A 144,179-nucleotide genomic window follows, 5' to 3' on the forward strand; every position below is an offset into this window, starting at 1 on the left:
AATGTTAAATGCTCAAAGTTGAAAAACATGAAACTTGAAATTATATTTGTTAAAAGGAATAGCTTTGGATAAACATTAAATGAGTTTTGATTGCAAAAGGTTAGTTTCAATATTTACAACTTCAGTGAGAGTCTGAAACAAACCATCTTCAAACAATCTAATGGAATCAGGTGATGGATTAACTTTTTTTTCCACTGCCAAAGATTGAATGTATAAGTAATAGAAACATCCTGTGTTAAATTTTAAAACCTCATTCAGTTTTCTCTTTATATCTTTGATTTGATTTGATTGACACGTTGACTGGCACATTGTTATTACATTTTTTCTTGATGAACATCGTTGAATATTTTTGGTCAGGAATTTCAGTTTTGAGATAAACCCTCATATTTTCATCGTATGAAGTATAAGCAATTTGTAAGTATTTTCTTATATTTCCCAGTCACTGAGCTTACCATGAAAGCTTTTCTGATAATGGTTCATTCTTCTCTGAATGTGTGGCAGTGTTCCCTGATGTTTTTAGAAACTGATTGCCCCCTTACATTTATCTTACATTTTTCAAAAGCTTTAAAAAAAATCTTTCTGGATATTAAGGCCTCTTTCAAACTGTGAATGAAATTATGCCTTTTGTTGGCTGATATAATTCTATCAGCTTTGAAGGGCTGCAAAAATATAACTGATTGATTGTATGCTATGTTTAGCTTTGTAGGAAAAAACTGCTATTATTTCTCACAACTATCATAATTTACAAGAGTAAATTACCTGAAGGACATATAAAAATAGCAAAAATAAAGATTTTAATATTAGATTATATGCAGATATTTTTGTGATGTGTAGGTATACTAATGCATACTTTTAAGAAATTCCTTTTCATACATCTGTAGCTATATTATACAACACTACACCTATCATTTCTCCTCCTAAGTGCCTTTCCAGACAATAATTTTCTTATGGCATCAATATGGACCCTCTCCCAGGAACTTGTCCTGTCATAAATATTCCAGCAAGAAAACATCTAATAATTATTATTCTTTGGCACTTTCCAAATCACATTGTTTTCATAGTAGTCTCTTTCCCTCTGGATTTCTACATGCCAGGTCTTTGCCCATGTTAGTCTTCCACCTATGTAGAAAAACTTAGCCATTTTTTTGATCAATCAGCTTTGTTCCAAGTACGGGTAATGATTTTTCTTCATTGTCCAGCAAGAGGAACAGCAAGGATCATCTATTGTCAAAAAAATACTTGTTTCCAAATTTTCCATTCCTACTCTAGCCCTTACCACACTTTGTTTGCCCTGCCCATAAGAGAATCTGACAGATGTTTTTACAATTAACCTGCTGCTTAAGTTAACAGAGAAAAGATCTCTTTCAAATTAAGTTTGTCTCATGTGATTTCCAAGAAGTTCTTGATAACAATATGCATTGTCATTGTCTTCTTCATAGATGTTTTCCCCCGCCATATTTTTAATTTAACCTGCTGCTCTTGAGATTTTCTGATAAAGTCTCTTGAGTTACAGTACTGTATATATATAAATGTATCTCCAGGTTGAGGAGAAAATTCATAACAAGTCTGTTTTCTTTCTGTGGAAGAAAGGACTTAGTAAAGACTATAATCAGAAAAGCAAACATTATATTCCAGATTGGTTAAGACAAGGGTCCCCAACCTCCAGTCCGTGGACTGGCACTAGTCCGCAGCATGCAGCAAGTGCTCCATGCAAACAAGCGAAGCCCCATCTGTGGGATGCAGGCAGCACAGAAAGCCACGGCCCTCTGGTCCATAGAAAAACCTTTCTCCATGGAACTGGTCCCTGGTGCCCAAAAGGCTAGGCGCTGCTGGGTTAAGATATTCCAGAAGCATCCCAGGATTCCTCCTCCCTGTGGCCTTCCTCTCAAAGAAAAAATCTGAAATTCAGAAGCTAAAGAGAGGCATACAGTACTGCTTTTGGTTTTGATTCCAAATTTAGGAAAATGCAAATTTAGACAACTACATTTTTAGTTTGCAAATAGTCTAAGACTATTTGATAAAAACCTAGAAACAGGATCTGAGCTTGGAATGATATCTGATTCTGGGAGAAAAGCCCAGAAAAAGTTGGAAAAGGTGATGAGTGTAAGTGTTGATGAGGGAAGAGAGAGATGCAGAATGGATGGGCTTGCCTTTGCTTCTGAGGAAAATTGTTCATGACAGCCATAAATGAGCTGCAGACAAGTCTCATAGTTTCTTTCCCTCTTAATGAAAGAATTAGAATGGCTACATACGCAAAATGGATGTCAAATTGATCCCATTTTTATCTTGCCTTTTATTGTATTTACAGCAAATTTTAAATTCTGAATAAATACAGTAATTTCATGGCCTCCTGTTTTCTAATCTAAAGAAATATAGACACCTACTAAAATAATATATGACATACAAGAAACAGCTATGATAGATTTAAAACATCTAAGACTATATTCTAACAGGAATGGTAAAGCTAATACATTTGAAAGCTAATAAAAATATAGTATATAATAAAAATACAGTATATATTTGTAAGGCAACAAAAATATAAACTGTACATAATCACTCTTTTCAAAATAAAACAAGTTTTTTCCAAGTTAATCACAAATCCATATTGTGGCAAATTAGGTAAGTTTTTGCTGTATCAATTTTTCTTTCTATAAGGCAATTTTGCCCTGGAATTGGGGGCAAAAAACAGGGGAATGGAACACCAATCTGCATTTTGATGAAGGTTCTGCTGCTATCCTATTTAGTTAATCCCTGAACTACTATTGTAATAATACATACACTTTAATAAGACTAAAAAGTGCCAGCCTCTGAATGAATGTACAGTTTTACATTTAATAATAACTTGTTGAAATTTAATTAAGCAGAGAATGTGAGTATGAAAAAATGTACTGTAACACAGATCTCCTTTTGGGATGTTGATCAGTTTAGTGAATTTCAACAAACTATGTAAATTAAACCAATAGATGGGATGCAAACCTTTTACTTTTTATAATATAATAGATTTTCAAACACTCTCATTTTTATGAGTATTTCATAATACAGACTGTCATCAAAATTATAATAGAGTCATTGGCAGTACAAATTATGCAGTGATACATTGATATTCTGATTCAAACAAGTGAGGCACAGCACAATTCCTTTATATTTGGTTAGTCAAAGTCTCACATTCTTACATCTAGCAGCTCTGCTGGGATTGCAACTCCAGAATTCCCTTTGGCTCTCCTAGTAGGGAATTCTATGAGAAGACTGTTATAAGCTAAATTGAAAATAATAGCATTACTACCTAGAGATTTTTTTTGACAAATGTTAATCCATAGCTATCAAACTGGGTTGAGAATATCTTTATACCACCAGTTCTTTGAGAGCAGTTTCCAGGATCTTGATTTCTTGGTAAACTGTGAACACTTTGCATGTGTTGCTTTCCACACCTTCAGTTTTCTGTCACGAAGTATTAAATAATCATAAAAATGTAGGTGGATTTGAAGAGTAACAAGACTGGAACTTTTGTTCAGCTCCAATTTAGTTAGCATTTGAGGTTAATTGGGGTTTGGCTCTGGGCTTTTTTTTCACACCTAAACTGGTTCAACCTTTTCCTAATTAGTTTGGCTCAAGAAAGCAGTCCTGTCAAAAACTGAAGAGACAGTGCACAAGAAGGTGCAATCTTGGAATGGAGGAGAGTTTCAGTTGTCATGTTTTGTAGTGAACATCAATTAATCAACCAATGGATGAGACTATAACTTCACAAGAAGGAGAGAGTTATGAATGGGAGCTGTCCGGTTTTCTTAATCTTCCATCTATTTCTGTCTCAGATGTGTTACTCATAGAGCAATTCATCCTTTTCCTTGTGTCTGACAAAAGACAGGTAGTTTAAGATACATGTAATGGCAAGTCATTAATAGGGTGTTATTTTTTTCAGAGAAACATCAACATAGGGCAGGTGTACCTTTCTTTACAGAATCTTACCAATATATCTTTGTCAAGATCTGCTGAGCTCCTGTGATTAGATTATTTCCTTAAATCTATATATCACTTAGATTCATAAAATGAATTCACTTGTTCCAGTCATTGTACTGCAGAAATATAAAAACATTTAGCTATAACATTAGATATAATGCTACAGCATTATAACTCTCAGATTTAAGTCCTCTTTAATTTTTAATAATAATAAACTCAGTTCCATAGATTTTAGGGAGGAGAAGGGGAAATTTTTTGTGTATCTTGTAAACCACATACAAACACTTACTTCTGTCCCTGAATAATGGCTATTATGAATAGGAAAATGTCAGAAAATCCTGGTTATCTATGGCAACAGTGAAAAATAATAATAATAATAATAATAATAATAATAATAATAATAATAATAATAATAATAATAATAATAATAATAATAATAATAATAATAATAATAATAATAAGTTGGAAGGGACCTTTTAGTGTTGGCTAAAAACTGTGAAAAAGATGAATGACCAGGAATTAACATATGTATTGCTTCATGTCTGGTGTTTAAGACAAAAACAAATGCTTTTAATGTTTATTGTTTTGTAATTTTATTTCCCCTTCATGGATTATTGCCTTGTCGTGGTGAAGGGGCTTGCGTAATTCAATGAAGCTATGAGCTATGCCGTGCAGGGCCACCCAAGACGGAAAGGTCATAGCAGAGAGTTCTGACAAAACATGATCCACTGGAGAAGGAAATGGCAACCCACTCCAGTATCTTTGCCATGAAAACCCTATGGACAGTACCAAAAGGCAAAACGATATGACGCTGGAAGATGAGCCCCTCAGGTCGGAAGGCGTCCAATATGCTACTGGGGAAGAGCAGAGGGCTAGTACTAGTAGCGCCAGAAAGAATGAAGCGACTGGGCCAAAGCCCAAAGGACGCTCAGCTGTGGATATGTCTGGTGGTGAAAGGAAAGTCCGATGCTGTAAAGATTCTTTCTCCATAGGAACCTGGAATGTAAGATCCATGAATCAAGGAAAGCTGGACGTGGTCAAACAAGAGATGACAAGACTAAACATCGACATCTTAGGTATCAGCGAACTAAAATGGACAGGAATGGGTGAATTTAATTCAGATGACCATCAGGTATACTACTGCAGGCAAGAATCCCTCAGAAGAAATGGAGTAGCCTTCATAGTCAATAAAAAAGTAGGAAAAGCAATACTGGGATACAACCCTCAAAATGACAGAATGATCTCAGTTCGAATCCAAGGCAAACCATTCAATATCATAGTAGTCCAAGTCTATGCCCCAACCACCAGTGCTGAAGAGGATGAAATTGACCTGTTCTATGAAGCCCTACAGCACCTTATAGAACTAACACCAAAAAATGATGTCCTTATCATCATGGGAGATTGGAATGCTAAAGTAGGAAGCCAAAAGATAACTGGAATAACAGGCAAGTTTGGCCTTGGAGTACAAAATGAAGCAGGGCACAGGCTGATAGAATTTTGTCAAGAGAATACGATGGTCATAGCAAACACTCTTTTCCAACAACCCAAGAGAAGGCTTTACACATGGACATCACCAGACGGTCAGCACAGAAATCAGATTGACTATGTGCTCTGCAGCCAAAGATGGAGAAGCTCTATACAGTCAGTAAAAACAAGACCAGGAGCTGACTGTGGCTCAGACTATGAGCTTCTTGTTGCAAAGTTTAGGCTTAAATTAAAGAAAGTAGGGAAAAGCGCTAGGCCAGTCAGGTATGAATTAAATCATATCCCTGTTGAATATACAGTAGAGGTGACAAATAGATTTAAGGAATTAGATCTGATAGACAGAGTGCCTGAAGAACTATGGACAGAGGTTCGCAACATTGTACAACAGGTAGCAACCAAAACCATCCCAAAGAAAAAGAAATGCAAGAAAGCAAAATGGCTGTCTGAGGAAGCTATGCAAATAGCTGAGGAAAGGAGGGAAGCAAAAGGCAAGGGAGAAAAAGAAAGATACACCCAATTGAATGCAGAATTCCAGAGAATAGCTAGAAGAGATAAGAATGCCTTCTTAAATGAACAGTGCAAAGAAATAGAAGAAAACAATAGAATAGGGAGGACCAGAGATCTTTTCAAGAAAATTGGAGAGATGAAGGGAACGTTTCATGCAAAAATGGGCATGATAATGGACCAAAATTACAGGGACCTAACAGAGGCAGAAGAGATTAAAAAGAGGTGGCAAAATTACACAGAAGAACTATACAAGAATGAGCTTAACGTCCCTGATAATCACAATGAGGTGGTCACTGACCTCGAGCCAGACATCCTAGAATGTGAAGTGAAGTGGGCCTTAGAAAAGCTGAGCAACAACAAAGCTAGTGGAGGTGACAGTATTCCAGGTGAGCTATTCAAAATCTTAAAAGACGATGCAGTAAAAGTGCTACACTCAATTTGCCAGCAAATTTGGAAAACTCAACAGTGGCCACAGGATTGGAAAAGATCAGTTTACATTCCAATTCCAAAGAAAGGCAGTGCCAAAGAATGTTCAAACTATCGCACCATTGCACTCATTTCTCATGCTAGTAAAGTTATGCTTAAAATTCTACAAGCTAGACTCCAGCAGTATGTGGATCGAGAACTACCAGAAGTACAGGCAGGATTTCGAAGAGGCAGAGGAACTAGAGATCAAATTGCTAACATACGCTGGATCATGGAGAAAGCTAGAGAGTTCCAGAAAAACATCTACTTCTGCTTCATTGACTATGCTAAAGCCTTTGATTGCGTGGATCATAACAAACTGTGGTAAGTCCTTAAAGAGATGGGCATACCAGACCATCTTATTTGTCTCTTCAGAAACCTATATGCGGGCCAAGAAGCAACAGTGAGAACTGGACACGGAACCACTGACTGGTTCAAAATTGGGAAAGGAGTCCGGCAAGGCTGTATACTGTCGCCTTGCCTATTTAACTTATATGCAGAGCACATCATGAGAAAGGCAGGGCTAGATGAATCAAAAGTTGGAATTAAGATTGCCGGAAGAAACATCAACAACCCAAGATATTCAGATGATACCACTCTAATGGCAGAAAGTGAAGAGGAACTAAAGAGCCTCTTGTTGCGAGTGAAGAAGGAGAGTGCAAAACCTGGGTTGAAACTAAACATTAAGAAAACCAAGATCATGGCATCTGGCCCTCTCAATTCCTGGCAAATAGATGGGGAAGAAATGGAGGTAGTGACAGATTTTATTTTCCTGGGCTCCAAGATCACTGCAGATGGGGACTGTAGCCAAGAAAGACGCTTGCTCCTGGGGAGGAAAGCCATGGCAAATCTAGACAGCACACTAAAAAGCAGAGACATCACCCTGTCAACAAAAGTGCGTATAGTCAAGGCTATGGTCTTCCCAGTTGCAATGTATGGCAGTGAAAGCTGGACCATAAGAAAGGCTGAGCGCCAAAGAATTGAAGCCTTTGAACTATGGTGCTGGAGAAGACTCCTGCAAGTCCCTTGGACTGCAAGGCGATCAAACCGGTCAGTCCTAGAGGAGATCAACCCTGACTGCTCTTTAGAAGGCCAGATCCTGAAGCTAAAACTCAAATACTTTGGCCACCTAATGAGAAGGAAGGACTCACTGGAGAAGAGCCTAATGCTGGGAAAGATCGAGGGCAATAGAAGAAGGGGACGACAGAGAATGAGGTGGCTGGATGGAGTCACTGAAGCAGTAGGCGCGAGCTTAAATGGACTCCAGAAGATGGTAGAGGACAGGAAGGCCTGGAGGAATGTTGTCCATAGGGTCGCGATGGGTCGGACACGACTTCGCAGCTAACAACAACAACAACAAGGGTTTTAGATTTTAATGAAGGATAATTTAATTTATTTTAATTTGTTATTAACTTTTGTATTGTTATATTGTTTTAATCGCCTTGTGAACCGCCCTGGGTCCTATGGGAGAAGGGCGGTATATAAGTCTAAATAATAATAATAATAATAATAATAATAATAATAATAATAATAATAATAATAATAATAATAATAATAATAATAATAATAATAATAATAATAATAATTTTGAGCCTTAGGTTTCCTCACTTCATCTTTGCAGGCTCGGGCTATTTGCTGATATTCTACCTTAGTTATGCGCCCCTCTTTCCATTTTTTATACTTGTCCTTTTTGTCTTTCAATTTATCAGAGAGTTCTTTATGCAGCCATGCTGGTTTCTTTTGAGAGCAGTTATTTTTCTTCTTTGTTGGTATTGTGCTAGACTGGGCTTTTATAATCTCACTTTTCAAAATTTCCCAAGCTTCTTGAGTTGTTTTCCTCTTGAGGATTCTCATCCATGGAATCTTTCCCAAGCTCTCTTAAAGTCCAAGACTCTAGTTTGACTGTGTTCTATTGCTTGTGCTTGCATAATATTGAATTCTAATATTATAGTATGATCACTCCCCCCCAACGTTCCTGTGCTTTCAACACCTTCTATCATTTCATCTTTGTAGTGAAAACTAGGTCCAATATGGCTGATCCCCTAATTTTCTGCTCTACTTTTTGGGAGACAAAATTGTCTGCTAGGTTTGTCAGGAATCTGTTTGATCTTCCACTTGGTGCAGAGTTTGTCTCCCATTTAATGTCAGTGTAATTAAAGTCCAGCATTACTATTATGATGTCCTTCCTACATACCTTAGTTAGCTGACTAGCAAAAAGTTCATCTCTTTTCTCTATTTGGTTGGGTGTCCTATAGTATACACCTATGGCAATGTCATTTCTCCCCCTTTTATATTGACTCAAATGCATTCAAGACAGTTTTCATCATTGTTGTGCTCTATTTCTGTAGAGATGTAGTTATTTCTTATAGAGAGAGCAACTCCACCTCCTCTTTTATTTGGTCTGTTTCTTTTAAATAATTTAAATCCCTCTAGCTGTGTGTTCCATTTGTGGCTTTTATCCCACCATGTTTCCGTAATGGCAACAATATCATATCTGCCCTCATTTACTTGAATTCTAGTTCATTCATTTATTGCTCATGCTCTGTTTGTTTATGACTGACCCTGTGTTTACTTTCTACATAACTTGTGTGGTGCCTGAGTTCCCCTATTTTCTTACCTCCTGTTTGATTAGTGCATTTAGTATGGCACTCACTAGTAAAAGCTTGATTTTGCTTGACAGCTAGGTTGATATTCTGGTCCACACACCCCTCTATGTTACATGCACTGATAACCCTATAATTTTTAGATTGCTGGGGACAGGAATGTTCTATATCAATTAGCTCACTGTCCCTGTTGTTCACTTTAAATTAAATACAGTATTTCATTGCACATAAAATAAAAAATGGGTCACTCATCATACTAGGTCATGACTTATTTTAACTGGTTTGTAAAATAAACTATTATGTTTGAATTTATACCATATGTTAAACCAAAGTGAGTCATCACATTATGGCTTGGTATGATGTGTGAACCAAACCAATATTTTTCCAGTGTTGGAACTTCCAATTTTTTTTATAGCAGACAGATAGTAAAGAAGAGGAATCATTAATAAGAGTGAGTAATCTTGTATTACCATTTTTGCAGGACAAAGAAAGGAAAAAAATTACATAAATAGGAAAATAAAAGTAATACAATATGTCTATTACTAATGTGAATGTCTATATATTTCAATAGTCACTGTGATGGTTTACCTGATTTTCCTTGATTAGCTTCTATTAAGCTAAGCAAGTGAGAAAATTGCCAGTAGAATACCATTAAAATATGCAACATGGGTGGTTGATTTCCTTAGTAAAAGAGAGAGAGGGAGAAAAACTGCTCAATTGATCTAAAATTCTAATGAGACTCACTCAACCATACATTAATTTTGAGGATGCAGACTATCATTTTGATGGTAACTTGTATTCCAGGAAGTCTTTTAGGCACCAGAAAAGGCTTTTTCCTAAATCCCATCTCTGTTTCTGTTCGTTTTAACAATGATAATGATAATCTATTTGAGTCACTTCATGTGAATTTTTTATGAAGCACCTTAAGCTGCTTAATCTACGATGATCTTGATTCTAACATCACAATGCATAAATTGCTATCTATTACATGAATGCTAATTTAATATGCAGGCAACTTTAATTAATGTTATTACTGCATAGTTTCCTTTCTCCCCTTTCCCCCTCTCCTTGAAATTAGATAATAGACAAATATAATGGTTGCCTTGGGACTGAGAAGATCAGATTGTTTAGAGATTAAATCTCTAAAAGTTACAGTTCCTGTTTGTTGGTGATCGATCTCAGCCCAGTTCTAACATGGACTCTGGATGGCGTCACCAGGGCTTTTTTCCTCATAGAATGCTCAGAACGGAGTTCCGGCACCTTTTTTGGATGGAACCTTGTAGGGTAGGCAAGGCGGGTTGTATGACATGTGTGAGTTCCGGCACCTTTTTCTTTTACAAAAAAAGCACTGGGCATCACATAACAACCTAAGAAAAGACTCCACTATTGGGGGATCCTTCTGAACTTGCAGCTCTTTCTACACCCAGAGATAGAGACTGTGGCCAGAGGGCCTTTATCAATTCTGGCTAATCTGCCAGATGTGGATCTTGGAGCTGGAGCATCGTGGCAAAATGCACTTATCAGAATCTGTTATCCTCTGAGATACAGAATTTCCCCTCTCCTCCCCCATCTTCCAGACTACAAAAAGCCCCGAAAACTCTTATTCCACACACCGTATGGGTCCTAAGGGTATAAGCAATGCCTAGGGCTAGTCAGATTAGATTTGATGGACTATTGCTTTTAATGTTGTTCCTTTATATACAAAAATATTCAAATAATGTGGAATAATGACAAAGTTTTGACTGAGGGCAGAGAATGTTTTAAGTTAATATTTTGATTTGTGTGCAGATGTATGTAGAAAGGGGAGTGGAAATGGGTTTTTTTTAATCCCATTTATATCCCGCCCTTCTCCGAAGACTCAGGGCGGCTTACAATCTAAAGCACAAATCAATGTGCTTAGCAATAGCCTTCATTCTATGTATATGCCTGCTTATTAGGGCTTTGCCCCCCCCCCAGCGGCATTATTACAAAGTCAGCTTATTGCCCCCCAACAATCTGGGTCCTCATTTTACCTACCTCGGAAGGATGGAAGGCTGAGTCAACCTTGAGCCTGGTGGGATGCGAACCTGCACTAATTGCAGGCAGCTGGTGTTACTTAAGGAGGCATTAGCCCACTGCTCCACCAAGGCTCTGTTTTGGTTGTCTCTTGGGATGAGCTCTACCTCCCTCCTCTTTTTTACTTTACTAACATACATATATTTTGAAGAACAAAAGCTGCTTGCAGATTCTCTCCCTACTTTGTCATTGTTTCAGGCTTACTCTTCACTTGGTTCATGGCTACATTTGTCAAGTGCCTGATTATTTATTCCATTAAAAATATGCTTGGATTTTAAAATGAGTTCTAGTTTCAATATACCTATCTGCACAGACTTAGTAATGTTAACAAAATTAACTTTAACATAGTTTAAAATCTACTGCATAGGTCTAGAAGAAGAGCAATAGATTTTTTTTTGTTAACTTTCATGGTATGGTTTGCAATTGTCTGACAATAAATGAAGACAAGGGTGGTCTGCTTGTCATCTACAAGCTCAGCTAGTTATAGTTTTATTGTGTAATTCAAGCACAGGCTACAGAAATAACCACTAATCGACCACTTTTGTGAGAATGTTATCTGCTGAGGATCTACAGCAGGGAGCCACAATTTTTTTTGACCTATTTGTTAGAGTGCATCTAACAAAACATGGAGCTTTGTGCAAAGCATATGAATGAGTCATTTGACAGTTTCAGGTTGACTGAAATAATTCTGCTACATTTATTTCTAAAGCCAACATACTATTCACATATTTAACATTATAGGAAGAAGCTCTACTGTATATAATTAATATAGAAAAAAAAATCAATTTCCAGTGGGTGTAAACTAGTTCCAAACAGGTAGATTTGGAATTTTGAGAGACTTTTTCACAAAATAAAAGGTTGGAAAAGAAGGTTGTTGAAAGGTGGAGTTGAAGCTTGAGCTCTAAATTTTCATTTAATTCCACAGTTATGACTCCCAATACTCATTTTACAGAGAAATTAATAAGGCTCAGAGATTAATAACCTGTCCAAGAAATCTAGTTCAGGGGAAAATGTCCTTCAAGGAGAAGTCAATCTTGGACATCTCCCATTCAAATACCAACCAAATCCAATCCCGCTTAACTTTCTGAGCCCAGACAAGACTGCCAGGATCCTGCATTATTTTCACCAATGAGAAACAAATAAATATTATAAAGATAAACAGGGACTTTTTGTATACAATACATAAAACAAACAATAATAATAATAATAAAAGAATAAACAGCTACATGTAGTCACTGCATTAACTTTGAGTTGGGAATGTCTGGGCAACAATATAATAAATATTATCTATCTGGGAAACAATGGTGTACATCCTAGCCTCTAGAACAGAAATCTAGCTTATATTGTGTTATTGATTCAATATTGACAATAGGGAAGGTGAACTGTTTCTTGGATAATGGTGAGGAAGGGATTTCAACCAGACTAGATAACAAGATATAAAATCCAATAAATATAAACGGCATCTTCTTTGGAAGATTATTTGTAAATCTCATGGGATGTGTAATATACTTTCAAAAGCACTTTATGCACATTGATTGAAAAACTATTAATTGGATTTTAAATTGTGCTTTGTAACCTTTTTAATGAGCTGCATTAGTAACTTATACACTGCCAGAAGTTGTCCAGTCTGAATGCAATAGAACACTTTTGTGTTTATGAGTTTTGTTTTAGTATTTCTATGAAAACCTGAACATAGAATGTTGTGATATATACTATTATTATATCTATATCTGGGTATTTTTATTCTCTCAGGCATTTTTTGTTTCATGCAAAGTGTTCAAAGCAATGTGAGTGTTGAGTGAATCATGCCTGACTTTACAACTATTTTTGCCACAGTTGTTAAGCAAATCACTGCAGTTAAGTGCATCACATAGTCTTTAAGCAAATCTGGCTTCCCACATTGATTTTGCTTGTTGGAAGCAGGCTGGGAAGGTAACAAATAGTGGTCAAGTGACCCCAGGCTGCTGCAACCATTGTGAATACATGATGGTTGCTAGCCTCAATTTTAATCACATGACTACAGGGATGCTGTGACAGTTGTAAGTGCAAGGGCTGGTTGTAAGTCACTTTTTCAATGCCACTGTAACTTTGAATGGTTGCTAAACAAATGACTGTAATGACTACCTTATATATACCTTATATATACTATTATATGGACTTGGATGTGTTCCAATAACTATGAGAAAAATAATCCTTAATTAATGCTGTAAATATAGAAATCTGAACAGGCACTAGTCTAGGGGCATGAAATTTTATTGGGCAGAAAAATTAAAAAGATTTCTGAAAAGCGTAATAAAAAAAGCAAAAAAAGCAGTAAGAGTGCATTCTGTGAGGCAGTGCACCTGCTGGTGGGTTAAGTATAATTTCATAGTGTAAACAGCATAATAATGTCTGAGAAAAGAAAAAGAAATATCCGGGGTTGAAAATCATAAGCTCAAAAGTGTGAAGACAAAAAGAAACAAGAGGCATCTTTTTGAACTTCCTAACAAAATTGGAAAATAAGCCAAACAACAGGTTCTGATGGAATATGAATTTGCCTAGTGTCTTTAAATGTCTAGAGCTGGCCTTGTAAATAAACAGGGATAGTTGGGACTTTACTTTTTAAGTTAATTAATTTTTTAGATTTCTTTTTTCAAAAAAATCTATTTATGATTGTATAAATGTCACACATGTAAGAATGTACACACAACTTTGTAAATGTAGCAGATGCAAAGGATCTGACTTGGAGGAAGAAATGGCTGACTGAAAATGGCACTGTGAAAAGTGGACCTGACAACATAGCAGGCTGAAGAGCCAGTAAGTAGAAACAAGGAGAGGACTTGAGATCACCCACCATCTGCTATGAATCATATTGTGAAGTATGCAGGTGAAACAGCAGTGGTGGGTCTTATCCGGGATGACAATGAAGATGCTTATAGGGAAGGGGTGAAGGCTCTGGTGGACTGGTGCAATAAAAGTAACCTGGTTCTAAATGTTGGTAAAACAAAGGAGATCACTGTAGACTTTAGAAAGAGCCAGCATAGAGAAAAGAGATTTGTGGATCATTTCAGTTTGATTGCTTCCCCTATTCTCAAAATCACCAGCTGGCAAAAAAAAACAAAACACCCCCACATCTGCTATGAATGGTGATGGTTTTGACAAATGAGTTGATCCAGGAGATTAACAAACTGTCAGAAATTGACCCTCTCCACGGACAAGTTTGTCTCCATTGACCTACTGTATGTGCAGCCCCAGAAAAATTAATTATACCAGCAGCTTGTAAGATTCTGGCAGATGGGGAAAGGAGCAACCCCTTCACTCTATTGTCATGCTTTTTCGTGCTTGTCAACTCTCTTGGAGAGACTTCTCATCCAAGACATCACAAAAAGCGCTGTTCTAAGAAACTAGAGGTTAGTTGATGAGGTAATCTTGGTTTATGGAAGAGGTATTCCTAGATCTCCTTTTAAGGATGTGGAAAGTTCCTGATCCTCTTCCTAGAATATTGGAGGGTATAACGTAGCTAAATAGTTTCAACCTGGCTCCTCTTCTGCATTTTTAAAACAACCAGTAAAGAACAAACTCTCCAAGTTGTAACACATCTTATATGGCCTTCCACTGTTATTTTTTGAGCAGGAAATCTAAATAACTCTCCAAAGAAACTATTTGCAGTAAAGATTGGTTATTCATATTGTACTCTGCACTTACAATATTCCCTGGGGGTTGTGGGAGATTTCTTTATTTAGATTGTATATGACAAGAATACTCCCTTACCGTGCAAATAATTTGTACAGATTTAATGATAGGATACACATTTATTTTATGGGATGCTGACATTCAAAATAGTTTTTGTATTGGTAGTCAAGAAAGAAGCATGGGGAAAAGAAACAGCTTCAAGAAAAGAAACCCATTCTAATTTTATTCTGCACTGTGTAGAAAAGACAGCATTTTATAAAATGTTAAAGACTATTTGCAAACAACATGTGTTTGAGATCCAGAGACTGTTGTATTTTCTCAGCAGTGGGATTTGGGCTAGCTCCTAAGCTGTTCTCGTAGTTTTAGAACAGCTGCTCTGTGATTTTAGTTCCAGAGGAAGGTATTTTTTTTTCAACAATCCTGAGAGATTAACCATTTCTATTGCTATCTTTAAATAATTCTCAGAACATCCATCTAATCTGATTATAATTATACTTTCAAAAATGACTGAATTGCTCCCACAATCATCAATCACCTCTACAAATATTTGAAGGTACTGCAGGGCCAAATTTTGCAAAGACTGTTTTGTTAATGATGATTTTATTCAAAAGAAATTGAATCACAACTGTTTTAATTATCAGATGCTGTTTCACTTGATAGCCACAAGACAGAAACTATCCTAGAAGATCTCCAAGCATCATTTTGGAATTTTCCAATATAACCTTGTAACAGGAACCTACTCCTATATATAAAACTGACCTCACTGTAGTACAATGCATGAATCATGCATTAAATGTATATATCACATACATATTATATGCATGTGTATATATTAATTCTAAAACTATATTCCCTACATCTATGAAATTAAGCCATTACAAATTTCTGCCATGACCTCAAACATAGTAGCTTTGTTTTTTTAATGCTACTAAAAGTGAGGCTTTTTCACTGTTTTGTTTTCCTTTTTAATTCTAACAAAGCAAGCATCTTCAGCTATTTTATTAGCAAATCAATTCATTTAAAAGCTTTGTTTATCTAACCATTTTCATTCCAGAAACATAGAATCACAGAATTGGGATTGGCCATTTAGGCCATCAAGTCCATTATTCTGCAAGGTGCAGAAGTTCAAATTAAAACAACCATCAGGCCAGATGGCTGCCTGAGCTCTTCTTGAACACATCCAATGGAAGAGAGCCTACAAAAGGCATCTATGACAATGCAATCAAAGGCCTATCTATGTGCAACACATGTGAAAAAGGGGCAGGCCTTCAATTGTAAGATTGTAAGTGCTATCTTGACTTTCTGACCCTTCCTGAGAATGCTCCTGGATCCCACCACCTGGATAATTGGCAACACTGCAGAACTGCTTAAACTGTTAAATACTTAAATAATGTTATCAACATTAATTTCTTTTTGTTTCTAGGTCCTATTCAAAACACAACACTGGTAGATTTTATAACTGTTCTTGTTCTCTTTTAGACTTTTTTGGGAGAATGCTAATGGTCTGAAACTCCTTTTCTTTTTCCCCCAATATTTTATCAATTTTTTATAGTCACAAATGCTTAATATTTTATCAGCAACATATTGTCTGGGTTTCAATATTTAGCTTACTAATACATGTTAAAGTCCTTTCTCTCTACCTCATTTTTCTAGCCATTGATAAAATGTATCCCATGTTCTAAAATATTCTGAGTCTTCTTTCGCTTTCATTTTCAGTGTCAATCTGTCCATTTCTGCACAATCTAAAATTTTCTTAATTATCTCTTCCTCTGCTGGTAATCCTTCATCTTTCCAATGTTGAGCAAATACAATTCTTGCTGCAGTTAACACATGTAACATTAAGTATACACATTCCTTCTCATAATTTCCTACAATTATACCAAACAAAAATAATTCTGGCTTAAAATCTATGTGTTTTTTAGTTATTTTCTCTAACCATATTTGTATTCTTGACCAAACTCTTTTGGCTTTAGGACATGTCCACCAAAGATAATAATATGTGCCTGGTTTTTGTCTACATTTCCAACAATTACTAGACATATTTTTAAACATTTTTGCTAACCTCACAGGTGTTAAGTGCCATCTGTAAAACATTTTATAAAGGTTTTCTTTGTAAGCGTCTGCCGTTGTTATTTTAGAATTTCTTTCCCAAAGACTTTGCCAATTTTCTAACTCTATGTTATGCCCAAAGTTTTTTGCCTATATTATCATTGTTTCTTTAACTTGTTCCACTTCCATCTTTAAACTTAACATATACTTATAGTTTCTTAATCAATTTTTCATCTGATGTCAATAATATCTGATCAAATTCTGTCTGTTCTTTGTAAAATCCAGATGTTTTAACATCTTTTTCATATCTTGTTTGAATTTGCAGGTGTGGCCACCATGATAAATCAATGCCCTGTTGAAACTCCTTTTTTATTAGTACATTTTTGTAAACAATCTGGAGGGCTAACCAAGCACTACCAATTAGAAAATTCTCAGAAAGATTGGTGCAAAGTCGCGTGGTCGCACAGAGAGACGGACACTTGAGCTGGGTAGTATTTCTTTTATTTGGATCAGGAATGAATCTGAGACAAAGGGGTTTACCTGGTGTTTCTTATACCTGCCCAGGTGAATGATGGCCAATAGAATTGAACCTGGGCTTCCCGCCAGTGCATGTGGCCAATAGGTTTAAACCCTGGCTTCCCGCCAGAGCTGACCCTGCCGGGGGCTGTCAAACTTGCTCCGTCCAGCTTTTCCCGCCTCAGCGGTTATCGCCTGGAGCTGTCCAGCCCCCTGCTGCGCTGGCATTTCCTGTGTATGCTAGCAGCATACACTACACCCCTTCCCCCATAGTGAGGATTCTCCTCTGTCATACCATCCCCAACTATGTACACATATTTACAAAACATGGTTACAATGGATACACTTGTTGATCTGTTGCCCCCTTATGAACGTACATAGTCAGCGAGGTAGCTTGGCGCTTTGTGTGGCCTACTTGACCTTCTTGGTACATGTTCTTCCGGAGGTATGGTGGCGTGGCTATTCATTCCTTCCTGAAGCTCCTGTTGAGGAAGGTTGCTGTGTGTCTGTGTGTGTGATTTGCTGATTCCTGGTGACTGCCTGGTTTCTCTATCAGACTCCTGCCTGTACAGGGGTTGCCATTGCTCCCCCCCAACCATCCTCCTTGGTGAATGTGTTTGTATTTGCTTTTGTGTTGGATCTTCCTCCTCACCCCCCAGTGTGTCCTCTGCCCCCCTTTCAGGAGTCCTTTTCCTCAGTTGATCCAGATGCCTTTTCCACAGGAGTCCCCCCTCCACCCTTACTATGTAGGAAAGGGGCCCTGTTTGCTCTATAATTTCCCCTGGCACCCATGGATAACCCGTACTGTAGTTCCTGGCCCAAATGAGGTCCCCTGAGGTAAAATGTGTCTTGATGTTGGGGTTCCCCGTGTCTGCGGCTACTCTGTCTGGATGGAGCCTGTCTAATGTTGTTATGAGGCGTCTCCCCCATCTGAGTTCCGCTGGGCTTTTGCCTGTGGCAGTGCAAGGTGTTGAGTGTTGGTGAAGGAGGAATGTGGCTAGTCTTTGCTTCCAATCTCCCTGTACTATGCGCTTGAGTGCATCTTTTGTTGTTCTCACGAATCGTTCTGCCAATCCATTACTGGCAGGGTGGAAAGGGGCCGAGGTGACGTGTCTAATCCCCAAGGTCCTCAGGAACACCTGGAAATCTGAGGAAGTAAATTGCGTTCCATTATCTGACACGATTACATCAGGCAACCCATGTGTAGCAAATATCCCCCTCAATGCTTGGATGGTCCCTGCTGATGTCATGCTGCTTACAGGTACCACCTCAAGCCATTTTGAATGACTATCCACAACTACCAAAAATGTGTGACCTTGGAATGGGCCAGCGTAGTCTATGTGCACCCTGGACCAGGGTGAGTGTGTTTCCTCCCACTTATGGACTGGTGCATGTGGTTGTTCTGGCCGTGTCCTCTGGCATGTGTAACACCCCGCTACCTGTGCTTCTATCTCCTTGTCTAACCCTGGCCACCACAGGTAACTCCTTGCTAGAGCCTTCATTCTTACTATCCCTGGGTGTCCTTCATGTAGTGATTGGAGAACTCTTTCCCTGAGCCTTGTGGGAATTATGACTCTGTTTCCCCACAAGAGGCACCCTTTGTGTGTGGACAGTTCAAACCTTCTTGAGAAGTAAGCAGTGAACTCTTGCCCTGGTGATTTGTTTTGCCACCCACTACTCACCCACGAATGAACCCTGCTCAGAACCTTGTCTTTTGGTGTCTCTGTGGCTATGTCCTTCGCGTTGAGGGGGCATTCTGGCAGTTCTTGGATTGCCAGGATTTGGGCAGCCGGTGCTGGGTCCGGCTCCCTGTCCATTAGGGGCAGTCTGCTGAGACCATCAGCATGCCCCATCTCCTTCCCTGGTCTGTGTATCAATTTACAAGAATATGCAGAGAGAAATATTGACCATCTTAGCATTCTAGGTGACAAAATCTGTGGTGTTTGTTTCTCTGTTGTGAATAGTCCTAATAAAGGTTTATGGTCTGTGAAGATTATGAAATCTCTGCCATACAGGTAATCATGAAATTTCTTTACTCCAGCAACCACTGCCAGTGCCTCCTTGTCTATCTGGGCGTAGTTCTGCTCTGCAGCTGACAGGGTTCTGGAGTAGTAGGCGATGGGAGCCTGAGTTCCATCCTCCTTGAGATGGCTGAGCACTGCTCCAATCCCATAAGGGGATGCATCGCACACAAGACAGATTGGCTGATCTTCCCTGAAATGGGTGACAGTGGCATCGCTTGCTAACATGTTTTTTAGTGTTTGGAATGCTTTTGCATGTTTGTCAGTCCATTCCCAAGGTGCTTGCTTGTCAAGTAGCCTATGTAGGGGTTCTGCAATTGAGGCTTTGTGAGGCAGGAATGTGTGGTAGAAATTGAGGAGCCCCAAGAACGCCTGCAATTCAGGCTTGTTTTTGGGAGCAGGGGCTTCTTTGATTGCCCTCACCTTTGATGCAGATGGGTGGATGCCTTGAGCATCTATCCTGAACCCCAGGAATTCTGTCTCTGGGACCCCAATCCTGCACTTTTCCCTTTTGAGTTTGAGACCTGCCCCCCTGAACCTCTCAAGGACCGTCCTTAAACGGGTCGCCAGCACGTCCGGGGAGCTGGCTGCGATCAGGATGTCATCAAAATAAGGGCAGACCCCTGGTATTCCCTTAAGCGTCCTTTCCATCACCTCCTGAAATATCCCCAGCGCTACGCTAACCCCAAACTGCAACCGGTCTACCCGGAACGCTCCCTTGTGAGTGATGATCGTTTGTGCTCTAGCAGCCCCTGGGTCTACCGGCAATTGCTGATAAGCTTGGGCGAGGTCCAATTTAGCGAACACCGACCCGCCTTGTAGGGATGCTAAGATGCTGCTGACTGCAGGGACCGGATAGGAATGGGCACTTAAAGCTCGATTTATAGTCCCTTTATAATCAGCACAGATACGAATTTCCCCATTTGCTTTAATTGGAGTTACGATGGGAGTTTCCCAATCTGCTCCATCAACTGGTGTTAACACCCCCTGGTCTACCAGCTTATCCAATTCCCGCTCTATCTTTTGCTTTAACGCGAATGGAACACGCCTCGCCTTCATCCTTATGGGTTGTACCTGGGGATCTAGTCTAAATGAGATTGGGGGACCCGTGTACTTTCCCAACTGCCCATCGAACACGTCCGCGAATTCCTCGCAGACTGCTTCTAGGGACAAATGGCTCTGTGTCTGATTAATCCCTGTGATTTTGATGCCCAAGGCGTTAAACCACCCTAACCCCACAAGGCTAGTCCGCTGGCCCTCGACGACCAACACACTTAATTTATCCTTGAATCCCTTGTACTGCACCCACAACAACGCCTCCCCCCGGATTTTGATCGGTGAATTTTGAAAGTCAGAGAGGGTCAGTCTGGATGTCCTCAAGGGAACCCGTTGGCCGCTCCGCTTGCAAATGTCTAAAAACGTTCTGGCGGAGATGATGGATACGGCTGACCCTGAGTCCAGCTCCATCAAGCAGGGGACCCCTTGCAGCCTCACCCTCAGTTTTATTTTTCAGGCTAGCGCCGCAGAAGCCCCTGTTTTGAAAACGCCCGGCCGTCCCGACGTGTGACTCACAGTCAGCCCCAGCGACCGCTTCCCAGTACCTGTGGCATACTGGAACTCGGCTTCCACCTCGTGTAGGCTGTCCCGCTGCTTGCTTCTGCAGACCGCCGCAATGTGCCCCGTTTTTCCGCACGACCGACACTTTGCCGACTTGAAACGGCAGGTAGACCGGGGATGCTGTCCTCCGCAGCTTGCACAACGGGTAGACCGGGAGCCACTCGCGCCGCAGCCGGAGCACTGGGTAGACCGGGGCTGTCCGTAGCCGCTGTTCTGGGTAGACCGGGAGTTGCAGCCGCATTCCTGGGTAGACCGAGGGCGATTCGCGCTGTGGCCGTGAAGCTGGGTAGACCGGGGTCCGTTCGCTCCGTATCTGCACTCCTGGTCTCTCTCGCCTGCCGTGGCTGGTCTCGGTTCTTTTCTGTTGTCTCGGTCGGGGTTGAAGGATCGCTGAGGTCGGTTGATGGCATCCACCTCCAGCTCTGCCCCGTCTGCGCCGGTGCCTCTTCTCACCTGGTGGATGGATCCGCCTTCCCTCGTCTCGGGCTCCTCGGCTGCATCCCAGGCTAGGAGTTCGTCTTGGACATCCCTCAGGGTCAGCTTCTGCTTAGCAAAAAGTTTCTGGCGCAGCTTCCTGTCCCTCACCCCACAAACGAGCCGATCCCGCAGCCTAATTTCTAGATTTTCGAAATTGCAGAGGCGAGCTGCCAGCCTCAGAGCTGCCATATACTGTTTGGCAGACTCACCTGGTCGCTGATCCCGTTTTTCAAAACGATACCGCCAAGCGATCTCGGACGTCTCGGGCTTGAAATGTTCAGACAGCTTCGCCAGCAATTCGTTGTAGCCAACAGAGTGGATGTCATCGGGTGCGCAGAGACTGACCGCCAGCTGGTAGGTTACTGTGCCGCAGCTGCAGAGCAGTACCGCCGCTCTCTGCCGGTCCTCCTTCACCCCGTTCGCCCTCAGGTAGCATTCTATCTGCCCCACGAAGGCTTCCCACTCCTCGGGGCGGCCGCTATTGAAAAGGGGATACTGACCCAGTTGTGTCATCCCGTCGTCCCGGTTGTCCTGCGTCTGGATCCGGGGCTGCCGATTGGATTCCGTCCACGGCTAGCGTTGTCCAATGCAGGATCCCACCTTCGTCGCCAGTGCAAAGTCGCGTGGTCGCACAGAGAGACGGACACTTGAGCTGGGTAGTATTTCTTTTATTCGGATCAGGAATGAATCTGAGACAAAGGGGTTTACCTGGTGTTTCTTATACCTGCCCAGGTGAATGATGGCCAATAGAATTGAACCTGGGCTTCCCGCCAGTGCATGTGGCCAATAGGTTTAAACCCTGGCTTCCCGCCAGAGCTGACCCTGCCGGGGGCTGTCAAACTTGCTCCGTCCGGCTTTTCCCGCCTCAGCGGTTATTGCCTGGAGCTGTCCAGCCCCCTGCTGCGCTGGCATTTCCTGTGTATGCTAGCAGCATACACTACAATTGGTTAGAATTTTGTAACACAAACTATGTTCTCATATTTTTGGCCTTATACATTTTATCAACAGTACTACTTTCTGTTACTGGCATCAGATTATCTGATTATTCTTGTGCTTTGCCAACATGGATCTAAGATAAGTGGTGTGCATCCTAGCTAAAAGTGTCAAAGTCACATCATCCCTCATTGCTGCTTTGACAGAAGAAATGACTGTTATCATGAGTACAATCATCCAAACTCGTGAGGCTATTGATTATCTACTATTAGATAATAGGCCAGGGTTGCGAATCCTTTAAAGGTCTTTGCTGTTTTAACCTAACCAACAATGAAAATTACACTGAAGCAAAACTAGTGAAGCTTAAGACTCTAGCATCTCACATCTCCCAAGATCCAGAGGGATGGAACTGGTCTTGGCTCACATCATGGTTTACCTGATTTGGGATCCTGAGGAAGGAAAATTTATTAAAATTTACTGTTTATATAATTGCCTTTGTATTAATTACTTCAGTATTTTAGATTTGTTTTCCTAAAATATTGTACCTCCAAGTCAACTAGACAGTCAACTTACTGGCAAGAATGCATACAAAAACCTGTAATGCTCTGAGTGGGTGATGAGTGAGCTCCATTTTGTGATTTCTCCTGTTTAACTTGATGTCAGGAGAAGGAATGTGTGAGACTAGGCCAAAGCCACCATTCCTAAAGTGGTGAAGTCATGTAAGTAGGGTGGACTACACCAAAAAAGCTCCCTCAGGAAAAGGAACCAAGTCATTAAGGGAACTAAAGAAATAGGGTAGGGTAGGGTAGGGTAGGGTAGGGTAGGGTAGGGTAGGGTAGGGTAGGGTAGAGTAGAATAGAGTAGAATAGAATAGAATAGAATAGAATAGAATAGAATAGAATAGAATAGAATAGAATAGAATAGAATAGAATAGAATAGAATAGAATAGAATAGAATAGAGCTGGAAGGAACCTTGGAGGCCTACTAGTACAGCTCCCTGCTGAAGCAGGAGACTCTGTACCATTTCAGACAAGTAGTTGTCCAGTCTCTTTTTGAAAGCCTTCAGTGATGGAGCACCCACAACTTCTGAATACAAACTGTTCCACTGGTTAATTGTTCTCACTATTAGGAAGTTTCTCCTTAATTCCAGGTTGCTTCTCTCCTTGATTAGTTTCCATTGTTTCTTGTCCTACCCTCTCTGGTGCTTTGGAAAATAAGTTGACCCCCTTTTCTTTGTGGTAGCCCCTCAAGTACTGAAATACTGCTATCATGTTCCCCTTAGTCCTTCTTTTCTCTAGAGTAGCCAAACATACATCCTTCAACTGTTCTTCATATCTTTTAGTCTACAGTCCTTTAATCATCTTAGTTGTTCTTCTCCGTAGTTTTTTCAAAGTCTCAATATTTTTTTATAGTGTGGTGATCAAAATTGGATGTAGTATTTCAGGTGAAGTCTTACTAAGGTTTTATAAAGTGGTACTAATACTTCTATGCCTCTTTTTATACAATCAAGGATTGTTTTAGTTTTTTTGACTGCTGCTGCACATTGCTGGCTCATGTTTAAGTGATTGTCCACTAGCACTCCAAGGTCTCTCTCACAGTTACTGTTTTTGAGCCAGGTTGAACCAAGCAATATGATCATCTTGCTGCGTTTTGCATAAATTTAAGCTTGCTTCAAAATAGTGTAAAATGGATTTCAGGGTAATTGTCAACAACAATAGAGCAATAAGACTGTATCAAACTAGAGTACAATTTAGTACTGTTTGAAGATGTTGACAAAGTGTGTTATCCCTAACTCAAGGTGTAGACTATTGATCAACAGTATTGGATTGACAATTTCGTGGCCAATGATAGCTCTCCATGATAAAATTTCCAGTGAAAATATACAGTATTATAGGCTGGATTAGTGCAAAACATTCAGTTCCCAACTAAAAAAGAAAGGAGATGGGGGTGGGGGGAAAGGAAGAAGTACATTCAGCAAATACATGCTAACAGATTTTTCCTCATAAAAAAAATTAAATAGCCCACCTGATGTCAACAAATAGCTTTTAATTAAACATTAAAATGTATGTACAGTAAACATATTGGAGACGTAGTATGGGCAGTCATCAGTGCTTTTTTTGTAAAAGAAAAAGGTGCTGGAACTCACACGTCATACAACCCGCCTTGCCTACCCTACAAGGTTCCATCCAAAAAAGGTGTCGGAACTCCGTTCTGAGCGTTCTATGACAAAAAAAGCCCTGGCAGTCGTAATACCTCAAACATATACATTCTAAGCAAATTATATGAGTCAACTCAGTGAATATATTTACATAATGAATTTGAAGCACCAACTAACTACCCAACCTCATTTTCCCCTTCATGAACATGATTTTACAGATCAAACTGGGCATCCTAGGTCTCTGAGTCCCAGCAAGAAACATAGTCCTATCTGCTTATTCCTGATCTGAATGAGCTTACTTCATCACTCTAACTTATTATCTAACTTATTATATCACCTTTCTTGAAGTTATACCATTTATAAAGCTTACAAGATCGCTTTGCAAACTGCCCCTAACTTTGTTCACTTTAAGAATCTTTGCAAAAGGCATGACTAATGTTTTAGAAAGAAGTACTTGGTTCATACTATATATGCTGCAAATCACTGATTTCAATGACTTTGCGCACACCTTTAAATTTTGAATTTCCTGAGTAAGTTTCTATTCTCATACTTCTAAGATATCAACTATTCTATGACTTTGATCCATTTAATATAAACCATTTTTCTATTGTTTTTATTTCAGAGTATATAAAGATGCATAATATTGTCACATATCATATAAATCGAGGTGGAACCAAAAAATCTCTTGCTAAGAGAGGGCCTGGGTGCTTCCCTAGCAGAAATAATGGGAAAGATCAACCATTAAAACTAATAGCAGAAAGAAATTCTTTCTTGGTCTTCTAACTTTTGTATGTAATGCTTTTATTGCCCTGTACACTGCCCTGAGTCCTTCGGGAGAAGGGCGGTATAGAAATTCAATAAATAAATAAATAAATAAATAAATAAATAAATAATAAATAAATAAATAAACCACAGAAGAGGAGGAAACCCTATATAATAATATGTCTGGCTTATATCTTTGCTTGTAAGATGCAAACGTGGAATGCCCAGTTGATTTTCAAGCATACCAAAACATACAGTATAAGTAAAAAAATACAGAGTACTGTCTAGCAGTTTGAATTTAGAGCAATTATTTATTCTGTGAATGTGTTATATTATTATCTTCAGATATATATCAGAAAGCAAAAGTATTAATTGTTCTCACTGCTAATGTGTAGCATAAAGTAGAGGAGGAGGAGAGTATGATATGTTCTTGAATTCATTAAGGCTAATGAATCATGATAATGAAACTGTACCAACACATAAATTATAAAGGTACCAAAGCATTTCCTTCTTTGACTTTCTAGAATTAGAAAGAAATTCAGCAAGAATTTCTAGGTTTTGTACTAACAATATTTTTTTAATGAGGCTATAAATCTCATGGAGTGCATTGGCATAAAGTTTCTGAACATCAAATAAACCTATTGAATAGCTTCAGAAAGTTGGACAAGAGTTAGCAATATTAACATTTAGCTCATTAGTTAAAATCTAGTTTGGGGGTGTCCAGTCTTGGCAACTTTAAGACTTGTGGACTTCAATTCCCAGAATTCACCAGTCAATATGATAAAATTTTCTCTTCTTTTCTTCAAAGTCTATAAAAGCTGAGGAGGAGAAGGAGGAAGAAGAGAAGTAGCAGTGGCAATTACTGGAGACCCAAGCATGACAGAATCACCCAAAAGTTGAGCTGGAGTCCTATCCTGAAATAATATTTTTCTAGAACCTTATTCTGAAAGAAGGAATGGCTGTTGGGTTAAACAACAGAAAATCTCCATACTGCAGTATTTAAGTCCTATTTGTTCTATTTTTAAAGACGTTACACAAATATTGATCACCTACCTTTAGAAGACCCCAGGCAAGTAAAATCTATGATTTGTTTCTGTTTATTAGATCCCACAAGCACAGGTTTCAAGATATCAAATTATGGTGGACTTGTATTCCATAACACATGAGAAAATTTCTTGCCCTTGACTAATAACTCTGAGAATCATTCATGAGGCTTTTATCATTGATATTCTCCTCCAGCTTAATCTTCCGCCTGTCATACAATTAAGATGAAAACCACAAGACATGGAAGAACTCAAGTGTTCGGTATAAGCTTAGTTAAAACTTGTGGTTTTCCTTCTTTCTTTTTCAAGTGATATGTCATTTTACAGCCTTGTGTGATTGCAAAATTTCTTTATTCCCAGAATTGCACTATGTTCTGTCATTTCCTGTACAGAATTTCCTCTTATGCAATGACACACAATATAATTAAGACTTTAAGGAGCATGGTAGCTCACATAATTATGACGCTGGGTTGGAGCTTAGCAAGACTGCATTTGAGATCTGAGTGCTGCTCTGTGGCTGAGTGAGCTCTCATCCTTTGCTCCAGCTTCTGCCAGGGACATGAAAGAAACCCCCAACTGGGCATCCCCTGGGCAACGGTGACGTCACTGGCCAATCCTTTCAACCCGGAAGTGCCTCAGTGCTTCTGACATGACTATGATTAACTCCTTTTGATAGAACAAATCTCAAAATAATATCAGATATCCCATTTAAATAGTAGGACTGTTCCTTATTCCCAAGAATAAAGGAAATAGTATGCTGCCAGTTAGCAGTCAAGGCAATTGGGTCCTGTCTCTGATTCTCCAAAAGTAATTTGTGGTCGCTTCGACCACTTGGGGTAAATCAAATACCCATGATAGAGAAGGCATTATCAGTAGCTAAAGCCTGAAGTGTAAAGTGTTTTCTTCAGAGATTTAAGTGATATCTGGTTTTCAGTTTTCTGAAACGTTTTAGATGCAGTTTCCTTCTTGCTATTTTGATTGTTTTTATAATCCTGACACTTTTATTTTAGTATTTCCATTTCCATTATTGTTTTATTCCGAAGTTGGCAGGGACCTTGTTGAAATGTCGCCAAGACACTCTCAATCTTACACGGGAAAAGACTCGAATATGCCAAGACCTACACACACACACACACACACACACACACACACACACACACACACAAACACACACACACACACAAACACACACACACACACAATTTTCCCAAAGATATTTATTTGACATTTGAAAATTACTAGTACAGGTAGTCTTTGCTTAATCATTCATTCAACAAATGAATTTATAATGGTGCTGAATGGAGAAACTAATTGTTGGTAACTGTGGCCTTTGCAGTGTACCCACCAGCCATTTGACAGTAATTTGGGTGCCTGGTAACCAGCTCACAATTACATTTGTAACATCCCACAGTCATGCAGATTCTGACAAGCAAAATGCGCATCTCACACATCCCTGTTCATCTTCCCCAACCCATGTGATGCCTCTTATGCACTCCTGTACATCCTTCCTTTACCTGCCTCATGCCCCTTCCTTGCACATGCTCCCTGACCTGTGTACCTCCTCATGCGCACCACTTGCATCCTTGCATACCCTTCCCAACTTGCATCCCCATGTATCCCTTTACTCCTCTATCTGGTAGCAGCCATTTACTTGCTGACATTGCAGATTTCCATTGCTAAATGATCATGCTTTACAACCACATTGCTTAGCAATAGAAATTCCACTCCCAATTCCCCAGTACAGGTAAGTTAAGACTACCTGTGTTAAACAATAATCTGTCACAGTTGCTCTCTACCCATAAGTAAATGTGAATTTACCAGAATGATCATGGACTGTTGTATCATTTAAGAATATTAAATGTAGTATATCATAAAGACTAACTAAATAAGAGCCTGCATAGTTGAGGTTCTGGTCTTTAGACTGTCTGTTATACAATCCACTTGCCCCAAATTTGGCAAATAAGTAAAGGAATATGTTACCAGTGCTACATTATTATGGGCAATTAGGGCATTTAAATCTGTGTGAATTACAACATAAGTGTGAGGAAATTTTGTAAATATATGGTTCCAATTCTATCCAAATTTGGAATCTTGTTTTAATTGTTGGAAGATAAATATAATTATTATGTTAAAATACTTCTTTAGCAATTGATATTCAGCTATTAACTGTTTGCAATAAAGTCCTGTTTACTTTGTTGCAAATAGTTAATAACTGAATATTAATTGCTAAAAAAAACCTAAGCAAGAGAAGATGGTTGTATTTATAGGCATAAGGTTGACCAGTGTGGAAAAGGATTGCTGGGTTAGATAGAAGTTTGGTTTGTTCCAGTGTGTTTCTACAGTTTGTTCTTGGGAAAACAGTGATAAAGGATTTGTGGGTAATACATGCTGAAAGAGAAAATGTTAAGCAATGCCTGTCTGCTCTCTAGAGAACCTAGAGGTTCTCTTAGTGATTTTAAAAGGAAGAAGCTGGTCATGAAAAAGATCAAGTATCTATGTAACCTTGAGCAATGTTACTGTATATTTCTAGAAAGTGCATAAGCAGGACTTGAAGACAACAAGCCTAGGCCATTATTTGTTCTTTATCTTGAGAAAGGACACACACTGGATAGGTTGGAAGAGATTGGAAGCAAGGCAGAAAACTTCCAAGTGGCATGGTTGGTTTTTTTAAAAATTCTCTTTTTTGAAATAATTTACAGGCTTTATCAATGCGTATTCATTTTGAGGTTGTATTGGTTCTTTAGCGCAATTGTATGCATTTGTATTTTTCTATTGCTGATTGGCAGTGGGTCTTCCTGGAACTAATAACAACTATGTGAATGGGTACAGCAAATGGAGAAGAGATTTATTCTTTCCGTAATCCTAATCCTTCTTTCCACTCTTCTCACAGCTGCTATTTACCTGATTAAAATTAGAGAAATTAATTACATTCATATAAGTAACCACTTTTGTACAAGGACTCTGTGACAGTTCAAAAGATGCTCTGGGATCACATGATCTCAGCATTTCACTCCATTTCACCTGTGTTGTGTAGTGGGTTCTGGAGAGCAGGAAGGACGCTGAGACGATGAGTACAACATAACAGCTCTTTATTAGGTGGAAGTGACTGTACTAGGGGAATAGGGGCTAACTGCACTCTTATATATACCTGGCCAGTACCTGGCCAGGTATTCAACCAACCAATCGGATTGAACCTCTGTTTCCTGCCGAAAATGCTTCCCGCCAAAACAGTTACAGTTCAACGCCTCCTGGTGGTGACTCTTATACAAGCTTTAGGTGTTCCAATAAAGCCTAATACATAACAACCTGACAGTTTATAAACCATTTCAGCATCTTCAGCACTGGCCTCAAAGCCTGAGAATGGCAACTCATCTCTCTAGCTAATCAATAAGAAGCAAAAAAAAAATAAAATAAATGGATGTAATGTCCTACCCCTCCAAACTATGACAACTCCTTCAATGCTATCTGCCTAAGTAACAGAAATTATAAAATCAATACATTGTTATTATCCTCCCCTAATATATACTTTGATATACATTGTATATAGTTTGCAAAACAAAATGCTGGTCCAATAAGAATTGGACATTCAATAAGAATTTAAGTGCGCTCAAGGGCTAGGAAATGATAAAGGAAGATTGAGGTAATAAAATGCAGGTCCAGTTATAACCTTCTATACCACACCATTCCTTCTGTTTGCTCAAGGGCTAGGAAATGATAAAGGAAGATTGAGGTAATAAAATGCAGGTCCAGTTATAACCTTCTATACCACACCATTCCTTCTGTTTCTGTTTAAACAGAGAGTTTTAAACAGAGTTTCTGTTTAAAACTCTCTGTTACCTGGAAAGATAGAGTTGTGACTTTCTTTTTCACAATAGCTCTAGCCCTGCTTGTAGCTTGTAGAATAGAGCTCTTATGCATGTGCAAATGGAGCAGAAGATGGGAGAGAAGCTCATTTCAACTGAGAGATAGAGTGAGGCAACAATTTCATGTATACTGCTTTATGTAAGCAGCAAATATCAAATTGGGAAATAATAATATAATTAAGCTGTAGCAGACATTCAATAAGAATTTAAGGGCTAGGAAATGATAAAGGAAGATTGAGCTAATTAAAAAAACCAGAGCCAGTTCAGGACATTGAGAAAGAGTGCATTTGGTGGATCCATGAATTTGGCAAATGACCACAATATCCTTCTGGACCATCTGCAAAGATTGGAAGCACTCCTTTGCAGTATGGGCAGATCCAGTTGGTTTGATGAGGGACACAATGCTGAGCTCCTGGGTCGTTCAGTGTAGGGTGTTCCAAATAGTATTGAGTGGGGGAAAAATTAGGTAGATGGAACTTAAAGTGATTAAATAATGTTCTTTTTTGTCTGTCCACTGTTGAAAATGAATTTATTTAAATATGGATTTACATAATGTATATGGGGAATTAGGAGAGTATAACTTTAGAGAGAAAATATTACAGAGACGCAAATGAAAAATGTTGATGGGAGGTTGATCTCACAAGACAAGTTAGGAGCGATGTATTCGCTTCTATGCTGCACAGCTTCATCCCTGCCCAAGTCAATCTCAGCACAGGGTTGGTATTGCAGCCTCCTAGATATCAATATGCTAATAGAATAGAATAGAGTTGGAAGGGACCTTGGAGGTCTTCTAGTCCAGCCCCCTGCTCAAGCAGGAGAACCTATACCATCTCAGACAGGTGAATGTCTAATTTCTTCTTAAAAATCTCCAGTGATGGAGCGCTCACGATTTCTGGGGGTAAGCTGTTCCACTGGTTGATTGTCCTCACTGTCAGGTAGTTTCTCCTTAATTCCAGGTTGCTTCTCTCTTTGATCAGTTTCCAACCATTGTTTCTTGTCCTTCCCCTGGTGCTTTGGTGAACAACCTGGCCCCCTCTGCCTTGTGGCAGCCCCTCAGATACTGGAAACACTGCTATCATGTTTTCCCTATTTCTTCTTTTCTTTAAACTAGCCAAACCCAAGTCCCATAGCTGTTCTTCATATGTTTTAGTCTCCAGCCCTTTGATCATCTTAGTTGCTCTTCTCTGAATTTTTCCCAAAGTCTCAATATATTTTTTGTGACATGGTGACCAAAATTGGCTACAGTATTCCAGGTGTGGTCTTACTGGGGTTTTATAAAGCGGTACTAATACTTCACATGATCTTGATTCTATGCCTGTTTATACAACCCAGGATTATATTAGGTTTTTTGGTTGCTGCTGCACACTGCTGGCTCAAAGTCAAGTGATCATCCACTAGGACTCCAAGGTCCCTCTCACAGTTACAGTTTGTAAGCCAGGTCTTGCCCAATCTGTATTTGTACCTTTGATTTTTCCTGCCTAAATGTAAAACTTTGCTTTCTCCACATTGAAACTCATTCTGTTGGATAGGGCCCATTGTTCAAGTTTGTCAAGATCTTTTTGGATTCTGAGTTTGTCTTCTGGGATGTTGGCTACCCCTGTCAGTTTGGTGGCATCTGCAAATTTGATGAGTTCCCCTTCAATTCCCTCATGTAAGTCATTGATGAAGATATTGAAGAGTACTGGGCCTAAACGGACCTTGTGGTACCCCACTGTTTACTTCTCTCCATGTGGATGTACTGCCATTGAGGACTACTTGTTGAGTATGGTTTGTCAGCCTGCTACAGATCCATCTGGTGGTGATGTTGTCTATTCCACCTTTTCTTAGCTTACCAAGGAGTAGGTTGTGGTCTATCTTGTCAAATGCGTTACTGAAATCTAAGTATACTACGTCCACTGCGTTTTGCTGGTTTACTAGCTTAGTCACTTTATCGAAGAATGAGGTAAGATTGGTTTGGCATGAACTGTTTTTAACAAACCTATGCTGTCTACTAGTTATGACTTTGTTTGCTCCTAGATCTGTTTTTTGATTATCTTTTCTAGGATCCTCCCAGGTATTGATGTTAAGTTAATTGGTCTGTAGTTTTCTGTGTCCGTTTTTCCCCCCTTTCTTGAAGATGGGGACCACAACAGCCCTTTTCCAATCCTCAGGTACTTCTCTGATGCTCCAGGTTTTATGAAAGATGTGGTACAACGATTCTGAGATAACATCTGCCAGTTCTTTCAGAACTCTGGGATGTAGTCTGTCGGGTCCCGGTGATTTATATTCATCAAGGTTAGATAGGTGTTCCCTTATCATTTTCTTGCTTATTTTAATTTTTGTTTCTAGTATGTCTTTTGCAGTGGGTTTTTTGGTGTGTTGGGCTACAGTTTCTTTTTGTGTGTGAAGAGTGATGCAAAGTATATCCAGTTATACATCATCACCCTGGGCTGATAAGGAATGCAATTGAGGTCCTGCTTTGATCAAGGTATTCCCCTGCCAGGTAAGTATATAATGTATAATATAATGTTGGTAGGTTCTATGCAGCAGCACTTAAAATCCATCAGATGATGACCTGAGCATAAACTAGTCTTAATGAACATCTACTTCATCATTTTAGATGCTTTGTACTGTGATAGATTTAGTTTTCCATATACTAATCTTTATACTCTCCTACAGCTCTCTAGTGCTCATAACTCCTTCTAGATTTGTTTTAAACTTTTGCTTTTTAAAAAAATATTTCTGCTTTATATCTTTTAGCCTTTTATTTTTCTTTAACCTTTGATGTACTTTTTATGCTTTTTAATGGGCTGTACCTCTTCCTTATGTTTAACTGTAATAAAGATTTGATTTGAGGTCTTGCCTTGATGTCTGGAGACTATTAAAAAGGTGAAAACAGGGTTTAACTTAATTTCAATTACTCCCAATAGTTATGAATTAGGAAACTGACCAATTCCAGAGATAATTCACCTTTATTTTATTTATTTATTTATTTATTTTATTACATTTATATACCGCCCTTTCCCGAAGGACTCAGGGCGGTTTACAGGGTGATTAAAAAAAACAAGATACAAAAGTTAAAAACAAATTTTAAAAAAAAATATATTTGTCCCTGCATAAATAAAACCCCAGTTAAAATTAACATTAATTCTCAGCCTGGGCCAGAGAGCTCGAAGAGCCAGGTCTTCAGGTCCCAGCAGAATGAACGGAGGTCGGGGGCAGTCCTCAGCTCCACTGGCAGCTGGTTCCAAAGGGCAGGCGCCCCCACTGAGAAGGCCCTATCCCTGGGTGTCGTCTGCCGGCAATCTCTTACCGGTGGCACCCTGAGAAGACCCTCCCTGTGGGAGCGCACTGGACAAAGGGAACGTGATGCCGGCAGCAGGTGTTCCCTCAGATATCCCGGACCCAAGCCATTTAGGGCTTTATAGGTCATCACCAGCACCTTAAATCTCACCCGGAGGGCAACCGGGAGCCAATGCAGCTCGCGGAGTAGAGGTGTTACAGCTCTGGATTAGGTGGTGCTCCCAGTCAGAAATGGTTTTCAGTTTGGGAGTTGTCTTGAAATCATAAAGGTAAAGGTAAAGGTTCCCCTGCACATGTGTGCTAGTCGTTTCCAACTCTAGGGGCCGGTGCTCATCTCCGTTTCAAAGCCGAAGAGCCAGCGCTTGTCTGAGGACGTCTCCGTGGTCATGTGGCCAGCATGACTAGACACCAAAGGTGCACGGAACGCTGTTACCTTCCCACCGTAGTGGTCCCTATTTTTCTACTTGCATTTTTACGTGCTTTCGAACTGCTAGGTTGGCAGAAGCTGGGACGAGTAACAGGCGCTCACTCTGTTATGCGGCACTCGGGATTCGACCCGCCAAACTGCCGACCTTCTGATCGACAAGCTCAGCGTCCTAACCCACTAAGCCACCGCGTCATAGTTGGAATCATAGTTCCTACTAAAACAGCAGGTGAGATTCATGGCCAAGAGACCTTTTTCACAATTTCATTTGGTGTGCTAACTATCCGTTTCTTGGGCAGAAGGGTTTTCTGAACATGACTCAACTCTTGACTGCAATATGCTTGACATGAGATTGCCCTTGAAGAGCACTCGCAAACTGCAGCTGGTTCAGCAGTATCCCAGGTAGTTATGGATACTTTGAAATTTGCCCATGTGACAGTTCTACAGCAGAAGCTTCTTTGCATGCTGGCTACCTTCTAGGTGTAATTCAAGTTGTTAATTATTACTTTTAAAACCCTACATAATGTGTGGCTTGGGCATCTCAGAGATGTGCTGCTAAAGTGGCATCTGCCCATTTGATGAAACCAAAAATTATACAAAGTGTCATTTTTAGTGATGGAATCCTCTCAGAGGTAAGGACTGCTTCTTCACTGTTAAGTTTTTGAAAACCATTAAAGATTTGTCTCTTCCAGAACATGTTTGAGGAAGAGATGAAATGTTTAATTATTCCCAAATTGTTGGTGCATTTGCTGCCTTAGAGAAAAAATATGTTGTGAGTGTTTGCTGTTGCTCACGGTTTGAATGATTTTCACTTTAATGCTTATGTGAGGAGACTCTAAACCACACAAAGATTTTTTAGCATAGAAACTTAAATAGACAAATAAACAAAACTTTGAATTCCATAGAAGATCTCAACAGTACAGAAATATATGATTAATTAAAACATTATTTATTGATTTAAATTAATATCTAAGGTTTGCCTGTGGCATAATGTGCTGCAAAGTAGAAAGTAGACGTCCCCAGCCAACACACAAATATTTATATTTTATAGAAAGAAAATTGTATGTAGCACAATATTGACTACTTATCACTGTTATGATAGCCCAACAAAACAGGTTTAATTTCCAAAATTATTAAATCCAAATCTTTAATATTTTATGTTCATTGGCAAATTTGTCTCCCATCTGAAAGCAGCATCACAGTTAAACTTTTATTAGTAAGAGTTACATATACAAATAGGTTTTATTGATTCTTCTACAAAGTGAGCCACAAACTTAATTTAGATTTGCGTTCTAGAAATCATAAGTAAGTTTCAATATATGAAATAAAGATAAATCATGGTTATACAATCCAAGTCACAGATGCAAGGGGCCTCTTTTTGCATAGGTTCTTTACACAGTTCTTTAAAACCAGTGACTGTTTTTTTAAAAAAGCTACAGTTGGCAACCAGTAGACATGCCTTAGATAAATGACAGGCCTAAGAACAATAATTGTCCAGGTGGAAACCTCTTTGAAACAAGGAAAGGGGTGGGGCTACAGAAGGAACATCCTGATTGGTGAAGTAGGTGGGTCCTGCAAATGATTGATGGCAGTTTAAAAAAACAGATATAAATGGCTTAACTGTCATAGCTGAAATGTTTCCTCAGGTACAGCAGGCTAAGATTAAATAGAATAGAAAATTTTATATAGGATTGTGATTAGTAGTTTGGAGATAAGGTGTAGTCTCCCCTTATGGAAATCTATTTGAAATTATATTGGAGGTGTAGCCTTTTATTTTCCTTCTGTGATGTAAGAAATATTCATCTTATGTGATGGATAAATAATAACAGAACTATACAGTAGTTTTGTAATAGTAAAACTATTAACACTTAAGGTGTATAGATTTGGAAGAGAGGCTGGGATAAGAGATGCTATCTCTTATTTTAAAACATTTTGAATAGTCTGCTGCTGACAGTACATAAAATTCAAATAATTACTATTTTACCTCCAAAGTTGGGTACCATTAAGTCTGTAAAGTTCTGGCAAATATGTTTTAATGGGATGCTACAGCTCCTACAGATTGTAACTATCATATATGCTGTTGTTTTATTTTTAATTGATTTTATTGTACAGTATTGATTGAATTTTGAATTGATTGCAGTCTAGCTCTACAGTATTATGTTACATAGTTACTGGTGAAGCAGATTTGGCACCAGTTCCATAAAAGGAAATCAAAACAGTCTGTTGAAAATCAAACCAGGTTGGGATTGACCAAAACCAAACACACATACAAAAAGCAAAAGGGTAAAGTTTCTGTTTATATGATATCACAATAGTTATGTGCAATTTGTGGAAAAATCCCTGATCAATATTTGCTGCTGTGTAGTGTAACCAGTGCCAAAGTGAGAAATTGATTCACATTAAAGTAAATGCAAATCTTTTGATGGAAGTTTTAATAGATTCGTTGAAACACATTATCAAATAATTTTTTTCTTTACAGTATGTGAGCAATACAAAGAAAAAACGATTGTAGGTGAAGTACAGATAAAAGGAAGAATTGGCAAATGATAAAGTGGTTAGTGCTAATCAATAGACTCTCCTGCTTCATGGAGCTGGGGATTTACCTTTGGCAAAATGTTGATTTTACATATTTTTGAACTGTATTATACATTCTTTGATTAAAAATGATCAAAATATAAAATAGAATATTTTGATTTCTTGCTTCAAATTCCTCTAGATGCTGATCATAAACCATTCTTAAACAGCACTTTAACTGTCAGGCCAACAATATTATAAAATGTGAGGTAGAAAATGAACACTTTTATTATGTATTGTAATATTTGACATTTGGCTGTGTAAAATCTGATTAAAAAATTGTGTCTCTGACCAAGGCTGGTGCTGTCAGAGCTTGAAATCAATTTGATATATGATTATAGCAATATTTATAGAGATTTAGGAACTCTCTAGAGATGTATACACCTTGATGCTAATTAATGAAGAGAAGGAAGGAAGAAGCAATGAAATTTTCATTAATATGTGACCAGAAAATTCACAATGATTTAAGCTGTTTAGAGACTGCACTGTCCTTGAAGGCATCACTGTAGCACTAAAATGCTCATCTGGTTGCTGGCACAAGCTGTGAATTCCAATTATTAAGCTAATCAATATAGATTAAATATTTTCATAGTCCTGCAGAGGCCATCAGACAAATGGGCTATTCTTTTTCTTCTTCCTTTTTTCTTTTAGAGCCCCTCTGAATATTTAATGCTTTTGCAGAGGCACAAAAATTTCTCAGTTGCTCTGTTTGAGAATTATAACTCCTCAATTTATACTCCAATATTATTTTCCTAATTGCATTTTTCAAATCATAATTATTTACTGGGGCATCAAACACTGTTTTTTAACCAGTAAGTGTGTGTATGGATAAATCACCTAGCAGTCAGTAGAATTTTAGATACTCTATTGTGTATGTCTCTATGTGTAATTTCTGATCTACTAAACCAGGGGTGTCAAACTCAATTTCATTGAGGGCCGCATCAGCATTGCGGTTGCCCTCAGGGGGCTGGGTGGGTGTGGCCTGGGTGGGTGTGGCCTACTGGGTGGGCGTGGCTAGAGTGCGTATGGCCTACTGGGTGGGCATGGCCAGCTCTACATCGTTTGCATCAAGGGTACCTATGGGGGCCTGGGCAGGAGTGGGACAGATCTGAGGGTCTCTGGCAGGAGGAGGGTCTCTGGGCCAGGGCCAAGGCAGTGGGGGCCATTCCCTCACTGTTTCCAGGATGGCTTCGCGGGCCGCATGAAACCATTTCGCAGGCCAGATCTGGCCCCCGGGCCTTGTGTTTGACATGTCTGTACTAAACCATTGAGAATATGCCATAGATTTTTCCTTCTACAACTACTACAGGTTAATGCTAATCCATATTTCACCTGGTTTGGGCATAAAAGGGATTTGTGGCCAAGAGAGGAAGAAGTATCTTGCACCGTTTCAGCCCATTCCCATATCTTTTGACCTGTAGGATTTTGAAATGAACCAGTTTTTATTTTCTATTGGTTGAACAAGTTTAATTATAGTTTCTGATTAATAGTTGGAAAAAAAGATAAGTATTTCATATTAAATCTCTTTGAAAATTTTGTATGGCAGCAGTCCTCAACCTTTCTGGCTCCATGGACCAAAACCAGCAGGGGTGGTGGGGGAAGGGAATGGTTTTGCGTGTGCCACTTAGCTCCCATGTATGTGCAAATGGATGTGCTCTTTGTGATTGCCTGCTGCTTGTGCGGCCTGGTTCCCAACAGGCCACGGACTAATACCAGTCTGCAGCTCTGGGGTTGGGGGTCTCCTGTTGTATGGTATCATTCTGATTGGTGACATCAATTTTCTGCTATTTTATCTACAGAGGTCTAGTGGTTACTGCAATGGAAAATGGAAAGAGAGAAAGCAATCATAGTAAAAATCCTTCAATGTTTCCCATCTGTTTAATAATGCAAACAACAATTTGCTACATTCATGGCACTCAGAAGACATGTAAAAAATTTCGTGAAAAATTATTCTGAAGCTGAGGTAAAAGTCAGAGAAGCAACTTCTAATGACCCTTGGGGCCCTTCTAGTTCTCTAATGATAGAGATAAGTGACCTAACCTACAACACAATTTCCCTATCTGAGATTATGAACATGATCTGGCACAGGATGAATGACCATGGAAAGAACTGGAGGCACGTATACAAATCTCTTACACTTTTGGACTATCTCATGAAGAATGGGTCAAAGAAAGTCATACAACATTGTCAAGAGGGTTTCTTTAACATTCAGGTATTAAAAGATTTTCATCATCTAGATGAAGCAGGAAAAGATCAAGGTAAGGTTTAAAGTACTTGGATGTATCCATTAAAATTAAATGGATGCATTTGTGGGTAGTATTGGGTAGCGATACCAGATGTGAATTGCAAACCCCTGGAGAACCACTAGATGGCAGTAAAAAGATAGTGTTTTCCCTATCTTTTTCTTACCGTCTAGTGGTATTCCTTGAAGGTAAAAGATGAGAGTGCAAAATGATGTACTCTGATGCATAATAGTAAAAAACGAAAACCTAAGATTATGTCATCTGCCAGTGTCAGCTAAATACCACATCTTATATTTCTGGACTTAAAATCCACATAGATGATGACTACAATATGGAACAAAAATTTCTGCTTGGGGAGAAAATCTAAGATAAATCTAGGCAAAATATTATAAGTGTAGATGATATACGGCTAACAAAGGTATGTACTGTTAAAGTATTGCTCTCGCCCAGACAGTCAGAAAGGTTAAATGAGGAAAAATTGATCTCTTTGAATTATAGTGCTGGGGAAAATGGTTGAGAATATACAGCAGGATAGCAGGAAGATCAATTCATTTGGTAGTAGTAAGACAAGACAATTCACTGAAAGCATTAATAATGAAGTTAAAGCTGAAATATTTTGGATGCAAAAGCAAAAGTACTTTAGAGAAGTGCTTGATGCTTGAAAAACTGGATAGTAAAGCAAAAGGAGCCTGCAGAAGACATGATGACTAGATGTTATTATCATTGATGGCAGAAGCATGAGTTTACAATATTTTTTAAAAAAGGAACGATTCACAGACAGTCCTGGTCAATTGCTATCTATCAGGTCATGTAGAATTGAAAATAACTAAACCTCTGAATAATAACAACAAAGTGGTTATCAAATTTTTGTATCCTAGATTTAGTAGCCTTAATATTGGAGAAATTGTAGGTATGGGGTTAATCATCTATTTCCTCATGGATTCTGAAGCAAACTCATAATTAGACATGAAGGGAGGCCATAGTTCAGTAGTACTGCATATACTTTAGATGTTGAAAAAGACAGATTCATTCCTTAGCATTTCTAGATAAGATTGCATGTTTCCCCTTAAGGGGTTGTTTAATCCATGGAAAAGGTCAATAAAAGAGTGAAAGCAATCATGACTAGGCTTTTCAAATTTGTGCAAAAGTACAATTGTCCTGCTATAATCCTTCCCTTTTCTCTTTCCACTGATGTCTTTGTGTGCAGTAGCATATCTTTCTCCTTCACTATCATCTTGATCTATGACAATGATGGCAAACCTTTTAGAGACCGAGTGCCCAAACTACGACCCAAAACCCACTTATGTATCATGGGGTGCTGGGTGGGCGTGGTCAATTAGGTGGCATGGCCCATTGGGTAGGTGTGGCTGCAGTGGTAACGGCAGACTGGGTGGGACTAAAAAGTTCAATCAATTAATTGCAAATTTGCGAGATCTTTTTTTTTCCTGTGAGAAGTTGAAATTGATTGATTGATATATATTTTTTGCACATGTAGGAGGCCTAAAACAAAAAGGTTCTATAAAAGCCAGCTGAAGGCCTATGACTGGGGTGACAACGTGCATCCCCACAGAGAGGGCTCTGCGTGCCACCTGTGGAACGCGTCCCATAGGTTCGCCACCATGGACTTAGGGTTAGGGTTAGGTCACCATGAACTTATAGAGCAAAATGGACTTCACCAACAAATTTGGAGTGATTGGGTATGGTTAGAAAGGCACTGACTTTTCTAGACTGCCCTATCTATGTTTCCTGGTAAAATACATGGGAAATTCCCATAGGAGGTGAATTCCACTTTTGGTTAGGTCACCATGAACTGATAGAGCAAAATGGACATCACCAGCAAACTTGGAATACTTGGGTATGGTTAGGAGGGCACTTACTTTTCTAGCCTGCCCTATCTATGTTTCCTGGTAAAATAGATGGGAAAATCCCATTGGAGGAAAATTCCACTTAGGGTTCAGGTTAGGTCACCATGAACTCATAGAGCAAAATGGACATCACCAACCAACTCGGAACACTTGGGTATGGTTAGGAGGGTACTGACTTTTCTAGCCTGCCCTATCTATGTTTCCTGGTAAAATACATGGGAAAATCCCATTGGAGGAAAATTCCACATAGGGTTAGGATTACCTCACCATGAACTCATAGAGTAAAATGGACATTGCCAACAAATCCGGAGTTCTTGGGTATGGTTATGAGGGCACTAACTTTTCTAGCTTGCCCTATCTTATGTTTCCTGGTAAAATACATGGGAAAATCCCATTGGAGGAAAATTCCACTTAGGGTTAGGATTACCTCACCATGAACTCATAGAGCAAAATGGACATCGCCAATTTTTTTTTTTGCACACGGTGGCGGAGGCCGAAAGCGAAAAGGTTTTATAAAACCCTGCTGAAGGCCTAGGACTTGGGTGATGGCATGCGTGCCAACAGAGAATGCTTTGTGTGCCACCTGTGGCACACGTGCCATAGGCTCACCACCACAGATCTATGAGATTCCTGGCATCCCAGAATCTCATACATCACTCAAGAAATTATAGATAGTGAAGACTGGTTTAGTGTTTTGCTGGTATCATCATCACTTTACAAACTGCATACATGGTATTGATTGGATTTATAAGGTTGTTTTTGGCAGGCAAAAAATTAAAAGAAAGTTATATCTAGTCATATAAGAATTTATTAATTCTTAATTAACAGCATAATCAGTCAGATCTCTGTATCCTATAGTAAACATGGCATTCTTAATTTTAGATTTTAGTCATTTAATTTTAATGATTTAGATATGTCAGTTATTTTTATTTATGTGGTTTAGAAGAGAAAAAAATGCATATTGTAAAACAAAAGAATAGCAACTTATTTATTTATTTATAACACTAAAGCCATGCACTGTATTGTTGTTTTATTTCCTATTGACATAAATGATAGAGCGCCTTTTAAATAAATTATTACATCATCTTGCAAGATGCAGTGGGTCTTTAGTTTCTGATTGTTAGAACTGATATATAAATAATGTTAGGATACTTAATAACTATTTCAATAAAAAGCTTCCTTTCTTATCACCAAAGTTTAATTATGTAAGTCTGTGATATTCTGCTTTAGGTTGGGTTACAAACTATTGTAGAAGAATATCCACTAATTGATGCATGTGCAATTTACAATGTTTAGAATACCAAGTAATAGATAAGAGGGATAAGTCATCACCTATCTCCTGTCTACAAAACAGTCCTTTCGGCAGTTCCAAGAGGATTGCGCCCCCATTTGCCCTCTTATTCAGGTGACCCTAAGGCACAAATAAACCTCCAAGTGGCCTCAATGGCTCTCAGAGAGAGTGCTAAAGACCAGTTGCCTGCAAAGAAATATGTTCCTTCCACCACCACCCCAATCCTGTCAGAATGAATCCTTCCATTTCCCTCCTCCCAATCATCCTGCCAGAACAGATGAAGCTCCTTGGATGATAAGCAAAACATCTTGAAGGAAAAAAAAAACCCTAAGAAAGTCCAGTTGCCTTTTGAAAAAGCATCCTTGAGACACAAGCATATTTGTTACAATATCAGAAATAACATTTCAGGCTCTATTTGCATGACATCCCCTATTTCTGAAAATGGCAGTTTCTCATAAAACTACTTTAGCTAAAGGAGCATATACTTTGTGGACTATTTTAATAAATTCTTGTTAGGAAAAAAACAATTTTTATCAGTGGCAGGTATATGATGTGAGTATGATTTGAAAACCAAGAGAATTGTACTAGGTATTGTACAAGGTATCTTTACATTACTGGCACTTCAACATTTTCCAAATCCATAAAGTCTTGTATCGAATATAGTAACTACAGAAGGCATTAGTAAGCTTTACAAATTTATCAATATTTCTTTTTCAACAGGTTTCCACGTGAGGGAGAAGGCTAAACAAGTTCTTGCTATTTTAAAAGATGAACAACTGATGCATAATGAACGTGAAATTGCACGCCGGACTAGACGGCGCATTTCACATGCAGTGCTTTTCTCCCAGAAGCCTTCTAACGAAGCTTATGTACCAGCTACACTTTGCTCAGATCCCATTTCAGAACTCCCTCCATCAGAAAATGTCCAACGTAAGGAGTAAATGTTTACATTGCTATCCATGTTTTTCCTTTTGAAAGTTTCAGCAACGTCAGTTTCATCATAATCTGGTGTCTCTTAGCTGTCATCCAAACAACTATATAACAGTATATAAAAGTTTTCACATTAAATGAAAAGTCATCTATTTGGCTTAGAAAGCAGGAAGTTAAGATGGACGTTTGATCTCATTCAGAAACATTCTCCTTGCATTTGAATTCTCTTTTGTGATGAACAAAATGGTAAAAATGATTTCATAGTTGGTATCTAATGGAAAAGCATTTTCAAGTGTATTTGCTCTTACTTAGAGCAATAATAAAGCTTTGGCATCTATCTTTTCAATGTTTTTCCTTATATTGATCTTGTGTAAAATGGGTAAGACTTCAGAGAAATTATAACCAATGTACAGTCTGGAAAATCACTGAGGTAAATGAAACCTGAACAAATTAGTAGTTGGCCAAGTGTAGGAGAGGAACACTTAAATCTGAATTATATAATTTTTTTATCAATTGCCATGAGTATATAAGATACTGATTCTTCTAATCAGAAATTCTGTATATAGGTTTGCATAAATTGCTGGTAATTTAGGAATGGATTAGTTATGAAAAAAGAAAATACAAACAAACCATTTAGGATCCAATCTGGGTTGGTCGCTGGGACCAGAGGTTTAGCCTTTCGAGCTTTCAGATTTGTGCTGGAGCCCCAATCCTCATGGAACTCATCCTCTCTCAACAGAGTGTTTGCTTTGGGCTATTCTATGCATTGTATTTATGTGATGCCTCGTTTTGTGTGGCTTTTTAGTTGATTGGAAGGTTGATGGCTGGTTATTAAGTTGTTGGCTATTGTTCCCTTGTGCTGCCGAGTCTTAGGCTCCTAAAGTACCTGTCCTAAGTACCAAAAAAGCTACACACCACCAAGCACCACCTCAATACTATGTGTAGCCCAAAGCACACATTCTGTTGAGAGAGAAGTTCCCTGACGATGGGATCCAGCACGAGCATGAAAGCTCGGAAGGCTAAATCTCTAGTCCTGGTGACTGATCCAGATTGGATCCTGCATATGAATTAGCCTAGCCACCATTGGAGCAGCAACTTTTTTTTTGGTCTAGTTAATTTTGGAGACATTTTTCCTTTTTACTCTCTCACACACTTCCAATATATTTATTTCTTTGGCAGATTTGCTGCCTAGGGCATTACCTGCAGCAGAGCAAAACCAGCAGACAGGCAAAGCAGAAATAGCCCAAGAAGCAACAGTACTGAATATCATTACAAAGAAATCATCAGAGGTAACAATAGTGTAATGGGATTCTTCACTATGATAAAGAATCCTTGCAATTTTGGTAATTCTTGTGCCCAAGAATTTGTATGGTTATCTGCCTGAAGTAAATACTCTTTAAACCAGATATCTCAAAATTAATTGGTAACTGTAGACATTCTGGCAACATGTTTCTTATTTTCATCTTCTCCCTTGCCCATGAGGAAGACAGACTGAAGTTGTCCTTACCTCTATTAGTATTAAAATAGCATTTTCCTCTTTATTCTGATATCATCCAAGGGCAGACAATGGCTGAGAAGTGGAGAAAGGACCAGCAATGGAAGCAGCAGATTTCATGCCAAGACAATGTTCTGCCAACTCAAGAATGAGTGAATAAAACTTCATGAAAACTAAATTCACTAGCAGCATTTAAATGAGCAGTAGATGGTCTCTCAGTCCCCATATAGTGGATCCTAGAAATAAAAATTGTGATTACTTTTTTGCCCTGTTAATAGCTGTTTAGAGATATCTAGTAGTCATTGTTCAGAATCAAATGTTGGACCTTTCTGTAATTGCTCAAATAATTGTTCTGAACAAATAATCCAATAATAACTTACTATCTCCTGTATTGTTCAATAATAGGTTATGTACAGTGCATGCATCCCAGATTAAATCATATATATTTTTTAAAAAGTTTGTATTATCTCAGACTAATTAAAATAAAGAACAAATGTTGCCTACATAAATAGGGTTAATAAAATAATATGGCACAGAATTTATCATAAAACCCAAAACAAACAAAAAAACAAAGAGGCTGAGCAATCCAAACAAATTGACCAAATTGCTTAACTGGAACTTGGCCTTTTGTTGAAAAAAGTCCCCTATGGAGATATCAATTATATCAGAAATCCACGGCAGCAAATGGGAGTCAGACAAGGATGTATATTATCTCCTATTTTGTTTAATTAATGATATCCAAAAGTCCTTTCAAGATAAATAGATAGATAGATAGATAGATAGATAGATAGATAGATAATATAAAAATAAACATGTAAACATGATGCAATTATACAGAATTAATGTCAGGTGGGGATGAAAAGTTTGCTGTGCAAATTTAGTTCATACTGTGCACTCAACTACCTGAACATCAATAATGTCAAGGCCAAGGTAGTTGTTTTGGGAAGAGGTGGATTAGGTATAACTGGAGCCTGGACAGGGAACATATTGATCATGTTAAGATCTATCTATACTTAGGAATTGTTCATGCAGAAGCAGATTCCTAGCTTCCACATTTTAAGAAAAGTTTTTAAAGAGCTACTAGCTATGCCAACACCATAAGACAACTGACCAACCATAGCAACCCAAGTTCTCTAATTCCAATCATAAGGGTATATAACAACAAAATACTGATTATGTATCATGCAGAATCATGAGGATATAGAAATGCCTTTTTATTGGAACAGATAAACACTTTGATGAAACACATCTTGGTGTGTGTGTGAGAATAAGTCTACACCAACTCCAGCAGTAAGAGAAAAGTTGAGTATATTCCATATACCAAGCCATCTAGTTATTAAAGAAGTTAATTATTGGCTGAAGATCTTATTTATGGACCCAGATAGATTACCCAGGCTTTGTTCTGCAGAGCTCTTGCATAACCTGCTCCTCATGCTTCGGCTGCCCAACTTTCAAATGTCATCTCACAATATGGATTTGTAATCCAATTCAGTCAGATCTGAAGGCCAACATTTGTTTTAAACAACAAATCATTAATGTGGCTGTTTAAGAGGAAATGGCTGGCTCAACACAAAAAGGCTTCCTAGTTAAAAAAGTATTTAATAACTTACATGCCTCAATTCTTTAGAAGAGCTTTTTCTAGAGCTTGTTTTGAACAGCTTATTTTGAACAGCTTATGATTAAACAGCTTATGATTAACAGCTTGTTTTGAAAAGCTTATGCTTAAAGGCCTAGAGACAAAAACATATGACAAATGGTTTCAGGATTTGGGTTTGACTACTCTAGAGAAAAGAAGAACTAGGGGGAACATGATAGCAGTATTCCAGTATTTGAGAGGTTGCCACAAAGAGGAGGGGGTCAACTTATTTCCCAAAGCACCAGAGAGGGAAGGACAAGAAACAATGGATGGAAACTAATTAAGGAGAGAAGCAAACTCGAATTAAGGAGAGACTTCCTAACAGTGAGAACAATTAACTAGTGGAATAGCTGCTTTCAGAAATTATGGGTACTCCATCACTGGAGCTTTTTAAGAAGAGACTGGAAATAGTATAGACTAGAGTCTCCGGCCTAAGCAGGGGGCTAGACAAGAAGACCTTGAAAGTTCTTTCCAGCTCTATTCTGATTGACTGATAGATTCTACAGTGAGATATAGGAACTTTTTTTTTATTGAAAAGTTTTAAAATACATTTTATCTTTAACAATCCCCCCTCCCCCTCCCCTACCAATCCCTCCCTACCCCTCCCCCCCTTTCCCCCCTCCCCCCCCCCCGACTTCCCAGAGCTAAGTACAGGGTATAAAAACAAAGAACAATCATAAACATCCATATGCTACCAACAATAAATTCTTAAATCTATCACTCTCTAGCTCATATAAGATAACTACAGACAATACTAATATTTCATATAGAAAAAAAAGAAAATAGAAAGGAAGACTTATTCAAATGCTAAATGAAACTTTTTAGTCCCATATTTCTTCTGGATATATTCAATCCATTTTTTCCACTCCATAATATAGCGTTCTTGCGAATGATCTTTCAAATAAGCCGAGATCTTTGCCATTTCTGCCAGGTCAGAAACCTTTAAAGTCCATTCTTCTATAGTCGGCAGTTCCTCCTTCTTCCAATACTGACCTATTAAAAGTCTTGCTGCTGTAATTAAATTTAACATCAACTTAGTGTCCACAACAGTAGCATCTGCAATTATACCCAACAAAAAGAATTGCGGACAAAACTTTATCTTTTGCTTGAAGATCTTCTGCATATTCCACCAAATTTTTATCCAAAAAGCCTTGACCTTTTTACAAGTCCACCATATGTGAAAATATGTTGCATCTTCAATATAGGAACTTTTGTGGAGTTCCATTCAAAGAAAGACTGCATAATTGTAGTACACTAGCTGTTGAACACACTGCACATAGCCTCCTTGATTGCAGATTGTATTTTGCAAAAAGGTCTGTTTACCTAGATTCTTATTTAAAAGCTAAAAAAAATGGTGCATCAAAGCAATCAAGTCCTATTAAGTTCGTTCTCTGGCCCTCCACCACAATCACATCCAGGCCCCCCGAAAACCCCTTGAACTTGACAGACAAGGTGGCCTCGCCTTTGACAGCAACTTGGGAGTTTTGGAAGTCAGTCAGAATGATGTCGGATGGCCTAAGCTTGGCCCACCGCTTGCTACAGTTGTAGACAAACTGGAAAGTCTCCAGGGAAATGATGGACACTGCTGAACCCGTGTCCAGTTCCATCCTGCAAGGAATGCCTTGCAGCTTGACTTGAAGCCGAAGTTTGGGCTTAAGGGGACGGTGAGCTCCCATGTGGCAAACGCTCTGGCGGCTGGAGCAAAACCCTACACTATGCTGCCCCGGGGCCCCGGTACCTCTCCTGATCGGAACGTCCGATTGGTGGTCTTTCTGGCAACCTCTGCAGACTGATGCAATGTGGCTGGTTTTCCTGCAGGCCCGACATGTGGCTGTCTGGAACCTGCAGTCCACTTGTTGGTGGTGGCCGCCACAGCCCAAACACTGAGGGAAGGGACTGCCTTGTAAGGATTCTTCATTGTTGTGGTGCCATTGGATCTTGTCAACTTCATGGACAGAGTCAACGTCTTCTGGAAGTTCGACATCCTCATGGTGGATGGCTGCCTCGTGCTGAGTGCTTTTGGTGGGCCGCATGGCCTTCACGGCTCCACCGGCGGCTTTGTCCACCATGATTTCTTTTAAGGCTTCCTGGAGCGAGAGAGTCTCTTTAGCAAAAAGTTTCTGTTGCAGCTCTCTGCTCCATAGTCCACAGACGAGTCGATATCGAAGCCTTTCTTCTAAGTCTGAAAATTGGCACAGGTGAGAAGCTTGTCTCAATGCCACGATGAATTCCGTGGCTGTCTCTCTGGGTTGTTGAACTCGTTGTTCGAAGGCGTGCCTCCACGTGATCACCGACAGCTTGGGCTGGAAATGGTCACTGAGCCATTTCTTCAGGTCCACGAAAGTAATGGACTCCAGCTGTGCCGGTGCAACTAAGTTTTCTGCAATGTCGAATGTTGCAGGCCCGCAGACACAGAGGAGTGTTGCGGCCTTCAGGCCATCTTTGGCATCTTTGGTTGGCACAGAGGTAGTTTTCTACTCTTGAGATGTAGGATGACCATCTCGCTGGGTGAGTAACATCAAATTCCTCAAGCTTTCCGACTTTCGCCATCTTCGGGAAGTCTTTGCGGCTCAGGTCTCTCATTGCCTCATCCTGCTTCTTCTGTAGGCCCTGGGACTGGTCCACAGGGTGGGGTGGTCACTAGCATGGCTTGCTAGACAGACTGGGGGGGGGAAACACATTCCCTGCCAGGCGTTTTGCTGGCCTCACCCCCTAGTGACTTTCAGCTCTTCTGAAGAAGCAGGATCCCACCTTCATCGCCAGTGTTGTGTAGTGAGTTCTTTGGAGGCAGGAAACAAGATGAGAGGTTTCAAACAGGAGCACTGATTTATTAAGGCAAACAGGAACAGAACTGAATCAGAGGCTTCTGCTCAGCTACTTATACGGTTGGCCACTAGGCGGCTGCCAATAGGTTTAAAGAAACCCATTCCCGCCCCAAATCAAACAATGATCTTCTTGGAGACTGCATGTCTGGCTAGTCAGCGACCGTTACACAGACACCTCAATTGAGCAACCTTAGGCAGCATTCAAAAGACACGTGAAAACAGTTCAAGTAAAATCCCAATACATTACACTATGAATTAACATTCCAATTTCTAAATGGCTTTTCTGGCATGAAGAGTCCAGTGATAAAACTGAAAGTGTGGCATAATCTTAACTTTTCCCAACAGCTAACTGTAGTTTAAACAGTGAAAATCTTGAGGGATACCTCTATTAGAAAAAAATGCTTAATATCCTACAAATAAAAAAGGTAAAAAAATACAATTCATCTTCTGAGTTAAATTCACTTTCATCATTAAATGCTCAAAGAAATGCTGGAGCATCTGTCAACATTCCTTTGTGTAAAAATATTGAGATTTATCCTTTGAGCAGCTTCCTAGGAGCTCTTAGATTGAATTAAACAAAAGAATCAGAATATTTCCTGAATCCATCCCAGTGTACATATAAAAAATCCTACTTCAGACCCAGTGGATTTGCTCCAATTTATAGAGTAATCAGATGGGGCACTAAGCCTATGAATTAGTGAAATGAAATAAGTGCAATTTTCTGGCTGATTTATTAAATGGAATGGATCATCTGCACATAGTGGAAATTTATATCGTGTGTCTATTATGATCTCTTTAGTGCACAACACATTTTTAATAGAAGAAAAAGGGTTTTTATACATAAATAAAAAGAGGTTTTATATATATATTCGTATTGCCTACTTACCCCTATTGATGGTATTTGTTTTTCTCAGTCTCAGGTCTTCTATCAGAGGCCTGGGTGTCTGAGGATTCTGTGCAGCATATTAGGTGTTCCTAGCACTGCATTCTTCTGGAAAGAGAGCACTAATCATCCTGAGATCTGTGGAACCAGTCTCCCAGCTTAGGAGTTACAGCCCTGAGTGAATGTACCACCACTGGGATCACTTTGGCTTTTATTTTCCACATCTTCTCTAGTTCCTCCTTCAGGCTTCAGTATTTCTCTAGCTTCTCATACTTCTTCTTCGTAGTGTTGCTGTCACTATCACTATCATGATGTCTGACCTTCTGGGTGAATTTTGAAGTCCCATAGGATCTTAGCCCTGTTCTTCACAAACTTCTGTGGAACCTCTTATCTACACTAACTCTTACACTATGCACATGTTGCTGTACACATAATGCCAGCTACTTGTGCCATTCAATGAATGCTGTTCCTGACTGCATCTGAGACCCTGCCCCTATGTGTTGGACTGTCTCTGAGGCCTCTCTGAATAGTCTGTACCTTGTGTCCTATCTAGTGCTCTTGCTTGTACACATCTGGTTCTTAGTGCCTGTTGTTGTGGTACTTTGATCAGTGCCTCAGTGCAGGGGTGCAGAATAGAATATAATATAATAATAATAATAATAATAATAATAATAATAATAATAATTAATAATAATAATAATAATAATAATAATAATAATAATAATAATAATAATAATAATAATAATAATAATAATAATAATAATAATAATAATAATAATAATAATAATAATTTAATTTCTATACCGCCCTTCTCCCGAAGGACTCAGGGCGGTGTACAGGGAAATACAATAAAATACAAAATACAAAAATTAAAAAAATATTAAATATTACAGCCCAATTCAATACAATTAATACAATACAATACCCCTAAACCCATCAGACCAGGCCGGCTTGTTCAAATAAATATGTTTTTAGGTCACGTCGGCAGAAGCGAAGGTCGGGAGCCATCCGGAGCTCCACCGGTAAACGGTTCCACAGGTCTGGCGCGCCCACAGAGAATGCCCTCCCCCTGGGGGCCGCCAGTCGACACTCTTTGACCGACGGCACCCTAAGGAGGCCCTCTCTGTGGGAGCGCACTGGACGAAGGGAAGTTGATGCCGGCCGCAGGTGCTCCTGTAAGTAACCCGGACCCAGAATAGAATAGAATAGAATAGAATAGAATAGAATAGAATAGAATAGAATAGAATAGAATAGAATAGAATAGAATAGAATAGAATAGAATAGAATAGAATAGAATAGAATAGAATAGAATAGAATAGAATAGAATCTGGAAGGGACCTTGGAGGTCTTCTAGGTCTTCAAGCAGGAGAACCTATACCATTTCAGAGAAGTGACTGTCTAGTCCAGTGCTGGCAAACCTTTTAACGCATGCCATAGGTCTGCCACCATGGGTCTAGTCTCTTCTTAAAAATCTCCAATGATGGAGCGCCCATGATTTCTGAAGGCAAGCTGTTCTACTGGTTAATTGTCCTCCCTGTCAGGAAGTTTCTCCTTAATTCCAGGTTGCTTCTCTCTTTGGTCAGTTTCCAACCATTCTTTCTTGTCCTGCCCTCTGGTGCTTTGGAGAATACTTTGATGCCCTCTTCTTTGTGGCAGCCCCTCAAATACTGGAATACTGTTATCATGTCACCTGTTTCTTCTTTTCTTTAGATTAGCCAAACCCAAGTCCTGCAGCCATTCTTCATATGCTTAAGTCTTTTTTGTAGTATGGTGACCAAAATTGGTTGCAGTATTTCCAGGTGTGGTCTTACTAGGGTTTTATAAAGTGGTACTAATACTTTATGTGATCTTGATTCTATGCCTCTGTTTATACAACCCAGGATTGTATTAGGTTTTTTGGCTGCTGCTACACACTGCTGGCTCATAGTCAAGTGATCGTCCACTAGGACTCCAAGATCCCTCTCACAGTTACTGTTTTTGAGCCAGGTCTCGCCCAATCTGTACTTATACCTTTGATTTTTCCTGCCTAAATGTAAAACTTTACTTCCCCCCCCCCCCACATTAAAATTCATTTTGTTGGATAGGGCCAATTGTTCAAGTTTGTCAAGATCTTTTTGGATCCTGAACTTGTCTTCTGGAGTGTTGGCTATTCCTGCCAGTTTAGTGTCATCTGCAAATTTGATGAGTTCTCCTTTAGTTCAGCCCTTTCCACCCAATAGTAGAATTTTCCCAATATCTGCTACCTCAGCTAGCTGTCAATATTATATACCAGGCATGTCAAACTCGCGATGTCATGTGATGTTGTGCGACATATTGGGACTTTTTTCCCATTGCCGGTAATGGGGTGGATGTGGTTTTGGTGTGTTGCATCTGGCCCACGGGCCAGCAGTTTGATATCCCTGTTATATACCATGGAAGGCTTATCTTGCAGTGGCACTTTCCCTGTTTAATCTTTCTCCCATGTCTGCTACTGCCTCAGATATTCTTTCAGCAGTTCATCTTTGGGTGCCATATTAGTGATATATTCTTGAATGCTCTGGGTTATGTCCAGGACACTCATCTGATCCCATCCATCCTCTTTCCAGCTGGTGTATAGTTTCTGTGTGTTGGACCTGGGATGGTAATCTCCATGCATTATGAGGAGTTTCTGCTTCTTCACATTGATAGCTTCCAATAGGTGTGGATGTCTGGGCTAGGTGCTGTCCAGCTCTTCATGTTTCTGACCATTTGTTGGATATCTGCTACTGTGATTGTGACTGCTGGCTCATAGTCAAGTGATCGTCCACAAGGACTCCAAGGTCCCTCTGGCAGTTACTGTTTTTAAGCCAGGTCTCTTGATTTTTCCTGCCTAAATGTAAAACTTTGCTTTCTCCACATTGAAACTCATTTTGTTGGATAAAACCCATTGTTCAAGTTTGTCAAGATCTTTTTGTATCCTGAGTTTGTCTTCTGGGGAGTTGTCTATTCCTGTCAGTTTGGTGTCATCTGCAAATTTGATGAGTTCCCCTTCAATTCCTTCATCTAAGTCATTGATGAAGATATTGAAGAGTACTGGGCCTAAGATGGAATCTTGTGATACTCCACTGCTTGCTCCTCTCCATGTGGATGTACTGCCATTGAGGACTACTCATTGAGTACGGTTTACCAGCCAACTACAGATCCATCTGGTGGTGATGTTGTCTATTCCATCTTTTTCTAGTTTACCAAGGAGTAGTTTGTGGTCTACTTTATCAAACACCTTCTAACAATTGGTGAATGTGATTTATGACAGCAAATTGGAGTGGGAATTACAACTTGCAACTTTGTAACCGAGGGGAGGGAAATTTAGTCTTGGGTTCACCTTTGTATGTGCCATTATCTTGTAGCCAAATAAAAATGTTCTTTAAGGAAGATTTTTTTGCCTTGAAGTTCTTTTAATTGGTTTCATCTATCAGAACCATGACACATTTTATTTCAGCATATCAGTATTGATGCTGGATTAGACAGGTTAGTGGTCTGTCTCAGTTTTACTTTTCAACAATTTCTTGTTGAATGTTGTCCCTGCTTTGGGAAGAGGCTCATAAATGGAAAGGTATTGTACAGCATCACTACACTCCAATGAAATGTATCTTTGTATCAACATTAGTAGTAATTGCCCCAATCCAACTCTTCCATTCAAAGGATACTCTGTATAAAAATATATGGAGATTTCATACAAGTTGTATTGTTATGTAAAATTTTAATAACAAAAAACAATAACACATCAGTAGAAAATTGAAAAACAGCTGATCTTTATACTTGCAAAAATTAGCATTAGCAAAATTTGCCAATAGCACCAATGTTTGTTGTTGTTGTTGTTGTTAGCTGTGAAGTCGTGTCTGACCCATCGCGACCCTATGGACAATGTTCCTCCAGGCCTTCCTGTCCTCTACCATCTTCTGGAGTCCATTTAAGCTCACACCTACTGCTTCAGTGACTCCATCCAGCCACCTCATTCTCTGTCATCCCGTTCTTCTCTTGCCCTCAATCATTCCCAGCATTAGGCTCTTCTCCAGTGAGTCCTTCCTTCTCATTAGGTGGCCAAAGTATTTGAGTTGTAGCTTTAGGATTTGGCCTTCTAAAGAGCAGTCAGGGTTGATCTCCTCTAGGACTGACCGGTTTGATCGCCTTGCAGTCCAAGGGACTCGCAGGAGTCTTCTCCAGCACCATAGTTCAAAGGCCTCAATTCTTTGGCACTCAGCCTTTTTTATGGTCCAACTTTCACTGCCATACATTGCAACTGGGAAGACCATAGCCTTGACTATACGCACTTTTGTTGACAGGGTGATGTCTCTGCTTTTTAGTGTGCTGTCTAGATTTGCCATGGCTTTCCTCCCCAGGAGCAAGCATCTTTTAATTTCTTGGCTACAGTCCCCATCTGCAGTGATCTTGGAGCCCAGGAAAATAAAATCTGTCACTCCCTCCATTTCTTCCCCATCTATTTGCCAGGAATTGAGAGGGCCAGATGCCATGATCTTGGTTTTCTTAATGTTTAGTTTCAACCCAAGTTTTGCACTCTCCTTCTTCACTCGCAACAAGAGGCTCTTTAGTTCCTCTTCACTTTCTGCCATTAGAGTGGTATCATCTGCATATCTTAGGTTGTTGATGTTTCTTCCTGCAATCTTAATTACAACTTTTGATTCATCTAGCCCTGCCTTTCTCATGATATGCTCTGCATATAAGTTAAATAGGCAGGGTGACAGTATACAGCCTTGCCGGACTCCTTTCCCAATTTTGAACCAATCAGTGGTTCCGTGTCCAGTTCTCACTGTTGCTTCTTGGCCCACATATAGGTCAAGAGACAAATAAGATGGTCTGGTACGCCCATCTCTTTAAGAACTTGCCACAGTTTGTTATGACCCACACAATCAAAGGCTTTGGCATAGTCAATGAAGCAGAAGTAGATGTTTTTCTGGAACTCTCTAGCTTTCTCCATGATCCAGCGTATGTTGGCAATTTGATCTCTAGTTCCTCTGCCTCTTTGAAATCCTGCCTGTACTTCTGGTAGTTCTTGATCCACATACTGCTGGAGTCTAGCTTGTAGGATTTTAAGCATAACTTTACTAGCATGAGAAATGAGTGCAATGGTGCGATAGTTTGAACATTCTTTGGCACTGCCTTTCTTTGGAATTGGAATGTAAACTGATCTTTTCCAATCCTGTGGCCACTGTTGAATTTTCCAAATTTGCTGGCAAATTGAGTGTAGCACTTTTACTGCATCGTCTTTTAAGATTTTGAATAGCTCAGCTGGAATACTGTCACCTCCACTAGCTTTGTTATTGCTCAGCTTTTCTAAGGCCCATTTCAATTCACATTCTAGGATGTCTGGCTTGAGGTCAGTGACCACCTCATTGTGATTATCAGGGACGTTAAGCTCATTCTTGTATAGTTCTTCTGTGTAATTTTGCCACCTCTTCTTAATCTCTTCTGCCTCTGTTAGGTCCCTGCCATTCTGGTCTATTATCATGCCCATTTTTGCATGAAACGTTCCTTTCATCTCTCCAATTTTCTTGAAAATATCTCTGGTCCTCTCTATTCTATTGTTTTCTTCTATTTCTTTGCACTGTTCATTTAAGAAGGCATTCTTATCTCTTCTAGCTATTCTCTGGAATTCTGCATTCAATTGGGCATATCTTTCTTTTTCTCCCTTGCCTTTCGCTTCCCTCCTTTCCTCAGCTATTTGTTGAGACAAGCTATTTAAATTGCGTTTTAATTAATATAGTATTGATTTCAATCCTGTGCATATTTTCTCATTTCATCCTTCCCTTTTTATAGTTAATCATATTTATCACTTATGTGAGTGCTTCATAGTTTCTAGTCACTGTTGTTGACTAATTAAGCATCACTTTAATTGTCATTAATGTCAATGTTTACTCAGATAATGTACTGTGTCATAATACTTGAGATAGTGCATTCATTTCTTGTTCCTATAATTAGGGATTTAACTGCCAATGTGTGAGCTACTTGTGTCTTTCTTGGTGATCCAGTACTGTATATAGGCTTGCTTATTGTAGGTGAAGACACTATATAAAAGTTTAATAGTTTTCCGCTTGAGTGCTCAAATTTTTTAAAAGTTGCACAGGCTATCAAAAACTATTTGGGAATTGGCTAATCTTCAGATTAACCGCTGCTGTAGTGGTTTCTGTAAGGTCACTTGTGCATAAGGATCTTACAGCTTCTTCATAACAACATCCAGCCATCACTGAAGTAAATTGGTCATTTTGATGCAATAATTTGGGGTGACTCCAGAAAATCCCATAATTACTCATGCAGAAATTGCTGGGCAGACACTATGGTAGTCGGAGACATCTGACTGGCACCTAGTTGCAGAAGACTCCTCTAAACTTTTGTGATCTTTTTATGTCAAAAAGTCCTGAGATTTGCTGAGGGGAAAACTCTTGTCTATGTAATAGTTGTAGAGGGGCCAGACTCAGTAGTGAGCGATGAATCAAAAAAGGAGAATTGGTGAGAGTCCATCTGATTTCTTTCAGGCTTCCTTTGTCTGCCTGTCTTAACTCCTTCTTCTGATTCTAAGGCCTATCAGGGATTATTTTGCATAATGCAGTTAGTCTAATATGCAGATGGCAAAGGCATGAATAATTACAACCAGATCTGCAGTAAACAAAAATGAATGTCATTAACCTTACAGTTATACTGATCATTATTACTTTAATAAGGATACACTTAGAACCTCAGGTTGAAAAGGATGAATGCTCCAAGGTACTGTAACTGGATGTAAGCAGAAAAACTTTCATCAGCATCTTAATGAAATTGGCTCAGATGTCTGTATGTCCATATCATTCCAGTCATGTCCTTCATAAATATCTGCTTATTATGCTATAGCAACTAAAATATTTGTTCCAAGGATTTTTTTTATAAATGTGTCCTCAAGTATAGTCATAGTGCATCTATCCTTTCTTCTTTTCTTTGATATTTTTCTATGCTGTACTGATCCTTTCTTTTTCTGGAAAAAATTCAAAGCACAATAGAAACTGCAATGAGAAAATTAGGAAATGATATAATGAGAGTTTAGGCAAGATTGTTATTCTTTATCCTTCTAAATGTCTATTCAATTACTTATCTATATGCAAACTATTTCATTAAGTAATTATTAAAGTTTTAGGCTGGCTTTGTTTTACTATCATGATACATAAACAATGAGATGGAAATTGCCTTTCTAATTTACTTCCATGTGCTTTGGAATATCAGATATATTCCCTCTTTTTTAATTCAGGTGTGTGTGTGGTTTTTTTTGAAAAAAAATCTAAAAACATTTTCACATCACCACATCTTTTACCCTGTAATCATTTCAAAAGCAGTTTGAACTCTTGCAGGACAAGGCAGAAGTACCCAGTGATGAACTACCCAGTTTCTGCTCAGCCCAGTGTTACAGTGGGAATGTAAGAAATCTGTTTTTGATACATTTTCTCTAGATATGTAGCTGACTCAGTATCTGAAATTAGATTCAGAGCACAAATGTCTGTTGGAAATTCATTATAATTCATTAATTATAATATCACAAGTTTTAGTCTTACCCCTTTGTGTGTTTTCATGATTACATATGGAACACACACCCTATTGATGAAAAAGATTGAGCCAAAATAAGAGATAAACCTTCCAACTTCCATTGTCTTTTAACGTTTTGCCATCTTCAGTGAGCAGCTAATAATTCATTTCTCTTCCATTTAAGTCGAACATATCAGAATGTTCTTAGCATTCATCAAAACCTCTTATCACTGCGAGCATTAGCATTTCTGATACTCTGCAGTTCCTGGTTATCTCGGTACATCTATCCAGTCTCTGTCACAGAATCACAGTATGCAAAAGGGTTGGAAAAGACTTTGTAAGCTCTTCAAGCACCTGCCCAGTGCAATAATTCACTTCTATAGCATTCCTAAGAAATGTCTATCCAACTTCTGTTTAAAAAAATTCAAGCAAAGGAGGGCCTACCACCACCAGCAAATGGAATATTGCTGAGGGGAACAAATCATTATATGATATTTTGAACTAAAAACTCTGAAATGTTTTGAATAGAGAAGCAATACAAGTTTAAAAGAAGAGATATACTCTGTTCCATCTGAGGAGAGTAGACCGGAAGATTTGTATATATCTTTCTTAAGTCATGATAATTTCCACAGCAACTCATAAAATAGCTACTTGGCCTCTGGTGGTAAAACAAGATATCTCCCAATGTTGCAAATACTTCACTTCCATGAGTAATAAGAATTTTTAGGGCAATACTACCCAAGTCTATGTTTCATTTGGAGTAGAGCACATGGGAGGCTTACAGTGATTTTACAATAGTAAATTTATATATTTGGAAATAAGGTTTAAAGCAACAGGCATGTATATTTCAATGAAATGGCAATTCTAAGGTGTTCTGCCCAGAAGTACTTTTTCTCCAAGCAGGCTGTTTTCTAGGTAGGCTGTTATTATTCATAGCTACAGGTGAAACTCGAAAAATTAGAATATCGTGCAAAAGTTCATTTATTTCAGTAATGCAACTTAAAAGGGGAAACTAATATATGAGATAGACTCATTACATGCAAAGCAAGATAGTTCAAGCCGTGATTTGTCATAATTGTGATGATTATGGTGTACAGCTCATGAAAACCCCAAATCCACAATCTCAGAAAATTAGAATATTACATGCAATCAATAAAACAAGGAGTGTACATAGAACAATATTGGACCTCTGAAAAGTATAAGCATGCATATGTACTCAGTACTTGGTTTGGGCCCCTTTTGCAGCAATTACTGCCTCAATGTGGCGTGGCATGGAAGCTATCAGCCTGGGGCACTGCTGAGGTGTTATGGAAGACCAGGATGCTTCAATAGCAGCCTTCAGCTCTTCTGCATTGTTCGGTCTCATGTCTCTCATCTTTCTCTTGCCAATGCCCCATAGATTCTCTATGTGGTTCAGGTCAGGCAAGTTTGCTGACCAATCAAGCACAGTAATCCCACGGTCATTGAACCAGGTTTTGGTGCTTTTGGCAGTGTGGGCAGGTGCCAAGTCATGCTGGAAAATGAAGTCAGCATCCCCATAAAGTTCATCTGCGGAAAGAAGCATGAAGTGTTCCAAAATCTCCTGGTAGATGGCTGCGTTGACCCTGGACTTAATGAAGCACAGTGGACCAACACCAGCAGATGACATGGCTCCCCAAATCAACACAGACTGTGGAAACTTCACACTGGACTTCAAGCATCTTGCAGTGTGCGCCTCTCCATTCTTCCTCCAGACTCTGGGTCCTTGGTTTCCAAATGAGATGCAAAAGTTGCTCTCATCAGAAAAGAGGACTTTGGACCACTGAGCAACAGACCAGGTCTGTTTTTCTTTAGCCCAGGTAAGACACTTCTGACATTGTTTGTTGTTCAGGAGTGGCTTGACAAGAGGAATACGACATTTGAAGCCCATGTCCAGGATCCGTCTGTGTGTGGTGGCTCTTGATGCACTGACTCCGGCCTCAGTCCACTCCTTGTGAAAGTCCCCAACACTTTTGAATGGCCTTTTCCTGACAATCCTCTCCAGGCTGCGGTCATCCCTGCTGCTTGTGCACCTTTTTCTTCCACACTTTTCCCTTCCACATAATTTTCTGTTAATGTGCTTTGATACAGCACTTTGGGAACATCCAACTTCTTTTGCAATTACCTTTTGAGGCTTTCCCTCCTTATGGAGGGTATCAATTATGGTTTTCTGCACAACTGTCAGGTCAGCAGTCTTCCCCATGATTGGGATTCCTACTGAACCAGACTGAGAGACCATTTAAAAGCTCAGGAACCCTTTGCAGGTGTTATGGCTTAATTAGCTGATTAGAATGGGACACTTTGAGCCTAGAATATTGCAACTTTTCACAATATTCTAATTTATTGAGATTGTGGATTTGGGGTTTTCATGAGCTGTAAGCCATAATCATCACAATTATGACAAATCACAGCTTGAACTATCTTGCTTTGCATGTAATGAGTCTATCTCATATATTAGTTTCCCCTTTTAAGTTGCATTACTGAAATAAATGAACTTTTGCATGATATTCTAATTTTTCGAGTTTCACCTGTATGTTTTCAGCTCTGAGACAGTCAGTTCATCCTAACTTTGAACACCAATCTTTCCCAAATGCTAGTCTTTTATTGGCCCATGTGCTTCTTTATCAGATAGCATTTAAACTGTAACTTGGAAATAGAATATTGACATTTCTAATTTCACTTCCAAGTCTTAAATCAGTGTGTCCTTTTCTATTTTCAAAACTTTTTGTTCAAATGTGTTAGCTTCTGCTTCTGTTATCCTCACTGAGGTTTGCCTTTGAGCTTTTAGTGTCTCCTTTAAGGAATCCCTGTTTGCCTTGGGCTTCTTTTCCTATTAGCTTCTTCTGTCCTGGCTTGTCAATTATCACTGCTATGGGTTCATTAAAATCCAATTTCTGGAATCTAACTTGCATATTTGCTTACGCTCAGTTTTACTTTTTGAAAACCAAGAGTCTGAGCTTTACATGGCCCCTTTCCTTGTTGTTGCTGTTTCCATTTACTTAAGCAGTATCAAGTCAAGAATAGATTATCTTTTGGTGCTTTCCTATTTTTTCTGTAGACAGTGTCACCAAACAAACTGGGAATTTCCTAGTAAGACCATGTTTACCAGAATATCTTCCAACAGATATCAGGCTCATTAATACTCCCTATTACAGTTATTTCATGTCTTTTCAGAGGGACTGCAGTTTGCTTTTGTTTCTTTTGGATTGACTTGACACTTGGTTTGATGTATTCCCTCAGATCCACTCTGCTGTATCACCAAGTTCACCAACCCCTCCTTCCCTAATTGAGGTTGTGGCTTTTAAGGTAAGAGAAAGGGGGAAGAGGGGGATTACTTGGCCACTTCTTTCATGCTGCGGCAGCAGAAGACTAGGCCCATCAAGGTGTCCTTTCACTGCCTCAGTCACCAGGAGTCTCTACCCCTTCCTCCTATACTAATAGCTCTGGGAAGGGAAAGCTTCCTCTCACTCTCCCATTCAAAGTACAACTATCTGTGCATACAACACTCACAGTTTCTCTTCTCAGAAAGATCTCCCTCAAAGAATGCACTAAAATATAGGTCATTACTAGATGGCAGCAAAGAGTTAAAGAGTTTTTCCTGATAGGATATGCCTCTGAGGGCTCTGCTTCCAGTGGATGGTACGGCTATTGAAGAAACGACTGCTTTGGGAGCAAAACGGGAGCATATAGAACAGCAGTGGCAGCAACTTCTCCCTTCCCTCTCCCCCACCTCTCTTTCCCCTGCTTCCTTCCATATTTTTCTTACAAATTCCTACTGAGGGCCAACACTTAGACTACCATGCCTGAGTTGCAAAAATCTGCATGATGGCTGCAAAAAAATATAGGAGATTCTCTTTGCTGTTACAGAGTAACCATGTATATGTTCATGGCCCAGATCTCTGTTCCTACCTGTGCAATCAGGTTTGTTGAATGTGTAGGGCAGATGGCAAGGGAGGTGCTTTGTAGCAGGCCTCCTATGTTGCAGGTCCCAAGGTGGCCATTTCTTCCGCCTTCTCTTTATTTATGCCTCTAGAATTGCTTCAAAAGCTGTGGTTTTAAAAGAGCTGAATTCAGTTTCCCCATAGCTATATGTGTGGTTAAAGTGTTTTCTGTACCAGACTTGAGTACTGCTTTTAACACCTGTTGTTTTTCTACTTCAGAAAACTGTTTCAAGCACTGTTTGAAACAGTTTGCTAAACAGTTTGCACTATGGTCTTCATACCAACTTTTGTAATTTTTGATTTTTCTTACAGAGAGTAGAAAGTATTTTTAAATATCTCAGTTGTGCAACATTTGAGGATATGAGTTTTTTTAATGAAACATAGGTAATATTAAATGTGGCACTTTTATAAATGATTGTCAATAAATAGCATTTTTGGCTACAAGAGCAAATCAATTCATTTCAGGTATTTTTCACATACATGTCAAAATGGTATATAAGTAAGAAATGCTTTACATATAAAGAAGTAAAACAAGATTAGATGTAGAAGAAATGTATCACTATATATAGTGCTTTTTTCTTAAAAAAAAAAGGTGCCGGAACTCTCATCTTGTTAATCTTTTATTTATATAATTTTATTTATATATTTATTTATATAATTAAAAATATATATTCAATTCTTAACATAAATTTAATTTATTGTATTTAAGGCAAATGTTCATAGTAAATTCCAAAGTTTTGTCCAATTCTCGTCTGGCAAATCTTTGAGATTTGATCCAAGTTTAATTCACAATTGCCTTTAGTTTTTTCATCTGTTTTTCGCTTAGATGAAGTAATGCATCTTTCAGGCATTCACCAAATAAACTAGAATTTGTTGTGAGCATCTCCTTAAATACAAACAACTCATAAGCCAGACCTACCTATATTAGCAACCACATTATTGATGGCTTGTACATACCATTTTAAAGATATGATCACGTTGGTTCAAGTGAATGAGACGCTCCTATAACCCAAAATACTAAGAGCCTTGGTGGAGCAGTGGGCTAATGCCTCCTTAAGTAACACCAGCTGCCTGCAATTAGTGCAGGTTCGCATCCCACCAGGCTCAAGGTTGACTCAGCCTTCCATCCTTCCGAGGTAGGTAAAATGAGGACCCAGATTGTTGGGGGCAATTAAGCTGACTTTGTAATAATGCCGCTGGGGTGTGTGTGAAAGCCCTAATAAGCAGGCATATACATAGAATGAAGGCTACTGCTAATCTTGTAAGCCGCCCTGAGTCTTCGGAGAAGGGCGGGATATAAATGGAATTTAAAAAAAAAGCATGCTATTAATTCATCCCTGCCAAAGTAGTTATTTTCATCAGACTTAGTACATGATGAACTTAGAACATTAAGTTCTGTTTTATCAAATTTGTCATGAAGACAGAATAGTAGGCTGTCATAGGGGTGAAGAATTGTGGGATAGCTCCCCCATGTTTATATACTGCAGGTGGGTATAGTAAAGATGGAATATTTTTTTTTTGTCTACTTGGAAAATGATGTGTTGGGCTTTCATAGAGGAGGAGACAACTTTTGCATTTATAGTATGACATATATTGAGTTCTTTTTGGAAGAACTAGCAGTGGGAGATAATAGATGTCTAATACAAGTGCATATGCTGCCTTCAACATATATGTGCTTAATTGATGGAGTCATGTTATTGACAAGATAATGAATTGCAAAGAAATTGTAATTAATACATAAGTTAAACATTTTGTTTCTATTTCTTTACAACTGCTGATAAAAAATGGCCTGGCTATGTTCAAATTATACACACAAGAGAACAGGCTTAGGTGAGGGGGAAAGTGTTACAATTCAATCTATTTATGAATATGAATGAATATGTCCATAATTACCCAGTGTATTTTAACAATGATATAGAACTGTGCTATGAGGAGCTTACAATTTACATTTCTTATTCTTGGGGAATTAATGACAGAAAGAAAATGGATTGAAAAAAGTAGACCCAAAAGTAGTATTAGATAAATATGAGAAAATATAGTTGCATATCCTTAAGTAATTTATGAAAAAATGCTTAAGATTACCACTTCAGATAGACGTCCAAAATCTGCAAGAATCCGGATAACCACTAAAATAGTAGCCATGAGACACAGTTCCTGGCTGAGGGAGGTGACCCCCAGCCCCTCCAGGCCACATGGGATGATGTGGTCAAACCAGGTTAAGTCAGTGCAGAAGTTCAGGGCCAATCCGTGCGAGGTGATGTGTCTCCCGAAATGCACACTGATGGCGCAGAGCTTGCAGTCACCGAGCCAGATGCAGGTGCGGGGCGGCGGGAGGGCATGGGCAGCGGGCAGGCTGAAGTGGCAGCAGGCATTGCAGGCCAGGCACTCCAGGGCAGCCCCGTAGGTGCACAGGGCGAGGCAATGGTGGTGCAGGTCCAGCACCAGGTAGGCCACCAGCTGGCTCAGCCCATGGAAGGTCAGCCGCCTGCCATGCCCCATGTGTGCCACCTCCATGCCCAGTGCCTGCAGCCGCCCCGCCAGCAGTGCCTCTGCCCCACCACCCGCCCCACGCAACCCTGACATGTAGAACAGGCCCCACGGCTCCCACAGCACCATGGCGTTGCCAGTCCCATCTCCTCCAGGTATAAAGCACGCAATCTGGGCGTCCTCCTAGATTCACGACTCAGTTTTGAAGATCATATTGGAGCCGTGGCTAGGGGGGCATTTGCACAGATTCGTCTTATATACCAGTTGCGTCCCTTTTTGGACCGAGATGCCCTACGTACAGTCACCCACGCACTCGTTACCTCCCGTATTGATTACTGTAATGCTCTCTACATGGGGCTGCCCTTGAAGACCACCCGGAGGCTTCAGCTGGTGCAGAATGCAGCTGCACGGGTTGTGATGGGAGCTCCCCGATACTCCCATATTACACCCCTCCTGCGTGAGCTGCATTGGCTACCAGTTGCCCTCCGGGTGAGATTTAAGGTGCTGGTACTTACCTTTAAAGCCCTACATGGCTTAGGTCCGGGATACTTGCAGGACCATCTGCTGCCAGGAACAAATCCCCATCGTCCAGTACGCTCGCACAGAGAAGGCCTCCTCAGGGTACCGTCAGCTAGGCAATGTCGACTGGCGACCCCCAGGGGGAGGGCCTTCTCTGTGGGAGCGCCAGCCCTATGGAATCAGCTCCCCCCTGAGCTTCGGATGGCCCAAAACCTCCAATCCTTTCGCCGCGGCCTCAAAACACTCCTGTTCCACCAGGCCGACCTAGACTGACAGGCATTTTATTTAATTTATATTTAGTATTTTTAATTTATCTCTTAAATTCTCTAATTTAATTTATTGCACAGATGTTCTCAATTTTATTTCTATCTTGATCTCTGTACTTATTATATGTTTTGCTGTTAGCCGCCCTGAGTCCTTCGGGAGATAGGGCGGGATATAAATCCCATCAATAAATAAATAAATAAATAAATAAATAAATAAATAAATAAATAAATAAATAAATAAATAAATAAATCTTCAGGACTACCATTAAAAAGAGGTGGAGATAGAAATCGTGTCTGTCAGGCCTCACCTCCCCATTGGGCCAAAGGTCTCACAGAGGGCAGAGTGGACTTGACAAATGCAAGTTATTTGAGGAGGGGGTTTCTTTGCCACTGCGTTTTCTCCTTCTGACTTGTGGTCAGTCTGGCTGACACAAGGTGAGCACGAGGCAGGTGCGCACATGTTTTCCATGCTTCGGTGCCAGGCTCTCCATGCTGCAGTGCATGGGTGCAGCACAAGGCAGGAATGCACATGGACTTCACTGTTTCGGCAGGGCAGAATTAAGTGCTGCTCCCCACCTCCCATTCCTGGTCCTCTCTTAGTTACAACTAAGAGATGGTATAGTTGGGCAGCAACTTGCATGTGCAATGTTTGCTGGCCGGGTCTTTTGGAATACTCAGCAGCAATTCCTATTGGCTTTCGAAAGCCAATAGAGAGAGTAGCACAGCTTGTGCAAAAGTTGAAAAAATCCATAAAAAAAAGGTGCCGGAACTCCGTTCTGAGCGTTCTATGATATATATATGACTGACTGATGAGAACATAATAAGTTCGAAATGATCATCTCAGCCTCCCAAATTCTTTATTAGCAATTTGAATAATTTACACAAATAATGAGCTGTCATAAGTTGACTATATCCTGTGGATAAGCCTTGAGTCAGGCCAAAGCAGGAAAGAAAGAGTTAATTAGCAAGGTGCATTCAAAAAGCCTTGACAAATTCTTAACACACACACACACACACACACACACACACACACACACACACACACACACACATATACACCCTAACCTTGTCTACTTAAGGAGGAAGCATTGGTATTTCTTTAAGATATATTGATTTTTCTTCAGGTGGCAATTCTTTATCTCTCATTGAGTGCTTACTCTAGAAGGTCACTGGAAAAGGGTTTGAAAAGCTCCCAGTATACAAATAATACTCTATTAAATGCATGGTAGGCTGCAATCATTATGACATATTATAGTGTCATACTAGAGTCTCATAAAATTCTGGTGGTCTATAGTAGATCAGATCTGGATCACATGAGAGCAGTCTGAGGATTTGAGGCTGCAAAGATTGGCTACCTTTAGTTTCAGCTCATAGGAATGAAACTAGTCTGATCTAATTCTAATCAACTTTTGCCCGAATGCTTCAACTAATTACAATTGCTTCAGGAAACTAATATAAGATTTATTCTGTCAGCTATACTCTTGAGAGAAGGAGCAGCAAAGACATAAAAATCAAGCTTTATATAGATGCTAAAATGACTACTTGTCAACAGTCTATGAAATGATTTGGGAAACTGAGATGATCTAGCAGCTTGCTATGATATCTAGATATGAAATAATTAGAAATATTTATCTCTAAAGTTCAGTGCAGTATTTAAATAGGAATTTTAAAATGAAGTCAAGGTAAAAATAGTCTAAACATTTTAAATATACACCTATCAATGGATAAGAAACTAGGGTTTGTAAATAGCCAAGGCTTAATTTTTTAAATTAAATCGGAGTTTGGTAAAATTAAACATTTTATTTAGAAGCATTCTCAAGCAGGAAATTTGCAGTTTAGTTACTCTAAAATATATTTATTTAGAAAATGTATATGGGAATTCAATTTAAGTGAATAGTTATGGATTCCCACAGGGTTAGGGCATCCAAATTTCAGAGGAGAGGCTGTTGTATTTCTGAAATAAACAAATGATGTTGGAAACTTATTTGCTTCAAATTATTTTTCATTTGGAAGTCACTTTTTGCCTAAAAGTTTAGGGTTAGAATTAGGATTAGGTTGCCTGAAGGTTATTTATCAATAAATAAAATGTGTTACAAACCTGTATTTCACATCTGTGGACCTATTTTTCCAATAAATTGAAGGGTACTGGAACAAAGAGAAATTGTTTAGTCTAACTGTTGCTTTTTTGCTTTTTGTAATCAGTTTTTGCAACAGAGAAATTTCATGCAAGCTTGGGAAACATGTACAAGGATGGGATATACTGAAGGAGGGAATAAGGGAGTGTACATGAATGATTGATGTCTTCTTTATGATATATTGGCTATGTTGTCTGATTTTCATTGGCTAACAAAGTTTATAAAGCAATGCTACCAAGTTTCTAATGCATGGCACTTCTGGACGTAACTCTGCCAGCGTTCCAGATTGTTGGCCACCCAGCTGCTTAATTTGATCAAATAAAGTGCTGCTTGATCAAGAAGTCTCCACTTGGGTTATCTGATTAGATTGATATGGTATCTCAATGGGACCTTACATTTCTGGTGAACTGAACAGGGACTTGTAAATTTTTTCTTCAAGGTTGTTGTTTTTTCATTAAAACTCCCTTTGAATGAGTTCCATTGTAACTCACAACCTTCAGGCATGGCATGCAAAAAAACTGGTGTGGCCAAAAGATAAAGTCAAGAGCGCTCCCAGTTCCTTTGTGTCTGGTGACTTTTAAGTTGTCCAGACAGGAGACCTGAGTTTGTCTGAACCCTGAATGTTTAAGGAGACTTCCTTCTCATCCCAGTGAAGGTAGGAAGAGACGAGAACACAGGAGAAACTTGGTAAATAGAAACAAACATTCTGGAATTAGGGGGAAGTGGGGAGTGGTGTTTGCATGCATGAAAGAATGAGACGGAGAAATTCCTGTTAGAGGTCTTTTCTGAAGTGACAAGGAGAGTGCTTGTTGAGTTTCAGGCTGTTATCAAGCAGGGCCTGTCAGAGAAAAAGGGGGGGCCTAGCTACCCTCGATCTTGATAAGAAGACCTTGATAAGAAACCCTTTAAGGACAAGACAGAGAAAACAGGTTAAACAATGGGGAAACAGGCAAGGCAAAGGAAGAAGAAAAGCCATGCTTCCAGTAGGCTACGTGCTAGCCCATTGGAAAGCACTGAAATTGTGGCAATAAAAATAATCTTCAACAAAGCAATGTTGCGAAAATTTTGGCTAGCTAATCTTTTAAACAAATCTATCCACAGAAGAAAAGAAAGAAAATAAAAATTCAAAGAATAAGTCACCCCCCTCTAATCTGGCTCTTGGAACAGACATTTATTCTGTTAGACAATGCCGCCATCTACTGTCCTTGGACATGAAGAGAGGAGGCTGCTCTCTAGTTTTCCCCTTTGAATTTGCTGGGGAAAATTGGAAACAACCATAAATGTTCCCCTCCCTTTTTGGAGAAAGATTAAAAGGGAGGGTGCTTTGGCGTCAAAATCCAAATCAATGAGTTTAAATATTTGCCAATCCAGAAAATTAAGTTTGGGCTTGGAATGGTGAGAAAAATAAGAGATGGTTCAGGGCCTAATGTCACATTTTGACTGGAATCACATCTTGATTTTTCTCACTTCTTGAAGGATAGGCAACAGGCCTAGAAATGTTGTCTTAATGGTATCTGTGTATATGTGTGTGTGTGTGTGTTGTTTTGTGTTATTTCTAAGACTTGGAAAAAGGTCAAAAAGGCATTATTTAAAAATAAATGGTTTGCCTGGAAAAAGCATGAAAATGAAATATCTATATGTGAAACTGTATGCAAGCAGTTTGAATGGAAGTGAATGTGTAAGTATGCTGATGTGCAAGTGTCTGTGTGTTTGTGTGTGTGTGTGTGTGTGTGTGTGTGTGTGAAATGCCTGAAACGCAGGAATTTAGTTGCCTGCAATGTGAGATTGCTGGAAGAAACTGGGAATCATGAAAACTGTGTGACTGTTAAGGAAACCCCCCTGGAGGTTGGGGGAGTGTGTGTGTTTGTGTGTGTGTGTCTGTGTGTGTGTGAGTGAGTGAGTTACCCACCCCACTCCAGGCTGTGGAATTTCAGATTTTGTTGTTGTTTCCATGAGAACCTGAAGAGAGGTTTGGGTTGATCATTTTAAAACTTTTTTTCTCTCTCTCTGCTTAACTCTGGCCTGGAAGGCAGAGGGAAAGAGGAAGAGGGGTGAAGTCTGAGATTGTAGTTTTTTGGCTTCTATTCTAACTTTGCTCAGGGGCAAAGAACAAAGATAACTTGTTTAGCATGGCTTCTCCTTGTTGCAAATGTATCATTTGGTTTCCCTACTGCAGTTTGTGTTCAAAAACTTAGAAATGCAGAATCTGTAACATCCCATTCCCTCAACTCCCCTTTCTCTGCTGTAGCTTTAGTTCTGTTCAAGGTTTTTGGGCTGGTTGCCAACAATATCATTGATAGGAATATTTATATCTGAAAGAAGGTGGTATATGGGAAAGCCAAAATAGATCTCTGCATGAAACCTTAATATTGATTCATATATACAGTAGTACAGTTTTTAATTTCCTGTCCATTTGGTTAAATGCCGCAAAATATTTTCTCCTTTGTACATTCTTCCAAACTCTTCCTAGACTAATGGCCAGTTTTCTTTTTTATAAGGACTTGATCACTTTTAGCGAGGATGAATCCTGCCCTGTGGCTGTGGAATCAACATTTCCAGCTACCGTCTGTAAAGAGGAATTGGCAAAGGGTATAAAGGCACCTGCTAATAACTCCTGGAATACAGGTATGTAGAAAATAAACTGAGTTTGTACTAAATCACATATTCAGTAGTAAACAAGACAATTGGGAGTAAATGATTTATTATTGCATTCCATGTATCTCCCATTTTTCCCCCCTGAGAAGCTTTCATGAAATCATTCCTCAGTTTATTCTCTCAGCTGCAACTGAGTGAGATAGGTTTGTTGAGAGGACTAGCAAGTGAATTCCATGGTTGCATCTTGCATCTGTTTTTCCCTGATCCCAGCTTCACACATAACTACACGGAAAGATATGGTAGATTCAAACTATGTTAGATAAAAATGCTTTTAACGTTATATATTTGGCATTGAGGTTCTACAGTCACTCAGGATTCTTCTTGTACTCATCCGAAGGCTAGCAATAGACTGTTTATTTACAGCATACACAAATAACAAATGGAATTTAATGCATGAAAATGTTCTGATGAACATTAGCTTTGCTTGGCACATTCTGTGCTTTCAGAAATGGTTGCCATAGAAACAACAACAAAAACCAAGGTAGTACTTCAGCTGTGTGAAGTTATTAATAGGGAAATAAACTGTTGAGAGGATGAATTCAAAAGAGATAATTTTATTTTCACATCAAATCTTATGTTCTAGGAGATAAAGGAAATTTGACCATAGATCTGAACTGCCCATAAAAATATGTACGTGATGGAAATAGATATACAGAAATTAATGTGAAATAGAGCATAAATTCATCATTCTGAACATGAACTAGGAACCAAATGTTCATCTCTTCACTACTATGAATACAATAGCAAACATTCAACCAACATACAATTGAAAAGTAATGGGCTTTATGGCATCAACTTCCTCAGGTCCTGGATGAAGTGGTTTATCTAGACCCGTGCCAATCGGGCTTCAGGCCGGGCTACAGCACGGAGACGGCATTGGTCGCTCTGATGAATGATCTCTGGAGAGCCCGGGACAGGGGCCATTCCTTTGTCCTAGTCTTATTAGACCTTTCGGCGGCTTTCGATACCATCGACCATGGTATCTTACTGCGGCGCCTCAGGGGACTGGGAGTGGGAGGCACGGTTCTGCGGTGGTTCTCCTCCTTTCTCCTGGGTTGCTTGCAGTCGGTGCTGGCAGGAGGACAGAGGTCGACTCCGAGGCCTCTCGTTTGCGGAGTCCCTCAGGGGTCGGTCCTCTCGCCTCTCCTGTTCAACATCTACATGAAACCGCTGGGTGAGATCATTCGTGGTTTTGGAGTAGGGTACCATCAGTATGCTGATGACACCCAGCTTTTCATCTCAACTCCAAACAGCATCAGTGATGCCCTCGACATGATGTCCCGCTGCCTGAAAGCGGTCCGGGAATGGATGGGGAGGAACAGGCTTCAACTCAACCCTGACAAGACTGAATGGCTGTACATACCGGCAAGCCAGGATACTCAGATCATTCCATCCCTTAACATCGGGGATGAGTTATTACCCCCTATTGATAGGGCCCGCAACCTGGGTGTCCTCCTAGACTCACAGCTATCCTTGGAAGATCACATAGGAGCTGTGACCAAGGGGGCCTTCTCCCGGGTTCGACTGGTGCGCCAACTTCGACCTTATCTGGACCTGGATGCCTTACGTACAGTCACCCATGCACTTGTGACCTCTCGCCTAGACTACTGTAACGCTCTCTACATGGGGCTGCCCTTGAGAGCCACTCGGAAGCTTCAACTGGTGCAAAGTGCAGCTGCACGGACACTTTTGGGGGCCTCCCGATACTCCCATGTCACACCTTTCCTCCGTGAGCTACACTGGCTTCCGGTTGCCTTCCGAGTGAAATTCAAGGTGCTAACAATGACATACAAAGCCCTACATGGCATGGGTCCGGACTACCTACGGGAGCACCTTCTGCCAACGTCAACACCCCTCCGTCCTGTGCGCTCCCACAGAGAGGGCCTCCTCAGGGTGCCACCGCTCAAGGAATGTCGGCTGATGGCCCCCAGGGGGAGGGCATTCTCAGTGGGTGCGCCAGCCCTCTGGAACTGTTTGCCTACCGAAATCTGGATGGCCCCCGACCTCCGCACCTTCCGGCGCGATTTAAAAACTTACCTGTTCCAGCAGTCCGGCCTGGCCTGATAGCTCTTGGGGTCTCAGTTGTTTTTACTATTGTTTTTCTCTATTGTTCAATCTGTATACCTACCTTACTCTGTACACCGCCCCGAGTCCCTCGGGAGAAGGGCGGTATATAAAAACAAACAAATAAATAAATAAATAAATAAATAAATAAATAAATAAAATATTTTTCAGTAGCTATCTTGTCAAAATGATAATCACATACAAATTTGTAGTCTAAATTAATATTGAGTTATTTCAGGACCAGATCTACTCAAAATTAAGTCAATTTATATTTAGAATTGAATTTTCAGCTGGGCTTTGCCTAGTCCCACATTTGCAAATGTGCCTTTGCACATTTTGCCTAATGCAAGAGTTTCTAATGGTTTATCTCTGAACACAATTTAGTACACATTTTAGAGAGAAACTATGTAATACCAGTATAGTTCTTTTCTAGAAAGAGACAGTATTACGTAGCATAAGGAAAATGTTAAAATAAATTAGAAAAGTAATGATAAAAAATGGTAAACTTATGAAGTTTTCTACAGACCTTTGAGATCCAGCCTCTCTAATGAGGACTAGAAAATATCCAGGCTGCTATATTCATTTCCGTGTACAAAGCTAATTCTGAATGTAAACCTGTAAATTTAACAGTAATACCTATATAGTAAATTTATATACCTATATATAAAATTTTGTCTTTTCAGCCTGGGAAAACACTCACTTAAACCCACAGAATCGTTTAAAACAGCATACTAATACACATTACAGGCCAAAATCTTCAATAGCAAAACTTAACAAGAACAACACATTGTTACCTCATTAGACTCTTTAATGTTAGTGAGGTTTTCTTATGTCTCAAAAGGAAGTTATGTTAGCCATTTTTATTGGGGAGGTATTTTATATTACTTATGCTTTTGTATAAAGTTCCATGTAGCATTTTGCAGGGAACATTACTACTATGACAAAGAAACATCTCTACATGCTTTTAGGGAAAAGCAGCTTCTGCACTAAAAACTATTGTACTATTCTGAGTACAATTACTGTGAGAAATAGTAATTGCATGTTCAGTAGAAAGATAGTTCTGAGTGGTGGGATACATTTATTTATCTTCTTCTATGAAAAGTTGTAAATATAGGCCAAAACCATCTCACTGAATAACTATGTTTCTTTTTACAAGAATAGTACAAAATTTCATACAAAGTTATCTTTTTGCTCGCTTTCTAAAAAAAATGTTTGTGGAGAACCAATCAAGCCATGACCTATCTTTTTTTATGTGATTTCTTGTTCCAACAAAAACGTGTCAACTAATATTCATTTATTTAAAGAGAGTCACTGGTTTGCTCTCTACAAACTTTCAAAACTTTGTTTCAACTTGTGAAAACTTTTATCTGTAGGCCAGGAATATCTTAGTTGAAAGAAGGTGCTACTCAGAGTCAGGTTCAATTGGAGCAGCTTATAAGGTTGCAAATAAATCAATCAATGATGAACCAGGTCTAATCTAGGCTGGCTTTTTTGAGATCAGGCAGAATGAGTTAGGTATTCCCACTTGTTCTGGAGAAAGACCTGAGGTGGAATGTGCATTTGGAGAAGCAGAGGAGGGGAGTTTCGACAGTGCAGAGCCATTAGAGAGAAGACTGCAGTTCTGAGCTGGAGGGAGAGGGGAAGACAGGAAGACATTCAGCATAGCTACACTTTAGAATCTGTCAAGACATAACTGCTAGATTAGAAGGTTATAACTTTAATTTGGCAAGATTCTGTCCATTAGGTGTATACAAATAAAGGATTTAGGGATTGCAAGAAGCAGGAAGCACAAATCATAAGTGACTTGCTGTTTGTTTTAAAAAAAGGTTACAAAAGCTGATGGAATTAGCAGAGATGGCCAAATTGACTGTGCTGATAAAAGAAAAGAACATAATTACTTTTGTTTCTACTTGGAAACCGCTTCTGGTTTGTGCTTGAGGTGGATAAAAAATGATATCCTGATTTTGAGTTTTACCGATTAGACTGATTTTCCGATACAGAAATGGCTAGTACATACTACTATAAAAATGTAAAAAGTAATAATAATAATAATAATAATAATAATAATAATAATAATAATAATAATAATAATAATAATAATAATAAGAAGAAGAAGAAGAAGAAGAAGAAGAAGAAGAAGAAGAAGAAGAAGAAGAAGAAGAAGAGGAAGAAAAAGTTGGAAGGGACCTTGGAGGTCATCTAGTCCAACCCCCTGCTAATCTGAGGACCCAGATTGTTGGGGTCAATTAAGCTGACTTTGTAATAATGCTGCTTGGTGTGTGTGTGAAAGCCCTAATAAGCAGGCATATACATAGAATGAAGGCTACTGCTAAGCTTGTAAGCCGCCCTGAGTCTTCAGAGAAGGGCGGGATATAAATGGAATTAAAATAAAAAAATAAAAATAAAAATTTCAGACAAATGGCTGTCCAGTCTCTTCTTAAAAACTTCCAGTGTTGGAGCATTCATCACTTCTGGAGGCAGGTTGTTCCACTGGTTAGTTGTTCTAACTGTCAGGAAGTTTCTCCTTAGTTCTAGGTTGCTTCTCTCCTTCACTAGTTTCCATCCATTGCTTCTTTTCCTGCTTTCAGGTGCTTTGGAGAATAGCTTGGCTCCCTCTTCTTTGTGGCAGCCCCTGAGATATTGAAACACTGCTATCATGTCACCCCTCACCCTTCTCTTCATCAAACTACACATACCCAATTCCAGTAACCGTTCCCTATATGTTTTAGCCTCCAGTCCCCCAGTCATCTTTGTTGCTCTTCTCTGTACCCTTTCTAGAGTCTCGACATCTTTTTTACATCGTGGTGACCAAAACTGGATGCAGTATTCCAGGTGTGGCCTTACCAAGGCATTGTAAAGTGGTATTAGTACTTCATGTGATCTTGATTCTATCCCTCTGTTAATGCAGCCTAGCACTGTGTTGGCTTTTTTGGCAGCTGCAGCACACTGCTGGCTCATATTGAAGTGATTGTCCACTAGGACTCCAAGATCTCTCTCACCGTTACTACTATCGAGCAAGGTACCACCTATACTATACCTGTGCATTTGATTTTTCCTGCCTAAATGTAGAACCTTACTTTTTTCACCATTGAATTTCATTTTGTTAGATAGTGCCCAGTGTTCGAGTCTGTCCAGATCCTCCTGTATCTTAAGCCTATCTTCTGGAGTATTGGCTATTCCTGCCAGCTTGGTGTCATCTGCAAATTTGATGAGTTCCCCATCTATCCCCTCATCCAAATCGTTGATGAAGATGTTGAAGAGCACTGGGCCCAGAACAGAGCCCTGGGGCACCCCACTACACACTTCCTTCCATGTAGATGCAGTTCCATTGAGGGCCACATGCTGAGTACGGCCTGTCAGCCAGCTACGAATCCATCTGGTGGTGATGCTATCTAACCCACATTTTTCTATCTTATCAAGTAGTAGGTTGTTATCTACTTTATCAAACGCCTTACTGAAGTCCAAGTAAATTATATCTACAGCATTCCTCTGGTCCACTAGTTTTGTCACTTGGTCAAAGAATGCAATAAGGTTTGTCTGGCATGATCTGTTTTTGACAAACCCATGTTGGCTTTTAGTGATAACTTTGTTCGCTTCAAGGTGTTCGCTGATTTGTTGTTTGATTATCTTTTCCAGAATCTTCCCAGGTATTGAGGTCAGGCTGATAGCTCTGTAGTTTCCTGGATCTATTTTTTCCCCTTTTTTGAATATGAGAACTACATCAGCTCTCTTCCAGTCCTTTGGTAGTTCCCCACTGCTCCAAGATCTTTGAAAAATATAGTTCAGTGGTTCTGAGATCACGTCTGCCAGTTCCTTGAGAACCTTGGGGTGTAATCCATCTGGTCCTGGTGATTTGAACTCGTCTAGGCTGGACAGGTGCTCACTTACCATTTTCTTGCCTATCTTAACTTGCGTTTCTATTCTATTTTTTATGGCACTGGTTTTGGTAGGTTGGACTGTTTCTTCCCTGTGTGTAAAGACAGATGCAAAAAACGAGTTAAATAGTTCTGCTTTCTCCCTGTTGCTTGTCACCTTCTTGCCACTTTCCCCCACTAATGGACCAATCATTTCCTTAACTTTTTTCTTGTTTCTTATAGGTTGAAAGAAGCTTTTTTGTTATTTTTGACTTTGGTCGCAAGCCTTAGTTCATTTTGAGCCTTAGCTTCCCTCACTTCATCTTTGCAGGCACGGGCTGCTTACTGATATTCTGCCTTAGTTATGTGCCCCTCTTTCCACTTCTTATACTTGACCTTTGAGTTGAGATTTGATTTTAATGTCTGATTTTACTGCAACAAGAGAGAGTTGGAAGTCAATGCCTTTTGTTTTCCCCCCTTTTTCACACCTTTTTTGTTTTCCCTTGTTCTATTGCTGTCCCCTACTATTTGCTTTTGTATTTTCACATTTTATGTTATAAATGAATAAAACTAAATAAAATAGAAAAAAGGTGATATGTTCAAGACAAATTGAATAATATCAATGAATTTGCTTATTCCTTGAAAATGTATACATAAATGATAGTAAACATTTAAAGCAGACAAGAAAAAAAAAATATTAGTCCAAAACTGTTTTAGCTGTTTTAAAGTTAGCTATCCTTGGAAAGAATTGCATAAGGGAAACAGCTAAAAGACTGGAAATGCATCAGACTACTTTGAGATCATTTGCCATTTAACAGAATAACAGAATAAAAGAGTTGGAAGGGACCTTGGATGTTTTCTAGTCCAACCCCCTGCTCATGCAAGAGACCTAATACCATTTTTGACAAATGATTGTCCAGTCCCTTCTTAAAAGCCTCTAATGTTGGAGCAACCACAATTTCTGAAGGCAAATTGTTCCATTGGTTGATTGTTCTAACTGTCAGGAAGTTTCTCCTTAATTCTAGGTTGCTTCCCTCTTTGTTCAGTTTCCATCCATTGCTTCTTGTCTTGCCTTCAGGTGTTTTGGAAAATAGCTTTACTCCCTCCTCTTTGTGGCAACCTGTCAAATATATGAACACTGCTATCATGTCACCCCTAGTTCTTCTTTTCACTAGACTACATATACCCAATTCCTGCAAACGTTCTTCATAAGTTTTAGCCTTCAGCCCCCCCAATCAACTTTGTCATTCTTTTCTGCATTTTCCAGAGTCTCAGCATCTTTTTTATATTGTGGCGACCAAAATTGGATGCAGTATTCCAAGTGTGGTCTTACCAAGGCATTATAAAGCAGTAGTATCACTTCTCGTGAACTTGATTTTATCCCTCTGTTAATACAGCCTACAATGTTGCTTTTTTGACAGCTGCAGCACATTGTAGGCTCGTATTTAAGTGATTGTCCACTAGGACTCCAAGATCACTCTTGCATTACTTCTGTGAGCCGTATTGCACCTAGTCTGTACCTGTACATTTGGTTTTTCCTGCCTAAGTGTAAAACCTTTCTCTTCTCTACATTGAATTTCATTTTGTTAGATAGGGCCCAGTGTTCAAGCCTATTGAGATCCATCTGGATTTTGAGCCTATCTTCCAGGGTTTTGGCTATTTCTTTTAGTTTGGGGTCATCTGCAAATATGATGAGTTTTCCTTCTATTTCCTCATCTAAATTGTTTATGAAGATATTAAAGTGTACTGGGCCTAAAACTGAACCTTATGGCATCCCACTACTTTCCTCCTTCCATGTAGATCAGACATGTCAAACACAAGGCCTGCTGGCCGGATCCGGCCCAATAGGTGGTTCTGTCCAGCCTAGGGACCTGCTCTGGAAACAGCAGAGGACTGGCCTGCCACACCTCAGCCTGGCCCAGGCCAACTGGACACTGATCTACAACCTGGTTGCATCCATCAAAGCCAGAACATGCTCTGTCTTAAATCCACGGGGCAGCCCTGGCTTACTTGCTGGGTGTGCGCGCAAGCAGAGTCCGGTGTGCCTGCTGGCTGTCTTGTCCTTCAGGCTGACTTCACCCAGGACGCCAGCGCTGGCTGTCTCCTGTGCACACACCCAGGGGGTGGGGCAGAGGTGGCGGGGCAGCTCCTTGCTGATTTCAGGGCTGCCTCGTGGAACCTTTGTTCCTTCATTCCTTTTGTAGCAGAGAGGGGAGTTGGGGGGAATTGGCGCTGGCTGAGATCAGCACTGGCTGGGAGGCTTTGCTGGAGTTCTGTGGATTTGGGAGCTCCGGCAATGGCTGGCGCCAGGGCAGGGCTCTTGGGGAGGGATTTTTAAAGGGGAAGAGGAAATTGACTGGGGAAATTAAGATTTTATTTTCTCTTTTCTGGAGAGGCAAGCCAGAAGGAGGGAGAGCGAGATAGGAAGTTGGCAAAAAAGCTTTTTTATTCTCTCTTCAGAGAGACAAGCCAAGAGGAGGGAGAGTGAGGTAGGAAGTTGGCAAAAAGGCTTTTTATTCTCTCTCCAGAGAATTTGTCTCTGGTTCAAAAAGCACTCAGTATACATGCAAAACAACACAATAATCATAGTAATGTTACCTTGGTGGACCTAAGAATTATGCCTTCTCAGTGGCAGACCTGCCTTGTGGAACAACATCACCCTGGATATCCAAACCTTTAATCCTGTTTTCCAAGGCTGGACCAAGAAGTTACACAAACTCTGTTCTTGGTGTGATTTTTTTGATTGGTATGTATTCTTCTTCTTGGGCTTGCAGCTCTTGAGTTTTTAATTTTTGTACATCATAGATTCACTCCTGCTAGATGGGAGGCCATATAAATTATTCAAACAAACGAACAAACGAACAAATGAACAAACGAACAAATGAACAAATGAACAAACAAACAGACACATTTAAGTCCACAACCTTACTTCATGAAGATGAAGAGGTTGTATATGGAAGATTTTTCAACTGACTTGACAATGCCTTATCCCATCCCTCACAATCCATTGGAGAATGCACATAATAACTGAAGAAAGAGTATATGTTTCATTTCATTTACTTAAAATATTTATATAGCTACCCATCTTATATCAAACTCTGGATGGAACCCAATCAGTATGAAAAGTGCATAATGAACTCTCATCCTATAGATTGTGGTGGCTGTGACCATCTGTTCACTTATGAATATTGTACTCAGAAAGGTCAGATGATACCAAGGAGGCATTTTTCACATATTCCTATATGTCTGTAATGTAACTAAATCATACATTATTTACAAAGTAAAATTAAACTTAAAATAAGTATTCCCAACTTAGTGAGCCAATTTTCTCTAGTAACTAAGGTGTTGGACTGGGACTATGGAAACTTTCATTTAGTTCTGTTTTAGGCACCTTGCCAGTTGTTTGACTATGGGACAGCCACTCTGTATCAGCACACAGGAGAAGGCAACAGAAGCCACCTCTGGAAATGCTTCTAGGAAACTCTAGATACTTGACTACAGTATGTAGTTGGCAGGAGTTAAGTCTAACTAAAAGGTGCAGAAGAAAAAATCTGATTCAATATTATTCATATGTTGAATGTTGGTTAAAAACTTCCAAACAAGAAAGAAACTTTTCTTTTGGCAAGACTCCAGAAGACAGGCTTAAGATACAGGAGGATCTGGACAGACTTGAACACTGGGCGCTATCTAACAAAATGAAATTCAATGGTGAAAAAAGTAGGGTTCTAGATTTAGGCAAGAAAAACCAAATATACAGGTATAGTATAGGGGGTACCTAGTAGTAACTGTGAGAGGGATCTTGGATTCCTAGGGGACAATCACTTAAATACGAGCCAGTAGTGTGCTCCAGCTGCCAAAAAAGTCAGCACAGTGCTACGCTGCATTAACAGAGGGATAGAATCAAGATCACATGAAGTATTAATACCACTTTATAATGCCTTGGTAAGGCCACACTTGGAATACTGCATCCAGTTTTGGTCATCACAATGTAAAAAAGATGTTGAGACTCTAGAAAGGGTACAGAGAAGAGCAACAAAGACGATTAGGGAACTGGAGGCTAAAACGTATAAGGAACGGTTGCTGGAATTGGGTATGTCTAGTTTAATGAAGAGAAGGACTAGGGGTGACATGATAGCAGTGTTCCAATATCTCAGGGGCTGCCACAAAGAAGAGGGAGTCAAGCTATTTTCCAAAGTGCCTGAATGCAGGAGAAGAAGCAATGGATGGAAACTAATCAAGGAGAGAAGCAACCTAGAACTAAGGAGAAACTTCCTGACAGAACAATTGACCAGTGGAAATACCTGCCTCCAGAAGTGGTGAATGCTCCAACACTGGAAGTTTTTAAGAAGAGACTGGACAGCCATTTGGGTGAAATGGTATAGGGTTTCCTGCCTGAGCAGGGAGTTGGACTAGATGACCTCCAAGGTCCCTTCCAACTTCATTATTGTTATTGTTGTTGTTATTATTATTATTGTTGTTGTTGTTATTGTTATTGTTATTATTATATCTGCTCATTCATTCTATCCCAGTGTTTGGAGTAAAAGCCAGGTCTTAATGCTTTCCAGAAGGCTAGGAGAGTAGAGATCTGCTAAATGTCTAGGGCAGGGGTGTCAAACTCAATTTCATTGAGGGCCGCATCAGCATTGTGGTTGCCCTCAGGGGGCCGGGTGGGTATGGCCAGGGTGGGCATGCCCTACTGGGTGGGCGTGGCTAGAGTGCATATGGCCTACTGGGTGGGCGTGGCCAGCTCTACATCGTTTGCATCAAGGGTGCCTATGGGGGCCTGGGCAGGAGTGGGACAGATCTGAGGGTCTCTGGCAGAAGGAGGGTCTCTGGGCCAGGGCCAAGGCAGTGGGGGCCGTTCCCTCACTGTTTCCAGGATGGCTTCGCGGGCCACATGAAACCACTTCGCGGGCCGGATCCGGCCCCCGGGCCTTGTGTTTGACATGTCTGGTCTAGGGGAAGGGTGGTCCATAGGGCAGGACCTGCCACAGAAAAGCACACTTCCCAGGTTGCATATGATGGTAATGTTTAAAGCAGGTGCTAGGAGCTTGCTCACCTTATTTGATCTGATGGGGCAGATAGCTGTCCTAAGGGAGAGGTGATTCTAGGCATAACCTCACCCTGTGCCATATTTTAAATCCTGGAATCCTAAGAAAAAAATTGTGAGTTGACAGTCAACTCAGTCTTCTGTAGTTTATTCAATTAATTTCAAATGGGTTGAAGTGCTCAAACCAGGGTTGGCAGCATATGATAAATCATCCTCAAAATGCCAGTTTTCCATATGAGGTTTTTATACAGTTTGTATCTGCTCAAATATAGAAGCTGAGTTTGTTTTATACATCCTTTTAAAGTGCCCATTGTATATGCACTGCCAATTAAAGTTAATATATCTGCTCCTTTGTTTGATAAATTCCACTCATGATAAGAAGATTGAGGTGTTCTTGTTTAAAGACCAATTCACATATGTTTCAAAGGCAGTTTCTCCCTTTTAAATATGTGAGTAGGTGTATATATACTTGTATCTATATTGACGGGGTAGTATTTTTTAATTCTGATTTGATCTTGTAATGTAGCTAAATAAAGTCATCTCATTTCCTAATGTAATGGTACATGGGAATGACCTTGAGAGGCAGGAGAAAGGGTGCTCTGTGTGTGTGTGTGTGTGTGTGTGTGTGTGTGTGAGAGAGAGAGAGAGAGAGAGAGAGAGAGAGAGAGAGAGAGAGAGAGAGAGAGAGAGAGAGAGAGAGAGAGAGAGAGAATATGCTGGCAGCTGCATAACAGGCAGAGAAATAAAGGGTCCTTTCTAACATATCATGCTATAAAAAAATTGTGGGAGATTTGTACTTTCAGACTTGCAAGATTCTGTTAATATAGCCTTACAATAAAGTACAATTACATTATCTTATCTGTTTCCTATCTGGCGTACCTGGGGAGAGTGACGCTCATCATTTCTGAGGATTCTTTTTCTATCTGAAATTTGTACTCTGTAATAGATTTTTGAATAAAACTGACATACTGATTTCTGGGAAGAAAACCTCTCCTAGATGATTAGCATTTAAATAGGATAGATAGTCTTTAAAGCTATATTATATTCACTAAATCAGTGTACAGTTTAAGAAAGAAAGATTTGAATACAGTATTATTACAGCTCATAATGACAGATATAAAGTGTAGTTACAGTGATTGGTTATAAGGCATCACATGAAGCTAGCGTTAATATAACAAGGTATCTCCAGGTCAAATTAATTTTGAAATGACAAAAATTTACAGCAGATCCCTGGGAATGATTATAGAACATAGTTAGTTGTAATAGTAGAATTATCTATTTAATTATTGTCAGTGGAGTATATTTATTTATATACTGTATATGGAAAGAGATAAAAAATGAATACAATTACTTAATTGACTTTTTCCAAGTCTTAAAAACTGTTTCCAAAAGATTCATTGAAGGCTGGATAATTGTCATTTCAGAAGCAATGTGCTTGACAATATATTGACTGAAAGGCCAAGTATAACACTTCGGAGCCACTAGAAAATTATATTACATACAAACACACAAACAAACACACACACACACACACACACACACACACGGTCCACATTGCAATTTTTCTATTGCCTTGAACATCCTCACCTCCTTTTTTATACTTTTTTAAAAATGTGGTAGACAAATGGAAAAAGAATTCCATTAAATTTCTTGAGCTGTCTTGTAGCTTTTAGAATCTTTAATAAAGCTATTCTGTTAACATTTTGATTTCTTAAATAATGGATCAGTGTGTCAAGAATATTTTTTGGTTAAATCTGCAATCTTTAGTACCTGGGCCAGCATCCCACAGAGCATAAGAAAGATATGCTTATTCCCTCTGAGTTTAGAAAATTTTGAATAATAGTTTCCTACCCTTGATATTTCTTCTGTGGTAGAACAATGCATGCATGTGTGAACAAGTCAAATATATCGAATCCACATTAATAGCCCCTATTGTTCCTGAAATCAACATATTGTGGTATATTCACCTTTTCCTACCAGTTTCCATGTCTCCTGTTTATATGGGGGTTTGCCCATGACATAACAGGATTGGTACTCCTTATGATTTCAGTAAAGATAGCTAGCAAGAGTGATAAAATCATACTGATCATATAGATGATTGACAGTGATTGATATATGCGCTTTTATGTCTGAAATGGCAAATTGATTAATTTATTAATTTATTATAGTTTTTAAAAATTGAAGATAAAATAACTGATTTCTGTCTTCCTTTAAAAATGCCTTCAAATTTGCACAATTGTTCTGTTCTAAAATCCAAATTATTTTGACTGCAGTTTTGTAAAGAAAAGGGTTTGTATAGTTTCTCGTATTTTCCATGTGTATATTGTGTTTTATGTGTCCAAAGAAGTTGTTGCAATCTTGCTATTTCATCTAATGTCATTATAAATTTAGATAGTGATTTTTACAAAGATTTCTAGGTACTTAAAAACTATTACTGCATGACACAGCATAGATATTTTCATTTTTATCTGCAGCATGTATGAACTTTTGTTTTCTATTATTTCTGTTATTATTATTAAGCCTTATATTAAGTCACCATCATATAACTTGGCAGTAAGGGAAACTTAAGTAATTAAAATGATTAACCACTAACTTTTAATTACAGGTACTGTTTTGAGTCCATCAGAAAGAAATCTGCTCCCTTTGCAAAAGTGGGATTCAGGCAGAAAATCGAAGAATTCAGTTGATTCCAGAATTATGCTGAAATCTCCTCCAAAGAGGCCATCAAGCATAAATAGTCATCAAATTGCCACAACTTTGCTTGATCTTTGGTCATCCAGTCCAGAGGAGTTTATTGCTATTAACAAACAGCAAATCCCCAAGTCTGATTTGGCTGGCTGTCATACCAGGGCCTCTGTTGAGACCATTTATAAATCTCCCACCTTTCAAACCTTTGATCCTCTAGGAACCCCTATAACAAATACCCTGAAAACTTCTCCAGCTCCTCAGCAGTACTGTGGGCCTAATGTAGCAAGCTTACGAAACCTCCACTTTTTAACACCAAGCATTGTAGAGGCAGTTGGTTTGAGTGGTGATCTTGCCCCCAGACCAGGTGAGTTTCTCATTTCTATATTTAATTATGGGTTTTTGGCTCCCATTCTTGCTTTTTAGTTTTTCAAAAATTTCGTGCTTTTTAAATAATACTAGAAAGCTGACTTTCACTCTATATACATTTTAAAATAATGCTTTGGTTGCTTAGCCCTTATAATAGTTATTTTATAATACAATATTTGTATATAGATAGTCCTCATTTATTGACTGCAATAGGGATTGGCAAACTTTGTTACTAAGTGACACACTTATTAAGTGCAGTGTCATGTAACTGTCAATTCTGGCTGCAGTTGTTAAGCGAATCACACGTGGTTGTTAAGCATATCAAGTAAATCACAACTTGTAATTTCTTGCTGGCTTCTCCGTTAACTTTGCTTGACGGAAGGTTCTGAAGTTGCAAACAGTGATCACAAATGCTGCAACTGTTGTAAATGTGTGCTGGTTGTCAAGCATCTGAATCCCAGTCTGTGTGACTGTATGACTCTGGGGATGCTGCCACAGCTGCAACATGGGAGGATCAGTTGTAACTCTCATTTTTCAGCACCTTTATCACTTCAAATGGATGCTGAATGGTTGGTAAGTAAGAAATACCTCTGGTTAGTTTTTTTTGTTTTAGTAGTCTCCAGCTATGAATTCCTTTCAGCAGCAAAAATTAGCTACAATATCGCAAATGGAAAACTTGTAAGTTACCAAAATCTGGAGTACAATGGCAACAAGAGTATAGAAAACTGTTTGCTGTCATTTTGTGGTCATCTGAATTTTTGCAGTACAGATGTAGTACCATTTTCAGCTACATTATGGATGAAGTTTTTTTTTAAATCAGTTCTTGAGTATTGCTGATGTAGTGGGAAACCTAAAAACAGATCTTTCAGAGCTTGAACTCACTTGGTAGTATTTTCTAATTTTCTGCTCCTCTATTAGCCTGTGAATAGTGGGACATGATTATGAGTAACACACTGAGACTACTTGAACACCTATGAGTTGTGGAAGGACTTACTAGTAATAGTAGGATAGTACTATAACTTTTCAAGGTGTGGTTTCAGACCTATGTAGTTGTGAAATGTGCTATCCTCCTTATGTAGTGGATGAACTAATATCTTAGTTAAACAATAATTTCAATCATTCCATATAATATTTATATATAATTGTCTTTAGTTCTGCTTTTATTTTGGATAGTAGTCTGGGATTAATGACATTGTATAGATGGTATGTTGAATAATTCTTGAATCTTATTTTTAAGGGAGGAATCCGTAAGAGTCCTGTTTTCTTGTAGGCTTTGAAAGAATTCAGTGTTGATCCTTAATGACCAGATAAGCAGATTTTCTCCATGATGATCTGTCCCTACCTTGGACTTTCAGATATTCCAACAGTGCTGTCATCACCACCATAACTACGTTCATCCACCTTGTTGCTGGTCCTCCTTTTTCCTTCCGCCTTTCCCACAATTAAAGCCTTCTCCAGAGAGTTATGTGTCCAAAATAAGAGTATTTGACCCTGCTCATGTGTGCCTTGAGTGCCTTATTCAATGATCCATTTGTTTTTTGGTTTGTTTTTTTTTTTGCTGTCCAAGGTATTCTCAGGAATCTTCTCCAACAAAGTTCAAAAGGGTCAATATTCTTTCTATCTGGCTTCTTCAAAATTGTTTGCACTATTTTGAATATTATAGGGATGGATACATCATGGCATCTGAATATCTTTTCAAAGGGCAACTTGGCTGCCCTACCATGTCCTATTTGCACCACATTTCTTGACCGCTTGTTCCTTTACTCTGGTTGATTCTAAAAGGCAGACCACTTCTATATTTTCATTGTCAATTCAAAGCAGAGTTATTAGGATTTTTAATTAATCTCCCAAAGCAATGTTTTTTGGTAACATTTTTAACTTCTCTCAGTTGGCAACAATTATTTGTTTTTTGATATGGTAATAAGTTGTAAAGCATGGAACACCGTTTGCAGGAGGATGTAAGGAGAAGAGGAATATTAGTTGTGCACTTTACAACTTTAATACAATATTCAAAGCCATTTTAAAGTGCCCCCCACATTCACTGAATCCAAACTCCAAAGTGACCTAGGCGCATCTTTGCATATAGGAGATAGAAGGATTTAAACTAGGGATTAGATATGGTTGCAGAGCCTGGTCACTTCCAGGCATTTTATGTTTAATGTATTGCTATTTCAGAAGAAATTCCGAGGTAGTTTCTTCAACTTACTGTTCAATAATATAAATAGAGATGCCCCTTGTACCTGCAAAATTATCCATTGAGGATAAAAAAATGTAAATACGTCAAATTCCATATTGTATTGTTTAACTTAATTATAAAGGGTCCTTGATGCTCTCTGAGCTTGGTTGTTTTCTTGCAGATGTCTCAGTATCCAAACTAGGTATCATCATCAGCCAAGCTCAGAGAGCTCCAAGGACCCCTCATTTCAACTCTGAACTACAAATATTCTTCTTTATTGGTAACTTAATTCTATTTTATATAGTATATTGTAAACTAAGGTGCTTAGATTTATAATTAACAAAACATAAAGGAGTATGAATACATAGTTTTGGCAAACAATGATCTTTTTTGTATTGATATATATATATATGTGTGTGTGTGTGTGTATATATATTTTTTAGATTCTGCCAGCTCCATTGGAACAACTTCTTCCTTTTCTACTTTCTCCATCTCGTCCCCAGAATCTGCAGTACCAAACAACACCCCTCAGCTCTATTCTGTTGCACCCCATGGCCCCTCCTACATGCCTTCACCACATGGATTACCTTCTGTTTTTTTTAAAGATCTCAAGGAACGGATTGCACATTCTTTTTCTCCTTGCCCAGTGTCTGATGTAGATGACAATGCTAGCATTTTAAGCCTACTACCTGATAATTCAAAATGTTCTGTTGAGAAAAATGATGGCTTTAGGAGCAGAACTTATTGTGCTTCTGGTGAAAGTTGGGCAAACAATTTAGTGGAGCAAGAACTTGCTGGATCTAACCCTGTATCGCCAGCCACAAATCTTCCTCCTGCCACAGATCTTTTTCCTTCAAGTGCTGAGGAAAAAAATATGAGCATTTTGGAAGAAATAAAAAATGCTGTTTGTGGACTGAGAGGGGACTTCTGCAGTGTGGCACAGGAGTTACGTACAATAGGTAGTGAATTGGCAAATATGGTAGTTTCCGTTCAAAATATGAACCAATTTTTTGCAGCTCCCCAAACTGCTAAAAATTATCCTACAAAAATATAGTACTCAAACTGGCTCACAATGAGGTAGTATAAGATGAGTTATATATTCTGTTTTACTTGACATACTTTGGAGTTTACTTGCACAAAAGTAAATGTCTTTGTACACACACACACACACACACTAATATATGTACCTATTATATTTTTGCTGTGGAAAATAAATTGTGATTTACATCTTACTCTTTTGCATTGGTTTTCATTTTTTAAAAAATAACTTTGGATATATCTCTAAAGTAGTCTAAAAACAAGACATTCATCTTTTTCTGCATGAATCTCAAAGGACTAATCAGGATTAATTAGACTGAGCAGTCATTAATATCCTGAGCACCAGTCAGGGAGCCTAATACATTACACATAAATGGAGGTTGGTCAAGCTTATGAGACTTATTGTTGATGAGCTATTTATTTATTTAAAATATTTATATGGGCACTCAGTTGCCTTCATATAATTCTCTGTTTTCATTATGTTGTTTTTATTTTATTCCTTATTGTTATGTTCAATTGTATTTGTTTCCCAAAGACACTGTATGAAATGAATGGCAATATAAATGGATATATAATTAATGAAAACCCTTTGGAAAGGTCTTGAGGAAATATGTGAATACAGTATACAAACCATTCTCTCACCAAGAAAATAAAATAAAAGCAAATTATTCTTCAGCATCCTCATGATGTTGATCTATCTATTGCTAGCCCAATAGATATCATGCATAATTAGAGTAACCGAATTGAATAGGAAATGGAAAAACAGCTTCTTTGGAAACTGGCTCTGTTTTATATCTGATTTTTGAAAGAAGAGAGCATTGGGAGAAGTAAGACTGATTAAGAATAGAATAGAATATGAATAGAATTTTACTGATGGTGATTTAAATTCATGAAGGATAAAATTGAAACAATAATCCTGCAAAGCTGAAAAGGAAATTGAAAGTTCAGAGGGAAGTGATCTTATTTGTTCTCACCTTACTGGGACATTCCCTTAAGAAATTGAAAAGTATTTTGGAATGTCCCAGTAGGCTTTTGGTTCCAACAATAGCAAAAGAGGAGGAGAAATCACAAGTGCAAAAGTACTTTTATGTATGGTCATGTGAAGGTGCATTCATGACCTTTTTATAATGAGAAAACTGGCTAAGAAAGCTACCTGATTGTTTTGAAATTACCAAAGGCCAACATTCAAAATGTTAGCGAGATACATTGATTTAAGACTCTTTAGAATAGGAAGTAGCACTAGATGTGCTGTTTTCCAGTAACAATTTAAATGTTATGAGATCAAAAAGTGATGGAAGTTTTGGTAAATCCAGTCCTCTTTCCTTTGCATCATGTAACAATTTGTATTTAACTTGTGGATATTTTCCCCTTGCCAATGACTTTTTGACTTTGCTATAACAGAACATCAATTGTCAAAACAGGTACTGTCTGAAGCAAAGACATCATTCTAGGCAAAAAAATGGATTTTTATCATAGAAATTCTCCCCAATAGAGACAGTTTTAATTTCTTCTATTTTAACTTGTTGTTAATTTTGTTCCATGTCTTAGCATAATTATTTGAAATGATATACAATTCATATTTATCTTAGTAATATCCAAGGATTTTCCTTTTTTTCAATCTTAAACCAGTTTTCTCCATCAATTCTATTTGGTTTTCTATTTTCATATTTTTTATTAATATCATCATTTTCTGGTTATTAATCTTAAAACCTGCTAGCATACCAGTGTCCTTTAATTTTCCCATGAATGTTTCTACTCCCTCTAATGGATACTCCAAACCTACCACAAGGATCAGGGGTAGGCAACCTTGGCTCTTTTATGACTTGTGGACAGTGGTGGGATTCAAATATGTGAACAAGCAGTTCTCTTTGTGGATGCCGCTTCTGGAAGTCCATTCTGGTCCTGAGCAACAAAAAAATAGCTACCGGTTCTGCTGAACTAGTGCAAACTGGCTGAATCCCACCACTGCTTGTGGACTTCAACTCCCAGAATTCCTGTGTCAGCATGGCTGGTTCAGGAATTCTGAGTATTGAAGTTCACAAGTCATAAAAGAGCCAAGGTTGAAGAACTAAAAAGAATAAGAGTGGAGGCAGAGAGCATCCTTGTCTTATCGCTTTTTGAATCCCACAAGATTTTGCTAATTCTCCGTTAAGAATTATTTGTGCTGTCTGTGAAGCATCAATTGATTTAACAAAATTATCTCCAAAGTTATTGGACTGGTAGGAGAAGGAAGATTTTTCCTCTTTGTGTAACACAGTCTAACTCTTTCCTTAATTTCACAATAAAATCCAAAGAAACATAGATTAGAATTTATAAGGGAAAGGTCTACCCGTAGCAACCACTCTTCTCTTCACAGACATAGTACAATAGGACTGTACCTTAATGGCAGTAAATTTTGTGTGAATGTGTATGTGTTATCAATCAAGTGGAGATAAAAACTTTGGAATTTCATCTTTTAAAATTTTGCTGGGAATTTCAAATTTTCTATTTTCCTCCTAAACATTTAACAATTAATTTTAGGGCAATCATATTATTATTATTATTAATGAGAACAGCATTAGAACATGTTGATTTTCTATCCTCATTGAGATTTTAGCATCAACTTCTGATTCTTGGTTTATATTCTTGTATATATCTGCAGAATACAAAGCATTAAAACATTTTTGAAATATCACTTTTTCCCTTAAAGGACAGAAATGAGTTTTGTAAAATGGAATATATCTTTTGCATTCTTAACTTGAAATACGTTTTGTACATAAGAGCATTTTTCAGAGTTCAAAGTAAGCTGTCTGCTTGGTTGGGATTGCAATCATGTTTTAGGAATTATTAGAAATTTACAAATGAGTAACAACCAGACCTATATTTGGATGTGAAAAGTTTACATTATAATTTTATATTTGGTTAAAATATTTTTAACCAAATATAAATTAAAGGCAACTTCTTTCCTGATTCAACTCTGCCAACTATCTGTATAATGTGTAGCCTCATTAACCTCAGAGGCAATATAAACTATATGATGAATGTTTATTATTAATTGAGTGTTTCTTGTCAGTTGCTTGCATGAATGTTTATTTACTTCTAAATGGAAGTATTATCAGGGGAAGTTTTGATTGCCTCATGTCTAATGTGTTTCTGTGCAGTTATCTATTTTCAACTAAGCAGAACAAAATGCTGACAAAATTGAGCTTTTCCTGATGCCATGAGAATAAACGCTATTAAATACATATATGGTATATACTTTCAAGCATGCATGCCAAACAATTACCATGTATGACTTGAGAGAAGGATAAAAAGTAACTGAGCTTTGAAACTGGTTCCTTAATGGTGTTTTCTGGGAGCCTGCAATCTTGGAAGTGGAAGAATCCATAGAAAACAGTATTTTTTTTTTACTGAAAATAGTTTAATTTTGCACCTTTATGGATGGGGACAAGTGTAGACTCTCATAAATTATTTGAATATTGTGTCTGAAGCAAAACAGGCTGAAGGGACAGTTAAATTATTTTCCCTCTAAGGAAATGAAAATATTTAAGGATGAAATTTAAAAGTAATTTGGGAGCCACCTAGAGTTTGATGTAAAATGTGTGTGTGTGTGTGTTTATGTGTCTATATACATGTTTTAAATGAACAAATCTATTTTTTCTATTGGACAAAAATATATATGAATACAGCTGGTCATTCACAGGTTGCCAAAGCCTCATGCTGTCTTTTTCTATCAGAATAGATATTAATTTGGGACTTGTATACTGCTATGCTGCCCATTCTCCAGCTGTTCAGATCTAGTTTTGTAATAGCTTGCTGTTGTTTCCGACAACAACAACAACCTCCCCCCAGCAATTGAACACATTTTTGAAAACTAACCACTCCTCCCTCCATTTGGCAAAATTGCCTTGTGTGGATGTCATGTCCGCTGCTCTTTGCTTTCTTGCCCTTCTTTTTCCAAAGAAGCTTAGTATGAAAAAGGATAAATTCTGATCCCACAATGATGATAAATGCAGGAAATTTGTTTCTGTAACTGATAACCATAAGCTGATCTGAGAGCTGTCAGAAATGTTTTATTGAACATATAATGACAGTAATTTCTTCATTGTTCCACAGACATAATGAACTGTTTTTCAAAAGCTTGCTGTTTTAACTGACTGACTCTGCTGAATTTCAGATCTTTGCAATTTCAGTTCTGTTGTCATGGTTGATCCACAGGGCTTTTTTTTTTAAAAAAAAAAAGGTGCCGGAACTCTCATCTTGTTATTTATTTATATAATTTTATTTATATATTTATTTATATAATTAAACAATTATATATTCAATTCTTAACATACATTTTGTTCCATATATAAATATAAAAGCATGATAGGCTCTGTATTTGTACGATGGCCGATTATCTCAGTGTGCAGAAACATGGATAACTACAAACAGAAGTTGCAACCCCTCTCCTTTTCACTGCATGGGAGTTCAGACCTGCGATGAACTGGGCTGATAGATCTAGAATCTCATATAATTATTTCAGACTATCTATATGGATTCTTTACTGACCCAGATCTGTGTATTTGCATAGTGTGTTTTATCAGTAACTCTGATCACAAGGAAGGAGATGCATGATTCTGCCTCCTGGCCAAGGATTTAGTTTATGAAAAATGAGCATCTGTAAACTCTAGTCTGGCTCTTAAGGCTCCACTCCATGTGGCTTGGATTTCTGTGTTAGATGGCTGCATTTCAGACACCATTCAATAATCTGATTGATACAGGCCATAAAATTAGAAACTGAACACTCCAGAAGGTAGAGGTCAACCAGTAATTTATTGTAATCTAATGTGCTGGGCAGCAGCTCTTTGTGGTCAAGTAAAACGGCTGTGTGAGGAAAGGAAGGGTGGGACGATGGAAAGGGATCAACCTGCACTGCTGAGCAAGGCAAGAACTACCCTATTTTTCGGACCATAAGACGCACCTGACCATAAGACACACCCAGTTTTTAGAGCAGGAAAACAAGAAAAAATTCTGAACCAAATAGTACCGGTATACTAAAACAGGGCTTTTCAACCTTTTCATCCATTGCACCACTTTTAGGACAAGGCAATGTCCGAGTACCACCAGTCGCCCAGTGACTGTTCAGTTACGACGGCACTGAAAAAAGTGACTTATGACCATTTTTCACACTTATGACCATTGCAGCATCCCCAGGGTCATGTGATTTACATTCGGATGCTTGGCAATCGATTCATATTTATGATGGTCACATTGTTCCAGGGTCATGTGATTGCCTTTTGCAACCTTCTGACAAGCAAAGTTAGTGGGGAAACCAGATTCACTTAACAATCATGTTACTAATTTAATTTCTCTCTCCCCCCTTCTCTTTCTCTCCCTCTCTCCCCTCCCTCTTTCTTTCTCTCTCCTCTCTGTCCCTCTTTCTCTCTCTCTCCCTATTTTTCTCTTTCCCTCTATTTCTCCCTCTTTCTATCTCCATTTCCCTCCCTTTCTTTCTCCTTCTCTCTCTCCCTTTCTCTCCCTATTTTTCTTTCCCTCTATTTCTCCCTTTCTCTCTCTCCCTCTCTTTCCCTCCCTCTCCTTGTCTCTCCCTTTCTTTCTTTCTCTCCCTCTCTTTCCCTCTCCCTTTCTCTCTCTCTCTATTTCTCTCCCTTTCTTTCTCCTTCTCTCTCCCTCCCTTTCTCCTTCTCTCTCTCTCCCTCTTTCTCTCTCTCTATTTCTCTCTCTCCCTCCCTCTCCCATTGTCCCTTCCTTCTTTCATTCCTTCCTTTCTTCCTTCCCTCCCTCTTTGTCCTTCCCTCTCCACGTTAGAGCAGTACCTGCGGAGGTGGCCCTGCGGTTTGGCTTTCTCTTGCAGAAAGCAAGCTAAAACAAAGCAAGGGAGATTGCGAGGAACGCGAATCGGCTGATCTCACGCTCCTGCAATCTCCCTCACTCGGTTTCAGCTTCCCTTGCTACAAGAGAAAGCAGGCTGAAACGAGGGAGATTGCAGCAGCGCCAGATCAGCCGATTTGCGTTCCTGGCAATCTCCCTCACTCCGTTTCAGCCTGCTTTCTCTTGTAGCAAGGGATAGCGCAAGAGCAGCTCCGGCTGCACAACTCAGAGCTCTCCAAGCGGCTGAGCGCTGCTTGGCATCGCCATGACGCCACCCAAAGGCTGCTTTTGGGCGGCGTCGAGGTGCTGCCAAGCAGCGCTCAGCCGCTTGGAGAGCTCTGAGTTGTGCAGCCAGAGCTGCTCTTGCGCGATCTGCCGCCGCTGCGCGCACAACCAGACATGATGGTGTTCCATGGGCCGCCCGCTTCACCTCCGGCTGGGCTGTCCAGGGTGGCGGCAAGAACGGCCCACTGCTCAGCCGCTGGCGGGTGCCTCCAGGGTGTAGAAGCCCGCAAACATCTTCCTGGACTACAAATAGCAGCTGGGGCAGAAGAGCTGGGGCAGCCGGGAGCCTGGCGGACACTCCTCCACTTGTCTGCCGGGGCCGTCGGCGCCTCCCGGATGGACGCCCGCCTGCGCCGGCTAGGCCAACACACTCCACGATACCGCCGGCCGGGCGGGGCTGGCCCTGGGCAGCAGCTGCATGATGGGGGCTGTGGCGGTGCCCTGCAGCAGCCTGGTCTACAGCAAGCCAAGCCCCCTGCCTTCCCCACCATGCCAAGGAAGCTGGACACCCGCTGGGGGACTTCCTGGACATTGTGGCTATTTATGGGCTGCAGGACTGCGAGGTGTCTGACACAGACACCCCGGGCTGCCTCCCTGAGCTCCCTCCCCAGCCCCTGGGGTTCAGCTGCGCTGCCCATTTGGTCCTCCTCTAGCAACAATGCCAGCTGTCTGGGTTTCATCACACAAGGAAGGGTTTCATCACACAAGGAAGGCACAACTGGGAAAGACCAACGTGGATATGGTTCGGAGACACGCTAACTACCCCCAGGTCCAGCACCGGGTAGGCCACCAGCTGGCTGACAGGTGAGCATAAGGAAGAAGTGCACATGCACTCTGCAAAACCCACCTCCCACTCCTTGCCCTTTCTTATTTACCCAGTTGAGATGGTGCAAAGTTCCTGACAACTAGCCTTCACTGCAGACAACTTCTTTGTGCAAAGTTTGCTGGCCGGGTTTTTTGGCGGGCTCAGCAGCAATTGGCTTTCAAAATCCAATAGAGCTCCCTCTATTGGATTTTGAAAGCCAATAGGAATTGCTACAAAGCTTGTTGAAAAGTTTTTTTTCCCCCAAAAAAGGTGCCGGAACGCCATTCTGAGCGTTCTATGAGAAAAAAAGCCCTGTTGATCCATCTTAAACCCAGGGGAAAGATAACAGTCAGAACCTACTATGACTAAAGGAAAAAATTAACTTGTAATTTTACAGCTGACCTGGCATTTGATATAACATATTAATGTTTGTACATATTTTATGTAAATTTTGTTTACTACAATTTATTGAAAAATGACTTTTCTGTGAAAATATACCATTAGAAATAACTCATTATTTATAATTCAAAGTATCTGAGTTCATATGTAGAACAAGACAAAACAAAACATTAAACAAAGTATCATACCCAATGATCATCTTGCTAATCTAGGGATCTGTCATATATAATGACAATGGTAGATCTCCATTGTCATTAGATATATGGAAACTATAAAAATCCAAAATAATTAGTACATGTAAAGTTATACATTGTTCAAACTTTCACTTGTCACATGATCTCGCAGCATCCATGTATTTAATAAATTTAATAATTTATTTATTAAATGTAAAATTCCCCAAATCAGAACAGATTTAGAACAAATTGGTAGGTGGGAGAAGCCAAAAAAGTAAAGATTAATTTGAAAATGGGCTGGAGCCAGGCAGGGCCTATAGAGAAAAGAAATTCTAGGAAAAACATTCTCTTTGGGAGATGCAATCATGCAATGGCTTCATATGTCTTAACTCTAAACCCCCTCTCAAATTTTCTTGGTCATGTGACCAGAGTATATGCGTCTGACTCTGTAATTCCCAATGTATGTATACATAAAAAACATGTAATATACACAACAAATTGAAATATTTATTTTTACAATTTTATAGGCACCTGACTTACAGTTAATTTTTTAAAAAGGATACAAAACACAAAAAAGAATCGTGTATAACAGATATGTCAAACACAAGGCCCGTGGGCTGGATCTGGCCCATGAAGTGGTTTCATGTGGTCTGCGAAGCCATCCTGGAAACAGTGAAGGAACAGCCCCTGCTGCCTTGGCCCCAGCCCAGGCCGGCCAGGAGCCAATGTACAATTTTGTGGTGACCATCTATGCTGAAACGCATTCAGTCTTAGCTCCACAAGGCCATCTGGAAACAGCGAGGGACCGGCCCCTGCTGCACTGGGGAGATGTCACCCTTTGTGAGGAATGAAGAAATGCACCATGGCTTGGAAGTGGCCAGCAAATGGCACTCATCTAGTTCACCTATCTGGCTTGATGGGCTCCGGGGGAAGGGTTTCAGCAGGCAGCAGGGTGCTCTCCTCACAGCGCCGAGAGGCTGATCCAGACAGCGTGAATCCCAAAAGAAATGCGACGCCGCCCAGCCCCCAGCCTGCCCAGTTTCAGCAGATAGTGGGGCGCTCTCCTCATAGCGCCAAGAGGCTGAGCTGGGTGGCATGAATCCAAAAAGAAGCACGACGCTGTCCAGCTCCCAGCCTGCCTGGTTTCGGCAGGCAGTGGGGTGCTCTCCTCACAGCACCAAGAGCTGAGCCGGATAGCGTGAATCTGATCACAAGTGCAATGCTGCCTAGCCCCCAGCCTGCCCAGTTTCAGCAGGCAGCAAGGTGCAAAGCTGGCGAACTTCACACTGCATGGCTCAGCCTCTCGGTGCTGTGAAGAGAGTGCCTTGCTGCCTGCTGAAACTGGGCAGGCTGGGCATCATCGTGCTTCTTTTTGGATTTGCACCACCCGGCTCAGCCTTTTGGCACACTGAGAAGAGCGCCTTGCTGCCTGCCAAAATCGGGCAGGCTTGGGGCTGGGCAGCGTGGTGCTTCTTTTCAGATTCGTGCCACCTGGCTCAGACTCTTGGAGCTGTGAGGAGAGCACCTTGCTGTCTGCTGAAACTGAGCAGGCTGGGGGCTGGGCAGCATTGCACAGGTAACATCGACTCTCATGCTGCTCATGGCATCCCCTCCCCCAGAGTCCACCAAGCCAGATATGTGAAGTAGGCGAGGGCCATGTCCTGGCCATTTTCAGGCAATGGTGCATTTCTTCATTCCTCACAAAGGGTGACACCTCCCCAGCTGCGTTTCTTGCCTGTTTTTCTCCCTCCCTCATCTCAAATATTTTCCCAGCACTCTGTTCTTAGGAAGGAAGGGAGAGAGTGAGGGAGGAAGGAAGGAAGGAGAGGGAGGAAGGGTCTGAGGGAAGTCCTGCCTTAGTCCTGCCCTGCTGCCTTTTCACCATCCCCTTGCCCCCTCCTCCTGGCCTATCCTGGGGGTCTCCCATCCTATTGCTAAGGAAGCTTTAGATACAAAGCCTGGTCTCCCATGCAGAGGAAATGGGCCTCTCTCTGACTGCCCTCGTACTCATCATGAGCAACCTGGCTAAGGAGAGCAAGCACAGCACCAGCAGCCTTGAGGAGGAGGTAAGTGCATCTGGGTGCCCCCTTGAGGAACTGGGGCTGGGCTTGGTGCTGCGGGTGCTTGAGGGCCGGGCTGGGTGTTTGAACTCTGCTGCCCAGGGCTCCAGGCAGCCCGTGTCACCATCCAGCCCCCACTCGCATGGCCTGAGAGGAACAGTGAGGCTTCTCCAGTGGACCATGCCTTGGCACCTGCCCTGGTCCCACCCCCTTCTGCCAGAGACCCTCAGATCTGTCCCACTCCTGCCCAGGCCCCCACAGGCACCCTTGACGCGAATGATGTAGAGCTGGCCATGCCCACACAGTAGGCCACACCCACTCCACCCACGCCCACCCAGTAGGCTGCACCAACTCTGCCCACACCCACCTGGCCCCCTGAGGGCAACCGCAATGCTGATGCGGCCCTCAATGAAATTGAGTTTGACACCCCTGATGTATAATGTTCAGAGCAACATAAAACCAAGAAAAGCCCATCAAACAGGAGTTCGGTCTTTGCTAAGATGACAGTGGAGAGCGCCCACACAATTTGATTGCATTGGCAGGCAAAAACAACAAGAGATAGGGAATCCTTCAAATAGCGAGGTCTTATGCCATATAAAGGTTTAAAATGGTATACAGTACAGCACATTGATTTGTCCCTGGAATTCAATTGATAATTAGTGCAGTTTGTAGAACAGTGAGGCACAAGAGCATAATGAGGCAAGCCCAATGCTACCTGTGCCACCAGATTCTTTTACCAGCTGCAGGTTCTGAACAATCTTTATGGACAGTCCCATGTAGAGTGAATTGCAATAATTCAATGTGAAGTTAACAGTACATGAGTGATTATCTGAAGTAGCTCCCAGTACAAACTGGCATACCAGGTGTGCTTGTGCAAATGTCCTCTTGGCCAGAACTGCCACCTGCTCTTTGAGCAGGAGTTATGAGTCCACAATAACTCCCAACTTGCACACCAGAGTTAATGGGTAAGTGCAGCTCCTTCCAAGACCAAGGATGGAAGATCTCCAGAACCAGGGGTGGGGGAATGAATCCTGGTCTTCTCAAGATTGAATCTGAGCCAGTTTCTCCCCATCCAGATTCACACAGCCTATGGTCCTGGGACAGATCTTTGTCAGCATAATTTAGTTGTCACAGCACTGAGATGTGCAATTGGATATAATTAGCATACTGATGATACTTGATGACCTGACTTGTGTTATGACTGGTAAACATGTTGAAAAAAACAAAAAACCCAGAAGTTATGTTTGATATGCCTTCTCTTTCTTGTCATTCTTTCCTACCCAGTGGAATCTTGAAAATAAGTGCATGGATCTCAGAGTCCTAGTGGACAATCACTTAAATATAAGCCAGCAGTGTGCTGCAGCTGCCAAAAAAGCCAACACAGTTCTAGGCTGCATTAATAGAGGGATAGAGGCAAGATCATGTGGAGTGTTAATACCACTTCATAATGCCTTAGTAAGACCACACTTGGAATACTGCATCCAGTTTTGGTTGCCACAATGTAAAAAAAATGTTGAGACTCTAGAAAGTGCAGAGAAGAGCAACAAAGATGATCAGGAGACTGGAGGCTAAAATACATAAAGAATGGTTGCTGGAATTGGGTATGTCTAGTTTAATGAAAAGAAGGACTAGGGGTGACATGATAGCAGTGTTCCGATATCCCAGGGGTTGCCACAAAGAAGAGTGAGCAAGCTATTGTCCAAAGCATCTGAGAGCAGGACAAGAACCAGTGGATGGAAAGTAATCAAGGAGAAAAGCAACCTAGAACTAAGAAGAATTTTCCTGACAATTAGAACAATTAATTAGCGGAACAACTTGCCTCCAGAAGTTGTGAATGCTCCAACGCTGGAAGTTTTTAAGAAGAGATTGGACAATCATTTGTCTGAAATGATACAGTGTTTCCTCCCTGAGCAGGGGGTTGTACTAGAAGACCTTCAAAATCCCTTCCAACTCAACTCTTCTCTTCTCTTCTCTTCTCTTCTCTTCTCTTCTCTTCTCTTCTCTTCTCTTCTCTTCTCTTCTCTTCTCTTCTCTTCTCTTCTCTTCTCTTCTCTTCTCTTCTCTTCTCTTCCCTTCCCTTCCCTTCCGTTCCGTTCCATTCCATTCCATTCCATTCCATTCCATTCCATTCCATTCCATTCCATTCCATTCCATTCCATTCCATTCTATTCTATTCTATTCTATTCTATTCTATTCTATTCTATTCTATTCTATTCTATTCTATTCTATTCTATTCTATTCTATTCTCTCAGGAGTCTATTGATTCTCTACAAAGTAAAGATAATGGGACCAAATTTGGAGTAGGGAGAGAAGTTACAAGAGAAATATTATTTTTTAGTCGCTTGCCCTAAAGCAGCATTATGCAAGTCTTCTTGGGCTTCTTGGTGCATATCTGCCGACAAATACATTTGTCATTCTAAGGGAGAACACACATCACAAACCCCACCCCCGAGAGAGAGGGAAAGGGAGAGGGAGGGGGGGGGAGAGAGAGAGCACATTTAATTTTATACATTATATATCTCCTGAAGCCACTGCAATGGCTTCAGGAGGAAGAAATAGAAAAATTCCAGAAGTCAGAAGTTCTTATGTTTAGCTTGCTTATTATACCTTCTTAAAAATATAACTAAAATCATCATCTGTGTTTTTCATCTGAGTTTTTGAAAGATTAAGTATACTAGATGTGTTACTTTATAAATGAAAATAAGCTAATCATTTTTAAGTTGTTGAATATGCTATTTAACTTCCCCAGTAATACATCAGTAGTAAAGTGTGTTGTGGAATGCCAATATTTTGTTTATTTTTTGTTATGTTACAATTTTTTAACCTTTAACTTCATATTCTTTTGCCACTGGCATCTGAGAAGTGTGATATTCCAAAATGGAGAAATGAAATATAGCATGCAATTAAAATGAAAAAGCCAGCCCCTTGAATCTGAATTAGAAATGCTTGATTCAAATAAATATTGATATTCAAATTAAATGGCTGAGCTCTTTTTAAACTGCATGATTATGAATTCAGTGAGGAAAAATGGCAATTTTTATATTGATGGAGGAAGAAACTCCCTGGTTTTTCACAAAAAATATAAATAAATAAAAATTGATAGATAGGCGATTCTTATCTTTACTATATGTAAATGACAAGAAACCTGATTAAAGTTATAATTTCATCCTAAATAGACAATCTGTGCTGCTTGTTTATAAAATGAAATTTTACATATTATTCAGCCTGATGTAAGAAGGATTACTATAAAAGCAGGCACATCTCTAAGAAACTATGCATCTTTGTTATAATTATGTGAATTAGTTTTCAGCTCATAATCTTGTTACGTTAACTTATCCTCCTTTACATACTTCGTACAGACAACATTTCTTTAAAAATATAATAACTAATATTTGGGTTTATTATTTGTATTCATTTTCAAGTTGTAGACAGGTGCTGTTTAATTTCCCCAATAATACATCAGCAGTAAAGTGTTATTGGCCAAGGTATATTGAGTGGAAACTTTGCATCTTACAAAATACAGAATTCTTTTTCAATTTGGGATTGAACTAGCACTACCATATTCAAAAATACAGAGAACCATTAGATTAAATTAGCCAGGCTCAGAATTAAGGAGGTGAGTATAATTCCTTGAGTGAAAACCATGTTCAAGTAGTCAGATATAAAACTTCACTTAAAAAAAATCCTTTCACCTGGAAGATTTTTCTGATGTAGGTCGACATCTCAAATGTTCCATTCTTGAATGTTCATTGAGAACATGGTGGCCTTACAGCTCCATTTATAATGGGATTCCCAACCCTTTTCAACCAGAGACTTGTCTGGATTATGGTACTGAAACTGTTTCATTGCCCTACTGGGTAATTTGTGCCAGTTATAAGGCAGTGCCACTCTATAAGTAGTTCTCAATTTACAATCACAATTAACTTTTACAAAATAAATGAAAATAAAAGATAGTAAAATCAAAGTCACCTGGAATCAAAAGCTAGAAATCCTCAGTTGTCACTTCACAGGGGTGACATAGAGATGCTGTAAAAGAATCCTTCCAATTAAAGGAAATAAAAAAATCATTAAATAAAAAGATATTAAAGAAGTAATGTGTTCTTAGGACACTTGTGTAAGATACAGTTCTCATGCTGTTTCCACTCTCCAAATCCTCACATATCAGCCTAAAGCTGACTTTTTACTGTCTTCACTTCTGTCAGATTTAAAATACTGAAGCCAGACAACAAACAAAACAAGGTAATAGATTCTCCTTCTACCATCTAATCATTAATGACCACTAGGACTTTTTAAGAATAGAACTTGATTTTTATTCTTGGGTCAACAGACATCACTTTGTCTCTCCTCCTATCCAAATAATAATAATAATAATAATAATAATAATAATAATAATAATAATAATAATAATAATAATAATAATAATAATAATAATAATCCCAAAACAACTGGAGCACCACTTGAACACCATTGGCATTGACAAATTTGCTATTAGTCAATTGCAAAAGGCAGCCTTACTAGGAACTGCTTCCATCCTGCGACGATATCTATAATACCATCAAATATCTACATCTGCCTATCCCAGGTCCTTGGTAAGGACTCGATAGGTAGACAAAAATGCCAAATCCAGTCTGAACATCTGTCTGACAGTGTGATTAATAATAATAATAATAATAATAATAATAATAATAATAATAATAATAATAATAATAATAATAATAATAATAATAATAATAAGCTGGAAGGGACCTTGGAGGTCTTCTAGTCCAACCCCCTGCTCAGGCAGGAAACCCTATACCATTTCAGACAAATGGTTGACCAGTCTCTTCTTAAAAACTTCCAGTGTTGGAGCATTCACAAATTCTGGAGGCAGGTTGTTCCACTGGTTAATTGTTCTAACTGTCAGGAAATTCCTTCTTAGTTCTAGGTTGCTTCTCTCTTTGATTAGTTTCCATCCATTGTTTATTGTCCTTTCTTGTCCCACCTTGTCCTGCCTTATTGTCATTCCCATTTTCACTACTTGTTACACTAGATGTATTTGTCTAGCTCACGGGTCGGCAACCTGCGGCTCCGGAGCCGCATGCGGCTCTTTGAGCTGTCTCCTGCGGCTCCCAGTCGCCCGGTGCGCGCGCACCTCTCCGAACAGGCGGAGGTGCGCGCGCACCACTCCAAAGGTTTGGAGAGCTGCGCGCGCACCTCTCGGAACAGGCGGAGGTGCACGCGCACCACTCCGAATGGAAGGAGGTATGCGTGCACCACTCCAAAGGTTTGGAGAGGTGCACCTCTCGGAACGGGCAGCGGCAGTACCCGTTTGCAGACCTGCTGGTGCCGGTTTGGAAAGCTGCTGTGGCCCGCGGCAGCTTTCTAAACCGACACCAGCACGTCTCCAAACGGGTGTTTGGGTGGAGCTGCGTGCGCACCTCCGCCCGAACACCCGTTTGGAGACTTGCTGGTGTTCGGGCGGAGGTGCGGTTTGGAGACCTGCTGGTGCTGGTTTAGAAAGCTGCCACGTGCCGTGGCAGCTTTCTAAACCGGCACCAGCAGGTCTCCAAACGGGTGTTCGGGTGGCAGTTTGGAGGTCCCGGGGGTGGCTCTGGCGGCGCCCGGGCTGAAGGCGGCGCCGCAACCCAGCACCCGTCACCACAGAGACCCGTCGCCGCTGGCGTGCAGGTGCGTCCACATAAAAAAAGTGGAACCGCACGCGTGTATCCACGCACGCGCATGCACAAAAAAAGGTTTTGCGCATGCACAAAACTTTTTTTTTATGCGCATGCAAGTAGGGTCAGAGCTAATTAATACTTGAATGGAAAATCACAGGGTTGTAGATGATGCTTGGAAGTCATAAAAAAATCCTGGAGAAAGCAATGGCAAATCACTTCCATATTGTGAAAAAAAACTACATGGATGCAATTGCAAAGTGTGTTTTATTATGCAAAACTATTTAGCAGGCTTTTGAATATCAACATCTTGAACTATTAAATAATTCCTCTCAAGATGGAAAAATACTATATTTTCTTCATCTTTTTTTGGGTGAGCCTGTACAAAAAAGCTTTCAGCATTTTAAATACTGTATTTTTCTGTGTATGACGCTATTTTTTCTTGCAAACACCCTGTTCAAAAATCAGGTGCGTCTTATACAAGTGCAGCGTCCTATACACAGAAAAATAATGATAACCTCTGCAGCCAGGGCATGTCTGTGTGGGTTGCCATGCCGCCTGGTGGAGGTGTCAAGCCTCTGTGGGCTTGCCACTAACAGGAGGGGGAGGGGGCAAGATCGTTGGCTGGCTGAACTTCTGGATTTGACAGCTCAGAACGCCGAACAGCTTATTGGCATGGAGAAACTCGCATGCCAGAGCATCTTATACAAGGGTGCATCTTATAGATGGAAAAATATGGTAGCTTGCAGGCCCAATAAAATGCCTAATGTCATCCATTCTGTATTGTGATCGAAATTCTCTATTTGAACACAACAGAGTCTCAGCAAAGTGTCAGCCCCCAGAAGGAATTTATTCTTCTGGAACAGGAATGTCATAATCTGTGTCATGGAACAGTCAATCTATTTCATTTAATCTTCTAGTGGCTACAGCCAACAACATCAGGTAGAAAAAAGAGGAAAAGCATGAGAAGCAAGTTCCTACAATGGTAAACAGGAGCATTTAATTTTCTGGAAATAACCTGAGATGGTAGATCATCTAGTTACCAGTTAAATACTCCCTGATACTTTGTTCTTGCCTAAAAATGTTTATTACCTGAATCAATATATAGAATAGTATCCCCATTTCATATAGCATAAGCTTCCTGAACCATCTGGTGAATCTTATTTTAGCACTTGGAATGAGGTACCATCATGCAGCATACCTAAAATGGCGAGAATTGATCAGTGTACTTGGTACAAATTACACTGATCTACAAATTTTGTGAAATTATCGACCTCCGAGATAAACTGTGTTAATTCTTACATATTTTGATTAGATAAATTAGAAAACAGGTGGTATAGGTGCTAGTTAGCTAAAGTTTTCAAGATATTTCACAATAAAGATTTATACACAGGTGAGTATATTTGCCTAGAAGGGAGGGAGGTGTCTAATGATGATGATGCCTCATAACATCTTGACAAAGTATGATAGAACAATAAAAATGGTACCACATGGAAATATATAAATTTATCTTCAGTTTGAGACTAAAGATTATTACCTAACTGTAATTCATTGTTCTTTTATTGCAAGGCACATTTGTCTTGGTCAGATCTACATGTCATATAGTTACATGATATGTGAAAGTATCATTGCCTAACATATCCAAGGAACAGTTGCATGATGTTTTCCTCAGAAGCCAAGATGCCTCGAAACTGTGTAAACAATGCAAAAATCTTATGCTACAGTCATGGTGAGGTTATGTTTGCATTTCAAAAGAGCAGTATGATGACAGTGGTAAAAAAGGCATATTACCTATATTTTGGATGCAAAATAGGGGATCAGGACTAGAGGTGGGCCCCTCATTATTGTTGCATTACATGTGCAACTTATCTGCATCATTGGTTAAACAAGAAGAAAAAGTCCATGCCTTTCACAGTCCCAATGGTGTGGAAGGAACCCACCAATCATAGTAGCGACTGCTATTTTTGCATGGTTCTCCCAATTGCAAAAGAGATCTCAAGAAAGAAGAAGTGGACCATGGAATATCCAAACATTCTATCTGCCCTGTGTCCTGTACTCCATGGTGAGGATTTGCCAATTCCAGATCTACCAGAATCCTACTCTCTAACTCAGATGATGATAAAGACGATGAGCAGGATGCAGCTGATCTGGGGCCATTGATGTCAGTGGACCCACACTTTAGCCCTCCATATGCTCCTCCTGAACCACATCTGATTTCACAGAGTGAACTAAATGACCTGGCCAGGGATTTGGGATTTCCTAAGAGTAAGGCAGAACTTACCAGGCTTAATGTGCTCCAGATTACAACAGTGAAACCTCTTGCAGAGTGAAAAAGCATGAAAATGTTACATGAAAAACCAATAAATGAATGAAAAGTTGTTATTGGTATCAATAAAAAGATAAATTTATGATGATTGTTGTGGCACCCTTCTCATTGCTATATCACATTTTGTAGAAAAACTATGGAGCATAATCGCACATCCCCCTCGTAAGTTTGAATTACTTTGATGCAGTTTTTACCTGAAGCTGTATCTTGGAAACTGGAGCCAATTAATACTCAGGACTTACCGTAATTTTCCTTTATTAGTGACCCAATTCTGGTAAAATTTAGCTACTTTCATTTCCTTGTAAACCACTGTAATTCTATCTTTCAAAGGAGGGGAATAGATTGAAAGTTTAGGAAGTTCAGTGAAGAGACTGCCCCTATTCTTCCCTCCCACCGGAACTGCCATTCTGCCTGATAGTATGGCCAGTCCTGATGTAATTCTACAAACTCTGACTCACAAATGAACAATCTATACACCCACAACTTGCTTTTCAACTTGTAGGCATCTGTATCTGCCCATCTATAGCAAAGAGAAGGCAGTGGAGGATTACCTATACCCACACTAGCTGCCAGACACATCTCTAGTTGTTCTGTACCAGCCTGCTACCGGCCCTGCAGAGAAGGCAGGGACAACCCCTTTACAAACAGCAAGAGGCTGGAATTACGCCTGCCAAATTTATTCACATAAAACAGAGCAAGACAAGACACCAACCATAAAACACGAGCTAAGAAGCAGGAACAATCCAAGCGGTTGCCTTCAGCAAACCAGCCCTCCCACACATTCCCCTAAAATACAGTTCAGGGTGTGGCCTCTCTGTGCCTCCTTCCGAGGTGCCCCATTGCCTTCCTCTGTTTACTCCTGACTGACTGCCTCCTGCGTCGGGCGTCCTTGAACAGGGCCAGCTGTGGGTCATCTTCATCCACGCTGTCAGGCTCACACAGCTGGGTCTGCATCGTGACCAGATGAGAGGGGCCTTGCTGGGGGCTCTCATCAAGCTGTCCAATCCCCTCAGCAAGCTCTTCAACACCCCCTCCTCCTCCTCTGAGTCGTCTGACCCAACTGCCGAACCCACAGGCTGACCCTGAATCACAACACTAGTTATGAGTTCTGGTATGGGTGGAAGGTGGTCAGAGGGTGATCTAACACTGAAATGAGGAATTTCCCGATACTGAGAACAATTAATCAATGGAACAGCTTGCCTCCCAGAGTTGTAAGTGCTCCATCATTGGAGGTTTTCAAGAAGTTTGGGCAACCTTTGTGTGGGATAGTATAATAAGTCCTGGCTTGGGCAGGGGGATTGGACTCCAAAGTCCCTTACAGCCCTACTCTTCCAGTGAAATAAATTCACCCAGGCTGATAGTTATGCTTCTGCACCTATTCTTGATTAGGGAGATGCCCCTTCACTTGGAATCTAGATGGGGGAAGAACAGGAGATCCCCTTCCTTAGGAAAAACACTTTTTTTTTAAAAAAGGGCCAGGTTTTCTCCTTCATTTCTGGATGACCAAGATCTAGTGATTTTGCAATATGTGCTCCTATGTTACAATCCAACTCTGGCATAATCAGGAAAACAAGGATGTTTATTTTAATAAGACAACAAGCAAGGATTTGACAGAAAAGCTTAAATGCAACAAATTACATGAGGCTAAGATTTGTATTCCAAAGCTAGCAGTCAGTAATCTGTAAACAGTCTGAACAAACAAATAAATAGATGAACAGGAAATAGGAGCATATAAACTATCCACAATTGGGCAAACTGCATTTAAAATAAATAAATGGTTCCTCACACAACTAATTAAATGTTCTCTGTCAAGTTTATTTAAGAGTTTGTTCTCAAACTGCTGAAGATTCAAGTGACATTATATAAACAACCAGCTTCAGGCTTCCTCATTACCAGTGAAGAAAGCCTTCCCCTCTTCTGCATTGTAAGACTAACAGAATAATTGGAAAACAAAGAAAATTCAAACAACTGCCCAGAATTCTGTCTCTTGTACACAAAAGAGGTAGTCTAAGTAATCTGAGCTAGAATCATTCAAAATTAGAGTCCCTCTAAACCCACTATACTATCCTTCCATTCTGAAGTAGAATGGGATGCTGGATGTCTTGCTGTCCTTCATTGCTTGTTTTCAAATATTCTTTAAGTGGTAAATGAAAGCATGTTATTCTGTTACAATGCCTAGAATGCTGCTGGCTACCATCTGAGAGACTGAACTTCCAATTGCTATTCAGCGATAACTTATTAGCTAATCAAAAACACTTTATCTTAGTCTAATCTTGACCACAGTAGAATACCCTCTCCGCTAAAGGTAAGATAATGGCTGAGCTGAGCTCTTAACATAGTTTTATTTTAAACAAAATAACTAAGAATAACTAATATGAAGTGAGACAAGAGAAAGGAGACAAATGACAAAGAAAAACTGGAATTGCAAAAAGAAAATATAGAAAGAAATGAAAAGAATAGTTTCCAATCTCCTTTATAGCAATTACAAGTATAAATTCAAAATTACCTTTTACATTATGGTTACCAAAAAAATTGCTATGATCTATTTTTTCTAATCATCAACACAGCAAATCATAAGTTTGTTTTTCCATTTCATGCAAAAAAAAATCTATATAGGGATTCCAAACAGCAAGAAATGAAAGTATTGCCTTTTCTCTGATCAAGGAAGTCAATTTTGTTATCTCTGCAAATTCCATCATCTTGATGAAGTATTGCTCCATATTGGTAATGCCAAATCTTTATACTTGTGTGCATATAATAAACTTACTGCAGTTGTCATGCATAAAAACAAAGGACCATGACTTTTCTCCAGCTGTTTATCCTTCAATCTCAAAGAAAAGCCTCTGTTGAGCTTCTTGTTTCTAAGAGCTGTGGTGGCACAGTGGCTAGATGCAGTACTGTAGGCTAACTCACTGCTGCCTTCAGGAGTTCAGTTCTGAGTGGATCAAGGTTGACTCAGCCTTCCATTCTTCTGAGGTCACTAAAATGTAGACCGAGATTATTGGAGGCAATATGCTGACTCTGTAAACTGCTTAGAAAGGGTCATAAAGCACTGTGAAGCAGCATATCAATCTAAGTGTTCTGATCCCAGGTCCTATATACTTTTTATTCTTTGCCTTACTGTGATTTCCAGCACTGTGTGAAAAAGTGCCATGTGTATATATTGTTCACAGCGTTGGAAGTATCACTCCTCCATTGCCATGACACCAGAGTATTTTTTTAAAAAAAATCTGATTCATCAAGCAATATCAAAAATGTTGAGGGCTAGATCTAACGCTACAGTATTTTTTCTCTTTTTCGACCTCACACCATGCAGATGTGTTGGGAGGTGCAATTCAAATAGATCTGGTAGGCACTAAGCTGAAAAAGGCAAGATTAAAAGCTTTTACCCATTATCAAGGTTTTCATCTAGAATGAATCCTTCCTTTCTTACTAATAGTCAGGGTTAATGTTTCATCTGTTTTAAACATGTCATTTATCAACATTTCTCTGAATCCCTGTCTGCAAAGAACTGTATGGAAATCTTTGCACTATGATCAATATAGGAAAAGGTGGAGCTGTCAGGATATACTGTATTCTTGAATAAATAAGGCTGAATATTTCTGAAAAAGCTTGTTTGATGTTTAGATGGATAGTAGATATGTGCTAGCAGGGGTAATTTTAAGGCACTAACAGAACATGTCGTCTGATGTATGATTCTGTAGAATTAAAATTAAAAATAAAATATATAGGTATATAAAAGATTGCCTCAGCAAGTAGCAACATCAGGCTGATCCTTTCAGGACTTGGAAGCTAAGCAGAACCAAACAAGGTTAGTATTTATAAGGTAGATTCCTAAGGAATCCCAGGGCTGCAGGCTAGATGAAAAATTGGAAAAATATCCTGAAAGAAGGCAATAACAAACCACTTCTGTATTGTTGCCAATACAGAAGTCATGTCCAGAAGTCATGCTCAATGACTAAAGGCCAACTATGATGTCCTTTAAATATTTTGCATTCTAGCTTCCATCAGCAGCAATAACTAGCAAGAGCAATTGCAAGTGCTTGTGGGTAAACATTTGAAGTTCATCTGATTGTCTAGATAGATAGATGATCGATTGATCTATAGATCTATAGATAGATATAGCTTGGTAGATAATAGATGAGCAATCATGCGTGGTATCTAGGAAAAAACAGAGATAAACATATATGATAGTTGAATCTGCTATTCAAATTAAATGTATCAGCATACAATCATGTAGAGGCAGGATGGGAAATCAATCAGAGTAGAGCTAGAAGGGACCTTGGAGATCTTATAGTCCAACCTATACCATTTTAGATAGGTGGCTCTCCAGTCTTTTCTTAAAAACGTCCAGTGATGAAGCACCTACAACTTCTGAAGGCAAGCTGTTCCATTGGTTAATTGTACTCACTGTTAGGAAGTTTCTCCTTAATTCTAGGTTGCTTGTTTCCTTGATTAGTTTCCATCCATTCTTTCTTGTCTTGCCTTCTGATGCTTTGGAAAATAAATTGATCCCCTCTTTGTGGTAGCCCCTCAAATATTGGAATACTGCTATCAGGTTAAGAGAGGCAAGAAAATGGTAAGTGAGCACCTGTCACCCTAGACAAGTTCAAATCACCAGGACCAGATGGATTACACCCCAAGGTTCTCATCTCATCTGGTAGATGTGATTTCAGAACCACTGAACTATATTTTTCAAAGATCCTGGAGCACTGGGGAACTACCAGAGGACTGGAAAAGAGCTGAAGTAGTTCCCATCTTCAAAAAAGGGGAAAAATAGATCCAGGAAACCACTGACCTATCAGCCTGACCTCAATACCTGGGAAGATTCTGGAAAAGATAATCAAGCAATGAATCAGTAAACATCTAGAGGCAAACAGTGATTATTAAAGCCAACATGGGTTTGTCAAAAACAGATCATGCCAGATAAATCTTATTGCATTCTTTGACCAAGTGACAAAATTAGTGGATCAGAGGAATTCTGTGGATATAATTTACTTGGACTTCTGTAAGGCACTTGATAAAGTAGATCACAAACTACTACTTGATAAGATAGAAAAATGTGGGTTAGACAGCATCACCACCAGATGGATTCGTAGCTGGCTGACAGGCCGTACTCAGCATGTGGTCCTCAATGGAACCGCATCTACATGGAGGGAAGTGTGTAGTGGGGTGCCCCAGGGCTCTGTTCTGGGCCCAGTGCTCTTCAACATCTTCATCAATGATTTGGACGAGGGATAGATGGGGAACTCATCAAATTTGCAGTCAATAGGAATAGCCAACACTCCAGAAGACAGGCTTGAGATACAGGAGGATCTGGACAGACTTAAACACTGGGCGCTATCTAACAAAATGAAATTCAATGGGGAAAAAAAGTAAGGCTCTACATTTAGGCAAGAAAAACCAAATGTACAGGTACAGTATAGGGCCATGGTGGCGAACCTATGGCACGGGTGCCAAAGGTGGCACGCAGAGCCCTCTCTGTGGGCATGCATGCCATTGCCCCAGTCCTAAGCCTTCAGCTGGGTTTTATAAAACCTTTTCGCTTTAGGCCTCCACCGCCGTGTGCAAGAAAAAAAAAGTTTCAATCAATCAATCAATTTCAACTTCTCACAGGAAAAAAAAGATCTCACAAAGTTGGAATTGATTGATTGAACTTTTTAGTCCCACCCAGTCTGCCGTTACCACTGAAGCCATGCCCACCCAAAGGGTCATGCTCGCCCAAAGGGCCATGCCCACCCGGCACCCAATGATAAATAAGTGGGTTTTGGGTTGCAGTTTGGGCACTCGGTCTCTAAAAGTTTCGCCATCACTGGTATAGGGGGTACCTTGCTCAGTAGTAGCAACTGTGAGAGGGATCTCAGAGTCCTAGTGGACAATCACTTAGATATGAGCCAGCAGTGTGCTGCAGCTGCCAAAAAGCCAATACAGTGTTATGCTGCTTTAACAGAGGGATAGAATCAAGATCACGTATTAATACCACTTTATAATGCCTTGGTAAGGTCACACTTGTAATAGTGCATCCAGTTTTGGTCACCACAATGTAAAAAAGATGTTGAGACTCTAGAAACAGTACAGAGAAGAGCAACAATGATGATTAGAGGATTGGAGGCTAAAACATATAAGGAACGATTACCGGAATTGGGTATGTCTAGTTTAATGAAGAGAAGAACGTGGGGGGACATGATAGCAGGGATCCAATATCTCAGGGGCTGCCACAAAGAAGAGGGAGTCAAGCTATTTTCCAAAGCGCCTGAAGGCAGGAGAAGAAGCAATGGATGGAAACTAATCAAGGAGAGAAGCAACCTAGAACTAAGGAGAAACTTCCTGACAGTTAGAACAATTAACCAGTGGAAAAACCTGCCTCCAGAAGCGGTGAATTCTTCAACACTGGAAGTTTTTAAGAAGAGACTGCACAGCCATTTGTCTGAAATGGTATACGGTTTCCTGCCTGAGCAGGGGGTTGGACTAGATAACCTCCAAGGTCCCTTCCAACTTGATGATGATGATGATGTTACCCCTAGTGAGAGAGAGAGAGAGAGAGAGAGAGAGAGAGAGAGAGAGAGAGAGAGAGAGAGAGAGAGAGAGAGAGAGAGAGAGAGAGAGAGAGAGAGAGAGAGAGAGAGAGATCCTAGTATGTAGAAGGAAGATAGTTGTGATGGAATGTCCACTTGCAGCAGCAGAAGGACAGTGTTTTGCCAACTCAGAGTCTTCTCAGAAAGAGGCCCAGATTAAGAGACTGCACAGTCCTGAGTTGGATGGGGTATAGGGAAGAGTTTCAGAGTAGCTACACACTAGATTCTCTCAGGATACATCTGGTAGGTTACAAAAATTATAGTTTCATTTGCCAATATACTGTCCTTTGGGGGCAAGCAACTAAATAATTGAAGCAATTGGATCTCACTGTCTTGTTTTTGGACTTAGGTTTAACAGAAGTTTAGTTTTAACTCTGTTTGGTTCCTAACATACTATTTCAGAGGTCAGGCAACCCTTTGTAGAAAAGAGGTTCCCTACAACTGAGAGTAAGCGAGAGAGAAAAATATTCCTTTTGAACATATAAGCAAAAGACACCCAATTGCCTGTTTCAAGCCTACTTTTTCATTTTAAATATATAACATTCTGATTCATGACTAGAAGAGGACCCTCTGACAAGTCACACCTGGGAAATTTGTGACTAGTGATATGCTAGGCCAGGGGTTCCCAACTGGGTATGCTGCACTCCCTGGGGGTGCGAGACGATATTCTAGGGGTGCGAAAACTTGGGTTTAGAAGTTTCAAAATTATATTGTATACGCATAATTTGTTATTTTGAACTTTTGTAAGGGGTGTGAGAATATATCAGAAGCTTTCTAAAGGTGTGGGGTATAGAAAAGATTGGGAGCTGCTGTGCTAGACCAACGTTCTGGTATGTTTGGAAACACAGCCTCAGGAAGATAGGATTATCTATTTCACCAATAACTTTGGTGAAGTGAAGGTGCTAAGGATCTATGGAAACTTTAGCCACAGCTTTTAGAAACCTGTTTTCCCCAATAACATCATTCCATTAATATCAGAACAACTTTTTCCATTAGTATAATCCTTATTTCAACTATGCTTTTCTGTTTTTGCCCATTTCTAAAAAAAAAAGTGCAACCTACAAGTTATGTTGAGCTGGAAACAAAATTCTAAATGTGTGCAACTGGGTGCATGAATATAAATGATGCATTGCTTTCAAGCTTATGTTGATATAGTATAGACTGTGCCCACACACATCAAGTCTCAAATCTGATTGACAGCAGAGACATTTTCTCTCAAAGGCTTGCCTTATATTTATAAATTTTCCCCTTAGGGGTCGCTAGAATCTAAAAACCAAACAACTAGACAAAACAATTCACCACAGCCCACTCCTTTTCTGTCTTAATTGCCATCATGATGATCTTAAAGATGAAACCACCCTCTTAAATGCTCAAACATGTCTGCACATGTTATCCTTAATCCTGACCGACCTTTCAAGTTTGGATGGCTGTGTGTATATACACACTCACTTGCAGTAGCATTTACTTGTCATATTGTTTATAAAAGAAAGAGGAAGGAAGGAAGAAAGTAATGGTATAACTGGATAAAGGTTTAATCAGAGGAACTGCATGATGCTGTTATTTTTTAAACAATTGATGTGAACTCATTGGGCATTCTGGACACAGCATATGCAAGCATGCAAACACACAAATATCAATTCCCTCACAGAGAGATGAAACTAATATCTTAGGTGGGCAGTGTCAATTAATAAACCTGAATACACTCACATGTTGTAAGTTCTAAATGCTAGAAAATGGAATTTAGCTGACTGTAAAGAATAAAAAACCCCCAAAAGCTTGTGGAAACAAGCATACTGGAGGACAATATGCAGATTGAATGTAACAGACAGCTTGCTAATGCAGTGAGGCCAGTCATTTTCACCAGTCCAACCCTCATCCAAAACCCTAATATTAAGTCGTGGGCTCTGGAGAGCAGGAATGATGACACGAGGCTGAGTACAGAATAACTCATACTTTTATTCTTGCTGGAACTGTACTGAAGCTTGGGCCGCAACCAGCCACAATATATAGTCTAGCCCCTAGACGGCAGCCAATAGGTTTGAACCCATGCTTGCCGCCTGGGGCTGACCAATTGCAGGACCGGAGGCAGCCTGTCTGGGTTGCTAGAGATCCGTTAGCTCCTCCAGCAACGCACGTGGTATAACACCACAAGCCCAATACATAACACCTAATATCCAAGATATATGCCAAATCAGCTGCCAATATACAGCTCACAACCCGATTATATTTGCAATGTTTCATATGTCACATCCAGATTATTCAAATCTGGACTGCCTTGAGATACTTTATTGGTGTTTCAGTCAAATGTGCCATGCTGAGGGATATTTACTGTAGCATGTGGCTTGTTCATTGGTTTTGACTTGGATCACAAAGTCCTAAATTTAAAATATTTGATTGTACAGCTTATGAGTGACTTTGAGCCAATAATTCTCTTTTAGCCTAAATTATCTCACAGTTTTGGTGATAGAATAGAATGGAACAGAGTTGGAAGGGATCTTGGAGGTGTTCTAGTCCAACCCCCTGCTCAGGCAGGAAACCCTAGATGAGGGAATTGAAGGTGAACTCATCAAATTTGCAGATGACACCAAACTGACAGGAATAGCCAACTCCCCAGAAGACAAACTCAGGATCCAAAAAGATCTTGACAAACTTGAACAATGGGCCCTATCCAACAAAATGAGTTTCAATGTGGAGAAAAGAAAAGTTTTCCATTTAGGCAGGAAAAACCAAAGGTACAAGTACAGATTGGGCGAGACCTGGCTCAAAAACAGTAGCTGTGAGAGGGACCCTGGAGTGACATGATAGCAGTGTTCCAATATCTCAGGGGCTTCCACAAAGAAGAGGGAGTCAAGCTATTCTCTAAAGCACCTGAGAGCAGGACAAGAAGCAATGGATGGAAACTAATCAAGGAGAGAAGCAACCTAGAACTAAGGAGAAACTTCCTGACAGTTAGAACAATTAACCAGTGGAACCACCTGCCTCCAGAAGCTGTGAATGCTCCAACACTGGAAGTTTCTAAGAAGAGACTGGACAGCGATTTGTCTGAAATGGTATAGGGTTTCCTGCCTGAGCAGGGGATTGGACTGGATGACCTCCAAGGTCCCTTCCAACTTTACTATTATGATTATGATTATGATCACTTGAATATGTGCCAGCAGTGTGCAACAGCAACCAAAAAAGCTGATACAATCCTAGGTTGTATAAACAGGCATAGAATCAAGATCACGTGAATTATTAGTTGTTGTTGTTGTTAGCTGCGAAGTCGTGTCCGACCCATCGCGACCCTATGGACAACATTCCTCCAGGCCTTCCTGTCCTCTACCATCTTCTGGAGTCCATTTAAGCTCACGCCTACTGCTTCAGTGACTCCATCCAGCCACCTAGAGAGTGGGGCCTAGAGAGCCGCTGGAGGTCCAGCCGATCCGAATCTGACCGGTTGCGGTTAAGAACCTATATTAGGTCTTATCTCGCAGCGATGAGGGCGGCGAGGTGTAATTACTTCTCCACCCTCATCGCGTCCGCAGATAATCGCCCGGCCGCCCTGTTTAGGGTGACTCGCTCACTTCTTAATCAGGAGGTGAGGGGGGATCCCTTGCAGGGTCGTGCCGAGGAGTTTGGTCAGCATCTGTCGGATAAAATCGCTCGGATTCGGACCGGTTTGGACTCCAGCTGGGCAGAGTCTGACGATCAGGACAAGGGCGGTCTTGTCAATGTTATCTGGGAGGAGTTTGATTCTGTGACCCCTGATGAAGTGGACAGGATTATGGGGAGGCTGAGCTCCACCACATGTTTATTGGACCCGTGCCCTTCCTGGCTGGTTTATGCAGCTAGGGAGAGGACACGAGGCTGGTTCCAGGCGGTGATATCTGCTTCTTTGAGTGAGGGTAATTTCCCCACCGTCTTGAAGGAGGCGGTGGTGAGACCCCTCCTCAAGAAGCCAGCCTTGGACCCAGCTGTGTTGAACAACTTTTGTCCAGTCTCCAACCTTCGCTTTCTTGCGAAGGTTGTTGAGAGTGTGGTGGCGCACCAGCTCCCTCTGGTCCTGGATGAAGCGGATTATCTGGATCCGTACCAATCGGGTTTCAGACCCGGGTACAGCACGGAGACGGCATTGGTCGCTCTGGTGAATGATCTCTGGAGGGCCCAGGATAGGGGATGTTCCTCTGTCCTAGTCCTATTAGACCTCTCAGCGGCTTTCGATACCATCGACCATGGTATCCTGCTGCGGCGTCTCAGGGGATTGGGAGTGGGAGGCACGGTTCTTCGGTGGTTCTCCTCCTATCTCCTGGGACGTTCGCAGTCGGTGTTGGCAGGGGGGCAGAGATCGGCCCCTAGGTCTCTCGTTTGTGGAGTTCCTCAGGGGTCGGTTCTCTCGCCTCTCCTGTTCAACATCTACATGAAACCGCTGGGTGAGATCATTCGTGGTTTTGGAGTTGGGTATCATCAATATGCTGATGATACCCAACTTTTTATTTCGACCCCAAACCACCCCAGTGATGCCCTCGCTGTGATGTCCCGTTGCCTGGAGGCGGTTCGGGTCTGGATGGGGAGGAACAGACTTCAACTCAACCCTGACAAGACTGAGTGGCTGTGCATTCCGGCATCCCGGGACATTCAAAATGTTCCATCTCTTTTTATGGGGGGTGAGTCTTTAACCCCCGTGGATAGGGCGCGCAACTTGGGAGTCCTCCTAGATTCGCGGCTTACCTTAGAAGATCATATAGTTGCCGTGACTAGGGGGGCTTTCGCTCAGGTTCGCCTGGTGCGTCAGTTGCGGCCCTATCTAGACCGGGAGGCCTTGTGTACGGTCACTCATGCGCTCGTGACCTCTCGTCTTGACTACTGCAATGCTCTCTACATGGGGCTTCCCTTGAAGACCACTCGGAGGCTCCAACTGGTACAGAATGCGGCCGCGAGAGTTGTCTTGGGAGTTTCCCGGTACTCCCATGTTACACCTTTGCTCCGCGAGCTGCATTGGTTACCAGTTGTCTTCCGGGTGAGGTTCAAGGTCTTAGTGATGGTTTTCAAGTCCTTACATGGCATGGGTCCGGAATACCTCGGGGACCACCTGCTGCCGGCGTCAACTCCCCTCCGCCCTGTGCGTTCCCACAGAGAGGGCCTCCTCAGGGTGCCTCCGGTCAGAGAATGCCGGCTGGTGGCCCCCAGGGGGAGGGCCTTCTCTGTGGGCGCCCCGGCTCTGTGGAATCAACTGCCGGTTGAGCTCCGGATGGCACCGGATCTCCGCTCCTTCCGGCGCGGGTTAAAGACCCACCTATTCGAACAAGCTGGCCTGGCCTGATGGGGAGTTAATTTAGGGTTCTAAATATTTGTATATTTTATTGTTTTATTTTGGGCATTAATTTAATTCTATTTTAACTTTTGTATTTTTGTATTTTTTATTATATGCCCTGTTCACCGCCCTGAGTCCTTCGGGAGAAGGGCGGTATAAAAATTTAATAAAACTACAAACTACAAACTACAAACCTCATTCTCTGTCGTCCCCTTCTTCTATTGCCCTCGATCTTTCCCAGCATTAGGCTCTTCTCCAGTGAGTCCTTCCTTCTCATTAGGTGGCCAAAGTATTTGAGTTTTAGCTTCAGGATCTGGCCTTCTAAAGAGCAGTCAGGATTGATCTCCTCTAGGACTGACCGGTTTGATCGCCTTGCAGTCCAAGGGACTCGCAGGAGTCTTCTCCAGCACCATAGTTCAAAGGCCTCAATTCTTTGGCGCTCAGCCTTTCTTATGGTCCAACTTTCACAGCCATACATTGCAACTGGGAAGACCATAGCCTTGACTATACGCACTTTTGTTGACAGGGTGATGTCTCTGCTTTTTAGTGTGCTGTCTAGATTTGCCATGGCTTTCCTCCCAAGGAGCAAGCGTCTTTTAATTTCTTGGCTACAGTCCCCATCTGCAGTGATCTTGGAGCCCAGGAAAATAAAATCTGTCACTACCTCCATTTCTTCCCCATCTATTTGCCAGGAATTGAGAGGGCCAGATGCCATGATCTTGGTTTTCTTAATGTTAAGTTTCAACCCAAGTTTTGCACTCTCCTTCTTCACCTGCAACAAGAGGCTCTTTAGTTCTTCTTCACTTTCTGCCATTAGAGTGGTATCATCTGAGTATCTTAGGTTGTTGATATTTCTTCCGGCAATCTTAATTCCAACTTTTGATTCATCTAGCCCTGCCTTTCTCATGATGTGCTCTGCATATAAGTTAAAAAGACAGGGCGACAGTATACAGCCTTGCCGGACTCCTTTCCCAATTTTGAACCAATTAGTGGTTCCGTGTCCAGTTCTCACTGTTGCTTCTTGACCCGCATATAGGTTTCTCAAGAGACAAATAAGATGGTCTGGTACTCCCATCTCTTTAAGAACTTGCCACAGTTTGTTATGATCCACACAATCAAAGGCTTTAGCATAGTCAATGAAGCAGAAGTAGATGTTTTTCTGCATTCAATTGGGCGTATCTTTCTTTTTCTCCCTTGCCTTTCGCTTCCCTCCTTTTCTCAGCTATTTGCAAAGCTTCCTCAGACAGCCATTTTGCTTTCTTGCATTTCTTTTTCTTTGGGATGGTTTTGGTTGCTACCTGTTGTACAATGTCGCGAACCTCTGTCCATAGTTCTTCAGGCACTAACCAATTTTGGGCAACATACTACAAAAAAGATGTTGAGACTTTGGAAAAAGTTCAGAGAAGAGCATCTAAGATGATCAAAAGCCTGGAGACTAAAGCATATGAAGAACGGCTACAGGACTTGTGTTTGGCTAGTTTAAAGAAAAGAAGAAATGGGGGTGACATGATAGCAGTATTGCAGTATTTGAGGGATACATTTTTGAGGGCTATCTGCAGATGACACTTCTTCGGTAGAATATCTTATAACTAAGGGCATTATTTCTTTTACATTGCAAGCAGGGCTGGCCTATCCATGCCAATGAATTAGAGTAAACAGTTGCTTGGAGAGCCAAAGAAGGCAGGGCATGGAACTAAAAATTATTGTTAAAAATCCTTTTGATGAAGGCGAGGATGCTGTTTGCATAGTTCACTTGCAGCTAATCTGCAGTTATCACTGATTTTGAGCATAGCTGTATGTTCTTTGGTTGAAAAACCAACTCATCTGCTGTTGGTTCAAAATACAACAAGGCACACATTTTACATAGTTGCATTCTATCACAATGCAACTTCAATTGCTCTGAAATTCCTTCCTGGACATGGCTTCTTCTGTAGAACAAAAGGAGTAGCCAGCTTTACAACTAGTTCTTCAAAGGAAAATTGCTTACATGCACAACTCTATGCTCCCTGCATTAATGTTCATCATATATGAGTCAGACATTCATTACATTACAAGATAGACTTCCTATCTTCTGATGCTGGTTTAGGATTAACATCAGTATAGGCCTAAAAAATGAATCTTTAATTTCTTGAAGACCTTTGGGATTCATGTTAATATAAAAATGCCACGCATGATTAGCCAGGCATCAAATAGAAATAAACAACAGACTTGAATTCCTAACTTTTATATCAGCCAGTCTTTTATTTACAGAATAACAGAATGAGAATAATAAACGTTTGGGGATTATATATTCTCACAGAATATTTCTTGTTAATTGTAGATCTGGAGATTTTCCATGTCAGCTGACTTTCTTTCCTGGCTAGGAGGAATAGTAGCCTCAGTTTTCAAATACCGGTAAATTGTCTTTTCTTGTACGTTTCCTCACAACCACCAAGGCTGAGAAAGGTTGGAAGCACAGTTCTCTTGAAATGCCTGATGCCTCTAACTTCTAATAAAAAAGGTGCGTTGCCAAAGGAATATTTTCTTTACAGTCTAGCAAGAAATCTACCATGAGAAGATGTTGTTTGTGATGATACCATTTTGATTTTTTTCTCTGTGAAGAGTCAAGGCCAAACTAAACATGACTGGAACAGTGCTGTATAAAGTCATGGATAGGGTCTCATTTTTAAAACAATAAAAATAGAGGAATCCTTACTGTCTTTGCCATCTCTGCAGTGGCTGGAAGCATTTTTTATTCTCAGTTCCAACTTCAATGCCAACACTCCAGTGCCAATGCTTTTTGTAAGGAAAAAAAAAGAAGCACAAATGATGTAGTGTACTGCCAGATGTCTGGGGGAGTGGAGTTTACCTCCTACCATATGCATTTTGTTTCAACTCCCTTTACCAAGTTCATGTGTCTATTCACACCGACACACACACACACACACAGATCCAGCTATATTACCATAATTCATTGAATTTTGTGACCAGGGAGATTTAAGTTCTCATTCAATCTCAGACTTTGATTTGGAGACTGGCAGGGTTCCTCTCAGTCTACCTGACAATGTTATTGTCACAATGTTATTGTCACTGTACGTTAAAATGAAGGGAGGTCTTCCCATATATGTGAGCTCAAGAAAAAAAGAGGATTATAAATGCCTTTCAAAAAAAAAAACAATTAAATAAACAACATTTGAGTATTATTTTAATAAAAACTGATGGATGTGATTTCCTCTGTTGTCTTTTACTATTACTTTTATAAATGCTTCACCAGAGCTGTATAGTTGTGGGTTGGTACTGACCCTCATTGTTATTTACCGTACCTGGGATTATTGAGTGACACTATTTACAAAAGTGCAGAGCTGAACAGCCACTGATTTTCAACCAGCTGGCTTTGGAGAATAATTATGAGAACATAAGAAGGGCAAAAATATATACCTGCTGTCTTTGGAACAATGGAATATAAATGGAACAAAATCTATGGCTCTAGTTTTGTAGACTCATCATTCTCAATGTTTGGTGGAATGAGAGTGAGACTCTGCATGTCAAAAACTCACATAAACACCTACACTTTCTTTTCGTGACAATTTAATTCATTAAACAATATTATCTGTTTTCTCACAAATGCCAACTGGCTATATTCACACAACATGCTATAACTGGTTGTGCAAACCCAGACTCTTTGATTAATTTATAGTTCAATATATTGTTCAAAACCCCAAAATGGGCTAATTCAGTAATCAGAATAAAAGAGTTGTGTGGATGTAATCAATAAATATGTCTAGATTTCCAACATTCAAGTCTGCTACGAAACATTTACTCAATGAGTAGTCCTCAATGATACTACATCCACACTGAGAGAAGTAAGCAGTGGGGTACCAGAAGACTCAGTCTTAGCCCCAGTACTCTTCAATATCTTCATAAATGACTTAGATGAGGGATTAGAAAGGGAACTCATCAAATGTGCAGATGACACTAAACTGGTAGGAATAGCCAACACCCCAGAAGACAAGCTCAGGATCCAAAAAGATCTTGACAAACTTGAACAATGGGCCCTATCCAACAAAATGAATTTTAATGGGGAGAAAAGCAAAGTTTTACATTTAGGCAGGAAAAACCAAAGGTACAAATACAGATTAGGTGAGACCTGGCTCCAAACAGTAACTGTGAGAGGGACCCTCGAGTCCTAAGTGGATGATCACTTGAATATGTGCCAGCAGTGTGCAACAGCAACCAAAAAAGCTAATACAATCCTAGGTTGTATAAACAGAGGCATAGAATCAAGATCACGTGAATTATTACTACTGCTTTATAAAACTCTAGTAAGACCACACCTGGAATACTACAACCAATTTTGGGCAACATACTATAAAAATGATGTTGAGACTTTGGAAAAAGTTTGGAGAAGAGCATCTAAGATGATCAAAGGCCTGGAGACTAAAGCATATGAAGAACGGCTGCAGGACTTGGGTTTGGCTAGTCTAAAGACAAGAAGAAATAGGGGTGACATGATAGCAGTATTGCAGTATTTGAGGGGCTGCCACAAAGAAGAGGGGGTCAATTTATTCTCCAGAGCACCAGAGCACAGGACAAGAAACAATGGTTGGAAACTAACCAAAGAGAGAAACAACCTGCAATTAAGGAGAAACATCCTAACAATGAGGACAATTAATCAGTGGAATAGCTTGCCTTCAGAAATCGTGGGCCCTCCATCTCTGGAGATTTTTAAGAAGAGGTTAGACCAGACATGTTAAACACAAGGCCCGGGGGCCAGATCCGGCCCGCAAAGTGGTTTCATGCGGCCCGCGAAGCCATCCTGGAAACAGTGAGGGAATGGCCCCCACTGCCTTGGCCCTGGCTCAGAGACACTCCTCCTGCCAGAGACCCTCAGATCTGTCCCACTCCTGCCCAGGCCCCCATAGGCACCCTTGATGCGAACAATGTAGAGCTGGCCACGCCCACCTAGTAGGCCGCACGCACTCTAGCCACGCCCACCCAGTAGGCCACGCCCACCCAGGCCACACCCACCCAGCCCCCTGAGGGCAACCGCAATGCTGATGCGGCCCTCAGTGAAATTGAGTTTGACACCCCTGGGTTAGACAGTCACTTGCCTGAGATGGTATAGGTTCTCCTGCTTGTGCAAGGGGCTGAGCTAGAAGACCTTGAAGGTCCCTTCCAGCTCTATTCTATTCCAAATTCTCTTTAAAATATCAAAATCAACACTACATTTTACAGTAAGGGTTATTTGAAGGTCACTTCACCCCACTTACATTTGCTTGTCCCATCAGATCCAGCAAGAGAGGCATGCTGTGGGTAATGTGTCTCAGGGAAGTATGCTTGGCAGGCCCAAGGAGGCAGGCCTTCACTGCCATGGCACCCCACCCCCACTTATAGAACATTGCCCTGAAGTGCTGTCAGCTCCGTCCATCCTTATTTTCTAATGGTCCCTCAAGATCTGATTTTGTCATCAGGTCCAGGAGTCTCAGGTGAGATTTTGAGGTAGTTCCATTGCTGATTGAATACTTTGTGTGAGATTTTTTTTTCAACTTTTTAAAATATGAGTTTGTTTGACATATTTATTGTTTTATGCTTTTTTACTATGTGTCACTCAGAGTCACTTCTTGTGAGATGGTCAGTCAGATACATTTGAGAAATAAATTATACCCTCATGCAACAACTTCCAGCAATAGGTGTTTCAAGAAACATGTGATTTATATAACCCTGTTAAATGTTAAGTATTTTCAGCGGGCAAAATGCTGAACAGACTGCATAAAATGTAAAAGCAAACCAAAAGATTAAAACATGTTTTGAAAAATCCTAGACAAAAAAGGCACATGGACAAAGTTAATCATGAGAAAATTTGGTTGGAGGAATCAGGAAGCACTTCTTAATATGACAAAATAGACCTCAATGAGCATAATGGAAATCCACATTACTTGAGTTCTGTAAGAATTTAGAACTCAGGAATTAAGACCATAATTGGAGAAATGATGTTGCAGCAATTAGAGGGTTTGGGGCAGGTGGAAGGCTCAGAGTAAGTTAACTCTATAAGGTGCATAATCTGTAAAATAAATGTGGACTTAATAATTGAATTTCTAGTGAAGAAATGGAGGATTGAAGACAGCTTCATGAAGAGCAAAGTCAACAACCACAGTGGAATGAAGAACCAGTGAATAGACCTTGCCACATAAGGTGGGGGCTTGAGATCATTTACCAGTGCTCCAGACAGCTGCTCCTCATGAGATCACAAGATAGTGGACTCTGGTGGGTTTAGAGCTCTGACAGACAAGAGAATAGCCATCTTGCTGAAATGGCAGTAAATTTTGAAAAGCATCCAAAGGTGCTTTTCGAAAGGGTGACTAGATGTTTTTAGTTTTTTTCCTTGAAAATGTTTTGCTGCTCCTCCAAGAAGCTTCTTCAGTTCAGAACTGGCAAAGGAAAAGATAGAAGGAAACAGCAGAAGAGGGTGACCAGCAATAAGATGAATGGATTTAATTACAGCAATGATGAAAGCATCATTGGCAGACCTGAAAAGCCACCTTCATTGAGGAGAAAATCTATGTGGTTTCTAAGACATTGACTTGATGCCAAGTAATCAAACAATCAAAGGCCAGTTACGGAAGAACACAACATTTGAATATGTGTTTTAAAATATCTGCCTCTACGTATTCTACCATCCTGGAAAAAGTCACAGGAAATGGGTGTGGTGGAGCAGGATATTCTACCTCACCCCATGAATTCCACAATACTGTTAATACCAGGTTAGAAACAATACCTGACCTTCAGGTTGAGTGGTAGTTTCCCAGTAAAGAAGGAGAGGAGAGGTTCTTTAGAGGTGTTTTACATCCATCCACTCTACAGATCAGTTTGAACCAACTGGGACACAAACAAAGGTTTGATCCAAGAGGAATGGAACTTCCTCTAAAGATTGGCTATCTGAGCATCAAGTTTTAAAACTATGGGTCTATCAAACATTGCCTCCTCACTTATGAAGAGAAGCCACCATGGTTGATTGTTTTGCCAGCAGTTGACATTGGGAAATCTGCCATTCAAATTCCTTATCAGTTATTAAATCGTTGAGGGCAGCACCAGTTGCTGGTCTTGTTTCTGTGGAACATTGTTCTTAGCAATAAGGGCAGACCAAAGCAAGCATGTGGCATGCTTTTGTACTGTTTCCAGATTGGAAGCAAGTACCAACATACTGTAACCATGAGAAGTCCACAATCAGTCAAATAAATGAAATAAATGTAATAATACTCTTGTCATGGAAAATTATGCAGATTACCAAAATTGTTCACAAAAAGTTGCAACTGGGTAGATTTTGAGGAAAAAAAAGCTGTGTTAATTTGTTGCAGCAAAAATGCAAAACAGATGTGTAAGATTTGCCTTTTGTCAACAGAAAAGGCTGGTCTTCAATAACCAAGGCAGAAATAAGGGAAGCATTTACTACATCCTTCTTCTGTTATACGGAATTTCCAGATGTTCCTCTCCCATGTTGGTTGTGGCCCTCTGACAGTGATAGATATCAGCATTTGTTAGTAGAGTTGCATCAACCTTTATAAAATCGTGAACACTGAAATGTTTGTCCAGGAAGCAGCACTTTCATATAAATGACCATCTTTGCCTCTTGACACAATGAAAGATATGTATGTGACTGGATTTTTGAGAGTGGAAACAGCTTTGCATCCCCACCAGCATTTGTATAATAGGAAACGATGATGATGAGGGCAGATTGTTTCAGTCATGGCAAGAGAAGTCACATATTTTTAGCTAAATCAGCAGAGAAGAAGGTACTGCACTCAGGAAACATGACAGCCAACCAACACTTTCCCTTTCCCCGAAATATACATACACGTGCACACTTACCTTTAGCTTCTTCCCCCCTTAACAGACTTATTGCTATAGCAACAGGAATCTTAGGTCCTGAGTTTTTTTTTTTAAAAATGTCATCCCCGATTATAGAAGTGGCAGTGGAATCTAATTTTCATCAGAGATATTATGGTTATTTTTGCATAATTGTATATTAATACTCAACATGACAATATTTGGTTAAAATTCATGAGCTCTGTTCTAAAATAAGAAATGATGGCCAAGGGCTTATTCCTTTTCCTTTAAAAAAACATTGTAAGACTTGAATTCATATTTCAGCAGGCTCCATTTATTAATCTAACTATTAATGAGAAGGGGATGCACAAAGCAAAATAAAAATGAATTTGTTAAACTCACAGAACAAAGGGCAAGTTAAATCTAAATGCTTTGCTTGAGCAATGTAGAAATGTCATATCATAAGATGATGCATAGAATATATGAGATCTAATTTTGCACAGATTATGGAAAACCTGGACCCATTTCTGCAAATGTCAACTAATTGCTCCAGAGCATTCAACCTCCTATCTCCAAGAACTTCCTAGGATTGTACAATTAATTTTGGTCAGAAAATGTATTTTGTTTTATTTTTCCTTTGGCTTTTTAAAATAAATGAAATAAGATTACATAAGCATTAAACCTCAGATTAAATACAAGGTTTTTTTTAATTTTAAAGTTCTCCACTGTTTTGTCTTTATATGCATAATGTTTATTAAGAATTTAAATTTTAATAATAAAATCTAATATAAGCTAAACATAAATAAAAGACAATAGAGAAGAGTAAACATGCAGGAAAAAAGAAAAAGAAAGAATAAAGGGAAAAGTAAGAATATAATAAGAAAGAGAAAAATATGTGAAGAACTGATTTCCAGCCTTCATCACAAATATAAACAAATTTTGTAACTCTTTTCCCTCTCTAAAGTTACAAGAGTTATCTCGGTCATCCCATATTCCTTCTCTCATCTATAATCAAATCCATAAAACATCACCTTTTTCAGTCCTGGTGTCAGCAGAAAGGATAGCTAGGGGTAATAAAAATCCTTTTTTAACCTTCATCAGATTGACCAACTTTACATTTTGTCCACTTACTTCTAACAGTCTTTGTCAGAATCCATTTATATCTCATTTCTAACTGTCTCTTCTGTGCAAACCCCAAATCTCACCTTCCCCCCCCCCCTGGATTCTGCCATTCCCAAGGAGGAGAGAGAATAAACATGGGGGTTTATTGCTTCCACTTCCTTTCCTTAGATGTAACTTTTTGTTTATTTCACCTGCCTGTTATCCATCACAATAAGATCAATGAAAGGCATTTTCCCTCTCATCTTATAGGCAACTAAGAAAGGGGGTGGGGGAATCTGGTTTGTTTCTCTGGATGGAATGTGAAGGGGTGGGATTGATTCTGCTACAAATGGACTGATGTTTCTCCTTTTCCCATGAGGGGCTTACCACCTGGAACTTGGCTGATCCAGAACTGACCAAATGAACTGAGGGATGGAGTTTGCTTGGGGACACTTTAAAAATATTTATCTGTGAGGGGATTCTTCAGATCCTGTCTATTACATCCTCTATCATCCATATTTTAGTAAAAGTTCCTGCTTGGATAATCTTGTCTCCGAAAGTCTTTCTTTCTTAAGATGTGGATTGAAGTGGGTTTTGACAGTCTTAATCTTTAGTTCGCTCAAATATTGTTGTAGGATTTGATTTCTTATTTTTTCTTCATCCCATTGTACTGAGTTCTTCAAACTTTAACAAGTTTCTTTTGTAAATCCAAAAGGAAAAAAATATCCAGGTCATTTTCTTAGTTTGTCATTTGTATTTTCCTTTTAAACTTTAAAACCTCTGCCAATTTCTTTTGTAGTTCCAGTGAAACATCTTTTTCTAAATTCAGTCTCTTGGCCTCTCAGCTATAATTCCACTTTCAATGACATCTGTATCTTGTCAGATAAACATTATTCTACATTTGGTATTTCTTCAATAACCTCTTATGGACACATCCATCCATAGAAGCAGACATCATTACTAACATTGTTGATATCATGACTACTATTTTCTGATTCCATTCTTCAAAACTTTCCTTCAATCTTTTTATTGCCAAAAAAATGGAATTTTTCTTATCATAGCCTCTTTATCATACCACCATTCACATTTTCCATTTAAGTAGCTCCACAAATTTCTAGGATACTCTACAACATAATTTTGTTCATTCTATTTATAGTATGTATCATTTTCCCTATGTGCATTTTTCATTCATTCTCTTGAAGATTATTCTATCTTTTAATACTTCTGTGTTCATATTTCTTTCATCTTTATTTTTTTAACATCCTCCCATCCTAATAATTTGCCCCTCATGTTGTATCTCTCCTCTCCTTTGTAGTCTTTTCTAATCAACCATGATTCTGATTTGGTTCTTGTCCACTAGAGTTTTGAAACAGAATATTTCGAAATTGTTTATTGTATAGTTTGCATTCCATATAGTTATGACTGAAAGGAGAAGAAAGGGAGTAACTTCACTCAGTTATCAGGAGGAAGAGAAACCAAAACTTTATATGGAAAGGAAGAATCCAGAGAGAATGGAAGCAAGAGCTTGATAGGGAAAATCGATTTCAATAAGAAAAAGCTAAGGGCTGTAAATAGTATATATATTCCATTCATATGTTTATTGTAAATAAATGTTATTTAAGCTAAAACATTGTCCTAATTGCAATAAAGTTGCTAGTCCATAGCCTTAACATTTTATTATAATTCCCTTAATGATAGCTGGACCATAATGCCTATTATTTCTTATTAGGGATGGTTTTCTTGTTTTCAGGAATAGGACATTCCTTCAAATTTAATATTATAGTGAAAAATCAGAAAATAAAAAAAGACATTTTGTTTCCCTCATCTTTACATAAAATAAGGTTATTACATAATTTTGTATTAGATTTGTTAGAAGAAATTCTGGTCCAATCTGAGCTGGTTTTCTAAGGAATACAGGAGGATTGCTTGAAGCAGAAGTGAAGTTTATTCAACAGCAAAACAGAAAGCAACTGAAGGTGGACATAAATTAAAAATAAAGGTTGGTTACATTTATAGAGATGTCCATCTTTAGTTTTACAAAGAGTACGAATATCTGGAAAGTTCACTGGGTCCCATAGGAGGAAGCAGGACTTTTGCTGTGTAGGGTTTTGTAATCTTCACCTTTTGTGAACCAAGGTGGTGACCTTGGGCACAATGGGTTGGAATGGGGGAAGCCTATTGTGAATGTGAAGGATTTTCATATTGTAGTGTATTGGCCATAACTGTTTTAAATCACTTGCTTAATGTCTGACCTAGATTTCTTTGTTATGTAACAGTTGCTGTTACTGAAAGCCAGACTTGCGGTCTCCAGGCTGATAATTAGATTTGGGGTGGGAAACTGTTACTTTAAACATCTTGGTCGCCGCCTAGAGGCTAACAGTATAAATAGCTGCACAGCAGCCATTAAGGCATCTTCTGTTCTGAGTTAATAAACTTGTTTGCTGTTTCGACAATTCATCTCGCTTAATGCCTAAAGAACTGAAGATATAACAGTGGCGACGAGGGTAGGATGTGCTGCTTCATCATAAGAGTCTGAAGTCACTAGGGGGTGAGGCCAGCACAGAGCCTGGCAGGGACCACGTTCTCCCCCCCTCGGTCTGCCAGCAAGACGCACTGGAGACTACCTCACCCTAAGGATCCATCCTAGGGCCTATGCAGAAGCCAGCAGCACAAGGCAACATGAGCAACAAGAAACACAAGTAACTCACCATGGCAAAAGTGGGAAAACTCAAAGAGTTCGACGTCACACACCCGGAGAGATGGGCATCCTACATTTCCAGCATCGAAAATTACCTCCGCGCCAACCAGGTTGGCGAAGACAGGCTGAAGGCTGCGACCCTCCTATGCATGTGCAGCCCCGCCACCTTCGACATTGCTGAGAACCTGGTCACCCCAACGCCACTCGAGTCCATCACCTATGCGGACTTGAAGAAGAAGCTCTGAGACCACTTTGAGCCCAAACTATCCATCATAGCGTGTAGGCACACTTTTGAGCAGCGGGAGCAACTGCCCAGTGAGACTGCTACAAAATTCATCAAAGCTCTTTGTCAAGCATCCCAACTCTGCAATTTCACGGATTTAGAGGAGAGACTAAGAGACCGCTTAGTCTGTGGCCTCTGGAATTGAGAGCTCCAACAAAAACTGTTTGCCAAAGAGACTCTCTTGCTACAAGAGGCCTTGAAGGAGGTCATGGTGGATGAAGCTGCCAGAGGGGCCATCAAAGTGCTGCGGCCCTCCAAAAGCACTTCAAGCACCAAAGCCATACATCACGAGGACGCCAAATGGATGGAAGACACTGACTCAGACTACGAAGTTGACAAGCTACAGAAGCACCAGGAGAAGAGACCACAGCCAGCTGAGAAGGAAGTTCCATTCCTTAGATGCATGGGCTGCGGAGGCTGCCATCAATGCATGGAATGCCGATTCTAAACAGCAATGTGCTGGGCGTGTGGCAAACCAGGCCACATTACTGCCACCTGCCGAGGTTGCCAGAGGGACCACCCGCAGACTCAGAGAGGTACCGGGGCCCTGGGGCAACACCGAGTAGGGTTCTGCTCCAGCCAGAGGAACGTGTTCCGCACTGGTGCCCTCCGCCCCCTTAAACAGAAACTTCAACTTCAGGTCATGCTTCAGGGAGTTCCATGCAAAATGGAACTGGACACAAGCTCAGCCATGTCCATCATCTCCATAGGAATCTTCAGGCACATATGCAACCGCAGCAACAGATGGGTCAAACTTTGGCCATCTAACCTTCTACTCACAGAGCCATCTAACCAAAACTCCCGAGTGGCGAAACCACACTTCTGGTGAATTTCAAGGGGTTTGCAGGCCCATTAGATGTAGTGGTGGAAGGCCAACACACGAGCCACATAGGGCTTGATTGGTTTGATGCATTGGGCATTCAAGTAACCTGAATTCACTGAACACAAGTGGCAGACTTGTCTTCAGTCTGCCAAGAGTTCACAGATGTTTTCAGTTCAAGCCTAGGGGAGTACAAGGGTCCTCCGATAGCTTTCAAGCTTGATCCCCTGGTAATGCCAATACGGATCAAGCCTCGTTGAGTGCCTTTCTCTTTAAAACCCAAAATCGACGCAGAGCTGGACAAGCTGGTCAGTCAGGGGGTATTGCAGCCCACAGGTGTGGGAGACCCCTATAGTAACGCCTCTTAAGGCCAATGGTGAAGTATGCATATGTGCTGACTATAAGTGTACCATTAACCGGGCACTTCAACAGCACGCATACCCAGTGCCAGTTGTCAGCCATATTTTGGCGTAATTGCAAGGAGGCCGTGTGTTCACCAAGTTGGATTTGGTGCAGGCCTATCAACAGCTGCCAGTGGACGAGGCCACGGCAGTGGCCCAAACTATAGTCATCCATTGGGGGGCCTTCAAGGTCAAGCGCCAAAAGTTTGGGGTGAGTGTAGCCCCAGGAATTTTCCAGGGAGTAATGAAGTGCATTCTCAAGGGCATTCCAGGGGCCTGCCCCTACTTTGATGATGTTCTCATTGCCAAGAAATCTGTAGAGGTTCTGGCTGAATGGCTTAGAGCCGTCCTTCAGCGGTTCCACACAGTGGGACTTAAATTAAAAAAAGAAAAGTGCAAGATTGGGGTAGAGTTAACTGAGTTCCTTGGGTTCCACATCAATGCCGATGGCATTCATCCAGCAGTCTCAAAGCTGAAAGCGATTCAGCAGGCCCCAAGCCCAAAGTGATATGCAGGTTCTGAGGTTTTGCTGGTAAAAGATACAGGAAACCAGAAATTGCCTTCAAACTTTATGTTTTTATTCAGCTGAACAAAAGACAGGCTCCTCTAAAAGAGAGCAGCCCCAAAAGACAAGAAATCCTTGTATTTATTCTTTCTGGTTACATAAGCAAGCCATCCAGCAAAGCTGACACACATACGATAAAGATTTCACCCAGTAAGTCTTGCATACTGTAGATAAGAGAGCAGAAGTAACAAACATGTTCCGTTTTGGATGTTTCCCTAAAGATATTGTATGTTCTCGGGGAATGCTAAAGTAGGAAGCCAAAAGATAACCGGAATAGCAGGCAAGTTTGGCCTTGGAGTACAAAATGAAGCAGGGCACAGGCTGATAGAATTTTGTCAAGAGAATACGATGGTCATAGCAAACACTCTTTTCCAACAACCCAAGAGACGGCTCTACACATGGACATCACCAGACGGTCAACACAGAAATCAGATTGACTCTGCAGCCAAAGATGGAGAAGCTCTATACAGTCAGTAAAAACAAAACCAGGAGCTGACTGTGGCTCAGACCATGAGCTTCTCATTGCAAAGTTTAGGCTTAAACTGAAGAAAGTAGGGAAAAGCGCTAGGCCAGTCAGGTATGAATTAAATCATATCCCTGTTGAATATACAGTAGAGGTGACAAATAGATTTAAGGAATTAGATCTGATAGAGTGCCTGAAGAACTATGGACAGAGGTTCGCAACATTGTACAAGAGGTAGCAACCAAAACCATCCCAAAGAAAAAGAAATGCAAGAAAGCAAAATGGCTGTCTGAGGAAGCTTTGCAAATAGCTGAGGAAAGGAGGGAAGTGAAAGGCAAGGGAGAAAAAGAAAGATATGTCCAATTAAATGCAGAATTCCAGAGAATAGCTAGAAGAGATAAGAATGCCTTCTTAAATGAACAGTGCAAAGAAATAGAAGAAAACAATAGAATAGGGAGGACCAGAGATCTTTTCAAGAAAATTGGAGAGATGAAGGGAACGTTTAATGCAAAAATGGGCATGATAAAGGACCAAAATGGCAGGGACCTAACAGAGGCAGAAGAGATTAAGAAGAGGTGGCAAAATTACACAGAAGAACTATACAAGAATGGGCTTAACGTCCCTGGTAATCACAATGAGGTGGTCACTGACCTCGAGCCAGACATCCTAGAATGTGAAGTGAAGTGGGCCTTAGAAAAGCTGAGCAAAAACAAAGCTAGTGGAGGTGACAGTATTCCAGGTGAGCTATTCAAAATCTTAAAAGACGATGCAGTAAAAGTGCTACACTCAATTTGCCAGCAAATTTGGAAAACTCAACAGTGGCCACAGGATTGGAAAAGATCAGTTTACATTCCAATTCCAAAGAAAGGCAGTGCCAAAGAATATTCAAACTATCGCACCATTGCACTCATTTCTCATGCTAGTAAAGTTATGCTTAAAATCCTACAAGCTAGACTTCAGCAGTATGTGGATCGAGAACTACCAGAAGTACAGGCAGGATTTCGAAGAGGCAGAGGAACTAGAGATCAAATTGCCAACATACGCTGGATCATGGAGAAAGCTAGAGAGTTCCAGAAAAACACCTACTTCTGCTTCATTGACTATGCTAAAGCCTTTGATTGTGTGGATCAAAACAAACTGTGGCAAATCCTTAAAGAGATGGGTGTACCAGACCATGAGGAACTAAAGAGCCTCTTGTTGCGAGTGAAGAAGGAGAGTGCAAAACTTGAGTTGAAACTAAACATTAAGAAAACCAAGATCATGGCATCCGGCTCTCTCAATTCCTGGCAAATACCGTAGTTTCCGGCCTATAAGACTACTTTTTAACCCATGAAAATCTTCTCAAAAGTCAGGGGTCGTCTTATACGCCGGGTGCTGAAAATTTAGGGACAGGGCTGGCTGGAAAACCTGGAGCGGATCTCCCATTTAGTCTGTGCAGGGAAAGCGGGACCAATTGGAGAAGAAGCTGCAGTCTGTGATTTTTTACAGGCTGGGGTCTGGGCGTCTTTCCTTCTAAAGTTGAAGAGCAGCTGTAGTATATCCCAACTTGAAAGGCAGGTGGGGAAGGCAGCAGCCAGAGCAGCGGCTTAGCTCTAAGGACACATTTGACTTAGGTACTGGGCGGGCTGGCTGGAAAACCTGGAGCGGATCTCCCGTTTGGTCTTTTTTTTTAAAAAAAATCCCATTTATATCCTGCCCTTCTCTGAAGACTCAGGGTGGCTTACAATTTAAAGCACAAATCAATGTGCTTAGCAATAGCCTTCATTCTGTGTATATGCCTGTTTATTAGGGCTTTCACCCCCCCCCCAAGCAGCATTATTACAAAGTCAGCTTATTGCCCCCAACAATCTGGGTCCTCATTTTACCTACCTTGGAAGGATGGAAAGCTGAGTCAACCTTGAGCCTGGTGGGATGCGAACCTGCACTAATTGCAGGCAGCTGGTTTTACTTAAGGCTCTGCGCAGGGAAAGCTTTAGAGTGAATTAGGAAAAGTGAAAAAGTGAATTAGGAAAATAGGGAACGGTTGCTGGAATTGGGTATGTGTAGTTTAACGAAGAGAAGGGTGAGGGATGACATGATAGCAGGGATCCAATATCTCAGGGGCTGCCACAAAGAAGAGGGAGCCAAGCTATTCTCCAAAGCACCTGAAAGCAGGACAGGAAGCGATGGATGGAAACTAGTCAAGGAGAGAAGCAACCTAGAACTAAGGAGAAACTTCCTGACAGTTAGAACAATTAACCAGTGGAACAACCTGTCTCCAGAAGTGGTGAATGCTCCAACACTGGAAGTTTTTAAAAAGAGACTGGACAGCCATTTGTCTGAAATGGTATAGGGTTTCCTGCCTTAGCAGGGGGTTGGACTAGATGACCTCCAAGGTCCCCTCCAACTTATTATTATTATTATTATTATTATTATTATTATTATTATTATTATTATTATTATTATTATAGTTTAATCCACTTGCACTGTTTTATGTTTACATGTTTGATGACAAACAGCCTTATGTTTATAAGTGACAGTTTTCCTACTCAGCACCTGCATGTCATAAGCATTTGAATTAAAATTACCATATTAAAATCAAATCTGATGTTTTTAAATTTTTATTTGGTGTGCGTTGGAAGAGGGGTAGTGTTATACGGTGAGTATAGCCCAAACCCTATAATTTAACAGGAAATGTACGGGGTCGTCTTATACGCCCAGTCGTCTTATACACCGGAAAATACGGTAGATGGGGAAGAAATGGAGGTAGTGACAGATTTTATTTTCCTGGGCTCCAAGATCACTGCAGATGGGGACTGTAGCCAAGAAATTAAAAGACGCTTGCTCCTGGGGAGGAAAGCCATGGCAAATCTAGACAACACACTAAAAAGCAGAGACATCACCCTGTCAACAAAAGTGCGTATAGTCAAGGCTATGGTCTTCCCAGTTGCAATGTATGGCAGTGAAAGTTGGACCATAAAAAAGGCTGAGCGCCAAAGAATTGAGGCCTTTGAACTGTGGTGCTGTAGAAGACTCCTGCAAGTCCCTTGGACTGCAAGGCGATCGAACTGGTCAGTCCTAGAGGAAATCAACCCTGACTGCTCTTTAGAAGGCCAGATCCTGAAGCTAAAACTCAAATACTTTGGCCACCTAATGAGAAGGAAGGACTCACTGGAGAAGAGCCTAATGCTGGAAAAGGTTGAGGGCAAGAGAAGAATGGGATGACAGAGAAGGAGGTCGCTGGATGGAGTCACTGAAGCAGTAGGCGTGAGCTTAAATGGACTCCAGAAGATGGTAGAGGACAGGAAGGCCTAGAGGAACATTGTCCATAGGGTCGTGATGGGTCGGACACGACTTCGCAACTAACAACAACAACAAATGTTCTCGGGAGAGTTAGGACATTGGGTATTTTCCTTGGTGGCCTTTCATGACCCTGCATCCAGGACTTTGCAAGAGCCCAAAGACAGTAGGGCCATCTGCACATTCACAATTGATATTTCTTATACTGCCCCCTAATTCTGGGTCAACAAAAGTCCAAGGGAGAGCTTCAGGCCTTCTTAACTTTTATCATGCATTCCTCCCACATAAGGCTGCAGTGGCAGAGCCGTTACACTGGCTCTTAGACAAAAAGACTCAGTGGCAGTGGACCTGTGTCCATGAAAGAAGTTTCCAGGCAGTCAAATCACTGCTGTCCTTCTAACTCTGTACTCACTCATTTTAATGAGAAGCAGCCAGTCTGCATCACGTGTGATGCATTCCCATATGGGGTTGGGGCTGTGTTGAGCCATTTGTTGGCTGATGGGAAACAGTTTCCCATCGCCTACTATTCGAGGACCCTGTCATCTGCAGAGTGCAATTACGTGCAGATTGACAAGGAGGCCTTGGCTATTGTGGCCAGAGTAAAAAAGTTCCATGACTATTTGTATGGCTGCCACTTCATGGTCTTTATGGACCACAAGCCTCTTCTAGGGTTGTTCACTATGAACAAGCAGACACTTCAGATTCTGTCTCCTCAAATGCTGAGGTGGTCTATATTCCTTTCAGCCTACAGCTACAGGCTGATTCACAAACCGGGCAAAGAAATGGGCCATGCAGATGGTCTTAGCAGATTACCCCTGCTACACATGGAGCCAGCTCCAGCTCCAGCTGCACATATCCTGGCTATACAGGATTTGCCAGAGTCTTCTCTCCATGCTGGAGACGTAGCTGATGAGACAGCAGCTGACAAAAGGCTTAGCTGTGTGTTAAATTGGGTACACACAGGATGGTTGGACAAATATCCAGGGCCAGAATTTCAGTTACTTCATGAGGAGAGATGAGCTTTCAGCTCATAAAGGATGCATTCTTTGGGGAAGAAGGGTCATAGTCCCCAGCTCTTTAAGGCCCAGAGTTCTTGAGTCTCTGCACGAAGGTCATCTGGGAATAGTTTGGATGAAGGCACTGGCGAGGAACTACCTTTGGTGGCCAGGGCTATATAAAGCTATCGAGGCCCAAGTACATGGTTGCTACACATGTCAACAATCCAGACCAGAGATGCTGCAGGCCCCTGTCCACCAATGGGAGGACACTCACACACCATGGTCAAGAATCCACATCGATTTTGCTGGGACAGCTGTTTTTAATAGTGGTCGATAGCCACTCTAAATGGTGGCTATTTAGATAGCCACTATGACTACTGCCAGAATCATCCAGGAACTGCACAGAATATTTGCAACACATGGGCTTCCAGATGTCTTAGTGTCAGACAATGGGGCTCCCTTTCACCCAGCATCTAACGGTCAAGTGGAACGCATGGTCCGCACAACCAAAGAATCCCTGAAACGGATTGTCACAGGGGATTGGCACCACAGACTGGCCGATTTCCTACTCTGCCAGCACACAAAGCCCTGCACCGCCATGGGCAGGAGCCCAGCCGAGCTCTGATGGGGCTGACGCTTGATCACCAAACTGGACAGGCTACACCCCAACAGAGTCGCCTCAGACACTGGGGTGTGAAACTGTTACTTTAAACCTATTGATTGCTGCCTAGAGGCTAACCATATAAATGGCTGCGCTGCAGCCATTAGGGCTACTTCTGTTCTGAATTAATAAACTTGTTTGCTATTTGGACACTTCGTCTCGATTAATGCCTAAAGAACCGAAGATATAACACATTGTGGGGGTTTTCCTTAGTTTTAATTAAATTGCCTGTATTTGCCAATTTCCTATCAAAAGACACACTTAGATGTCAGAAACAGTGGGAAGGCTTAAGCAGATTTTTGTTTTATTGTCTGAGGTTCACTGGAGGTCAGGGATAGATGAGATTAGTGAGTGGCATGGATGGTAAAAGGATGGTATGGAATGTTTTCTTCTGACTGTTTCTTTGACCCTTCCTAATCTCCATGCTATTTGTCTTTCATTAAGATCAGCATTATGGCTGGAGGAAGTCAGCAAATTAGCACGACAAAGAGATTGAGATTATAATGCTGAAATGAGAAGGATGTATTCTTTGGATAGCCATCATAAACATGTGGAAAATCTCATGAAATATTTTGCTTTGATAGTCTATCCAAATGATTCTCTAGGATCTTCTCATAATCAAAACTTGCCAATGCTGCTGGACTTAGGAAAAGTCCAGAAAAAAGAGGAAATCACAAGCAAGGGGTATCTCAAAAAACATTATAATGGAGACAATCTGAAATAATAATAGTAGCAAGAGGAGCAGAAATGGAAATGTTGTTACCACTGTTGATGCCTGAGAACAGCACTTTGCTTCCAAAAGCAGATGGAGTTTGCTGGAGAGTCCTCAATACATTTAACAACACACCTTAGTAAAGTGTAACTGAGCAAATGGGCAGACTTTATTTTTGGGATTTCTCTCTTGATGTTGGATTCTAAACTTTCTTTCCAGCAGAAACCTTACAAAAATGGATCAGTGAATTCCTAGAATCCTCTTTAGCCTTATACTCTTTTTTTTCTTTTAGCAAGACGTATTTGGATTATTTTGCCTAAACTTTGCCATAGGGCATAATTCCCAACTCCAGAGTCCCATAGAGGAATAGATGACAAGCAGGAAGATGTATGGCTCAGATGGGAAGTTAAAAATATTCCAGAGTAATACTTTCATGCAAATGGAGGTGTTAAATCACATAGTGATAATTATGTAAATTATGGATTTGAGTGACTTTCTTCTTCTTCTGTTGAGGAAAGGCATTTAAGTCTGCCTGATAGTTGCAAGGGATCATCAGGGACTGTAGCCTGAAGAATGGTTTCCTATATCATTTATTCAAGTAATAGAACTCTGCCTATATACAGCAGTGAATCAACTACATGTCCTACTTGACAGCATTTACAGTATCTTCAGCTAAAAAAAATAATAAATGGGAAGCTGCTATGGTGCAAAATCAACTCCATTTCTAGCATTTTCAAAATAAGAATAAATAAGAATAAGATGAGGAGGAGGAGGAGGAGGAGGAAGAGGAGGAGGAGGAAGAGGGGAAGGCACCAAATATAAAGAGTGGCTGGATGCATTTGCCCAGAAAGAAACATGACTTGGAATGATATGGGAAAAAAAATCTGGGCGGGCTAGAGTGGGTAAGGAACTGTAACTTCCTTACAGTTACTTAGTTCTACTAATTACTTGAAGGAAAACACATTTTCATATGCACCTTATTTCCTCCTTTTCCCCCTGATCACTATCATTTCCCCCCCCCCTAGTGATTCCACCAGTTACTTCAGTTGTTGATTGTTACATCCTGGAACATTCTATTTTTTTAAACCTCACATATTTCCATCCTTCATCTTTTTGTGTATTCTCCTGTACATCTCCAAATTCAGCCTATTATATCAACAAAATGTGTGCATAAGAATTAACAAAAATACAGATGAGGTGCTGCAGCTATGACTCTTCTATGCAATTTTAAATAGTTGCAGTGGACATCCAGATTACTTAGAGGGTTCCTTCTTAGCTTCTTATTTGAATTTTAAAGAAGTAAGAATGTAGGAGATTAAAAAGAAGATGTCTGAAAAAATTGGCAGTACCCAACAGACAGAATTTGCAAGTATTAAATCCCATCAAATTCTGTGGTCAGAATTCACACATGTTCATTTAAGATATACATCAAAGGGATTACTAATGTTTGGATTTTGAAGATGGGCAAGTGGCAACTCTATTATTTTTTTAAAAAATAACCAGTGCCTTCTTTACTGACAGAGTTAAAATGTACCCAATGCTGATAGTCTATAATAAGCTGTTTCAGTGCAGTTTGCCTCAACAGACAGATTGGCTGGAAATTATGGAAGTTACAGAGCACCATATCTGAATGGCACTGATGTGGGGAATATTATGCCAATGGCATTTGAAATCCATTTGAGATGGATTAAGGCATCAATGTTGGAAACATCCCATGAACATCCCTGGTGGGGTCAATGCATGTGGGAAGCACTTCATATCTAACAAAACACTTTCTGTAGTGGAATATGTGGATGATGTTGGAAGATGAAGGGATGACAATCTGGCAAGAGAGGGCAGAGCCCTCAGTAGCATAAGGTCAGAGAAAGAAAATTAGGAAGGACCCGCCCTAATTAATCAAACAGTTAAAAGTGGAGGTGGGAAGATTGTACTTTCAATCTGTTAATGTAGCCTTACAATAAAGTAGATTTAGTCCTTCTAGTTGTGTTTCCTTTCTGGTTTACCTGAGAGGGCTGACTCTTTCACACCATATCCGTAGCATCCAGATCTGTCTTCCATTTTGAAGGATGTTTTGTGTGATTGCTTTCTTGTTGCATACTTTGAGGAATGGCTGAAGAGTAATAGTTCCTGATTTCATTCTGAACATAGCAGAGGAAGGATTCTGGAAGTCATCAGGGATAGGAGCATGTTGACAATGGATGATTTCATATCTGAGAAGGCTGCCAAATCAATATTCCTCTTCCATTGTTGCTCCAGGGCAATTTATACGAAGAGGGACAATGTGTCTGAATTTACTGATTACATAACAGCCTTCATGGCTAATGTCCACAAGTAAGTTTATCCTTCCACGAATTTGCTTAACTATTTAAAAATAAAAAATCAGATTGTAAGATTGGTAAGTTCAGATACATTGCTTTGATGGTAATTTTGACCATTTTACAATATCCCAGGTATTTCCAGATTTTAATGTTCAACATATGTTGATCTTTTGGCTTACAAAATTCATATTTCTGAGCAAAATGGGACTTTGGCAGTGGTGGGATTCAGCTAGTTCACACCTCTTTGGCAGAACCGGTAGCTAATTTTTTGTTGCCCAGGCCCAGAATGGACGTCCGGAAGTGGCATCCACACAGAAAATCAGTTGTTCAAATATTTGAATCCCACCACTGGACTCTGGGATTTGCATTTCACCATCTTGCTGGATGGTTACTGATTCTTCAATATGTAATAAGATCCCAAATGAAATTATTGAAGCTCTTATCTTATAGAAACTCACATTTGTCCTGGGTGTTTTGGTTCTTTGTGTTCTTGTGACACGGGTCATGTTCAAGACACATTTCTTATTATTTTTAGTACCTGTGTTCCCTTGCATATAACCACAAACCATTACTGTTGAGGGAAATGCACATCCCTTCTGCTTGCTTAACAGGTGAGGACTGATACATAGCTGTCACACATGCTTTAATGCAGAAGGCAAACTCTACATGCTGCGATGAGCAATAGAAATGAAAAAACTCTCTGAAGTCAGCAGGCTACAAAATCGGCTTTGTGGTATGAAAATGACAAAATTGCATCATTTGGAATACAAAACATATGGACAGCAAGAAACTGCACTCTTGATTGTGTTGTTGTCTACCCATTTGAAATAGGTGAGCTATAAGGGCAAGGAACAAAAAAACCTCTGCACCAAACATGAAATCAGGTCTGATTTATTTTTTTCAGGTTACAGGTATCTTTTGGCATTCATCTTAGGAAGGAATGCATTAAAAAATCACCCATATTATAAAACCCATTTCCTGAAATGCAATGTTTGCATTTTGTGTGTAGATTGTGTGTGTGTGAGTGGGTGGGGTTGTCTTTCTAAATTATCCCTCAGCATATGAAAGAAAGAAGATGTAAATGTCCTGCACTAAATGTGCTTAAAAAAAATCCCTGTGATAGAATGGTTATGGCTTTAGATTGGAATTGGAAGATTAAGGTTCAAAATCCCAATAGATTTAACTGGATAGCTTTGGCTGATTTACTGACTTTTTTATTAGTGAAGGTTGTGCAGATCAAAAAAGGTGAGACTGTATGATTGCAAATGCAATGCATCTATTTCCAAGCAAGTGAATGCAAGAAAATTGGGTTTACACCAGTCTTATTTTTTTCTTGCCTCCAAAAGAGGCACCAGGTCTTTTTTGGGTGTGTGTGTGTGAGTGTGTGTGTGTCTTTTCCACTCACCTTGCAGCGGCGGCACCAACAGCCCTCCCAACTGGTGCATTTCTTCTGCAGAAGAATGAGCAGCTTCATTCTGCAGCTGAGAATGGAACTCGGGCCTGCATTTCACCGTCAGAGACCTTTCTAAGAAGGTCTGTGCAGCTGAGAACCGAGCTACGGCTCCAAGGGAGGCCTGGCTGCAATGGTAAGCTCCACCCCTACCCCCACCCCAGCTTGATTTTTAGGCTTGCACCTCACTCCCAAACTAGGACTTATTTTGGGGGTAGGGTTTATATTAGGCCCACCCCCAAAATCAAGCTATGGCTTATTTTCAGGGTAGGTCTTACTTTCGGGGAAACACCGTATAAGTTGCCTAGAGTTGCTCAGTAGTAAAATGGGCAGCATATCAATCAATCAATCAATCAATCAATCAATCAATCAATCAATCAGCAGAATTGGTGAATGCAGAATGTGTTCTAAGTCCCATCTACTGCCTACTGAATCCTCCAACTACAGGCTGACGTATCACCTGAGGGATAAAAGATCATGCAGCCTGTGAGCCCATATGAATCATTTTTATATTTTTAGTTATGCACTCTTACTTTTGAACTCTGTATGCAATTTGTTCAGTTCTTATTGTTTGAATATTTATGGCTATTTTTATAACTCTGATAATCAAAACATATGAACTGTAACTTTCCACCTCATGGAGAAACAATTTTTGCCAAATAACTGTTAATCCCTTTCATTGTATCTGAAATATTCTGGATGCAACCTTCAAATAAGATCAACTAAGTGTCATCATACAGTTAAAAATAGCCAAACAGCCGCATGGCCAGAAAGTTTAATAAAGAAATCCAGTATAAATTCAGACTAATATCTCCTTTTTTTTGAGAAACCACTAAAAACACATGCTTATTCAGGAAATATATGAATTTGAAATGAGAAATTCATCAATAACCTAAATCATTTCTTTTAATTGATGGTATGTAAATGTAAACTAATCTGCATCTTCCAGATAATTTGCCTCAAATTCTCACAGTTTCCTGCCAGACCACTGGAAGCCTAAAATTGCATGCAAGGACATCAGGTTGCTACAGTGATTTAAATCAAAATGCCACCAGCATTATAAGTGGGGCTGGGGTTATTCCAGAGTTCACATTTTCTTTATAAATACCTCTGAATTATTTTCAACTACTTAGTAAGCACTGTGGGTATTCACCATTATGGGAACACACCTTGGTTTATGCAACAGCACTTCTTTTTGTACTTTCCTCAGCAGCCACCTTTCCATATCAAAATCTCCTCCACAGTGATTATGCAATTTTTGTAGCTGCATGGAACTGTGCCCATTAATAAAACCACTTTGTCTTCTTATAATGGCTTGGCAACATAATTCAATCACAAGTCAATCGCCACTTGGATTTCTGATCTCAGATCTCACAGGGTAAGACATCCCAAATATGCAGCATTCTGAAAAACTTAGCATTACATTTCAAATATTAGTATATTTTTGGCTTCCATCTGTACAATACGTACAGATTTATATTCCACATTTTGATCAAGAGTGTAAGGCAATATGCATAGTGCCCCTGATCCCATTATCCCTCAAAACAAGTTTGTGGGGAAGGTTGGCTTGAGAGTGGCCCAATGTCACCCAGCAAACGTCTGCATCTGGAAGTGCATTTGAATCCAGGTCTTTCTGGTGCTAATACAACAGCTGCTGAAATAGGGATCTTTAGTCCATGGCAGCATCTCAGTATGAGGATATTTACAAACTGCAATCAAATTCTTCAGTCACGTGGCTGAGCCATCCTGAATCCATGTAGATGCTTGGTTTCCATGCATTCTGAAAACAAATGCTTCTAATATCAATTTGTGTGCTGTTTGCTTAAGGTGTGATTCAGCCTTTTCTACTTGCCATGAAAAGGACTGAAATCAGGCAACAAAGGCAGAACAGTTGAAAGTTCGTAAAGAGCTGATAATAGGCCAACACAAATCTGTGTTCTTTAATTCCATATCGTTTCTTGCTTATTTGCAAGTATAAAAGCAGATTCTAATCACTGACACTGACACAGCAGCCACTTCAATGTGATTATAATTTGTAACTGGCAGACCATTTTAAAGTAGAGATACATACCTATGCTCCTATGTATCGAGGCAGAATCTAATGACCACACATGTATTATGCCACATAACCTAAGCCTTTTATTAGTACTTTGGTGCTGTAATTATTAACTCAGTGTCACTTGCATTTTGGCTTGGCTAGCCCAGATAGAAAGCTTCAATTGCAAAAGTGCTATTTGTCCTTCAAGTGGCAGAAAACTAAACTGCCATGAAATATACATCTCTTATTCGTAGTCTCTCTCCTACTTTTTCCAGTCCTTGATAACAATGCTGCCCTGATTTTAGGCATTCATCTCATAGTAGGGAGATGGATTGGTGAGTCCTCTGTCTTGGCTGCCCTCCCACTTCAGCATATTCTCTGATGGCAGAGAAAACTCTGTCACAGCAATACAGTGGGAGTGGGGCAGAGAATATTCTGGCCATCATCTCTAGGTTAAATTCTTCTTGTATCCTTTTACTACATTCTATTCTGTCATATTCTGTCATATTCTGTCAATCCCTTCATGGATTATTGCCTTGTCGTGGCGAAGGGGCTTGCGTAATTCAATGAAGCTATGAGCTATGCCATGCAGGGCCACTCAAGACGGACAGGCCATAGCAGAGAGTTCTGACAAAACGTGATCCACTGGAGAAGGAAATGGCAAACCACTCCAGTATCTTTGCCATGAAAACCCCATGGACAGTACCAAAAGGCAAAAAGATATGACGCTGGAAGATGAGCCCCTCAGGTCGGAAGACATCCAATATGCTACTGGGGAAGAGCAGAGGGCTAGTACTAGTAGCGCCAGAAAGAATGAAGCAACTGGGCCAAAGCCAAAAGGACGCTCAGCTGTGGATGTGTCTGGTGGTGAAAGGAAAGTCCGATGCTGTAAAGATTTTTTCTCCATAGGAACCTGGAATGTAAGATCCATGAATCAAGGAAAGCTGGACGTGGTCAAACAAGAGATGACAAGGCTGAACATCGACATCTTAGGAATCAGCGAACTAAAATGAACAGGAACGGGTGAATTTAATTCACATGACCATCAGGTATACTACTGCAGGCAAGAATCCCTCAGAAGAAATGGAGTAGCCTTCATAGTCAATAAAAGAGTAGGAAAAGCAATACTGGGATACAATCCCCAAAATGACAGAATGATCTCAGTTCGAATCCAAGGCACACCATTCAATATCACAGTAGTCCAAGTCTATGCTCCAACCACTGGTGCTGAAGAGGCTGAAATTGACTGGTTCTATGAAGCCCTACAGCACCTTATAGAACTAACACCAAAAAATGATGTCCTTATTATCATGGGGGATTGGAATGCTAAAGTAGGAAGCCAAAAGATAACCAGAATAACAGGCAAGTTTGGCCTTGGAGTACAAAATGAAGCAGGGCACAGGGTGATAGAATTTTGTCAAGAGAATACGATGGTCATAGCAAACACTCTTTTCCAACAACCCAAGTGATGGCTCTACACATGGACATTACCAGACAGTCAACACAGAAATCAGAAATCAGATTGACTATGTGCTCTGCAGCCAAAGCTCTATACAGTCAGTAAAAACAAGACCAGGAGCTGACTGTGGCTTAGATCATGAGCTTCTCGTTGCAAAGTTTAGGCTTAAACTGAAGAAAGTAGGGAAAAGCACTAGGCCACTCAGGTATGAATTAAATCATATCCCTGTTGAATGTACAGTAGAGGTGACAAATAGATTTAAGGAATTAGATCTCATAGACAGAGTGCCTGAAGAACAATGGACGGAGGTTCGCAACATTGTACAAGAGGTAGCAACTAAAACCATCCCAAAGAAAAAGAAATGCAAGAAGGCAAAATGGCTGTCTGAGGAAGCTTTGCAAATAGCTGAGGAAAGGAGGGAAGCAAAAGGCAAGGGAGAAAAAGCAAAATATGCCCAATTGAATGCAGAATTCCAGAGAATAGCTAGAAGAGATAAGAATGCCTTCTTAAATGAACAGTGCAAAGAAATAGAAGAAAACAATAGAATAGGGAGGACCAGAGATCTTTTCAAGAAAATTGGAGAGATGAAGGGAAAGTTTCACGCAAAAATGGGCATGATAAAGGACCAAAATGGCAGGGACGTAACAGAGGCAGAAGAGATTAAGAAGAAGTAGCAAAATTACACAGAAGAACTATACAAGAATGAGCTTAACATCCCTGATAACCACGAAGAGGTGGTCACTGACCTTGAGCCAGACATCCTAGAATGTGAAGTGAAATGGGCCTTAGGAAATCTGAGCAACAACAAAGCTAGTGGAGGTCACAGTATTCCAGCTGAGCTATTCAAAATCTTAAAAGACGATGCAGTAAAAGTGCCAGCAAATTTGGAAAACTCAACAGTGGCCACAGGATTGGATCAGTTTATATTCCAATTCCAAAGAAAGGCAATGCTAAAGAATGTTCAAACTATCGCACCATTGCACTCATTTCACAATGTAGTAAAGTTATGCTTAAAATCCTACAAGCTAGACTCCAGCAGTATGTGGATCGAGAACTACCAGAAGTACTGGCAGGATTTCAAAGAGGCAGAGGAACTAGAGATCAAATTGCCAACATACGCTGGATCATGGAGAAAGCCAGGGAGTTCCAGAAAAACATTTACTTCTGCTTCATTGACTATGCTAAAGCCTTTGATTGTGTGGATCACAACTAACTGTTGCAAGTTCTTAAAGAGATGGGAGTACCAGACCATCTTATTTGTCTCTTGAGAAACCTATATGCGGGTCAAGAAATAACAGTGA

General features: G+C 40.1%; 1 protein-coding gene across 1 annotated transcript; it reads left to right on the forward strand.

Annotated features, from left to right (window-relative positions):
- Positions 1-38,369: 38,369 nt before the first annotated feature.
- ENTHD1 (ENTH domain containing 1) lies at positions 38,370-86,434 on the forward strand (the record flags this gene model as incomplete). The annotated part of the gene is made up of 6 exons (XM_081331870.1): positions 38,370-38,718; positions 42,580-42,789; positions 43,969-44,078; positions 69,017-69,143; positions 82,747-83,193; positions 85,815-86,434. 6 exons carry the CDS (start codon positions 38,370-38,372, stop codon positions 86,423-86,425), a joined length of 1,854 nt encoding a protein of 617 aa, XP_081187996.1. The 3' UTR covers positions 86,426-86,434.
- Positions 86,435-144,179: the final 57,745 nt, after the last annotated feature.

The sequence above is a fragment of the Vipera berus genome (genome assembly GCF_964194415.1).
Source record: "Vipera berus genome assembly, chromosome: 6".
Classification (NCBI taxonomy): domain Eukaryota; kingdom Metazoa; phylum Chordata; class Lepidosauria; order Squamata; family Viperidae; genus Vipera; species Vipera berus.